General features: G+C 39.1%; 1 protein-coding gene across 1 annotated transcript; it reads left to right on the top strand.

Annotated features, from left to right (window-relative positions):
* The first annotated feature begins 67,721 nt into the window (after nt 1–67,721).
* Nucleotides 67,722–133,406, top strand: UFL1 (UFM1 specific ligase 1). The gene is made up of 19 exons (XM_055433128.2): nt 67,722–67,879; nt 69,046–69,191; nt 70,549–70,577; nt 84,733–84,830; nt 85,352–85,466; nt 87,694–87,824; nt 112,230–112,288; nt 114,251–114,397; nt 116,356–116,531; nt 117,754–117,933; nt 121,354–121,474; nt 123,704–123,820; nt 126,704–126,821; nt 127,972–128,138; nt 128,220–128,350; nt 131,259–131,339; nt 131,652–131,737; nt 132,257–132,437; nt 133,083–133,406. Exons 1-19 carry the CDS (start codon nt 67,803–67,805, stop codon nt 133,299–133,301), a joined length of 2,379 nt encoding a protein of 792 aa, XP_055289103.2. The 5' UTR covers nt 67,722–67,802; the 3' UTR covers nt 133,302–133,406.
* The last annotated feature ends 10,773 nt before the right edge of the window (nt 133,407–144,179 follow it).

The raw sequence follows: 144,179 nt of genomic DNA, 5'->3' as shown, positions 1-144,179 counted from the left end.
ACTGGTGTCACCTGCCAGACAGGAGAGTAAGCAAGTCTCTAAATGATTCCAGCTTCAGGTAAGGCTCCAGAGATCATGAGGCAGAAATAAGCCATCCCTTTTGTGTCCTCTCTAAATTCCTAACCCACAGGAATCATGAGAACTAATAAGTGATGGTTGTTGTTTTAGGCCACATAGTTTTGGAGTAATTTATTATATCAATCGATAACTGACACTAATGAAATTGCAACACAAATTTAAAATGAAATGTAAAAATGTAACATGAAAAGTTCTCTGGAGCAGTAAGTATATAATTGGGGGATGAATTTATTTCTTACAATAAATCCACAAAATTCAGGAAATCAGGAAATGCTTATAGCTGTGATATGCTAAATTGGTGGGCACTAACTACAATCAATAAATAAACTACCAGGGGACTTCCCTGGTAGCCCAGTGGTTAAGACTCCTCACTTCCAATGCAAGGCGCTCAGGTTCCATCCTGGTCAGGGAAATAAGATCAACATGTTTCAAGACACAGCTAGAAAAGTAATTAATTAATTAAAAATCATCTTAATAAATAAAGTGACTTTGTTAGAGAGAATGGGAGGGTAGCCATGGGCATAGACTGCTTAGATAAATCTCCCAGTTTGGGAGTCCCCCTCTGCCACAATTATCTATGTAACCTTGAACACCCAGGTGGCACTAGTGGTAAAGAACCCATCTGCTAATGCAGGAGACATAAGAGACAAGGGTTTGATTACTGGAAGATCCCCTGGAGGAGGGCATGGCAGTCCACTCCACTATTCTTGCTTAGAGAATCCCGTGGACAGAAGACCCTGGCAGGGACAGAAGAGTCCATAGGATTGCAAAGACTTGGACACAACTGAAGCAATTTCACACATACATACACACAAAACACACAACCTTGAACAAATAGCCTCTATGAGTCTGTTTTCTTAAATGAAAAAGATGTATTTGGGAGAATTAAATGAGATGATTCATGCTAAATACTTAGCCTAAGGCCTGACCAGATTAGTGCTGTAGCTACCATGAAATACTTGAAGAGCCAACAGCATGGCCCTAAATTATCTCCATCTATAAAGCTGCTGCTTAACCCATAGATTTTAGAGACATAGAAATAGTAAGTCCTTTCTATGAACATGCTATCTGTGAAGTTAAAGCACGTTTTCACGTTTTCTAATTCCTAATTAATTGCTCAGAATCACTTGTTGAAAATAATCATAGAATCAAGAAGTGCAGTTGCTGCTAAACAGATGAGGAATGAAATTTCAATTTATTTATTATTTTATGGAATTTACAGAATTTGATGGTAGTAAATATTATTTCAGATGATGCCTTCCTTGCTAAAGAGGCAGTTTCACCTTGCCATTTTTGCATGACTATCTGATGATGGCTTTTCCTACATGCCATTTGCTATTTTAGAGAACAAGTGAAGTCATGAGTCAAAAAAAAATGATCTAAAATACAGGGATGGAAGAAGAAAGTTGGCTCTTATTCTTCTGTTTCAGTTATTACATATCTGTGGTTTAAGCTCAGTAAGCCAGCAGGTTAATAAACAGCTTTAAGCAGCCATGGCCTGGTACTGATGGCCAGAGAGGATCCTAGGAATTGGATTCATCTGATACAAACATCTTCAGTGGCACTTCCCTGAATGATCAGAGATGTGAACAAAAAGGGAGGTTTACCTCTAGTAAGAAACAGGCACACATTTGGAGCCGTGCATTTTCACTATATCATTCTGCTACTTTAAGAGCATCAGCAAAGAATGCCATCTGAGGACATTTATAAAATAAAGAACATCTTTCCAAGATTTAATGCAGATTCTTATCTGTGTCTTACCTGTCTTGGTGTTCCTAGTGCATTACATGATTCCTAGATCACAAGAGGCACTCAATAAATGTATGCTGAACTGAATTTAAGTACCAGGTCAGAAAGTAGTCTCAAAACCTTCAGAAGAATACTCTACAGGCCATTGAGCATAAAGAAGTGATGTTTCTCCCCTAAGCCCAATAAAGCTTCACTATACCTTCTGTTGTACTTTTCTCACACCTTCCAGGCCTTTTCTAGCTAAGATGGCACAGTGTAGCTTTGTGTGTGCATGCTCAGTTGTGTACGACTCTTTGCAACCCTGTGGACTGTAGTTCACCAGGCTCCTCTGTCCACAGAATTTCCCAGGCAAGAATACTGGAGCAGGCTGCCATTTCCTCCTGCAAGGGATATTCCTAATCCAGGGATTGAACCCATGTCTCCTGTATTGCAAGTGGATTCTTTACTGTTGAGCAACCAGGAAAGCCCATAGCTTGGTAGATGAGTGGAAAACCTCCGCAGCATGATGGTCAAGTTCAAATCCCAGCTCTGCCACTTTTCTAGATGTGTTATCTTGTGCAAGGTTACTTAACTTCTCAGCACCTTAGTACGTCATTTGCAAATGGAGAATAGCAATGCCTACCTGTTGGGATTATTGTAAGGAATAAATCCATAAGAATTTGCCAAGCAAACAGACTGAGGTAAGCATAGGATAAACAGCCAATAAATGACAATTGTAATGATAGGCATCTGATCTGTTATTGTCGGAGGCATGCAACCCAGGCAAGGTCCTAGTTCCCCTCTCCCTTGCCACCCTGGTTAAGAAGCCACACAGATGTTACAGCAGAGAATGCTCTTTGCATTCACATGCTCTGAGAAGGCAGAGAAGGCAATGGCAAGCCACTCCAGTATTCTTGCCTAGAAAATCCCATGGATGGAGGAGCCTGGTAGGCTGCAGTCCGTGGGGTCGCTAAGGGTCAGACACCACTGAGCGACTTTACTTTCACTTTTCACTTTCACACATTGGAGAAGGAAATAGCAACCCACTCCAGTGTTCTTGCCTGGAGAATCCCAGGGAAGGGGGAGCCTGGTGGGCTTCCGTCTATGGGGTCACACAGAGTCAGACACGACTGAAGTGACTTAGCAGCAGCAGCAGCAGCTCTGAGAAGGATGACTGGGGAAGATCTTCTTTCCACCAGAACTCTAATCAGCGCAGTGGATGGAGAATCACACTGATGGTCCTTGGAAGGCCCAGCTGTGAACAAAAACAGTCTTATTTTATTTCATGGGCAGTTATTTTCCTGCCACTTTGGATTTGATTAATGCCAAACATGCCCTGAAAATTCAACAAGTCCTTGATTTCTGTCAGCAAATTAGGTTATCTTACCAGGCTTCCCCCAAATCATCACTAGCCACACTCAGGAACACCTCCTTTTATATATTTTTATATAATGTATTAGAAAGGCTTGAAATGCTGCCACCTAGAGACAAGTATTTAGTAAACGTTACGAAGGTAGTGATGGTGAAAGACCACAAAAATTGAACTTGGACATGCATTCCAAATATCATTTTAAAATTCTATAAAGTAAATTGGTTATTTATCTATTTTACATAAAATAAATAGGATCAAGAAAAAAAGGTGAAAGTAATTCAAAGTAGAAATAAATAGCATCCTTCATAATTAATATTTTTAAAGTCTATCACGGGCAATGCACTAGAATAATCCTTCACTCAGACCACAATGGGAATGAACAGGAGTAAGAACATCTTGCCTTTCAGCCTTTTGCCCATGCCTGGGGGTCAGAGTCCCACCTGCCGTGCCCAGATAAAACATGTACTTCTTCAGGAGAAGAGAGACCAGATGGTGTATGCATGAGGTAGTTCCAAGAGCCTCAGCACCTCTCTCTGTCCCTCTCTCTGCACATGCCTTTGGGTAAACTATTGTTAGCATTCAAGGATTGACGTTACACAGTGGAGGATAGGACATAAGCAACTAGTTACATTCGTTGCTTATAATTAGAAATTTCATTTGGAAAAGAAGAAAAAGTTTTTTGTTATTTTCATCCCACAGAAAAGAATGTTTCCTAATACTATCCCTTCAGTTCAGTTCAGTCGCTCAGTCCTGTCCGACTCTTTGTGACCCCATGAATCACAGCACGCCAGGCCACCCTGTCCATCACCAACTCCCGGAGTTCACTCAAACTCATGTCCATCAAGCTGGTGATGCCATTCAGCCATCTCATTCTCTGTCGTCCCCGTCTCCTCCCACCCCCAATCCCTCCCAGCATCAGAGTCTTTTCCAGTGAGTCAACTCATCACATGAGGTGGCCAAAGTATTGGAGTTTCAGTTAGGTAAAGAGAAAAACTCCACCCATAAATATATCAAAGTTTTATACATTTTCCATTATTTTCTGACCAGTGCTTCCTTTCCAATCTTCAAATCTCTCTTGCTGACATGTTGCTTTTGGCAACTGTTAACTGTTCTTTATTCTTGTTAATGGTATAGATCTAACAGAAGCAGAATATATTAAGAAGAGGTGGCAAGAATACACAGAAGAACTGTACCAAAAAAAAAATCTTCATGACCCAGATCATCACGATGGTGTGATCACTCACCTAGAGCCAGACATCCTGGAAGGCAAAGTCAAGTGGGACTTAGGAAGCATCACTATGAATAAAGCTAGTGGAGGTGATGGAATTCCAGTTGAGCTATTTCAAATCCTAAAAAAAATGATGCTGTGAAAGTGCTGCACCCAATATGCCAGCAAATTTGGAAGACTCAGCAGTGGCCACAGGACTGGAAAAGGTCAGTTTTCATTCCAATCCCAAAGAAAGGCAATGCCAAAGAATGCTCATACTACTGCACAATTGCAATCATCTCACATTCTAGCAAAGTCATGCTCAAAATACCCCAAGCCAGGCTTCAACAATATGTGAATCGTGAACTGTCAGATGTTCAAGCTGGATTCAGAAAAGGCAGAGGAACCAGAGATCAAATTGCCAACATCCACTGGATCATCGAAAAAGCAAGAGAGTTCCAGAAAAACATCTACTTCTGCTTTATTGAATATGTCAAAGCCTTTGATTCTGTGGATCACAACAAACCATGGAAAATTCTTAAAGAGAAGGGGATACCAAACCACCTGACCTGCCTCCTGAGAAATTTGTATGCAGGTCAAGAAGCAACAGTTAGAAATGGACATGGAACAACACACTGGTTCCAAAATGGGAAAGGAGTACCCATTAAGGCTGTCACCCTGCTAATTGAATTTATATGCAGAGTATATCATAAGAAACACTGGAGTGGATGAAGCACAAGCTGGAATCAAGATTGTCAGGAGAAATATCAATAGCCTCAGATATGCAGATGACACCACCTTTATGGCAGAAAGCAAACAAGAACTAAAGAGCCTCCTGATGAAAGTGAAAGAGAAGAGTGAAACAGTTGGCTTAAAACTCTACATTCAGAAAACTAAAATCATGGCATCCAGTCCCACCACTTCATGGCAAATAGATGGGGAAACAGTGGAAAGAGTGAGAGACTTTATTTTTTTTTGGTTGCCAAAATCACTGCAGATGGTGTCTGAAGCCATGAAATTAAAAGACACTTGCTCCTTGGTAGAAAAGTTATGACCAACCTAGATAACATATTAAAAAGCAAAGACATTACTTTGCCAACCAAGGTCCGTCTAGTCAAGGCTATGGTTTTTCCAGTGGTCATGTATGGATGTGAGAGTTGGACTATAAAGAAAGCTGAGCACCAAAGAATTGATGCTTTTGAACTGTGGTGTTGGAAAAGACTCTAGAGAGTCCCTTGGACTACATGGAGATCCAACCAGTCCATCCTAAAGGAAATCAGTCCTGAATATTTATTGGAAGGACTGATGCTGACACTGAAATTCCAATACTTTGGCCACCTGATGCAAAGAACTGACTCATTTGAAAAGACCCTGATGCTGGAAAAGATTGAAAGCAGGAGGAGAAGGGGATGACAGAGGATGAGATGGTTGGATGGCATCACTAACTCAATGGACATGAGTTTGAGTGGACTCTGGGAGTTGGTGATGGACAGGGAGGCCTGGTGTGCTACATGGGATCACAGAGTCAGACATGACTGAGCAACAGAACTGAACTGAAGCAAACTTTTAAGTTTTCATTGTTTTCACCATTAATTCTTCCCTGTATTCTGGCCCACTTAGTATGCATCTACAAACCCCAGGAGTAGGATAATTTCATATGTGCAATTGTCCCACCTACAATAAGAATAGTATAAAATAGTCATGGAAATATTGCAGAAATTTTAGATTATTTGTTAGAAAGCCTTACATTAAGAAACATATAAATGGAGTGGGAGATTTGGATTGGCATATATACACTACTATGTATAAAATAGACAACTATTAAGAACTGCCTATATAGCACAGGGAGCTCTACTCAGTGCTCTGTGGTGCCTTAAATAAAAAGGAAATCCAAAAAAAAAGTGGATATATGTATATGTGTAGCTGACTCACTTTACTGTACAGCAGAAATTAACACAATATTGTAAAGTTCTATACTCCAACAAAATTAAAATTTTTTAAAGAATGAAAAAAGAAAAAATATTATGTATTTATAAAATTTAACTCCAAGTGTTTTAGCTACTGTCCAACATGTAGTTGAAAAGCTGAAAGGGATGAAAGTTGGCATACCCATCATTAGACTCTGGCAACCCAAGTTCCCAATTTTCCTGGAGAAGTGGTATGATCACTACAACTCCCCTGATTTAGTGGCTGAACTCTCATGTAGTACACAATGCAAACAGAACTGAGATAAAAACTTGGATATCTATGTTCCCAAAACAATAGGATTTGATTATATGTATCTAAATTCAACCACAAAATAATATAGATTTCAATTAGGAACAGGCATCACAATTAGGTAATACTGAATCCCATTTGTTCTAGAAGGCTGGATCAAGGACAAGAAAATGTAAATAATGAAAGTTTCTCTAGTTTTTTCCTCCCTGTATTATCATGGTTTTGCTCTGCTACAGTCAAACTCAGAACTATTCCACTCTTTTGAAGAAAAGGCAAACCAAGTTTTAGTTCTGCAAACTCTATACTGAATTGAGTATTTGAAGCAATTTTATGATATCTTTTATGTAGTGCTTTTGAATGTCTTTTGTTAATATTCTACTTCAAATAGGTAGGCAAATTTATGAGGAAAGGATTCATAAGCTATGTGAAGCTGAAAAAAGGGGGGAAATATAAGGAAGCGTAGTAATACATTCCTAAGATCAAAAAAGCGCATACACACTCACAAAAGCAAGTGAAAATAATCAGAAATAGATCATGGCAAAGTAGTGACAGGTAACAGGCAGGAAGGCCAGGGGTTTCCAAACAGAGGAAATAGGCTGCAAATGTTAGACATTTTTTATCTCTCTCTTAAGAGGCAAGAGGAAACAAACAAGTGTTAGATTTTTTTCCCCTTCTCTATACAAATTTAAGATTTACTGAGCATGGCCCCACCCATGAGAACAAGACCCAATTTCCCTTCAGTCAGTCTCTCCCACCAGGAAGCTTCCATAAACCTCTTATCCTTCTCCATCACAGGGTGGACAGACTGAAAATGACAATCACAGAAAACTAACCAATCTAATCACAAGGACCACAACTTTGTCTAACTCAATGAAACTATGAGCCATGCTGTGTATGGCCACCCAAGATGGAAGGATCATGGTGGAGAGTTCTGGCAAAACGTGATCCATTGGAGAAGGGAATGGTAAACCACTTCAGTATTCTTGCCTTGAAAACCCCATGAACAGTATGAAAAGGCAAAAAGATAGAACACTGAAAGATGAACTCCCCAGGTCTGTAGGTGCCCAATGTGCTAAGGGAGTAGCAGTAGCATAGTGCTCTCAGTGGAGAAAAAACTCCAGAAAGAATGAAGAGATGGAGCCAAAGCAAAAACAGCGCCCAGTTGGGATGTGACTGGTGATGGAAGTAAAGTCCGATGCTGTAAAGAACAATATTGCATAGGAACCTGGAGTGTTAGGTCCATGAATCAAGGGAAATTGGAAGTGTTCAAACAGGAGATGAGAGAAAGCAATGGCAGTCCAATCCAGTACTCTTGCCTAGAAAAATCCCATGGACGGAGGAGCCTGGTAGGCTGCAATCCATGGGGTCATTACGAGTCGGACACGACTGAAGCAAATTAGCAGCAGCAGAAACAAGAGATGGCAAGAGTAAACATTGACATTTTAGGAATCAGCAAACTAAAATGGACTGGAAAGGGTGAATTTAATTCAGATGACCATTACATCTACTACTGTGGGCAAGAATCCCTTAGAAGAAATGGAGTAGGCCTCATAGTCAACAAAAGAGTCCAACAGTCAGTACTTGGGTGTAATCTCAAAAACAATAGGAATGATCTTGGTTTGCTTCCAAGGCAAACCATTCAATATCACAGTAATCCAAGTCTATATCCCAACCAGTAATGCCAAATAACAGAGAAAGCAATGGCAAGCCACTCCAGTACTCTTGCCTAGAAAATCCCACGGATGGAGGAGCCTTGTAGGCTGCAGTCCATGGGGTCGCTACGAGTCAGACATGACTGAGCGACTTCACTTTCCTTTTTCACTTTCACACATTGGAGAAGGAAATGGCAACCCACTCCAGTGTTCTTGCCTGGAGAATCCCAGGGACAGGGGAGCCTGATGGGCTGCCGTCTATGGGGTCACACAGAGTCGGACACGACTGAAGTGACTTAGCAGCAGCAGCAGCAACACCAAATAAGCTGAAGTTGAATGGTTCTATGAAGACCTAGAAGACCTTCTAGAAATAACACCAAAAAAAAAAAAAAGATGTACGTTTCATTATAGGGGACGGGAATGCAAAAGTAGGAAGCCAAGAAATACGTGGAGTAACAGGCAAATTTGGCCTTGGAGCACGAAATGAAGCAGGGCAAAGGCTAATAGAGTTTTGCAAAGAGAACGCACTGGTCATAGCAAACACCCTCTTCCAACAACACAAGAGAAGACTCTACACATGGACATCACCAGATGGTCAACACCGAAATCAGATTGATTATATTCTTTGCAGTCAAAGATGAAGAAGTTCTATATAGTCAGCAAAAACAAGACCATAAGCTTACTGTGGATCTGATCATGAACTCCCTATTGCCAAATTCAGACTTAAATTGAAGAAAGTAGTTGAAACCACTAAACCATTCAGGTATGACCTAAACAAAATCCCTTATGATTATACAGCAGAAGTGAGAAATAGATTCAGGAGATTAGATCTGATAGAGTGCCGAAAACCTATGGACAGAGGTTTGTGACATTGTACAGGAGTCAGGGATCAAGACCATCCCCAAGAAAAGAAGTGCAAAAAGGCAAAGTGGCTGTCTGAGGAGGTTTTACAAATAGCTGAGAAAAAAAGAGACCTGAAAGGCAAAGGAGAAAAGGAAAGATATACCCATTTGAATGCAGAGTTCCAAAGAATAGCAAGGAGAGATAAGAAAGCCTTCCTCAGTGATCAGTGCAAAGAAATAGAGGAAAACAGTAGAATGAGGACGACTAGAGATTTCTTCAAGAAAATTAGAGATGCCAAGGGAACATTTCATGCAAAGATGGACACAATATAGGACAGATGTCAAGTGGGCCTTATGAAGCATCATTATGAACAAAGCTAGTGGAGGTGATGGAATTCCAGTTGAGCTATTTCAAATCCTAAAAGATGATTCTGTGAAAGCACTGCACCCAATATGCCAGCAAATTTGGAAAACTCATCAGGGGTCACAGGACCGTTAGGTAAGTAGAGTAGGAAAAAGAAGTCCAAAATGGCAGTAGCTAAAAGCCGTATACTGCAAGGAGATCCAACCAGTCCATTCTAAAGGAGATCAATCCTGGATGTTCATTGGAGGGACAGATGCTGAAGCTGAAACTGCAATACTTTGGGCACCTCATGCAGCGGGTTGACTCACTGGAAAAGACTCTGATGCTGGGAAAGGTTGGGGGCGGGAGGAGAAGGGGACGACGGAGAATGAGATGGCTGGATGGCATCACTGACTCTGTGGACATGAGTTTGAGTGTACTCTGGGAGTTGGTGATGGACAGGGAGGCCTGGCCTGCTGTGATTCATGGGGTCGTGGAGAGTCGGACATGACTGAGCGACTGAACTGAACTGAAAAGACAAAGAAGGAGAAACCCCACGACAATTGAACAAAGGAAGGTCCGAGGACCAGAGTGAGAACCTCAGGTGAAACAAATAGCACTCCTGGCTAGCCCAATTTACATGGGGCAGGCCCATGGAGAGGAGAAAAAAACATAGGAAAAGAGGAGTCAAAATTGGGCTGTGGCCTCTCTTCTCTTTGCATCTTTTGGGTTGGCATTCCCATGCACCTCAAGGATGTATTTTCCTTTAGTTTCTAAATAACACTGAGCTGTAACACGGAGCTCTAACACTGGTCCATCCAAGGGCTATAACACTGGTCCATCCAAGGGCTATAACACTGGTCCACCTGTCACTTCAAATTTTTGTTGCAATGAGACAGAACCGAGGAAATTACACACTCCCTAACATCTATGGTGCCATTTCTCGGATTTAACCTGGATGAAACAAACTTGGCATGGCCCCCACAAGGACCAGGCCAAACACATCAGGAGCCCAACTCAGTGAAAGCTCACATGGTGAAAGCTGAACGTGAAGAAAACCTGCCACAAGTGAAGTGACAAGAAGCCCAGTGTGCTGGAAATGGGAACAGTGAAAAACGAACACAGCAGAAATCTCACATAGCTCAGTCTCAGATTCCAGAAGACCTCCAGTTAAGGTAGGAGGTCCTCACTCCTATGGCATGAAGGACATATGCCTAACAAAATCTTAATTCCTTTACTATCTCAATTTTTGTTTTCTTGAACCCCTGATGAACAGGTGAGTAGCAGCAGGTTCAATTAAGGGATTATGTCACAGGCTACTTCTCAGTGTGTCCCAAAGCCTCCACTATCTGCTGGGCCCCAATAGCTGTTACCCAATCCAGTGGGGGTTCTTCTGGCTTTAATTTTCTTTGTGCCAAAGATCAGATCAATGAAAACTGTGAGCACAGGTCAGGTATTTAGCAGATTTTCCAACACGTTATGAAGGGGATTCCTCACACATTTTTTCCACAGCTTTTTCCTCCTGTCCTTCAGCTCCTCTCTCCCAGGACTTCCAATTCAGTCGCTCAGTTGTGTCCAACTCTTTGTAACCCCATGAATCACAGCACGCCAGGCCTCCCTGTCCATCACCAACTCCCGGAGATCACTCAAACTCACCTCCATCTAGTCGGTGATGTCATCCAGCCATCTGATTCTCTGTCGTCCCCTTCTCCGCCTGCTCCTAATCCCTCCCAGCATCAGAGTCTTTTCCAGTGAGTCAACTCTTCACATGAGGTGGCCAAAGTATTGGAGCTTCAGCTTTAGCATTAGTCCTTCCAATGAACACCCAGATTGATCTCCTTTAGAATGGACTGGTTGGATCTCCTTGCAGTCCAAGGGACCCTCAAGAGTCTTCTCCAGCACCACAGTTCAAAAGCATCAATTCTTCGGCGATCAGCTTTCTTCACAGTCCAACTCTCACATCCATACATGACCATGGGAAAAACCATAGCCTTGACTAGACAGACCTTGGTTGGCAAAGTAATGTCTCTGCTTTTTAATATGCTATCTAGGTTGGTCACGGTTGGTCATAACTTTCCTTCCAAGGAGTAAGCGTCTTTTAATTTCATGGCTGCAATCAGCATCCACAGTGATTTTGGAGCCCCAAAAAAGAAAGTCTGACATTATTTCCACTGTTTCCCCATCTATTTCCCATGAAGTGATGGGACCAGATGCCATGATCTTCGTTTTCTGAATGTTGAGCTTCAAGCCAACCTTTTCACTCTCCTGTTTCACTTTCATCAAGAGGCTTTTGAGTTCCTCTTCACTTTCTGCCATAAGGGTGGTGTCATCTGCATATCTGAGGTGGTTGATATTTCTCTCGGCAATCTTGATTCCATCCTGTGCTTCTTCCAGCCCAGCGTTCCTCATGATGTACTCTGCACATAAGTTAAATAAGCAGGGTGACAATATACAGCCTTGTCGTACTCCTTTTCCTATTTGGAACCAGTCTGTTGTTCCATGTCCAGCTCTAACTGTTGCTTCCTGACTTGCATACAGGTTTCTCAAGAGGCAGGTCAGGTGGTCTGATATTCCCATCTCTTTCAGAATTTTCCAGTTTGTTGTGATCCACACAGTCAAAGCTTTTGGCACAGTCAATAAAGCAGAAATAGATGATTTTCTGGAACTCTCTTGCTTTTTCCATGATCCAACGGATGTTGGCAACTTGATCTCTGGTTCCTCTGCCTTTTCTAAAACCAGCTTGAACATCTGGAAGTTCCTGGTTCACGTATGGTTGAAGCCTGGCTTGGAGAATTTTGAGCATGTCTTTACTAGCGTGTGAGATGAGTGCAATTGTGCGGTACTTTGAGCATTCTTTGGCTTGAGCCTGGCCAAAATCCTTGGTGCCTGGCTTCAGGATCTAATGAAACCCAGGCTCTGATGTCTCATTGCAAAATTCAATTAGAGACACACCAATAGGTAAAAGGTGGATTTGTTCAGATTCAGAGAGAAGAACACTCCACAGGGTGTGAGCCATCACAGCTGGGTGAATTCATATGCTAATGAGTGGGAGGATCATCCCAACCATTGGGGAACCACCCCCTTCTCTGTCTTTTGGGAGTGCCTTGGAACAGTCCTGCCACCTCTGGGTGTGTCATTTAACTTGCACATTGGGGATCAAGGTTTAGTTGAATTTGACTTGTCATCTCGGACACATTTGCTTTTATTTGGTTTATCTGAGGAGGCCTTACAAATAGCTGTGAAAAGAAGAGAGGCAAAAAGCAAAGGAGAAAAGGAAAGATACAAGCATCTGAATTCAGTGTTCCAAAAAATAGCAAGGAGAGATAAGAAAGCTTTCCTCAGCGATCAATGCAAAGAAATAGAGGTAAACAACAGAATAGGAAAGACTAGAGATCTCTTCAAGAAAATTAGAGATATCAAGGGAACAATTCACGCAAAGACGGGCTCGATAAAGGACAGAAATGGTATGGACCTAACAGAAGCAGAAGATATTAAGAAGAGGTGGCAAGAATACACAGAAGAATTGTACAAAAAAGATCTTCAGGACCAAGATAATCACGATGGCGAGATCATTCACTTGGAGCCAGACATCTTGGAATGTGAAGTCTAGTGGGCCTTAGAGAGCATCACTACGAACAAAGCTAGTGGAGGTGATTACCGGGAGCCAACGAGGGAAATCCTATCTGTGGCAAAGGTCAACTGGGGAAGAGGCCTGACAGGCAAAGGCTTTCAGGACTCGAGGAACCCCCTGGACTTAACCGAGCATCTACCCCAAAGAAAACCGGAGTCTGACTGCCTTACTATCTTACGTCTCTTACCAAGTCCTCTAATACTTACGGGGGCTTCCCCCCAACCACCTTTCTCTGAAAACATTAATTCAGAGCTGTAGTTAAAAAGTTCTCCTTGGCTTAATAGGAGTGTTCCAATCCAAGCCCCTCTGATAGCTTTCTAACTTGCCTGACAAGTTTGTCAGGGCTCTTACAACTACAAATATGACTGTTTACAGACTCTCAGCCATGCAAGAACAGAAAGCCTAATATCCTAAAATACAGGAATTTGTTGAAGAAGTTAAAATCATTAGAATAGTACTAAAAAAGATTTCATTGTTGAATCAATGCTTGCTGCAAAGTTTCCATATTTTCTATTGTATCCTTGGAAATATATTAATCACATATAGAGAAAATAAGTAGTAGCCTTTGATTTAACCACATCAGATTTTAAGTTAATAAATTCCTTTCTTGTAGCTCACTACACCTTTGCCTTATAGGAATGTAACCTTGTCATGTGTCTTTGGAGAATAGCGCCTGACTTTAGGAAAATCACCTTGAAAGAATATAAGCCTTTTTCTAGCTAACTAACCTTTGTTAGGAGAGAGGGCCATAAACTGTTAGCAGGCCTCCTGGCCAGAAGATGATGTAAACCACCTAAACCTTTTGTATATCACGAGACATAGAAAAATAAGCCCTGATCCTGATAAGGGTCAAGACTGCTGACCCCGCGTGATTTTGGCGTGACTCTATACCTCCCTTTCTCTATTTTTTATGTGCACAACTTAGGGTATAAAAGAAGCACTGGAAAATAAAGTTTTGGGCCTTGCTCACTGAAGCTTGGTCTCCCCTTGTCGTTTTTTCTCCTTTTCTCTATTCTCTTTTTTCTGGTTGAGATCCTTGGAGCGCTGGGCCCTCTGAGTTTACTTATCTGCCTGGGCTTCTAAGACCCACTCGAGGGGGTGCCCTGGTGGGGTGCCTTCAGTGATTCGAGAGGGCGCCTGCAGCCTACGTAAACAGAGCAAACCCCGTTTTGGGGTTTTACTGGTTTCCTGCGTAAACCAACGAATGATCAGCCTCTCTCTCTCTCTCTCTCTCTCTCTCTCTCTCTAGCTGACGCCAACGCCATTCATCCCGAGGATACCCTGGATCCATATCGAGGCAGGTCCCTGATAGGTGATGGAATTCCAGTTGAGCTATTTCAAATCCTGAAAGATGATGCTGTGAAAGTGCTACACTCAATATGCCAGCAAATTTGGAAAACTCAGCAGTGGCCACAGGACTGGAAAATGTCAGTCTTCATTCCAATCCCAAAGAAAGGCAATGCCAAAGAATGCTCAAACAACCGCACAATTGTACTCATCTCACACGCTAGTAAAGTCATGCTCAAAATTCTCCAAGCCAGGCTTCAGCAATATGTGAGCCATGAAATTCCAGATGTTCAAGCAGGCTTTAGAAAAGGCAGAGTAACCAGAGATCAAATTGCCAACATCCACTGGATCATTGAAAAAGCAAGAGAGTTCCAGAAAAACATCTATTTCTGCTTCATTGACTATGCCAAAGCCTTTAACTGTGTGGATCACGATAAACTGTGGGAAATTCTGAAAGAGATGGGAATATCAGAGCACCTGACTTGCCTCTTATTCCTAAGAGGAATGTCTGTATGCAGGTCAGGAAGCAACAGTTATAACTGGACATGGAACAACAGACTGGTTCCAAATAGGAAAAGAAGTATGTCAAGGTTGTGTATTGTCACCCTGCTTATTTAACTTATATGCAGAGTACATCATGAGGAACGCTGGGCTGGAAGAAGCACAAGCTGGAATCAAGATTGCTGGGAAAAATATCAATCACCTCAGATATGCAGATGACACCACCCTTATGGCAGAAAGTGAAGAGGAACTCAAAAACCTCTTGATGAAAGTGAAAGAGGAGAGTGAAAAGGTTGGCTTGAAGCTCAACATTCAGAAAACAAAGATCATGGCATCTGGTCCCATCACTTCATGGGAAATAGATGGGGAAACAATGGAAGCAGTGTCAGACTTTATTTTGGGGGCTCCAAAATCACTGCAGATGCTGATTGCAGCCATGAAATCAAAAGACGCTTACTCCTTGGAAGGAAAGTTATGACCAACCTAGATAGCATATTAAAAAGCAGAGACATTACTTTGCCAACAAAGGTAGTCAAGGCTATGGTTTTTCCAGTGGTCATGTATGGATGTGAGAATTGGACTGTGAAGAAAGCTGATCACCAAAGAATTGATGCTTTTGAACTGTGGTGCTGGAGAAGACTCTTGAGAGTCCCTTGGACTGCAAGGAGATCCAACCAGTCCATTCTAGAGGAGATCAATCCTGGGTGTTCATTGGAAAGACTGATTTTACAGCTGAAACTCCAATTCTTTGGCCACCTCATGCAACGAGTTCACTCACTGGAAAAGACTCGATGCTGGGAAGGATTGGGGGTGGGAGGAGACGGGGGCGACAGAGAATGAGATGGCTGGATGGCATCACTGACTCGATGGACATAAGTTTGAGTGAACTCCGGGAGTTGGTGATAGACAGGGAGGCCTGGTGTGCTGTGATTCATGGTGTCGCAAAGAGTTGGACACAACTGAGCGACTGAACTGGACTGATGTTATGCCCTTGCGCTACGTCATTCTGTCAAAAGCTGTGCCCTGCCCTCTTCCCTCCTGTTTCATGCTCCTTTCCTGAGCCCCATCCAGGCCCACAGTGTTGCCTCTACAGACTTGTGGAGTGACAACCAGAAAATAACTGGCCCTTGGGAGGGATATACTGCATAATATCCAATCCCTCTAGATATTCAGGCTTTCATCTTTCATGTTTCCTACAGCATGTGAAACATCAGCATCTCTCAGTGAACCAAGTAGGGCAGGAGACAGGCACACAATGCATGCCAGAAGTCCATCTGTTGGCATCCCTTCAAAGGCAATTAGGCTTCCAGGGATAATGTTTGCCACTTTGGGAATTAGCTCTGCAGGGCGTTTGGGCTCAAACCTTTACTCAGTTCAGTTCAGTCACTCACCCGAGTCCGACTTTTTGCGACAGCACGCCAGGCCTCCCTGTCCATCACCAACTCCTGGAGTTCCCTAAAACTCATGTCCATCGAGTCGGTGATGCCATCCAGCCACCTCATCCTCTGTCGTCCCCTTCTTTTCCTGCCCCCAATCCCTCCCAGCATCAGAGTCTTTTCCAGTGAGTCAACTCTTCGCATGAGGAGGCCAAAGTATTGGAGTTTCAGCTCTAGCATCAGTCCTTCCAATGAACACCCAGGACTGATCTCCTCCAGAATGGACTGGTTGGATCTCCTTGCAGTTCAAGGGACCCTCAAGAATCTTCTCCAACACCGCAGTTCAGAAGCATCAATTCTTCAGAGATCAGCTTTCTTCACAGTCCAATTCTCACATCCATATATGACCTTGGGAAAAACCATAGCCTTGACTAGACGGACTTTGTTGGCAAAGTAATGTCTCTGCTTTTTAATATGCTATCTAGGTTGGTCATCAGTTCAGTTCAGGCGCTCAGTCGTATCCGACTCTCTGCGAATCCATGAATTACAGCACGATAACTTTCCTTTAAAGGAGTAAGCGTCTTTTGATTTCATGGCTGCAATCAGCATCTGCAGTGATTTTGGAGCCCCCAAAAATAAAGTCTGACACTGTTTCCACTGTTTCCCCATCTATTTCCCATGAAGTGATGGGACCAGAGCCATGATCTTTGTTTTCTGAATGTTGAGCTTTCAGCCAACTTTTTCACTCTCCTCTTTCACTTTCATCAAGAGGCTTTTGAGTTCCTCTTCACTTTCTGCCATAAGGGTGGTGTCATCTGCATATCTGAGGTGATTGATATTTCTCCCGGCATTCTTGATTCCAGCTTGTGCTTCTTCCAGCCCAGCATTCCTCATGATGTACTCTGCATATAAGTTAAATTAGCAGGGTGACAATATACAGCCTTGACATACTCCTTTCCTGATTTGGAACCAGTTCATTGTTCCATTTCCAGTTCTAACTGCTGCGTCCTGACCTGCATATAGGTTTCTCAAGAGGCAGGTCAGGTGGTCTGATATTCCCATCTCTTTCAGAATTTTCCACAGGTTATTGTGATCCACACAGTCAAAGGCTTTGGCATAGTCAATAAAGCAGAAATAGATGTTTTTCTGGAACTCTCTTGCTTTTTCCATCATCCAGCGGATGTTGGCAATTTGATCTCTGGTTCCTCTGCCTTTTCTATAACCTGCTTGAACATCTGGAAGTTCACGGTTCACATATTGCTGAAGCCTGGCTTGGAGAATTTTGAGCATGACTTTACTAGTGTGTGAGATGAGTGCAATTGTGTGGTTGTTTGAGCATTCTTTGGCATTGCCTTTCTTTGGGATTGGAATGAAGACTGACCTTTTCCAGTCCTGTGGCCACTGCTGAGTTTTCCAAATTTGCTGGCATATTGAGTGCAGCACTTCACAGCATCATCTTTCAGGGTTTGAAATAGCTCAACTGGAATTCCATCATCACCACTAGCTTTGTTCGCAGTGATGCTTTCTAAGGTCCACTAGACTTCACATTCCAAGATGTCTGGCTCCAGCTGAGTGATCACACCATCGTGATTTTCTTGGTCATGAAGATCTTTTTTTGTACAGTTCTTCTGTGTATTCTTGCCACCTCTTCTTAATATTTCTGCTTCTGTTAGGTTCATACCATTTCTGTCCTTTATTGAGCCCATCTTTGCATGAAATGTTCCCTTGGTATCTCTCATTTTCTTGAAGAGATCTCTAGTCTTTCCTATTCTGTTGTTTTCCTCTATTTCTTTGCATTGATCTCTGAGGAAGGCTTTCTTATCTCTTCTTGCTATTCTTTGGAACTATGCTTTCGGATGCTTATATCTATCCTTTTCTCCTTTGCTTTTCACTTCTCTTTTTTTCACTACCCTTCTCCTAAAATTACACACATACCCCCAGATCAAATCTCCACTCCACTTTTATGGAACATCTGGTTTTGCCTCTTGTCAATTTGTTCCTAACTCACTTACTAACTCCTACAATCAGGACCCTGCCCCCTTGAAGGCAACATCACTCTACCCTGCCTATGGCAAACCCCGAGTCCTTGAAAGACAAGGCACCAGGCAAGTGCCTAATCAGTAGATATGTGGGGCATTTGGCCAGAGTGTCCAAGCTGTGACAAGTCTCCTAAAATGGTTTACTACAAATGCCATCAATTGGGACATTGGGCGGCACTCTGCCCTTGCAACCCAAGAACGTCAAGGTCAAGCGCCAAGCTTTCCCTCATGATGGTTCAACAGGACTGAAGCAGCCCATTCCAGCCAGCCCACCTGTCACAGATAACCATCACAGGGCTGGAGTCAAGGGTGTAACTGGATGTGGCTAGTAGGTCCAAGAATTTCTTGGTTGACACAGGGAGTATTTACTCTTCCTGACTTCCTACTCCGGAGCCTTCTCCTCCCAAACTTGTACCATTTTTGCTGCTACAGGAAAAACAATTACAAAAGATTCACCCAAGCACTACTTCATTGCTGGGATGGACAAACATTTTCCCACAAGTTTCTTGTGGTCCCTGAGTGTCCTACTCCCTTATTGGGGAGATATCTTTCCTGCTTTTGAAATCTTATAGCTATTACAATCCTGATAGAAGATGCCTTAAAACTCTCTCTTAGGGGCAAACTATTTTTACCAGCCACCAAGTGAAACAACTCCCGAAATGGGAGAGGCCATTTATGGATGTCTGATCAAAGAATCCTAAGATATCAAGCAGTGCTGATGGAAAATCCAGGCCTCACTATATCCTCTTGTGAGGTTCTTAACCCTGCGACCCTCCTGCCTACCCCCGAGGGCTCTCTCCCCTTTCTGGACAAAACCCTGAGAGGGATTGTCAGAAGAACCTCTGACCAATCCTGAGGAAATCTGGTACACTGATGGAAGCAGCTTTGTCTTCGATGGAAAAAGAAGAGCCAGATATGCAGTAGTCTGCAATTTTGAGACCATAGAGGCTAAAACTTTGCCACCAGGTACTTCAGCCCAATTAGCTGAGCTCATAGCCCTGACTCAAGCTTTAGAGCTGGGAAAAGGAAAAAGAATAGCCATTTATACTGACTCCAAGTATGCCTTTCTGGTGCTACATGCACATGCTGCTATTTGGAAAGAAAGAGGCCACTTGAGCACGCAAGGGTCCCCAATCAAATAAGGTGATCAAATCCTTAGGCTCTTGGAGGCAGTCCATCTGCCTGCTGAGGTTTCAGTCTCTCACTGTAAAGGACACCAAAAAGGGAGCACGGAGGTGGCACGAGGGAACCAAGCAGATGATCAGGCAGCTAAGAGGGCAGCATTACAGAACAATGACCTAATAGGGGTTGCCACCTTCCACACACTAATTTGCTAGAAACTCCTTCATATGCTGAAGGTGAGACTCTTAAAGCTAAGAGTGAGGGTTTCAAGATCATATGGGGTGGTTCCAAAAGGAGGGACTCCTTTTTCTGCCTGAGAACCTCCAGTGGATATTGGTTAACTCCTTACATGCCACCACTCATTTAGGGGAAAAGACCCTCCAAAGATTGCTAGAAAGTTCCTTCAGAGGAACAGGCCTCCAAACGACTATAAGGCAAGTATTCTCCTCTTGTCCCACTTGCCAATTAAACAACCCCCAAGGAGTCCAAAGACTCAGCTGGCCCAGCCTGTCCAATGATGTGGGACCTACCCAGGAGAGGACTGGCAGATGGACTTGACCCAGATGCCACTTTCTTGAGGGTATAAATACCTATTAGTCATGATAGATACATTCACAGGATGGATTGAAGGCTTTCCCACCCGGATTGAGAAGGCTGAGGAGGTGGTTAGGAAAAAAAAAAAAAAAAACTGCTCCATGAAATCATTCTGAGATTTGGTCTGCCCAGGTGTTTACAAAATGACAGTGGGACATCATTTATTTCTAAGGTCACCCTACTTATTATCTGCATTGTGCCTGGAGGCCTCAATCTTCAGGAAAAGTAGAAAGAGCCAACCAATTCTTAAAATCAGTGATAAAAATTATAACCCAGGAGACCTCCCTGGAATGGAAGGCTTTACCAATAGCTCTCCTCCCCATGCATATTGCCCCTAATGAACAAGTTGATCTTAGTCCTTATGAGATGTTATATGGGAGACCTTTTGTTTATCACAATGACCTCTTCCTAGATCCAGAGCCTCAGACCCTTTGGTCTTATACCATGGCCATTGGGCAATTCCAACAGGATATACGCTTGTGGGGTGTCAACCAGGACCCAAAAGATTCTAAAGAGTCACCGCTATATGCTCTAGAGACTCAAGTCCTAATTAAAGTCTGGAAAGATGGGTCCCTGAAGGCTCAACTCCAGCCCACATGGAAGGGCCCCTACCCTGTAATACTTTCTACCCCCACAGCAGTCAAGGTACCAGGACACAACTCCTGGATTCACTACTCATGAGTCAAGCCATGGAAGAAAAACAGAAGAGAACACTCAATACACCCAAGAGCCCCTGGGAGATCTCAGATACCTATTCAGAACTACAAATGAGTGCCATTCTTATGAACACCCCAAAAATTAAGATTCTGGAAATAAGAATTCTCAGGATATCTCTAAAGAATCAACACAATTTGGCAGGGGGTTGTACTCCAAACTAAACAGGAGATAGATCTCCTGATTCCTGAGCAAGGAAGGACTTGAGCCATTTTGAATGAGACGTCTTGTTTCTGGGTAAATACCTCCAGCTAAGTTAAAGCAAGCCTCACAGTCCTCAAGAAAACCATTCAGACCCTACAGAATCTCAAAGAACAAGCTGGAGAGTTCTTGGGGTGGCTACAATCTCTCTTTGGGGATCTTTCTGGAGACTGGAATTTGGAGTTGGCTAATGCCCCTACTAGTCCTTGTTATCACCATATCGATGTTGCTTGTGATTGCTCCATGTATTATCAATTGTCAGTTATCCATTTTGTCTCCATGTATTTTCAATTGTCCATTTTGTCTCTGCCCAGGTCAACAAGGAACAACATGCAGTGCCAGTTAAACAAGGATATATAAAACTACACCTGACCACAGAAAATATCACTCACCCTTAGATGGACACAGTTATAAGGACTCTGAGGCTTGAGACTAGCAAGAGGGAGAGGCCCAGTGCCCCTTGTCACCCCAGTTCAGCAGGAAGTAGCCAGAGAAACCTCGACACGCCTATTGGCAAAGAATTGGACCTCCCACCTTTTTGGGGGGGTAATGTTAGGTAGTCAAAATAAGAAAAAGGAGTCCAAAATGGCAGTGCCTAAAAGACAAAGAAGGGAAAAGCCCACAAAAATAGAGTAAAGGAAGGTCCAAGGACCTGAGTGAGGACCTCAGGTAAAACAAACAGCCCTCTTAGCTAGCCCAATGGCCATAGGGTAGGCTCAATGGAAGGAGAAAAAACATATGAAAAGAGGAGCCATAACTGAGCCTGGGACTTCTTTCCTCTCCACGTTTTTTGGGTAGCCTCACCCTCATCCCTCAAGGATGGATTTTCCTTTACTTTCTAAATAAAACTGAACTGTAACATGGAGCTGTAACACTGGCCCGTCCAAGAGCTGTAATGCCAGTCCATCTATCATTTCAAATTTTTGTTGCAATGAGACAGAACCGAGGATATTACACACTCCCACAAAAATTGGAAAAGGTCAGTTTTCAATCCAGTCGCAAAGAATGGCAATGCCAAAGAATGCTCAAACTCCCGCACAATTGAACTCATCTCACACGCTGGCAAAGTAATGCTCAAAATTCTCCAAGCCAGGCTTCAACAGTACATGAACCATGAACTTCCAGATGTCAAGCTGGATTTAGAAAAGGCAGAGGAACCAGAGATCAAATTGCCAACATCCATTGGATCATCAAAACAGCAAGAGAGTTCCAAAATAGCATCTACTTCTGCTTTATTGACTATGCCAAAGCCTTTGACTGTGTGGTTCACAACAAACTGTGGAAAATTCTCAGAGATGGAAATACCAGACCACCTGACCTGCCTCCTGAGAAATCTATATGCAGGTCAAGAAGCAACAGACGTGGTTGGGGGCTCCCCACCTCAACACTCTGGATTTAAGAGGCCGTTCCTTCCGGAAGTGTATAAATTAGCCTGGGATAGAACATGCATGCTGAATTTACTAATTAAGAAATGAGAAACCAGAACTGTAAAGGTGGCATAGAAACACAAGAAACTATTCTTAAGTAATCTTTTAAAACTTTGAACAGAATTACAGATTTTGCCATTTGTTATAAACTGGTATATGTAATTTAACCAGAACCATGAGAAAGTTGGTATTGTGTGAATTCTGAGGCACTTTCGACATGTTGTAGGAGTGATGTGGACTTTTTTGAGTTTTACACATTCATAAGTATCTTGTGCCTTTGTTGGTTTTCTGTGAGCTGTAGTTTCTGGGAAATGAGCAGCTCTCATATCTGTAACTCTTGTAACCCAGTCATTCGTCTGCCTCCTTCATGAGGATTCAGTGCAGCTGTGGTGCTGTTATCCCTCTGATAGGAACTCTAACTCAGTGTAAAGCCCCAAAGGTCTGTTACTTATTTTTATTTTATATTGTACTATATTTTATTTACAGTGTTGTGTTTGTTTCAGGTGTATAGCAAAGTGATAAAGTCATATATATATATATATACATATATGAATTAACAAAAGCAGTTCCTGTCTTTTGATGGGGAGTTCGTGTTTTATAATATAAATGGCATTATTTTGAGACAGGGATAACTTAGGTATGGCATTGGGTTTTTTTTTCTTTTTGCAGCTTGAGGCAGTTGTAAAATAACTTAATGTAGCTTTTTGCAACAGTGTATTCTATAGTATTTTTTTCATTGGTGAAATTTTAACTGTTAATGTTTATGGCATTATGCTTTGTACCATTTATTAAATAAAATTTTTTTTAAAAAAAGAAGCAACAGTTAGAACTTGTCATGGAACAGACTAGTTCCAATCCAGGAAGGGAGTATGTCAAGGCTGTATATTGTCACCCTGCTCATTTAATGTCTATGCAGAGTACATTGTGAACAACACCTGACTAGATGAAGCACAGCTGAAATCAAGATTGCTGGGAAAAATATGAAAAGTCAGATGTGCAGATGACACTACCATTATGACAGAAAGTGAAGAAGAACTAAAGAACCTCTTCATGAAAGTGAAAGAGGACAGTGAAAAAGTTGGCTTAAAACTCGACATTCAGAAAACTAGATCATGGCATCAGGTCCCATCACTTCACAGCAAATAGAAGGGGAACAGTGGAAACAGTGACAGACTTTATTTTTGTTGGGGGCTCCAAAATCACTCCAGATGGTGACTGAAGCCATGCAATGAAAATACACTTACTCCTTGGAGGGAAAGTTATGACCAACCAGACAGCATACTAAAAACAGAGATATCATTTTGCCCACAAAGGTCTGTCTGGTCAAAGCTATGATTTTTCCAGTAGTCAGGTATGGGTGAGAGTTGGACTATAAAGAAAGCTGAGCACCAAAGAATTGATGCTTTTGAACTGTGGTGTTTGAGAAGACTCTCGAGAGTCTCTTGGACTGAAAGGAGATCCAAAGAGTCCATCCTAAAGGAAATCAATCCTGAATATTCATTGGAAGGACTGATGCTGAAGCTGAATCTCCAATACTTTGGCCATCTGATGCAAAGAACTGACTCATTTGAAAAGACTCTGATGTTGGGAAAGATTGAAGGTCTGAGGAGAAGGGGACGACAGAGGATGAGATGATTGGATGGCATCACCGACTCAATGGACATGAGTTTGAGTGGACTCCAGAGTTTGTGGTGAACAAGGGGGCCTGGCGTCCTGCAGTCCATGGGGTCACATAGAATCAGACAGACTGATCGACTGAAATGACTGACTGATCTCTTAAAATTCTGTGTTGCCCTGATGACAACTATTTCCACCAGAACTTCAGTTCAGTTCAGTTCAGTTCATTCGCTCAGTCGTGTCCAACTCTTTGAGACCACATGAATCAAGCACGCCAGGCCTCCCTGTCCATCACCAACTCCCAGAGTTCACCCAAACTCATGTCCATCGAGTCGGTGATGCCATCCAGCCATCTCATTCTCTGTCATCCCCTTCTCCTCCCATCCTCAATCCCTACCAGCATCAGAGTCTTTTCCAGTGAGTCAACACTTCGCATGAGGTGGCCAAAGTTTTGGAGTTTCAGCCTTAGCATCAGTCCCTCCAATGAACACCCAGGACTGATCTCCTTTAGAATGGATTAGTTGGATCTCCTTGCAGTCCAAGGGACCCTCAAGAGTCTTCTCCAGCACCACAGTTCAGAAGCATCAATTCTTCGTCGATCAGCTTTCTTCACAGTCCAACTCTCACATCCATACATGACCATGGGAAAAACCATAGCCTTGACTAGACGGACCTTTGTTAGCAAAGTACTATCTCAATTCAGTTCAGTTCAGTTCAGTCGCTCAGTCGTGTCCCATAAATCACAACGCACCAGGCCTCCCTGTCCATCACCAACTTCCGGAGTTCACTCAAACTTGTGTCCATCGAGTCGGTGATGTCATCCAGTCATCTCATTATCTGTCGTCCCTGTCTCCTCCTACCCCCAATTCTTCCTAGCATCAGAGTCTTTTCCAGAGAGTCAACTCATCGCATGAGGTAGCCAAAGTATTGCAGGTACAGCTTTAGCATCAGTCCTTCCAAAGAACACCCAAGATTGATCTCTTTTAGAATGGACTGATTGGATCTCCTTGAAGTCCAAAGGACTCTCAAGAGTCTTCTCCAGCACCACAGTTCAAAAGCATCAATTCTTCGGCGATCAGCTTTCTTCACAGTCCAACTCTCACATCCATACATGATCACATGAAAAACCATAGCCTTTACTAGATGGACCTTTGTTGGCAAAGTAATGTCTGCTTTTTAATATGCTATATAGGTTGGTCATAACTTTCCTTCCAAGGAGTAAGCATCTTTTAATTTCATGGCTGCAATCAGCATCCACAGTGATTTTGGAGCCCAAAAAAATAAAGTCTGACACTGTTTCCACTGTTTCCCCATCTACTTCCCATGAAGTGATGGAACCAGATGCCATGATCTTTGTTTTCTAAATGTTGAGCTTCAAGCCAACTTTTTCACTCTCCTCTTTCACTTTTATCAACGGCTTTTTAGTTCCTCTTCACTTTCTGCCATAAGGGTGGTGTCATCTGCATATCTGAGGTGATTGATATTTCTCCCGGCAATCTTGATTCCAGCTTGTGCTTCTTCCAGCCCAGCCTTCCTCATGATGTACTCTGCATATAAGTTAAATACACAGGGTGATAATATACAACCTTGATGTACTCATTTTCCTATCTGCAACAAGTCTGTTTTTCAATGTCCAGTTCTAACTGTTGCTTCCTGACCTGCATACAGGTTTCTCAAGAAGCAGGTCAGGTGGTCTGGTATTCCCATCTCTTTCAGAATGTTCTCTTGCTTTCTCCATGATCCAGCAGATGTTGGCAATTTGATCTCTGGTTCCTCTGCCTTTTCTAAAACCTGCTTGAACATCTGGAAGTTCACGATTCACATATTGCTGAAGCCTGGCTTGGAGAATTTTGAACATGACTTTTCTAGAATGTGAGCTGAGTGCAATTGTGCGGTAGTTTGAGCATTCTTTGGCATTGCCTTTCTTTGGGATTGGAATGAAGACTGACTTTTTCCAGTCCTGTGGTCACTGCTGAGTTTTCTAAATTTGCTGGCATATTGAGAGCAGCACTTTCACAGCATCATCTTTCAAGATTTGAAATAGCTCAATTGGAATTCCATCACCTCCACTAGCTTTGTTCATAGTGATGCTCTCTAAGGCCCACTTGACTTCACATTCCAAGTTGTCTGGCTCCAGGTGAGTGATCTCACCATCTTAATTATCTTGGTCCTGAAGATCTTTTTTGTACAGATCTTCTGTGTATTCTCGCCACCTCTTCTTAATATCTTCTGCTTCTGTTAGGTCCATACCTTTTCTGTCCTTTATTGAACCAATCTTTGCATGAAATGTTCCCTTGATATCTCTAATTTTCTTGAAGCAATCTCTTGTTTTTCCTATTCTGTTGTTTTCTCTATTTCTTTGCATTGATCGCTGAGGAAGGCTTTCTTATCTCTCCTTGCTATTCTTTGGAACTCTCCATTCAGCTGCTTATATCTTTCCTTTTCTCCTTTGCTTTTCACTTCTCTTCTTTTCACAGCTATTTGTAAGGCCTCCTCAGATAGCCATTTTGCTTTTTTGCATTTCTTTTCCATGGGGATGGTCTGTACAATGTCACGAACCTCCATCCAGAGTTCTTCAGGCACTCTATCTATCAGATCTAGTCCCTTAAATCTATTTCTCACTTCCACTGTATAATCATAAGGGATTTGATTTAGGTCATATCTGAATGGTCTAGTGGTTTTCCCTACTTTCTTCAATTTAAGTCTGAATTTGGCAATAAGGAGTTCATGATCTGAGCCACAGTCAGCTCCTGGTCTTGTTTTTGCTAACTGTATAGAGCTTCTCCATCTTTGGCTGCAAAGGATATAATCAATCTGATTTCGGTGTTGACCATCTGGTGATGTCCATGTGTAGAGTCTTCTCTTGTGTTGTTGGAAGAGGTTGTTTTTTATGACCAGTGCGTTCTCTTGGCAAAACTCTATTAGCCTTTGTCCTGCTTCATTTTGTGCACCAAAGCCAAATTTGCCTGTTACTCCAAGTGTTTCTTGACTTCCTACTTTTGCATTCCAGTCCCCTATAATGAAAAGGACATCTGTTTTGGGTGTTAGTTCTAAAATGTCTTGTAGGTCTTCACAGAAATGTTCAACTTTGGCTTCTTTAGCTTTACTGGTTGGGGCACAGGCTTGGATTACTGTAATATTGAATTGTTTGTCTTGGAAATGAACAGAAATCATTCTGACTTTTTAAAGATTGCATCCAAGTACTGCATTTCAGACTCTTTTGTTGACCATGATGGCTACTCCATTTCTTCTAAGGGATTCCTGCCCACACTAGTAGATATAATGATTATCTGAGTTAAATTCACCCATTCCAGTCCATTTTAGTTCACTGATTCCTAGAATGTCTACATTCACTCTTGTCATCTCCTGTTTGACCACTTCCAATTTGCCTTGATACATGGACCTAACATTCCAGGTTCCTATGCAATATTGCTCTTTACAGCATCAGACCTTGCTTCTATCACCAATCACATCCACAACTGGGTATCTGTTTTGCTTTGGCTCCATCCCTTCATTCTTTCTGGAATTATTTTGCCAGCTGCAGAGGCACAAAGGCAAGAGACGCCAGCTCTGGCGGCGCAGACCCAGGCTCAGCACAACCAACCTTGTGCAGAAGCGTGGCCAAGAGGAACTACTCCACGTCCAAGATAAGGTACAGCGGCTGCGCTTTGCTGGAGCAGCTGTGAAGAGATATTCCATGACCAAGGTAACAGAAACCCAAATAGGATGGTAGGTATTGCGAGGGGGCATCAGAGCGCAGACACACTGAAATCATAATCACAGAAAACTAGTTGATCTGATCACATGGACCAGAGCCCTGTCTAACTCAATGAAACTAAGCCATGCCATGTGGGGCCACCCAAGACGGCTGGGTCATGGTGGAGAGGTCAGAATGTGGTCCACTGGAGAAAGGAATGGCAAACCACTTCAGTATACTTGCCTTGAGAACCCCATGAACAGTATCAACAGGCAAAATGATAGGATACTGAATGAGGAATTTCCCAGGTCAGTAGGTGCCCAGTATGTTACTGGAGATCAGTGGAGAAATAACTCCAGAAAGAATGAAGGGATGGAGCCAAAGCAAAACAAATATACTATCTAGGTTGGTCATAGCTTTCCTTCCAAGGAGTAAGCATCTTTTAATTTCATGGCTACAGTCAGCATCCACAGTGATTTTGGAGCCCAAAAAAAGAAAGTCTGACACTGTTTCCACTGTTTCCCCATCTATTTCCCATGAAGTGATGGGACCAGATGCCATGATCTTTGTTTTCTAACTGTTCTCAAACCTTGATCTGACCAATGCATTTTTCTTATGGAAATGTTTTCCTTCAGCTATGTTAATTGAACTATGTATTTACCCTAGACTCTGTCTTTCTTCAAATAGGTTCTGCTTTACACTCAGAACTGATAAGGGCTCAACAAACCTGTATGTTTTACTTATACACTGCTTTCCTAATCTATGTTAATGAATCTGTACACTTATGTGGAAACCTGCCTTTCTTGAAGATTCATGTCATTTGTTTTATGGCCCGGTGTGACACACCTGTTGTCAATATTATCTCAAAATGCATGTTATGGGTGAGGGGCCTGGTGCCACTGAGTTTTGGGACATCTCCTTTCTCTAAGTAACAGCTTGCTGATAGGTATATAACATTGCTAAAGGCTAGCAGGGGGGCACTCTTTCTGCCCCCTTCTGATGTCTATGTCAAAAACTTTCTCTATCTCTTTTATACTTTAATAAAACTTTATTACACCAAAGTTCTGGGCGATCAAGCCTCATCACTGGCCTCAGATAGAATCCTCCAGAGACCAAGAATCGTGGTGTATTTCATGGCTCAGCAACAACCTTTCAGTAGGACATTGCTAAAGCATTGAGAGATTTAGACAAAAGTCAATATGTGAATATTTGCATATTCATCCTTCACATTTATAGGTGGGAAGCTTTCATTTCATGGTAATTAAAATTTTATTCACATGAAATCTCAGAACAAGAAGAGGATGGATGATAGGATAAGTCATTTCATCTCTGAATGGCTACTCTCTTACTGTCATACTCTGAATGGCTATTCTTAAATAGTTAAGAATATTTATCTTAGAATTATCTATGGTGGTAATGACCTGGCCAAGAACATGTCCAGATTCTAACATGCAGGATACTTTTTGCAAGAGAACTTTCCCTGATTTCTTTTAATATTCCTTCTAAAGCAATGTAAGAGCAGAAAGTAACTCAAAAATCATGTCTTAGAAATGACTAAACTTTGCATATATAATTATCTTGATGCACACCATTCATTCATCAAAGATCAGTAATTCTAACCATCTACAGTGTTTCCAAATAATATTAGGTTTGTAGAATTCTGGATAATAGTAAATGATCTCTTCATTCACCAAATCCTAGCAACTGCATGTGATTGAAAACAATATGTAAATGCTAAAAATTAAAAGAATCAGAATTGAATGGGTTCCTAGAGTTTTCTTTCAAAACTGTATAATAAATCATATCTAGTCTAATGATTACCAAGTTTTTCTGAAATGCTCTAATATGTTGTGTGATCATATCATTACACTGCAAAGTCCTATCCATACTGCTCCCAGGACTTCCTTTGATAGATAGAGTTTCCTTGATATACCAGGATGATATATACAAGGTAGAGTAGAACTCATAGAAAATTTCATTGACTAAGATGCCCATTAGCATCATGGAAACAGGTGATACAATATCACAAGGAAAGCTCAAAAGAATAAATTTTTCTCTAAAATTTTTTTACATTAAAATATCTTCTTAAATTCTCTTCCAGTCTGGCCCCTAACTCCACTTCCAATATTTCATAGTAAACAAATTTAGCCACTATCAAAAAAGAGTTTTTGATACTTCTTTGTTAAGAGTTCCATCTGATGTGCTTATCTGGCAGGGTACCATATTGCCAATTAGCACTATAAAGTTTCCAGGTTTATGCAGGTGTTCTAGATATTTTGGTACCTGAATTACATAAATCTTTCACAGCAAATATGATAAAAATGTGTTCCCACTTTATCACAAAGATGATTGAAATAAGCCTGAAGTCAAAATGAAATACAGAATGAAAATCTCTATGGAGACATTAATAATTTATTTTTTAAAAAGATTAAGTTTTTATGGATAGCTTCTATCCCCCATGAACAAAGGAGAGTTAATAAAGATGTACCAATAAAGACTTTAAAATTTCAAGCCCTTTCTCCTAGGGACCCAGTGCAGTTCATCCTAAAGGAGTTCTAGGCTGTTAGAGGATACAGCTATATGATTACTAATAGATCATAACTGAGGTCACATAAATTTTCTCAACCAAAAATTAACAGTTACTCAACAATGTGTAATATTCTCATTGAAGCAGTTCAACAATTAATATTAGCATTTCCTTATTGGCTTATTAAAGGTAAACTATAGTAAATGTAATAATCACGATGGCATGATCACTCACCTGGAACCAGACATCTTGGAATGTGATGTCAAGTGGGCCTTAGAGAACATCACGGCGAACAAAGCTAGTGGAGGTGATGGAATTCCAGTTGAGCTATTTCAAATCCTGAAAGATGATGCTGTGAAAGTACTACACTCAATCAGTTCAGTTCAGTTCAGTTCAGTCGCTCAGTCGTGTCCGACTCTCCGCGACCCATGAATCACAGCACGCCAGGCCTCCCTGTCCATCACCAACTCCCGGAGTTCACTCAAACTCACGTCCACAGAGTCGGTGATGCCATCCAGCCATCTCATTCTTGGTCGTCCCTTCTCCTCCCACCCCCAACCCTTACCAGCATCAGAGTCTTTTCCAGTGAGTCAACTCTTCACATGAGGTGGCCAAAATATTGCAGTTTCAGCTTTAGCATCAGTCCTTCCAATGAACACCCAGGATCGATCTCCCTTAGAATGGATTGGTTGGATCTCCTTGAGGTACAAGGGACTATCAAGAGTCTTCTCTAACACCACAGTTCAAAAACATCAATTCTTCGGCGATCAGCTTTCGTCACAGTCCAACTCTCACATCCATACATGACCACGGGAAAAACCATAGCCTTCACTAGACAGACCTTGGTTGGCAAAGTAATGTCTCTGCTTTTTAATATATTATCAAGGTTGATCATTACTTTCCTTTCAAGGAGCAAGCGTCTTTTAATTTCATGGCTGCAATCAGCATCCGCAGTGATTTTGGAGCCCCAAAAAATAAAGTCTGACACTGTTTCCACTGTTTTTCCCTCTATTTCCCATGAAGGGATGGGACCAGATGCCATGATCTTTGTTTTCTGAATGTGGAGCTTCAAGCCAACCTTTTCACTCTCCTGTTTCACTTTCATCAAGAGGCTTTTGAGTTCCTCTTCACTTTCTGCCATAAGGGTAGTGTCATCTGCATATCTGAGATTATTGATATTACTCCCAGCAATCTTGATTCCAGCTTGTGCTTCTTCCAGCCCAGCGTTCCTCATGATGTACTCTGCATAGAAGTTAAATAAGCAAGGTGACAATATACAGCCTTGACGCACTCCTTTTCCTATTTGGAACCAGTCTGTTGTTCCATGTACAGTTCTGACTGTTGCTTCCTGACCTGCATACAGGTTTCTCAAGAGGCAGGTCAGGTGGTCTGGTATTCCCATCTCTTTAAGAATGTTCCACAGTTTACTGTGATCCACACAGTCAAAGGCTTTGGCATAGTCAATGAAGCAGAAATAGATGTTTTTCTGGAACTCTCTTGCTTGCTCCATGATCCAGCAGATGTTGGCAATTTGATCTCTGGTGCCTCTGCTTTTTCTACACAGAAATCAGATTGATTATATTCTTTGCAGCCAAAGATGGAGGAGCTGTATACACTTAGCAAAAACAAGACCAGGAGCTGACTGTGGCTCAGATCATGAACTCCTTATTGCCAAAGTCAGACTTAAATTGAAGAAAGTAGGGAAAACCACTAGACCATTCAGGTATGACCTAAATCAAATCCCTTATGATTATACAGTAGAAGTGAGGAATATATTTAAGGGACTAGATCTGATAGATAGAGTGCCTGATGAACTCTGGACGGAGGTTCGTGACATTGTACAGGAGACAGGGACCAAGACCATCCCCATGGAAAAGAAATGCGAAAAAGCAAAATGGTTGTCTGAGGAGGCCTTACAAATAGCTGTGAAAAGAAGAGAAGCGAGAAGCAAAGGAGAAAAGGAAAGATATAAGCAGCTGAATGCAGAGTTCCAAAGAATAGCAAGGAGAGATAAGAAAGCCTTCCTCAGTGATCAATGCAAAGAAATAGAGGAAAACAACAGAATAGGAAAAACAAGAGATCTCTTCAAGAAAATTAGAGATTCCAAGGGAACATTTCATGCAAAGATGGGCTCAATAAAGGACAGAAATGGTATGGACCTAACAGAAGCAGAAGATATTAAGAAGAGGTGGCAGGAATACACAGAAGAACTGTACAAAAAAGATCTTCATGACCAAGATAGTCACGATAACATGATCACTGACCTAGAGCCAGACATCTTGGAATGTGAAGTCAAGTGGGCCTTAGAGAGCATCACTACAAACAAAGCTAGTGGTGGTGATGGAATTCCAGTTGAGCTATTTCAAATCTTGAAAGATGATGCTGTGAAAGTGCTGCACTCAATATGCCAGCAAATTTGGAAAACTCAGCAGTGGCCACAGGACTGGAAAAGATCAGTCTTCATTCCAATCCCAAAGAAAGGCAATGCCAAAGAATGCTCAAACAACCACACAATTGCACTCATCTCACATGCTAGTAAAGTCATGCTCAAAATTCTCCAAGCTAGGCCTCAGCAATATGTGAATCGTGAACTTCCAGATGTTCAAGCAGGTTTTAGAAAAGGCAGAGGAACCAGAGATCAAATTGCCAACATCCGCTGGATCATTGAAAAAGCAAGAGAGTTCCAGAAAAACATCTATTTCTGCTTCATTGACTATGCCAAAGCCTTTGACTGTGTGGATCACAATAAACTGTGGATCATTCTTAAAGAGATGGGAATACCAGACCACCTGACCTGCCTCTTGAGAAACCTGTATGCAGGTCAGGAAGCAACAGTTAGAACTGAACACAGAACAACAGACTGGTTCCAAATCGGGAAAGGAGTACGTCAAGGTTGTATAGTGTCACCCTGCTTATTTAACTTATATGCAGAGTACATCATGAGGAAGGCTGGGCTGGAAGAAGCACAAGCTGGAATCAAGATTGCCGGGAGAAATATCAATCACCTCAGATATGCAGATGACACCACCCTTATGGCAGAAAGTGAAGAAGAACTCAAAGGCCTCTTGATGAAAGTGAAAGAGGAGAGTGAAAAGGTTGGCTTGAAGCTCCACATTCAGAAAACAAAGATCATGGCATCTGGTCCCATCACTTCATGGGAAATAGATGGGGAAACATTGGAAATAATGTCAGACTTTATTTTGGGGGGCTCCAAAATCACTGCAGATGCTGATTGCAGCCATGAAATTAAAAGACGCTTACTCATTGGAAGGAAAGTTATGACCAGCCTAGATAGCATATTAAAAAGCAGAGACATTACTTTGCCAACCAAGGTCTGTCTAGTGAAGGCTATGGTTTTTCCCGTGGTCATGTATGGATGTGAGAGTTGGACTGTGAAGAAAGCTGATCGCCGAAGAATTGATGCTTTTGAACTGTGGTGCTGGAGAAGACTCTTGAGAGTCCCTTGGACTGCAAGGAGATCCAACCAGTCCATTCTAAAGGAGATCAATCTTGGGTGCTCATTGGAAGGACTGATGCTAAAGCTGAAACAATACTTTGGCCACCTCATGTGAAGAGTTGACTCACTGGAAAAGAGTCTGATGCTGGGAGGGATTGGGGGTAGGAGGAGACGGGGACGACAGAGAATGAGGTGGCTGGATGGCATCACCGACTCGATGGACATGAGTTTGAGTGAACTCCAGGAGTTGGTGATGGACAGGGAGGCCTGGTGTGCTGTGGTTCATGGGGTCGCAAAGAGTCGGACACAACTGAGTGACTGAACTGAACTGAACTGATAGTAAATGTACTTACTCTTTTCCACAGACAACTTTGTTTTATTCAACTCCTCCTCTGAGTATACTAAGGGCAAAATAAGAAGAATCTTCTCCCCTCCTGTCCTTGCAACTCTTCACACTCAGATTAATCTGTTTTCATGAACTATGTCTGCCATGAGACATTTCACCTCAAACACAACCAATGGCTTCCTGGTGAAAGCTGAAGCAACCTATCCTACCTTCAATGCCTCCTATAGGTTTTGTCCAGCCTGCATTTCCTACCTTAGAGCCTGGTGCATGGTCACTCAAAGTTTCTCTTCTGGTTGAGCTTGTCTGGCCTGTCAAGCACATCATGTGATTCACTGTGGCCCAGTATTGTTCCCCAATTTTCTTCACTTGGAATGAGTTCTCATCCTTTTCCCTACCATCTGAACCTTAGCCATGATTTCAGGTTCAGAGAAAGTTACATGTTCTCTCTGAAGTTCTTCCTTATCAGCCCATTTCACAGTCCCTGTACTTACTAGCAATTTGTATTGTGTTTATTATCTTTGCTAGTCAATTAGTATTTACCCTATTCCTTGTATTTTTAATTAACTACTTGAATGTTTATATATCTTCCTCCACATACATTTGACTTTAATAAGGATAGAGACACTCTTTTACTATTGCTTTTGACTTTAATTGTCCTTCCCCAATGTATAGTGCATAGCAGGTGTTCAACAAATTCTTAATTGATTCAAAATAAACTCAAAGAACAGCACGAGGGATTCATGCTACATATAAAGCATCTCTTTACAGAGAAACCTGCTAAGCATTGCTCTAAGCTTCCAAGAGGAATATTATCCCCTGGGTGTCATTAAAAATAGATACATACTATTTTGTGCTGGATGATATAAAGGAAAGTAATAACTCAGGAAAGAAATAACCAGGGGTGCATTGGCCCCAGTTCCCCTGTTTCATTATTCTTTAGCTATTTCAATGCTTTCCAGACTGTAAACATCCAAAAGAAAGATAATTTAGTACCTGGATGTGTGCTTTCATTTCCAGTGTGCACAGAATGAAGTAAACCAACAACAATAGGGAGTGCCACTTGTAGTTTAAAGTTAAGCCTGACAAATCAGTCAAAGCTCTAACATATACAATACAGCAATATCACATTACATCAGATAATCTTCACACTATACAACTTCTCCTGAACAACAATAGCAAGCACCTACTACCAGTGCATTTCTCCCTTTCATCCTTTTAATTCCATCTTTACTGTCATCAACTTTCCCTTTCGATTGGTTCAGTAGACCATTTAAATTTAATACCATTAAATTAAATGATAAATAAATAAATAATGAATCTTCTTTTCATGATAGCGTGGGTGCTGTGTGTGTGCATGTGTGTGTGCGTGTGTGTGTATGTGCATTGTGCCTTAACTCGCGTTACTGCTCAACCTTCATTCTTGACCTGTTCTGCACCATCATCTAGATAGTATTGCACATCTCAATCTGAACTTCATCCTGGCAAAAACAAAGTTGCCGGCACAACAGTTAGAGAAAGCATTCCTCCAGCAGAGTGTTGGATCAGGTTGACCCTGAGCATTCTTTGGACTTTATTTGGAACTAGGCATGGAAAGCAAAAGTGGACTGTCTCAAGGAAAGACATAAACAAGGAAGAGGTGAGAGCCAAGTGCTAGCATGTCTTTGGCCTCTGCGTATCTGTGCACATGTATGTCATTCATGATATCTTATCTACAACTTGTCTAAGTTGGAGTTCTGCTAATAGTGGCAATCTTGACATTTCTTGGTCAGAATTTAGAGAGATGTAAGATGGGAAATAGATGGAGAAACAGTGTCAGACTTTATTTTGGGGGGCTCCAAAATCACTGCAGATGCTGATTGCAGCCATGAAATTTAAAGATGCTTACTCCTTGGAAGGAAATTTATGACCAACCTAGATAGCATATTAAAATGCAGAGACATTACTTTGCCAACCAAGGTCCGTCTAGTCAAGGCTATGGTTTTTCGAGTGGTCATGTATGGATGTGAGAGTTGGACTGTGAAGAAAGCTGAGTGCCGAAGAATTGATGCTTTTGAACTATGGTGCTGGAGAAGACTCTTGAGAGTCCCTTGTACTGCAAGGAGATCCAACCAGTCCATTCTAAAGGAGATCAGTCCTGGGTGTTCATTGGAAGGACTGATGCTAAAGCTGAAACAATACTTTGGCCACCTCATGTGACAAGTTGACTCACTGGAAAAGAGTCTGATGCTGGGAGGGATTGGGGTCAGGAGGAGAAGGGGATGACAGAGAATGAGATGGCTGGATGGCATCACCGACTCAATGGACGTGAGTTTGAGTGAACTCTGGGAGTTGGTGATGGACAGGGAGGCCTCGCGTGCTGTGATTCATGGGGTCTCAAAGAGTCGGACATGACTGAGCGACCAAACTGAACTGAACTGATCCTAGGGATTAATTACCACACTCTATTTATACTTAATAGTGTGTTAATTAATATAAAATTAGGAATCTTATAGGTGTAAAATTCCATTTAACTATCTCCTCTTTTGTGCTTTTTTTATTATTTTTTACTTGTATTATGAATGTTTCACAAACCTCAATCAGTTGTATTATAAAGGAAATGAAAGAAGAAAGAAATTGTCTTTTATATTTATGTATATATTTCCCATTTCTTGTTCTCTTCTCCCCTGCAGTACATTCAATTTTCATCAGGTATTATTTCCCTCTGGCATAAAGGACATTCTTTAGTATTTCTTGAAAGAACAGACCTGATGATAACTAACTCTGTCAGCTTTCATTTATCTGAAAACATCTATATTTTCCTTTTATTTTAGAAGAATATTTTCACTGGATATAGAACCATAGATGGTAGAGGTATACATATATTATTTCTCTACTTTAAAAATGTCATTCTACTGTCCTCAGTCCTCCCATGTTTCTGGTGAGAAAACAGCCACCATTCACATCATTATTCCTGTGTATGTAATGCATCTTGTTTCTCTGACCACTTCCAAAATTTAAACTTATGTTGGCTTTTCCAAAACTTTGACTATGATGTACCTAAAGTTTGGTTCTCTTTGATTTATCCTGTTTAGAGTGTTCTCAGCATCCTATCTGTAACTTTATACTTTTCACTCAATTTGGGTCAGTATTTTTTCAAACATTTTCTTTCCCTTCTATGTCTTTTCCTTTTTCGGAATTCATACTAGTTGTATATTGGATCACTCAATATTATCCCAGAGGCCATTGAAGATGTGATATTTTTCCCAGTCTTTGCTTTCATTCTCGTCTTCAGATTGGATCACTTTTATTGACTTGCCTTCTCATTACTGACTTTATTCTGCATCATCCAATATGTTGTTAAGCCAATTCAGTGATTTTTTTTTTTCATTTCAAAGACTGTACTTTTCAAATCTAAAATTTCTTTTTTGAATAGCTATTCTTTCTTTACTGAGATTTCTCATGTTCACTCTTTGTAACCATCATTTCCTTTGAGTCATTAAACATGTTTATAAAATCAAGTTTAAAGTCGTCATATGCTAATTTTTATACCTGATTCATGTTGGGGTTTTTTCCCCCTTGATTAAAAGTCACATTCTTCTGCTTTGCATGTTTATAGCTTTTATCTCACATCAGGTATTATGTTCCATTGTAAAATACTGTAATATATTTTCTTCACTGGAAGACTGTTGAGTTTTGTTCCAGAAGTGAGTTAAATTACTGGACGATCATCTAGAACTTGTGGATGCTTATTATTATGATTTGCTAGGGTAGGTAGTTGAAAAATCCTGGGCGATTATAAAAATCTTAATTTGAAAGAACTCAGACTTGAAACTCTTTCTGCTTTGAGAAGCATCTAATATCTCTACTCACTTTTTCATCCTTTCAGCTACTACTTTCTAAGTCGGTTTCTTGGAGTCTCCCTCATACTTACATAGTCCAGAAGTCAGTCAAGTATTTGAATAGAGTTCATCTTCATATTATTGTGTCTCCTTGTCTAGGAATTCCTCTTATGGTGTGTCCTCCCAAATTTTCAACCACTCTGGCATCCTTGAACACCAACTTTTAATTTCTCAAGCCAGTATTATTCTGGCTTTCTGCTTAAGTCTAGATGTTCTATATTATGCAGACAGCAGAGAGACTTGTGTAAAAAAAGAAGGGGGAGGCCATATAAATGTGAATATCTCCTGTGCATATGAGTGTCTTCTTTTAAGGGTTAAACCCTAAGTCTCTTTGCTTCTAGTTACTATTTAAAAAAAGGGGGAGGCCATATAAATGTGAATATCTCCTGTGCATATGAGTGTCTTCTTTTAAGGGTTAAATCCTAAGTCTCTTTGCTTCTAGTTACTATTCAATGCCTTCAAATTATATACACACAAACATACACACACATATGTGTTACAGTTGTTACTATGAAAAGGTCAGGCCAATTATCTGCAACAACTGAGATTACTCTTCTAACACCCTTGTATGGCTCTCATTACACCTAGAATTGTAACCAGAATTCTAGATATGGCCTTCAATAGCCTACATAATCTGCCCCTGTCTATTTCTTCCACTCCATCTTACCTGCTCTTTTATTTTATTTCAGATATTGTATTCCACTATAAAATGAAACCAGCTCCTCTGTGTTGAATTAAATCAATAAGTAGATTATTAGTTTCACTAAAAGATTCTTGGCAGACATAAGATTTAGATCATATGCATTGTACTTTATTTTTTTAATTTTTTTTAATACATTTATTTTAATTGGAGGCTAATTAATTTACATTATTGTATTGGTTTTGCCATACATTGACATGAATCTGCCCCGAGTGTACATGTGTTCCCCATCTTGAACCCCCTCGCACCTCCCTCCACATCCCATCCTTCTGGTTCATCCCAGTACACCAGCCCCGAGCATCCTGTATCCTGCATTGAACATGGACTGGCAATTCATTTCACATATGATAATATACATGTTTCAATGCCATTCTCCCAATCATCCCACCCTCGCCTTCTCCCACAGAGTTCAAAAGACTGTTCTATACATCTGTGTCTCTTTTGCTGTCTCGTATACAGGGTTGTTGTTATCATCTTTCTAAATTCCATATATTTGCGTTAATATACTCTATTGCTGTTTTTCTTTCTGGATTACTTCACTCTGGATAATAGGCTCCAGTTTCATCCACCTCATTAGAACAAATTCAGATGTATTCTTTTTAATTGCTGAGTAATACTCCATTGTGTATATGTACCACAGCTTTCTTATCCATTTGTCTGCAGATGGACATCTAGGTTGCTTCCATGTCCTGGCTATTATAAAGAGTGCTGCAATGAACATTGGAGTACATGTGTCTCTTTCAATTCTGGTTTCCTCGGTGTGTATGCCTAGGAATGAAATTGCTGGGTCGTATGGCATCATGAGGAATGCTGGGCTGGAAGAAGCACAAGCTGGAATCAAGATTGCTGGGAGAAATATCAATAATCTCAGATAAGCAGATGACACTACCCTTATGGCAGAAAGTGAAGAGGAACTCAAAAGCCTCTTGATGAAAGTGAAAGAGGAGAGTGAAAAGGTTGGCTTGAAGCTCAACATTCAGAAAACAAAGATCATGGCATCTGGTCCCATCCCTTCATGGGAAATAGAGGGAAAAACAGTGGAAACAGTGTCAGACTTTATTTTTTGGGGCTCCAAAATCACTGCGGATGCTGATTGCAGCCATGAAATTAAAAGACGCTTACTCCTTGGAAGGAAAGTTATGACCAACCTTGATAGTGTATTAAAAAGCAAAGACATTACTTTGCCAACCAAGGTCCATCTAGTCAAGGCTATGGTTTTTCCTGTGGTCATGTATGGATGTGAGAGTTGGACTGTGAAGAAAGCTGATCTCCGAAGAATTGATGCTTTTGAACTGTGGTGCTGGAGAAAACTCTTGAGAGTCCCTTGTACTGCAAGAAGATCCAACCAGTCCATTCTAAAGGAGATCAATCCTGGGTGTTCATTGGAAGGACTGATGCTAAAGCTGAAACTGCAATACTTTGGCCACCTCATGCAAAGAGTTGACTCACTGGAAAAGACTCTGATGTTAGGAAAGGTTGGGGGCGGGAGGAGAAGGGGACAACAGAGAATGAGATGGCTGGATGGCATTGCTGACTCTGTGGACATGAGTTTGAGTGAACTCTGGGAGTTGATGATGGACAGGGAGGCCTGGCATGCTCTGATTCATGGGGTTGCGGAGAGTCGGACATGACTGAGTGACTGAACTGAACTAATGGCAGTTCTATTTCCAGTTTTTTAAGAAATCTCCACACTGTTCTCCATAGTGGTTGTACTAGTTTACATTCCCACCAACAGTGTAAGAGGGTTACTTTTTCTCCACACCCTCTCCAGCATTAATTGATTGTAGACTTTTGGATAGCACCCATTCTGACTGGCATGAAATGGTACCTCATTGTGGTTTTGATTTGCATTTTTCTGATTATGAGTGATGTTGAGCATCTTCTCATATGTTTGTTAGCCATCTGCATGTCTTCTTTGGAGAAATGTCTGTTTAGTTCTTTGGCCCATTTTTTGATTGGGTCATTTATTTTTCTGGAATTGAGCTCCAGGATTTGCTTGTATATTTTTGAGATTAATCCTTTATCAGTTGCTTCATTTGCTATTATTTTCTCCCATTCTGAAGGCTGTCTTTTCACCTTGCTTATAGTTTCCTTTGCTGTGCAAAAGCTTTTAATTTTAATTAGGTCCCATTTGTTTATTTTTGCTTTTATTTCCAATATTCTGGGAGGTGGGTCATGGAGGATCCTGCTGTGATTTATGTAGGATAGTGTTTTGCCTATATTCTCCTCTAGGAGTTTTATAGTTTCTGGTCTTACATTTAGATCTTTAATCCATTTTGAGTTTATTTTTGTGTATGGTGTTAGGGAGTGTTCTAGTTTCATTCTTTTACAAGTGGCTGATCAGTTTTCCCAGCACCACTTGTTAAAGAAATTTCTTTTCTCCATTGAATATTCTTGCCTCCTTTGTCAAAGATAAGGTGGCCATAGGTGCATGGATTTATCTCTGGGCTTTCTATTTTGTTCCATTGGTCTATATTTCTGTCTTTATGCCGGTACCATACTGTCTTGATGACTGTGGCTTTGTAGTAGAGCCTGAAGTCCGGCAGGTTGATTCCCCCAGTTCCATTCTTCTTTCTCAAGATTGCTTTGGCTATTCGAGGTTTTTTGTATTTCCATACAAATTTTGAAATTATTTGTTCTAGCTCTGTGAAAAACACCGTTGGTAGCTTGATAGGGATTGCATTGAACTTATAAATTACTTTGGGTAATATATTCATTTTCACAATATTTATTCTTCCAATCCATGAACACGGTATATTTCTCCATCTATTAGTGTCCTCTCTGATTTCTTTCACCAGTGTTTTATAGTTTTCTTTATACAGGTCTTTTGTTTCTTTATGTAGATATAGTCCTAAGTATTTTATTCTTTTTGTTGCAACAGTGAATGGAATAGTTTCCTTAATTTCTCTTTCTATTTTCTCATTATTAGTGCATAGGAATGCAAGGGATTTCTGTGTGTTGATTTTATATCCTGCAACTTTACTATATTCATTGATTATCTCTAGTAGTTTTCTGGTAGAGTCTTTAGGGTTTTCTGTGTAGAGGATCATGTCATTTGCAGTGAGAGTTTTACTTCTTCTTTTCCAATTTGGATTCCTTTTATGTCTTTTTATGTTCTGATTGCTGTGGCCAAAACTTCCAAAACTATGTAGAATAGTAGTGGTGAGAGTGGGCACCCTTGTCTTGTTCCTGACTTTAGGGGAAACGCTTTCAATTTTTCACCATTGAGGATAATGTTTGCTATGGGTTTGTCATATATGGCTTTTATGATGTTGAGGAATGTTCCTTCTATTCCCGCCTTCTGGAGGGTTTTGATCATAAATGGATGTTGAATTTTGTCAAAGGCTTTCTCTGCATCTGTTGAGATAATCATATGGTTTTTATTTTTCATTTTGTTAATGTGGTGTATTACGTTGATTGATTTGCGGATATTGAAGAATCCTTGCATTCCTGGGATAAAGCCCACTTGGTCATGATGTATGCTCTTTTTAATGTGTTGTTGGATTCTGATTGCTAGAACTTTGTTAAGGATTTTTGCATCTATGTTCATCAGTGATATTGGCCTGTATTTCTCTTTTTTTGTGGCATCTTTGTCAGGTTTTGGTATTAGGGTGATGGTGGCCTCATAAAATGAGATTGGAAGTTGCATTGTACTTTAGACTTAAGTTTGGTAAGAGCTGTGTTTCAAACATTCAAGACACATTAAAAATAAGGCTGGCTTGAAAAGTGAAAATGTTAGTCTCAGACTTGTCCAACCCTTTCCGACCCTATAGACCATAGCCCACCAGGCTCCTCTGTCCATGGGATTCTCCAGGCAAGAATACTGGAGTGGGTAGCCATTCCCTTCTCCAGGGGATCTTCCTGACACAGGGATGAAACCTGGGTCTCTTGCAATGCACTCAGATTCTTGACCATCTGAGCCACGAGGGAAGCCCAAAGTCTGGCTTAAGAAGCTAATAAAAGGATATTGGTTTTCTATTGAAGGTCACTGTTTTGATTATGGTTGAGTTGCTTTCAATCTACATAGTTGTGAATATTCTGTTATAGATTTCACAGTTTAAGTCATTCAAGACAGAGCTGACAGACTTCAGGGAAAAAATGGTGAAATATTTTGCATTCCAATTACCTCTAAAAAGTAACACTGTTAGCATCACAGCTGAGACTTTTTTCGAGTCTCTCAGGATATATCACACATCTGGTTCAATGGGAAAAACCTAGATTTCCTGATAACTCTAATTAATTTCCATTCATTTATTCATTCAACAAATATTTCTTGTGTTGCTGCTGTATGGTAGGCATATACTAGGCATTGGAAATCCAAAAACCGAATGAGATCAATACAACCTCTATCCCCATGGAGCTTGATAGTAGATTTCTCATAGGTATCTATATTTACATATTCTATGTACCATTTGTCAGTTGAAAAAGTAGATAATCAGGCACGTAGGGGTGCCTGAGGGGATTTCCTGTAAAATAAACCCTATGGGCTTTCTGATGTGATGTTTAAACACCCCAATTCTTATTTTTCTCTCGCTTCAGATGCTCTGTTTTTATGGTATGTCACCACCATTTTGTAAGAAGCAATTTGCCACATTTATGAACAAAAGTTTTACTTCCTTTAAGCATGTTTTCAGTAAGTATGCTTCTGTTGATTTTCAGTTACCCCCCACTAGGTGCTTCCTTCTCCTAAGGCAGAAGCTGAAGCAGAGTGCAGAGGAACTGAAGCAGCATGTTGTCCAGAGATTAAACAACTGAGTGGTTTGGAAACAGTAGCTTCCTTGAGCTTCCTAGAGCTTCCTAGCTTGAGTCAAAATAATGAGTCCAAGAGATTTAGGGTGAGAAGTTTCTTGGCTCTGATAATATTTTAGTCAGACTTAAAACATACCTCATTCTAATTAATTCTCACAGTCCTTCAAAATTATCATCACAATGGTATCAAATAACAAAAAGAAAGTGCTGGCAACCAACTGGACATAGCAACTAAATTAAACAAGGCTCTAGATTACCTAATGTTCTGCATAAACTCCCCCTGAAGGGCCCTAAGCAGTTAGCAGCCTCCAAAGGAGGCGTGCTTGCCAAAGAGCTGTGTGAGATGCCAAGAACACTGGAATCAGATCAAGTCACTGCTTTCTTAGACACTGGGCATTTCTCAGATTGAACTCTCTCACCAAACCATTATTGGAGATACTCTTCCTTATAATCTCTGGATTTCACAATTGTTTAAAACTGTCAGACCTTGTTTACTTTTTCAGTTTATTTTTTCTCTTATTGTTTAACATCCTTCTAATTTCTCCTTATTTCCTCCTTTGCTTCAGGATCTCCTGAACCAAAGTTGTGTGTATGTGTGTGTGTGTGTTTCTCTCATGTGGCCTGCTGGGAATGAAAGCAGCAAGGATCTCTCATCCATACTTAATTTTCTTCACAGCAGGTGCTGTAGTGCAGCAGAGATTCTGGACAGAAATACAGTAGGGCTTTTGTTGAAGTGCCATGCTAGTTACCAGAAGATCAATAAATGATTAGAACACCTAACACAGTGAATGATTCCAGTGGAGTTGAAATGAAGATATTGGAAACCACTTAAAATTCATACACATATTCTATGGCTATCAAGATTTCAAACTTAACATACATAGCACCTAGCCACTTTCTGAATATATTGTTTGAAAGAGATTTAAGATTGATTTTTTTTCTTTATGTTTTGCTAAATACACATTGAGAAAGAGAAAAAAAACAATTTAAAAAATTGATTTTGGCAACCAATTTAATCAGGTAAAAAGTGAGGAAATTCAGTAAGAGTTCATTTGTCCAGTATTTGTAGATGTAAGGAAATTTTCATGATAGCTTACTTTTTCTAGCAAAAAACTTTTAAATTTACAATAATTTGTAATATTATATTTATAATATAATATATATAATTATATTTATAATACAATAATCTTTAACCAAAGAATTCAAAATTCCTGTAATAATTTCTTTCTTTCTTAAAATCTAAACACTAAATAGAACTTCATGTTTTTCTTGATACAAGAATTCTAGTTACTCATTTGCCTTTGCTCTAAATGTGCCTTTAATTATAATTGTGGTCTACAGCTTCTCCACATTTCCATGGTCACAACATCACAAAATGAGTATATTTCAAATTTCCATGTCACTCAGGTTTATCAACACTGATCAGCAGCCCTTCTCTTTTCCTTGTTCATCTCTCTCTCTTTCATGCAGAATCTGAACTTTTACCTAGTTCCACAGGCTTCCAATTCCACTACCCACTCTCACCTTCTCTGTCTTCCTATTACTTGAGAAAATTGAACCATGAATCTGTCAAGGACTTGTCCATTCCTAACTCAACATGTCAACATCAGCTTCCCTTCCTCAGCGGATGAATGGGCCCTCTCCCTTCAACCTCTGCTCTCCATCTCTCTTCCACTGTACTGGCAGAATTTCCATCAATTATTTCCCCTGACTCTCCCATCGAAAATCTGTTTTTCCTCTTGACCTAGAAATAGACTTAAGTCTATTCCACCTTAAAAAAAAAAAAAGCAAAACAAAAATTCCCATTGATGCTGTACCACATTTCAAACTCCATTGTTGTTCATAGATTCCCATTTGTGATGATTTACTTCTTGAGTGTTTTATGATTTTGAATTTTAAACTCAGTTAATCTAAACCTATAATGTGGGGATCTGAGTTAAGTGTGGATCTTTCTAGAGAGTAACTTTGTTTCTGCCAGATACCCATGACCACATTATTTTAACTTCCAGGATTTAGATTATATAAATCCAACTACAGATTCCACATGAAGTTGTGGTTATGTTTCGAAATTGTTAAGAAGCACATTCTTTTTGCCCTACCTAGAATAAAAGCCAAGGACAAACAAGTGACCTTGTCATATATCTTTGCTGGTAAGAAGATGTTATTTTCCTAGCCTGTCTTTTCACTGAGCAAATATCCCTTTGAAGGAATTGACTATAGGGATCACTTTGCATAAATGAAAGGTATTGAATCATGAAAACACAAATCTCCTTGAATCAGAAAGTACCTGCTTGCAGTCACAAATCTAATATAGACTTACCATGCCAGATTGGTGCTTTTTCTTTTTTGTAAACAATGAGGAGTGTCCTTGTGAACTTTAAAATCTTGTTGCATTATATCCAGTGCACTTGTAGTAGGTGATCTAGCCCTCCATATTATTGCAAGCAAAAATCCCAAAGTTTCTCTAGCAGTAAAAATGTGAGTTCTGTCTTCAAGGTAATGTCAAACTGAATCACTGCAATTATGAGGAGCTCCAAAATACCAAGTTTTATTTATCTACAGAATGAAATATTTGTATTATAACTTATTTTCTGGTAGAAAGCAAAAAATCATCCATGATTCCTCACTATTATATTAATGAAAGTGAAAGTGAAGTGGCTCAGTCATGTCCGACTCTTTGCGACCCCATTGACTGTAGCCTACCAGGTTTCTCAGTCCATGAGATTTTCCAGGCAAGAGTGGGTTGCCATTTCCTTCTCCAGGGAATTTTCCCGACCCAGGGATTGAACCCGGGTCTCCCACATTTATAGGCAGACGTTTTACCCTCTGAGCCATCAGGGAAGCTCTTTATATTTAGGTAAATATAAAAATCTACATTGCAACAGCTAACTATGTAAATTATGTTTAAAATTAGTTCCATTTCAAAAGATGGAGAAAATCAAGCCTTAAAAATTTAAGCAGACTGTCAAAAGTCACACAACAATTAAAGGATCCATCTAGTATGTAAATCTAGAAAAGTGAAAGTCACTTAGTTGTGTCCGACTCTTTGTGATCGCATGGACTGTGTAGTCCATGGAATTCTCCAGTCCAGAATACTGGAGTGGGTAGTCTTTCCTTTATCCTGGGGACATTCCCAACCAAGGGACTGAACCAAGTTCTCCAGCATTGGAGGCTGATTCTTTACCAGCTGAGCCACAAGAAAAGCCTAAGAATACTGGAGTGGGTAGCCTATCACTTCTCCAGCAGATCTTCCCAACCCAGCAATCAAATCGGGGTCTCCTGCATTGCAGGCGATTCTTTACTAACTGAGCTATCATGGAAGCCCATGTAAATCTAGAACTCCCTTTAAAAAAAAAACACACACATACAATAAACAACAGGATTATATCCTCTAGTCATCTCTGACTCTTTGCAACCAGGCTCCTCTGTCCATGGAATTCTCCAGGCAAGAATACTGGAGTGGGTTGCTATTACCTTCTTCAGAGGATCTTTACCACACAGGATCAAACCTGTGTCTCCTGCAGTGTAGGCAGATTCTTTACTGTTTGAGCCACCAGGGAAACCCTTTATACCCTCCAAGGACCTCTAATAATATAATTATTGAGTAGAGACTACAAAATAACTATCTTTAGAATGAAAATAGAAGATGTATAAAAGGAATCTAAAACATACCAGAAGAAGGAGACTTTGTAGAAAAATGTTTTAAAAGTAAACGGAACTTATAAGAATTCATTTCCAGTAATTCTTAGCAAAGTAAATCAGATCCACCTTCAAGCTAAGAACTATTAAACTGGCAAAAAATTTTTTTTTATTAAATCTGCTGGATTCCATTTGAGGATGAAAGAGGCAGGGATTAATTAAAAGAGCAAGATCTAGGGGATGAAATAGAAAAGAAGAGTTATGAATTTGAGGCCACTTTTATGTACATGTTTATACCATAAAGAACATCTGAGAGAATCAGGAACTTAGCAGGATTTTGAACAGATCATTGTGCCAAGGGAACAAATATGGGAGTTCACTGTCACTTTCACACATTGGAGAAGGAAATGGCAACCCACTCCAGTGTTCTTGCCTGGAGAATCCCAGGGACCGGGGAGCCTGGTGGGCTGCCGTCTATGGGGTCGCACAGAGTCAGACACGACTAAAGTGACTTAGCAGCAGCAGCAGCCTGCCTAAGACAGGGGTAATGATAAAGACCGTGGACACTGGTTTGGAACCACAAAGAAATATATCCTACAAATATGGTTCTGTCATTAAAAGACAGGCTTTTATGAGAACTGAAACCCAGATAAGAATCATCTCAAACTTTCATTAAATTAAGATGACCTGAAATTTCAAGCTAACTACCAGAAAAAATATAAATCCCCTCTGGTGGAAGATGACATTAATATGTCCCTACATTATTTCTATTACTTTGCATTAAATGTGGTGCTTACATTAAAAAACAAACAAGATGCAGTGAGACAAGGTAGCTTGATCGCAACTAAGAGAAAAACAGATAATAGAAACAAACAAAAATTCAAATAATATATTTTTAGAAATAGATTTGAATATTTTCAAGGCAATAAAAGATAAGATTTAAAACATGGCAGATAACTAAAAGTTGCATAAAAAAGAATCAAATAAAAATTCTAGAGCTGAAAAAAATAATGACCAAATACTAAGAAATCAATATATAGGGTCATAGTAAATTAGTTACAGATATAAAAGAATAAGTCACCTGGGAAATAGGTCAGAAAATAATGTACAGAATAAATTACAGAGAAACAAAAGGAAGGGAAAAAAGAGAAAATTACATAGGAGGTTGGTAATAAATACCGTGAAAAGTTTGAAAAGATGTGTAATTGGCAGTTCAGAAGAAGCAGAGAGAAAAATGAGGCTGAAAAATAATTGAAAAGATTATGACTATGGAACTTTCAAAGCTGGCAAAAGAGATCAAGTCACAGATTCAGGTAGCATTAGGAAACCTAGAAGAGATAAATACCAAGAAAGCTATTGAGGAGCTATTGGAAGATTACTAGCATAAACTCTAGTCAAAGATTCAGTACCAAAGTCTCAGTAACTCTCCCAGATTTACTTTGTGGACTCAGTGGCTCCTAAAATTCTTGCTATCATATCCACATTATAGGTATTGAAATGTAAGAGGCAAGAGAAACCTCTTCTTCCCAGATTTACCAACTTCAAAGAGCTTTCCCCCAAAGGCAACTATGGCATCTCCTCTACCCCTTCATTTGCAATAAATGTGAGGAACTGAAATTTTTCATCTAGTTACTTTCTTACTCTACTGTAGTTAACATATAACTTTTAACAAAAGAGTAGAGAATGGATCTTTGGGAAGTAATTAGCAATATTTAAGCATAGAAGCAGGACAATCAGTTGGTGAACTCTTTCCATCTCCCATTTGGAGAGGACCAGGGTGATGGTGGTGGTGGTTGTGAAGTGGTTGGATTTCTGCAGATATTTTGAGGATCTGATGGGATTTACTAATGAATAGTTAAAGGCTATAATAGTTTTACTATTAATAGCTCTTCGAAGAGAGGATTACTAATGATCTACTTCATAATGAAGTAATTTGAACCAAGAAAGGAATAGATGAAACATGAAACTCAGAGGAAAGAAAGTGTTAAACCTCTAATTTAAAAAATAAAAACAGTAGAATAGAGTTTAAAAATCACATAAGTGGAAAAATTAAAGTTTTCTAAGGTCTGTTGACTTAAAAAAATACTCACAGTCTAGAAGTTCAGAGTTATATTTTACTTGGTGGGACTTTTTAGAACTTCAAGCCCAGGAGACAGCATCTCAAGTGACCCTGGGAGAACTGTTCCAAGGAAGGGGGAACTGGGGGGTGGGGAGGAGTCAGAAGTTTTCGACAAAGTAAAAGATTACTGTTATTTAAGGAAAACTAGACTCTGATGCTGGGAAAAGTTGGGGGCGGGAGGAGAAGGGGACGACAGAGAATGAGATGGCTGGATGGCATCACCGACTCTGTGAACATGAGTTTGAGTGAACTCCGGGAGTTGGTGATGGACAGGGAGGCCTGGCGTGCTGTGATTCATGGGGTCGCAAAGAGTCGGACACGACTGAGCGACTGAAAGAAAGAAAGAAAGAAGATATCTCAAGTTAAGGGATTTAACACTTTTCTATGTATGGGAAGATACTGAAATCATTCTTTTCACATGCATCTCAGCTGTCTGGGGCCAACATTCTGAGAATTGACTTTTCACATCCTTAGTTCCTCTCTCACCATAGGGAGTGGCATTGATTCCTGGCACTGCCAGATCACAGGTATTATTCTCCTTCCTGGTTGCTCTGGAGGACTGGAATTCCTAATGGCTATGACATCCTTATATATTCATATGGCAGGAAACACTCCATTTCACAGGTCTTTGTAATATTTAAGAGTAGAGCAGATAAAGATTGTTAGAGCAAAAATGAGGGAGAAACCTACTTTGCCAGGAAAGAACAAGAATGGAAAGTGTATTTCAGAAAGGTAAACTGTTGTGTGTAAATCTGCAGAGTCTTCCGGGAATCCTGCAAGTACTAAGAGAGTGATAATGTGGCACAAGCCTGGATCCCAACCTTCCTTAGGCTGCAGCTGGGGCTATTATTTGGGAACAAGTTGTGTAGGTTTATTTCAGGATACTTTTAGGAGACTATTTCTTTAACAATGAAGAACCATCAAATGTTTTTAAAAGCACAAGTGGTATGATTTAAGCTATATTTTAATGCAATTATGTTTTAAATACAGATATGTTGTACAAATGTAAACTGAAATCAATAAAACACCCTGGAGAAAGAAAGGGCAACCCACTCCAGCATTCTTGCCTGGGAAATCCCATGGACAGAGGAGCCTGTTGGGCTACAGTCCAAGGGTTGCAAAGAGTCAAACGCAACTAAGCACACAACTTAGCAACTAAACAACAATAATAAACATACAAAAACAAACAAAAACATAAATACATATAACCCTCAGTGTAACAAAAAAGGAATGAACAAAACAGTTCATAACTGTTTTTATAAATAAATAAAAATAACTGTAACTATAAAATAATTATATATTTTAAATATACATATAATATTTATATATATAAATAAAGTTGTTGTTCAGCTGCTAAAAATCAAGTATAAGGTGGATTGCTGGGAGAAATATTAACAACCTCCAGTATGCAGATGATACCACTCTAAATGAAGAGGAACTAAAAAGCCTGTTGATGAGGATGAAAGAGGAGAGTGAAAAAGCTGGCTTAAAACTCAATATTCAAAAAACTAAGATCATGGATTCTGGTTTCATCACTTCTTGAAAAATAGATGGGGGGAAAAATAGAAACAGTGACAGATTTATTTTCTTGGGCTCCAAAATCACTGCAGACAGTGACTGCAGCCATGAAATTCAGACACCTGCTCCTTGGAAGGAAAGCTATGACCAACCTAGACAGTATAGTAAAAAGCAGAGATATCACTTTGCTCACAAAAGTCCATCTAGTCAAAGCTATGGTTTTCCCAAGTCACATATGGATGTGAAAATTGGAACATGAACATAAAGGCTGAATGCCGAGAATTGATGCTTTTGAACTGTGGTCTTGGAGAAGACTCTTGAGAGTCCCTTGGACAGGAAGGGGATCAAACCAGTCAATCCTAAAGGAAATTCCTGAATATTCATTGGAAGAACTGCCGCTGAAGCTGAATTTCCAATATTTTGGTCATCTGCTGTGAAAAGCCAACTTATTGGAAAAGACCCCTATGCTGGGAAAGACTGAGCACAGGAGAAGAAGGGGATGACAGAGAATAAGATGGTTGGATGACATCACCAACTCAGTGGACATGAATTTGCGCAACCTGTGGGAGACAGCAAAGGACAGGGAAACCTAGAGTGCTGGAATTCATGGGGTTGCAAAGAGTCGGATACAACTTAGCAACTGAACAACAACAAGTCACTGTGCTGTGTATAGTTGTTGAGTACAAAATGAATGACTTTGTCCCTAGATTTAGGTAATATATGAGATAGGTTGTTGGTGGCTCTTGGAAATGGAAAGAAGTGAAGGATGTCAGAGATAAGAGACAGAGAATCTTTGGGGCTCAAGAAGTACCAAAAGATGTTTCCTGTGGTTGCTTTTCCTGCATCTCCTGTTCCCTTCACTAACACCCAGGCACATACAGTGTCCTTTTCCATTTTTTGGCTTGTATGTTGTTGAACAAATGTTATTAGGAAGAGAAAACATTTTTGGATTTAGAATGTTATTTCATACTGTATATTTAAATTAGAGCATTTCTTCTTCACTTAAGATGGCAATATATCAAATTTCTGAAAGCCCATAAATAATTAGCAATACTTTGTGGACTTCTAAACATGTTTCTTTTTCATATTGTTTTTCTCTACCAAATTACCCAAAAGAAAGCTATCATAAACAGAATTAAAATGTGTGAAACCTCCATATGGTTATTGTGGCTTTCCATGGTATAGCTATAGAGTTGAATCTCAATTCTGCCGCTAGTGTTAGAATCAGTTTCAAGTAGAACTACTGAATATTTTTCCCTCTATCCCAATCTATTCTAGCATGTATCGTTTGCTTGATAGATGAATGTCTCATATTGCAAGGAGCACAGATGTGTCTTTTTCTCAGCTATAATGATGAAAAACTCCAGTAAGCAATTATTTTGTGAATGGATTTTACAGAATGCCAACTCATGCTGCAGAACTAATTCATCCTTCTGTTAACAACAAACATTCACCCAAATGTTCCCCCACCTGCCACAATAAGTGTGATAACAAATACAAGATTTTAGAAAAACTATGTATCAAATTCTGAAGCAGAGTTCAATCATAGTAATATTATGGATTTTTATGAAGAAAAATCACTAGATTTTAAATTTTTAAAAAACTTTTAATACCAACAGTAAAGCTTCTTAATTTGCTTCTTTAAGTTATAAAACATTAGAGGGTAAACAATGGGTCAGTAAGAAAATACCCAACTCCTCAAAGTGTGTATTTTTCATAAGTTGTTAGAAATTTTCAATTGCTTTCCCTGAGGTTGATTTTAATATATTGCAGTGTATCATAATCTAGAATATTGTAATGTTAACAGTATTTCAAAGAAGCAATCTTGTTACAAAATTTGCTTCAACCTCCTTGTCAATGGTTTCCTTCCCTCATCATATATTCACAGTCTGTTAGGGCTACCATCATGAAGTATCACAGTTTGGGTGGTTTAAACAACAGAAATTTATATTCTCACAATTCTGGAGGCAAAAAGTCTGAGCTCGAGGTGTTGTTAGGATTGATTTCCTTTGAGACCTGTCTCCTTGGCTTAAAGGCAGCCTCTTCTCTCTCTCCTCATATGGTCTTCACTCTCTAAATTTGTCTCCTAATTTCCTCTCCTTATAAGGACATCAATCATATTGGATTAAGGACCACTCTAATGACTTCATTTTAGTGTAATAACCTCTTTATAACCACAGTCACATTCTGCAGTGCGGGGGAAGGAGGGTTAGGACTTCCACCTATAAATCTGGGGCAAGCACAATTCAGGGCATAATACAAACCATTCTTTCCCACTCTGAAAACAACAGTACCAACAAAAACTTCCCTTCTAAAGAACTATTCCCTCAAAGTTCCTTCTGTATAAGACATTTACTTCCCATCAAATATCCTGTGCTCCTCTACATTTCTTGGCCCTCTTGCTATAAGCTAGAGCCTTGGGACTAATTTTCAATAGGCAGTATGCAGTTCTAATGGACCAGTAGGGGCTTGTACTATGAAAATGTGAATATAAAAAAGAAAAGCAATTTCATTTTAGAGTCATGGTCTCATAAGACTGGCAACAAATGGATTATAATGTTCGTTTCATAAAAAGTGGTTCTGTGATATTCAGAGCTGCATTGTGTTCTCATGCCATCAGCTATCACCAATGCAGGCTTTAAGAAATAGCTTTATGAAATCCATTATGACATTTTTGTAGGAAATGTCCAAAAATCATCTCCAAAACATCTCCAAAAATCTTTGCTTCCTCAGAGAGGTCCTTTTTACTTTTGTCAATGATAACCTTGTGATTGACATATTTGTTTGTTTGATTTTGGTTTTGGTGTTTTTGTTTCATTCTTATATTGCTTGAAGTCATATTTAGGATACAAGTGATACAAATAGAAGATAAGCTCAATAAAGGTAACAATTGGGACTGTCTTGGTCACATTCATGTATCCCCTATGCCTGATTAGTTCAGTTCAGTTCAGTCGCTCAGTCATGTCCAGCTCTTTGCTATCCCATGGACTGCAGCATACCAGGCCTCCCTGTCTATCACCAACTCCCAGAGTTTACGTGAACCCATGTCCATTGAGTCAGTAATGCCATAGAACCATCTCATCCTCTGTTGTCCCCTTCTCCTCCCACCTTTAATCTTTCCCAGCATCAGGGTCTTTTCAAATGAGCCAGCTCTTTGCATCAGGTGGCCAAAGTATTGGAGTTTCAGCTTCAACATCAGTCCTTCCAATGAACAATCAGAACTGATCTCCTTTAGGATGGACTGGTTGGATCTCCTTGCAGTCCAAAGAACTAGCAAAAATCTTACCTATTGGCTGTGCTGGATCTTCATAGCTGCATGGGCTTTCTCTAGTTGCAGTGAACAGAGGCTATTCTCCCATTGCCATACTCAGCTTCTCTTTGCTGTGGCTTTTCTTGTTGAAGAGCATGGGCTCTAGGGTGCACAGGCTTCATTAGTTGTGGCTCATAGGCTCAGTAGCTGCAGCTCCCAGACTCTAGAGCACAGGATCAGTAGTTGCAGTGCACAGGCTTAGTAGATCCACCACACATGGGATCTTCCCAGATCAGGAATCGAACCTGTGTCTCCTGCACGGGCAGGCAGATTCTTCACCACTGAGCCACCAGGGAAACCCTACACTATCATGTTCTCTCCAGATCTCAACTTTCCAGTTTTTTTGGTATTTCCCTACACCACATTGTTGTTTGTTTTTTTTTTTTAATTTTATTTTTTTATTGGAAGCTAATTATTTTACAATATTATATTGGTTGGTTTTGCCATACATTGACATGAATCTGCCCTGGGTGTACATGAGTTCCCCCTCCCAAACCCCCCTCCCACCTCCCTCCTCCCCTTATCCTCCCTCTGTGTCATCCCCGCATACCAGCCCCGAGCATCCTGTAACATGCATCGAACCTGAACTAGTGATTCGTTTCACATATGATAATATACATGTTTCAATGCCATTCTCCCAAACCATCCCACCCTCACCCTCTCCCACAGAGTCCAAAAGACTGTTCTATACATCTGTGTCTCTTTTGCTGTCTCATATACAGGGTTCTCATTTGCATCTTTCTAAATTCCATATATATGCGTTAGTATATTGTATTGGTGTTTTTCTTTCTGGCTTACTTCACTCTGTATAATAGGCTCTAGTTTCATCCACCTCATTAGAACTGGTTCAAATGCGTTCTTTTTAATGGCTGAGTAATACTCCATTGTGTATATGTACCAAAGCTTTCTTTTTTTTTTTATTTTATAATAACTTTTAAAGGAGTATAATCTTGTTTTTTATTTGAATGAGTGCTAAGTCATGTCCGACTCTTTGTGACCCTAGGAGCCCACCAGGCTCCTAAATCCATGGAATTTTCCAGGCAAGAATACTAAAGTGGCTGGCCATTTCCTACTCCAAGTGATCTTCCTAACCCAGGTATCAAACCTGTGTCTCTTGCGTCTCCTGTTTGGCAGGAGGATTCTTTACCACTGAGCCACCTGGGAAGTCCATTTTTTATTTTTCAGTTCAGTTCAATCAGTTCAAGTCATGTCCAACTCTTTGCGACCCTATGAACTGCAGCACTCCAGGCTTCCCTGTCCATCATCAACTCCCAGAGCTTGCTCAAGCTCATGTCAGTCCAGTTGATGATGTCATTCAACCATCTCATCCTCTGACATCCCCATCTCCTCCTGCCTTCAACCTTTCTCAGCTTTGGGGTCTTATACAATGAGTCAGTTCTTCACATCAGGTGGCCAAAGTATTGGAGTTTCAGCTTCAGCATCAGTCTTTCCAATGAACATTCAGGACTGATTTCCTTTAGGATGGACTGGTTGGATCTCCTTGCAGTCCAAGGGACTCTCAAGAGACTTCTCAAACACCACAGTTCAGAAACATCAACTCTTTGGCGCTCAGCTTTCTTTGTAGTCCAGCTCTCACGTCCATACATGACTACCGGAAAAACCATAGCTTTGTCAGCTAAAGTAATGTTTATTTCTGAATCAATAATTTTGAAAATATCTTCCATAAACATTTAATTGAATATTTGACTCAGTCAACATATATTGTTTCCAAAGGCTTGATACTTTTTGCATGGTAAAAAATGACAGAGACAGTCCTACCAAGAGACTTTCAGCATTCATTTTACATCAAGTCAGCAATCTTCCCAGAATGGGTTAAGGAGGCAGGTCTGGGAACATCAGTAAGGAACCTCTGCTGTCCCCAGAATCTTTCAAAGGGGGCTCTTACAAGGTCAAAACTATTTTCAAAATAGTACTAAGACATTATTTGTCTTTTTCACACTTATTTTATCAAGAGTATATAGTAAGATTTTCCAGAGACTGCATGATTTGTGGATAGCTTAACAAATTGAATTAAGAAACTAGCTACTTTCTATTAACCTTTTTAAAAGACACTAAAACAGAGGGCACAGTTTGAATATACCTCTAAGCCAAATACTTATAGTCTCGTAACCAAAATTTAAACTTGCCTCAATTTCCTTATGGAGAAGGCAATGGCAGCCCACTCCAGTACATTTGCCTGGAAAATCCCATGGACGGAGGAGCCTGGAAGGCTGCAGTCCATGGGGTCACTAAGAGTCAGACACTACTGAGCAACTTCACTTTCACTTTTCACTTTCATGCATTGAAGAAGGAAATGGCAACCCACTCCAGTGTTCTTGCCTGGAGAATCCCAGGGACGGGGGAGCCTGGCGGGCTGCCGTCTATGGGATCACACAGAGTCGGACATGAATGAAGCGACTTGGCAGCAGCAGCAGCAATTTCCCTATAATGCCGACTCTGATCTTAAAGGAAACTTTAGCTTTCCTCTTATCAGCATCAACTTACAGCTTCCTAGCCAATCAAGTGAAAATATATGCAAACAATTCAAATAATAAATTGCTATTACCCTAAAAAGATTGTAAAGTTCTAGTTACCAATCACAATAAGAAACACTGTACTTCCTCATTCATGCTTTGTAAACCTGAGCTATAATTCTGAAAGTCAATCTTTTACCGCTCTTAGTTTTGAAGTCTCCTTGTTCATAGGTTATTTGTTTCTTAATCAATAAAATATTTGTATCAAGTAAAGTTCTCTGAATTTTCTTTTGGCAAACCCAAATGTTACAACAATTTACAAAAATGTGAAACAATACATTCTTCTCAGTAATTTTTTTGTTCTAGAAGACTGATAATTTTCCCAAAAATATATATGTTAACAGGCATTTACTGAACACATTTTCAATGATTATTTTATTTCTGTTTTAATTTTTGACATGATAAATGTTGTTAGATATAACAAATATACAAAATCTCCTTAGGAGATACTCAAAATGTTTAAGACCTCGAAATATTCCTGAGAGTAAAAAAAAATGAGAACCACTAAGCTAAAATGGACAATAAAAAAGGCAGTTCAGTTCAGTTGTTAGTCATGTCTGACTCTTTGTGACCCCATGGACTGCAGCATACTGGATTTTCCTGTCCGTCACCAACTCCTGGAGCTTACTCAAACTCAGGTCCATTGAGTCAGTGATGCCATCCAGCCATCTCATCCTCTGTTGTCCCCTTCTCCTCCCACCTTCAATCTTTCCCAGCATCAGTGTCTTTTCAAATGAATCAGTTCTTCGCATCAGGTGGCCAAAGTATTGGAGTTTCAGCTTCAGCATCGGTCCTTCCAATGAATATTCAGGACTAATTTCCTTTAGGATGGACTGGTTGGATCTCCTTTAGTCCAAGGGACTCTCAACAGTCTTCTCCAATACCACAATTCAAAAGCATCAATTCTTCTGTGCTCAGCTTTCCTTATAGTCCAACTCTCATATCCATACATGTCTACTAGAAAAACCAAAGCTTTGACTAGATGGATCTTTGTTAGCAAAGTAATGTCTCTGCTTTTTAACATGCATCTATGTTGGTCATAACTTTTCTTCCAAGGAGCAAGCATCTTTTAATTTCATGGCTGCAGTCACCATCCACAATGATTTTGGAGCCCCAAAAAGAAAGTCTCTCACTGTTTCCATTGTTTCCCCATCTGTTTGCCATGAAGTGATGGGACCAGATGCTATGATCTTAGTTTTCTGAATGTTGAGCTTTAAGCCAACTGTTTCACTCTCCTCTTTCACTTTCACCAAGAGGCTCTTTAGTTCTTCTTCGCTTTCTGCCATAAGGGTGATATTATCTGCATATCTGAGGTTAGTTCTCCCAGTAATCTTGACTCCAGCTTGTGCTTCATCCAGTCCAGCATTCCTCATGATGTACTCTGCATATAAGTCAAATAAACAGGGTGACAATATACAGCCTTGATGTATTCCTTTCCCAATTTGGAACCAGTGTGTTGTTCCATGTCCAGTTCTAACTGTTGCTTCTTGACCTGCAAACAGATTTCTCAGGAAGCAGGTCAGGTGGTCTAATATTCTCCTCTCTTTAAGAATTTTCCACAGTTTGTAGTGATAAAGAAGGCAGAGCACCAAAGAATGGATGCTTTCAAACTGTGGTGCTGGAGAAGACTCTTGAGAGTCTCTTGGACAACAAGGAGATCAAACCTGTCAATCTTAGAGGAAATCAACCCTGAATACTCTTTGGAAGGGGCTTCTCAGGTGACTCAGTGGTAAAGCATCTGCCTGCAATGCAGGAGACTCGGGTTCGATCCCTTGGTCCGGAAGATCCCCTGAAGAAGGAAATGGCAACCCACTCCAGTATTCTTGCTGAGAAAATCCCATGGACACAGGAGCCTGGTGGGCTGCATACAGTCCATGGGGTAGCAAAGAGTGGGATACAACTTAGCAACTCAACAACAACAATCCTTTGGAAGGACTGATGCTGAAGCTGAAGCTCCGATACTTTGGCCACCTACTACGAAGAGCTGACTCACTGAAAAAGACCCTGATGCTGGTAAAGACTGGGGGCAGGAGGAGAAGAGGGCAACAGAGGATGAGATGTTTGGAATGGCATCACTGATTCACTGGACATGAACTTGGGCAAACTCTGGGAGATGATGAGGCACAGGGAAGCCTGGTGTGCTGCAGTCCGTGGGGTTGCAGAGTCGGACATGACTTGGCAACTGAACAACAACAAAGGTTAAAAAGAAGGAGCTCCTTCCTCTATGTAGTAGGAACACAAAACCAAAAGCAAAATGTTTTTTCTTTCTTCCTTTGGACTGCTAGTCCCAGAGAACACCTACGATGTCATGCTTGGGCAACATCTTGGAACACACACACACAAAATGTGCAATAGAACGAGAGGAATGAATGATGGCTACACAGATAGACAATATACAGATCTAGAGGCACGGCCCCAAAGTTCATTTTCTCTTTTCACTTCCATCTGACATTTACTCCAAACCAGAATTATCTTTCATCAATTCCTGGCTCCTGAGAAACTAGAATTTCTGTCTGATTTTCCTGGCAAAATTCCCCAATCAGAGAGATTTCTGACATCCTTGATCAGTGACCCTTATGTTTCTGATACCACTGCCCACAGATCTTTTTACATGAGGTTATTTCTCAGAGATATGGCCTTGCTCTGGAATGGCAAATATATTTCACAGCAAGTGCCAACTCTGATATATTGTTAGCAGTTGGCTGGAACATTGCAAAGAAATCTGAGGTATTTCCAGGCTTAGCAAGACAAATGCCATCATTGATTAGTGGTCTGCCCTGAGTCCTAGATGTGTTAGCTTGTATATGTGTGTTTGCTGACCCTATAAAATCAATTATGTATATGTGTGTTTGCTGACCCTATAAAATCAATAGAATTGCTGTGGTCAAACAGCTACAGAGCAAGACAATAAATGTTTAGTACATGAAACAATTACCCCAAAATATAGCTACTATTGTGGATAATAACAGATATCAGCAACAATATCTCCCTCATAAGCAAACACAATTCATTTAAAATATAAGCATATTTTTTAAGATTCAGAATAACACATTCATTTTAAAGAGTATAAGATTTGTCTTAAAGGTTTGCAATTGCATAGCCTGTATGTCTATATATCCGAGGACGTTTTTACCTTTCACATGAACTAGGATAGATGCCAACTACTCTTGATTATGGCATTTAAGGAACTTGGCCGAACTTACTTTCAGAAGCCATCTCCTCAGAATGAAATTTCGGAAGGTGAATTTTAAGGATGCCAGCTGTGTCTTTTGACAATTCCCAGATGTTGTCACTGCTGCTGCTATAGTTTGGCATCTGCTGCAAGTCCTATTCCTTTACAACATGTCATCTTGTTGGTGTAATTAATAAATAATACATAGAGGAAGAAGGAGGAAACTTAAAGAGGAGGAACAAGAGAGAAAGAAGAAAGAAACCAAACTGACAAATACTGAATGATATCACTTATATGTTGAATCTTAAAAAAAAAATTTTTTTAAGCTCATAGATACAAATATCAGACTAGTAGTTGCTAGAGGTAAAGGATTAGGAGTGGGTGAAAAAGGTGACTGTTGTCAAAAGGTACAAAAAAGAAGGAGAAGGATGATGATAATGATGATGGTGATGACAAGGAGAAGAACAAGGGGAGGAAAAGAAAAAGAAAGACACAAGTTGCTCCTGGAGATCTGGGCCAGCCTAACTTATCCCTTGCTTGGCAGAAAGCACAGATATTAAGTATTTCTTTAGAATGTGTTCCTGTGTCTATTAACTCTACACATGACTGCCTAAGCACTGATACAAGCTGGCAATATATTCTTTTAAATCATATTTTGTTGGTGAAATAGAAGAATTTTCAGCTCCTTGTAGAACAAAGCTCAAGCACTGACAAGAGCACTAACTTGTTCCTTTACGAATTTACCTTTTTGTCATTTTTGCCTGGGAGTTACACTGTGGAAAAGTGTATACAGGAAAGCAAGTGTTGCCTGGAGTGAATAAATCTGACTCTAAATACAGTATTGTGAAGGAATTGGGAGAAAAGTGAAACCAGAAAAGACTAATATAGAATTTGTTCCCTTGGAAACAAAAGAATGCTTAGTGCTTTTGAAATAAATAGTAGCACAAAAGGTGTGGCTCTAAAATGAAATTCTGACAATATAATCACAAATAACATTAGTGAGGAATAAATAGGGAGGATAAACATAAAATTTTATAGTTTACAAGGTATTTATATGCATTTGACTCCATAGGTCAAGACTACAATGATTATATGCCAAAGATAAATTGATGGGAAGCAGAAGCGATGCTGGTTATTGCTTTACTGATGAGGGTGAAAGGTCACAATGAGCAGAAATTTACTCCCTTACCTCCCAACAAAACCGACAGATATCAAAATGGAATTTTAAGCCTTATTTTGGAGTAAGAAGAAAAAGAACAATATGCAAACCAGGACATATTCTAAGATAAATCATTAAGCAAATGACTTTGTATGGTTTAAATCTTTCAAATGGTGGTTAGTAGAAAATAGTGTGAATTTCTTAAATCTTAAAAAATGTACTCCTCCTCAGATTAATAAATTTGAATTCTAAGAATTCATTTGAAATTTGAATTCATTTGAAATTCTATGAACTAGGTGATGTTCCATGATCTTCCCCTTAAACAAAAGGACTAGCATGGTGTGGTGCTAGTGGTAAAGAATCTACCTGCCAAAGCAGACTTCAGAGATGTGAGTGCAACCCACTCCAGTATGCTTGCCTGGAGAATCCCAAGAACAGAGGAGCCTGGCAAGCTACAGTCCATGGGGTCAAAAAGAGTCAGACATGACTAAAGTAACTTAGAAAAGACACATGCATGGTGTTTAAGACAACTATAGCCATGTTATAGTTATGCTAACTCTCTTTTTAAAAATAAATGAATCACACTATTAGATGTTCCTAAATTTCTTCTGGCTCTAAAATTTTTTAAATCTAAGATCCTATTATATGAGTGTCACCAGTTATCACAGGTATATATCCTTGATTCATTCAATCAATTTTGTTATTAAGTTGAATACTTAATCACTATCGAAGGCAGGTGATGGCAGAAATAACAATGTTGAATGACACAGTTAATTTTTGAACTAATCTCAGCTAATTAGTTGAGCTTAATAATAGTTTGTTCTCCTTGGTATCCCCAGGGTATACCATAAAGTCTGGCATATAGTAGGCCTCAAACACTATTTGTTGAAATAATAAATGAATGAATGGGTCAAAAATAACAAGGTGAAAGTTATCAAATAAAATTAATTTGTTCAGGTACAGAATAGACTGAACTTGGTTTGATAGCAATTTAGATAAATACCAGTCAGATACAGTTCATTACCAGCTCAATTTAAGCCAAGAGTCCAATTAACAGAAGTATAATATCTAGGGAAATTAATCTCACTGTCACCACTCTAGTCAGACTATGTGTAAAATACTAAATTCCTTCTGGGCATCACTTTCTAAAGCTGACATTGCCAAGCTAGAGTTTAACAAGAGAGGGTAGCCAGGATATTTAGAAATCTGGAAATCTTGTCAGGAGATATAATTGAAGTATCTGAGATGTTTAACTTGGAAAAAGAAAGCAAGAGGGACAAGCTTTGAATATCTAAAGAGTTGTCATGGGAAAGATATATTAGAGTCATCCTCTGAGTCACCCAAGGAAAGAATATTGAAATGACAGGGAAACAGATCTTGCTTTAGTATAAGGAAGGAATTTCTAACAGTTAGATTTGTCCCAAACAGGATTAATCTGCCCTGCAAAGAAGGGAACACTTCATCATTTTAAGTGTTCAAGCAAAAAGTACATAATCTGCCAGGAGCTTGCAAAGAAATTATTGCTGTGGATGGGTATTAGCATGGATGATCTTAAGAGCCTTTCCTGCCCTGATAACTCTCTGATACTATAAGCCCTGAGTGATTCACTGCCTATCTCTTCAACATCATAATAATCTCTATTTTCATTGACTTTTCTTTTTTATTTAATATCCAATTAGTTCTCTTTGTTCTTTCTCTCATTACTCTCATTTGCTCGTGAGGTAGTCCTACAATCAAACATTCACTGAAACCTCAGAAGGGAAAAAAGAAATTGCCTCTTAACAGTCACAACCAGGAATTTCCCTGGCAATCCTGTGTTTAAGACTCCACTCTTCCAATGCAAGGAGCATGAGTTCTAAGCATGGGGAGCTAAGATCCCGCATGCCACACAGCAACCAAAAGAAAAAAAAAAATCTCAACCTCTTTGCCCTAAAAACAAATGGACTTCTCCTACCCATGATTCATACTAGTTTCCTGAGACATTGATGCTTTCTATGTATAGGATTATAGTGCCATTTTTGATGATGGGTTGAGGTAATTGTTAAATCCCAAAGGGCAAAGAGATAATGTTAGCTATGTAATTAACAATATCTTTGTAATTTCTGTACAGTAACAAACAGTAAATACTGAGTTGCCTGAAAATACCTATTTTGCCATTGTTTCATTTCATTTTCCTAGTTGAGTTGGAGAAAGTTATCTTGGAGGAACTTTACAGGATCACATCCCCTGCCACCTCAGTGAAGCCAACAACCCACCTAACAAATGTTAGAATATCTAATTAGCCTTAGATGAATCTAAGGATGGTGCGACAACCACATACAAGGTAGTCGAAAAGACCTTGAGTCCTTTCCACGTAATGAACATGTCAAAATCTGACTTAGGTTTGTAAACACAAACTGTTAGAAAATATTCTAGAGAATTGAAATGCTATTTTTCAAATCTATACAAGCTTGTTCTTAAAAGGAATCTCTCATTTCTTATTCAGTAGCCACTTGTGCTATTTACCATTATCCTATCAGGTAATCTATCAGATGTTGGCCAACACTGAACTATTTCCCATTCAAATTTTTATACCTCATTCAAAATGACTGAAATTATAATTATGATATGTGGCTGCTAACTGGAGGTGGTTTCTTTGAATCTCATGATCTCGGAGTCTGAACAAATGTGTGCCCTTATCAATGGTCTAAACCAGAGCCATTCAACAGAACTTTTGGTGAGGATAAAATTGGTTTTCTATACTGTCCCATAAGATAGCCATGAGCCACATGTGGCTATTGAGGACTTGAAAGGTAGCTATTGTGACTAAACAACTAATATTAAATTATATATGTATTTTTAAAGACTACTTTTAGAGCAGTTTTAACTTCACAGCAAAACTGTGAGGAAGATGCAGAGACTTTCCACATACCCCATTCCCCCCCACACATATAACCTCTCTATTATCAATATCCCCCACCAGTGTGGTATATTTGCTATTAATACAATTGATATGCTTACATTTATTTACAGATCAAAACCACCCAAAAGCCCATGGTTACATAATGGCTCATTCTTCATGTTGCACATTCAATTTATGTGAACAAATGTGTAATGACAAGTGTCTCTCATTATAGAATCATATAGAGTATTTTCATTGTCTTAAAAAAGCCTTTGTGTTCCACCTGTTCATCTCTCTTCTCTTTCCAAATGCTGCCAACTATTTATTTTTTGCAATCTCCATAATTTTGATTTTTCCATAATGTCATGAAGTTGGAATTATACAGTATATAGGCTTTTCAAATTGGCTTCCATCATTTAGTAATATGCATTTAAGTTTTCAGCATGTCTTTTCATGACTCATTTCATTTTAGCATTGAATAATATTCCATTGGTGATGGACAGGGAGGCCTGGGGTGCTGTGATTCATGGGGTCGCAAAGAGTTAGACACGACTGAGCGACTGAACTGAACTGAACTGAATATTCCATTGTCTGTATGTACCACAGTTCATTTATCCATTCACCCTTTGAAAGAAATATTAGTTGCTTCCAAGTTTGGGCAATTACAAGCAAAGATGCTATAAACATCTGTGTGCAGGTTTTATGTGGACATAATTTTTCAACTCCTTTGAATGAAATCCAAGGAGTGCGATTGCTAAATCATATGTTAAGAGCATGTTTAGTGTTGTAAGAAAGCGCCAAACTGTCTCCAAGATAGCTGTACTATTTTGCATTACCATCCATGAATGAGGATTCTGTTGCTGCACATCCTAGCCAGCATATGGTGTTGTCAGCATTCCAGATTTTAGCCATTCTGACAGGTGTGCAGTGGCATCTCATTGTTTAAATTTGTGTTTCTTTGATGACGTATGATATGGAGCATCTTTTCATATGCTGCTTTGTCATCTGTATATCTACTTTGGTGAGTTATCTGTTAAAGTTTTTGGACAATTTTTCATTTTGTTGTTGTTGAATGTCACGACTTCTTTATATCTTTTGAAAAACAGTTCACTATCAGATGTGTCTTTTGCAAATATTTACTACCATGCTGTGGCTTGTCTTCTGTTCTCTTGACATGGACTTTTACAGAGCAATATTCAATTTTAATGAAGTCCAGCTTATCAATGATTTAATGATCTGTTGTGCCTTTGTTGTTGTATCTAAAAAGTTACTGACATGTTCAAAGTCATCTAAATTTCCTCCCGTTATTTCCTAGGTGTTTCATAGTGCATTCTTCATTTAGGTCTGTGATCTATTCTCAGTTAACTTATGATGAGTGTAAGATCTATGTCTAGATTCTTCTTTTCTTTCTTGCATGTGAAAGTTTAGTTGTTTCCGTATCATTTACTTAAAAGACTATATTTGCTCCATTATATTTTGTTCCTTTGTCAAAGATTATTTGACTATATTTATGTGGGTTTATTTTTGGACTCTCTGTTCTGTTTCATTGATTTATTTGTCTATTCTTTCACCAATACCACACTGTCTTGATTACTGTAGCTTTGTAATTAGTCTTAAATTCAGGCAGTGTCTGTCCTTCAACTTTATTCTTCTTCAACACCATGTTGGCAATTCTGGGTGTTTTGATTCTCCATATAAACTTAAGAAAGAGCTTGTTGATATCCACAAAATAAATTACCCAATTTTGATTGGGATTGTATTGAATCTACAGATCAAGTTTGGAAGAACTGGCATCTTGAAGATATTGACTGTTCCTATCCATGAATATTGACTATCTCTCCATTTACTTAGTTTTTCTCTGATTTCATTCATTAGAGTTTGTAGTTTTCCTCACGTAGATCTTATACATATTTTGTTAGATTTATACCTAAGTAGACTGATGATAAAGTTGAAACTCCAATACTTTGGCCACTTCATGAGAAGAGTTGACTCATTGGAAAAGACCCTGATGCTGGGAGGGATTGGGGGCAGGAGGAGAAGGGGACGACAGAGGATGAGATGGCTGGATGGCATCACCGACTTGATGGACATGAGTTTGAGTGAACTCCGGGAGTTGGTGTTGGACAGGGAGGCCTGGCATGCTGTGATTCACGGGGTCGCAAAGAGTCAGACATGACTGAGCGACTGAACTGAACTGAACTGATTTCATTTGGGGGGTTGTTACTGAAAACAACATTATGTTTCAATCTCAACTTGTTTGTTTCTGATATAATCTTCAGTTCAGTTCAGTTGGAGGTTGGACCTCCTTGCAGTCCAAGGGACTCAAGGGTCTTCTCCAGCACCACAGTTCAAAAGCATCAATTCTTCGGCAATCAGCTTTCTTCACAGTCCAACTCTCACATCCATACATGCCCACTGGAAAAACCATAGCCTTGACTAGATGGACCTTTGTTGGCAAAGTGATGTCTCTGCTTTTTAACATGCTATCTAGGTTGGTCATAACTTTCCTTCCAAGGAGTAAGTGTCTTTTAATTTCATGGCTGAAATCACCATCAAAAGTGATTTTGGAGCCCCCCAAAATAAAGTCTGTCACCATTTCCACCGTTTCCCCATCTATTTCCCATGAAGTGATGGGCCCAGATCTTAAGTTTTCTGAATATTGAGCTTTAAGTCAACTTTTTCACTCTCCTCTTTCACTTTCATCAAGAGGCTTTTTAGATCCTCTTCACTTTCTACCATAAGGGTGCTGTCGTCTGCATATCTAAGGTTATTGATATTTCTCCCAGCAATCTTGATTCTAGCTTGTGCTTCTTCCAGCCCAATTTTAATTAATTTAAATAGCTTCATCTGTCCAGTGACTATCCTTTTAGGCAGCACAAGGTGTCCCTACTAAATACAATCTTGAATTGAACACCGAATAATTGATTTTTTTGAACCGTGGTGTTGGAGAAGACTCTTGAGAGTCTTTGAGAGTCCCCTTGAGAGAATTGCAAGGAGATCAAACCAGTCAGTTCTAAAGGAAATCAGTCCTGAATATTCATCGGTAGGACTGATGCTGAAGCCAAAGCTCCAATACTTTGGCCAACTCATGCAAATAACTGACTCATTGGAAAAGACCCTGATGCTGGGAAAGATTGAAGGCAGGAGAACAGGACAGCAGAGGATGAGGTGGTTGGATGGCATCACCAACTGGATGGACATGAGTTTGAGCAAGCCCTGGGAGCTGGGCAAGGATAGGGAAGCCTGGCATTCTGCAGTCCGTGGGGTCATAAAGAGTCAGACACGGCTGAGCTACTGACCTAAAAATATTATTGGGTTAGTCAAAATCTTCATTTAGGTTTTCCCGTAAGACGTTCCGGGAAAATCCAAAGAAACTCTGTGACCCATAGCATGATTCCCTACACAAACAGAACTGCCCAATGTTAACAGAGAAGCTGCTGCTGCTGCTGCTAAATCACTTCAGTTGTGTCCGACTCTGTGCGACCCCATAGACGGCAGCCCACCAGGCTCCGCCGTCCCTGGGATTCTCCAGGCAAGAACACTGGAGTGGGCTGCCATTTCCTTCTCCAATGCATGAAAGTGAAAAGTGAAAGTGAAGTCGCTCAGTCGTGTCCGACCCTCAGCGATCCCATGGACTGCAGCCTTCCAGGCTCCTCTGTCCATGAGATTTTCCAGGCAAGAGTACTGGAGTGGGGTGCCATTGCCTTCTCCATAACAAAGAAGAGGTAATGTTAACTGCAGGTTGGGGCACAGCTCCTCCCCTGTCTTCCCAAAATAAATCAAATAGACGGCAGGGAAGAAAGAAAAAAAAAAAAAAAAACAAGAGTGGTTAACTTGATTACACTGCGCCAAAATATTAGGAATAATGCAAACAAAGACTTGAAGTAACACTTTATTAACTTAGCTTTCTGGCAGAAGAATAGAGAGACCGGAGGCCTGGCTCTCCGCAGCCCCGCAGGGATCCCACAGCCCGGGACAAACCTCCCGCGCGGGAAGGGCGGGGCTAAGGCTTTTCTGGCCCCGCCCCCGCCGGCGCAGGCCGCGCACGTTCCGTAGCTGCGTCGCAGAGAGTCTCTTGTCCCTCCGCGCGGCCCGTTCCGCCTCGGCTCCCGTGGCCTTTGGGCTGACGTGTCTGCGGTTCGTCGGCGGCTGGGCGAATAGGGCCGAGATGGCGGACGCCTGGGAAGAGATTAGGCGTTTGGCGGCAGACTTTCAGCGGGCGCAGTTCGCAGAGGCCACGCAAAGGTGCCTGACCCTCCCTCTCCGTTTGTGGAGTCCAAAATAGCCTCGGGTGACCACGCCTGGATCTGAGGCTACAAACCCCAGGCCTTGAACCCCGGACCTTCCCATCCCCTGTCAGCGTTCCCGTCCCCTCCATTCCTCCCATAGGCTGGAGTGCGGTTTCCAAAATAGTTCTCCGTGGGAAAAACCTAGAATATTCCTTCCCAACCCCTCCAAGCCCCAGCCAGGTGCAGGCGAGGCCACCCCACCTCGACGGCTGCGGCCGGTGACATGCCTAAGACTATCCCTCTGATCCTTGCTTAACTGTTAGCAAGTCCCTGAAGCATCACTGCCTATTATACACTTCCTGACTTAGAGCTTGAAAGGAGAGGCTAACCCCAAGGTACAATATTTTGCAAATACTATGTTGACTCGGTAAACATTTTGCCTTCTTATTCACCAGTATAGGTGTGCTAGGCCAGAACCATACTCCATCTGTCATTTTTAGGGACTCCAGACACTTGACGTTTTGGGGGGGGTGTCCTGAAAAAGCCCCCTAAGTTTGCTTTTTACCTTTACGGAACATATATAATGCTAATAGAACCCTTTTTTATCTGTTGACTACTCTTTGCCTTGTTGCTCCTGGAGCTGAAGACTTTAATCCCCTGATGCTGTGTTTTGTATCACTGCTAGTAAACGAGGACACTTAATGTGTTTGTGTAACTGACAGTTGCAGATTATGGTTTTCCTGGCCTAGCCAGGTTTCCTTCTTACAAAGCTTATAGATAGGAGAGAGGAAACTATGCATTTAATAAAAGAAATTTTTTTTTTAAACTGAAGCAGAAGCGAAAATTGAACCAAAAGTAGGACGTGTTTTTTCTTCTACTTAAATTACATGTCCTTACTTTTCCAGTCGGATTTGAAGATTAAAAGCATGCCGAAAAGAGCAAACTCAAAATCTACAATAGATTTGTAACAATGAACTACATGATTTAGGTTAATGCAAACCTGTTTACAGCCTAGAATTTTTTAAAATGTATTGAATTAGTATTATACAAAAAGATGCAGATGCTGTAATATAGAACCTAATGACTAACCAAACCTTTTAAAAACCCACTGTCATACCGCTCCTTAAACATATTGAGCACTGGATGTAACAAATTCATTTTTAAAACTTTTGTTTCCCGCAGATTGTCAGAGCGGAACTGCATTGAGATTGTGAATAAATTGATTGCTCAGAAACAGCTAGAAGTAGTTCACACACTTGATGGGAAGGAATATATTACTCCAGCCCAGATTAGTAAAGAAATGAGAGATGAGCTACATGTTCGAGGTGGTAAGTAATTCCTTAGTTTTTTCTTCTGGTTCTTTGGAAAGGGGCCTGAGCATGACCTTTCAAACCATAAGTCATAAATGATTTGGAGGTTATAGGACACCCTTCTCAATTGTTAATATGGTAATCAGCTTTAATACTTTTAAATAGATTTGGGTGAACATTGTATAATTTAAATGAAGTCAAATATCGTCAGTTTACAAAATCACATTTTTTACTTTGAGTTATGTGTTCTGTTTGTGAGTTAATCAGCTGTTTCTTTTCACAGTTCTTGAATTTATTGGGTGACTCAGGTGTGGACTTAGCTGTCTGTTATCAGGTGATAATTATGAAAAGGGAACAGAGGTTTTAAATTACAGATCATTGAAAATCAAGACTGTATTACTATGTCTTTTTAAAATTTTGTTTAGTATGGTGTTATATCAGCTTGTAGGAAAAGCTACTACAAACACAAAAAAGTTGTTGTTTCCATTGCCTTTTTGAAATATGAAGAAACTGCTGAGCAAATTTGAATACTGTTTGATTAAAATAGATGCATCTGTGAAAACAACTTGTTAGATGTAATTAGATATACCCTTGGTGTTTGTTTTTTATCTTACTGCATAGTCCTAATAAAATATTAGCTATAATTTGAAATGCTTAACAGATATTCTTTAGCTAATAAGTGATAACCTACCAGTTTCAAATAATTGAAAATAATTTAGCTGAATTCTGTTATTAATATGTCTTTGGTCACAGTAGATAAATTGTGAAGGGAAGAAAATAACCCTCATAGGTCTGCCCAACTCAGTATCAGCTGATGCTGGTTATTGGTTTGATATGACAAATGGAACTTTGAAAATAAGCTATCCTCTATATTTTAGCCATGGATACTTATTATGCTAGTAACTTTTCTTTGAAGACATTAATTAATGTGGCCCTGTTAGTGAAGAATCCACCTGCAATGCAGGAGACCCTGGTTCGATCCCTGGGTCAGGAAGATCCACTGGAGAAGGGAACAGCTACCCACTCCAGTATTTTTGGGCTTCCCTGGTGACTCAGATGGTAAAGAATCCGCCTGCAATGTGGAAGTCCTGGGTTCGATCTCTCCCTTGGGAAGATCCCCTGGAGAATGAAACAGCTACCTACTCCAGTATTCTGGCCTGGAGAGTTCCATGGACAAAGTCTGGCGGGCTATAGTCTGGCGGGTCACAGAGTCGTTCACGACTGAGCCACTCTCACTTTTCACTTTCATTGTGTCCTTTGCAGAAAGATTTATGTTTTGGATCTTGAAATGTCCAAAACATAAATCTGTTGGAATTTGCAGTTTGGGGCTGGTATGTACTTATTGATAACTTAAATGAATGTCTTTTCTTTAAAGGTCGAGTAAACATCGTTGATCTGCAACAGGTAAATTTCAGCTTTATGACAGTTTTTACTTTGATTTCTCAACTTTTTATGTTACTTATTTTTTCAATGCCTTAAGTAGTCACTTGATATTGGTATCATATTGTGTTTGCGAAGAAATAGTTATATGACCTTCACTGATACATTTAATCAGTTTAACAAGTTTTTCTTTCTCGGTTGACTTGCTTATACTTTATTCTTTACAAAATAAACTCACAGTTACCATTTTATGTAATTATAGAGTTTATGTAATTTTGAGAGAAAAATCACTAGTTTCATGGTGACTTGTTTTTAGTATGTGGAAGTTAAACCTAGAAGATATTTTTAGAAAATAGAAGTGTACGTGTCATCAGTAAGGGTTTTGTTGTTGTTCAGTGGCTGTCATGTCTGACTCTTTGCGACCTTATGGACTGCAGTGTGCCAGGCCTCCCTGTCCCTCACCATCTCCTGAAGTTCACCCAAGTTCATGTCCATTGACTCGATGATGCCATCCAACTGTCTCATACTCTTCTGCCCATTCTCCTTTTGCCTTCAGTCTCTCCCGTCATCAGGGTCTTTTCTAATGAGACAGCTCTTCGCATCAGGTGGCCAAAGTATTGGAGGTTTAGCTTCAGCATCAGTCCTTCCAGTGAATTTTCAAGGTTGATTTCCCTTAGGCTGGACTGGTTTGATCTCCTTGCTGTTCAAGGGACTCTCAAGAGTCTTCTCCAGCACCACAATTCAAAAGCATCAATGCTTTGGCATTCAGCCTTCTTTATGGTCCAACTCTCACATCTGTACATGACTACTGAAAAGACCATAGCTTTGAGTATACAGACCTTTGTCACTGTATAGGTTTGTCATACCCTTCCTTCCAAGAAGCAAACATCTTCTAATTTCATGGCTGCAGTCACCATCTGCAGTGATTTTGGAGCCCAGGAAGAAGAAAATCTGTCACTGCTTCTAGTTTTTCCCCTTCTGTTTGCCAGGAAGGAATGGGACCGGATGTTATGACCTTAGTTTTTTTTAATGTTGTGTTTTAAGCAAGCTTTTTCACTCTCTTCCTTCACCCTCATCAAGAGGCTCTTTAGTTCCTCTTTACTCTCTGCCATTAGAGTAATATCATCTGCATATCTGAGGTTGTTGATAATTTCTCCTGGGAGTTTGATTCCATTTTGTAAGTCATCCCGCTCTGCATTTCACTGATGTACTCTGCCTACAAGTTAAATAAGGTGACAATATACAGCCTTGTTATACTCCTTTCCCAGTTTTGAACTAGTTGTTCCATACAAGATTCTAACTGTTGACTTTTGGCCCGCATACAGGTTTCTCAGGAGACAGGTAAGATGGTCTAGTATTCCCATCTCTTTAAGAATTTTCCACAGTTTGTTGTGATCCACACAGTCATAGGGTTCTGTGTAGTCAATGAAGCAGAAGTAGTAGATGTTTTTCTGGAATTCCCTTGCTTTCTCTATGATTCAGTGAATGTTGGCAATTTGATCTCTGGTTCCTCTGCCTTTTCTAAACTCATCTGTACATCTCGCAGTTCTTGATTCAAATGCTGCTGAAGCCTACCTTGAAGGGTTTTGAGCATAACCTTACTAGCGTGGGAAGTGAGTGTAGTTGTCTGATAGTTTGAACATTCTGTAGCACTGCCTTTTTTTGGAATTGGGATGAAAACTGACCTTTTCCAGTCTTATGGCCACTGCTGGGTTTTCAAATTTGCTAACATATTGAGTGCAGCACTTTAACACCATCATCTTTTAGTATTTTAAATAGCTCAACTGGAATTCTGTCACTTCCAATATTTTTTTTGGTAGTAATGTTTGCTAAGGCCTACTTGACTTCACACTCTAGGATGTCTGGCTCTAGGTGACTGACCACACCATCATGATTATCCATGTCATCAAGACCTTGCCACTAATCTCGTCTGCTTCTGTTAATTCTTTATCGTTTCTGCCCTTTATCATGCCCATCCTTGCATGAAATACTCCTTTGATGTCTGCAATTATCTTGGAGATATCTAGTCTTTCCTATTCTGTTGTTTTCTTCTGTTTCTTTGCATTGTTCATTGAAGAAGGCCTTCTTATCTCTCCTTGTGATTCTCTGGAACTCTGCATTCAATTGGATATATCTTTCCCTTTCTCCACTGCTTTTCATATCTCTTTCCTTAGTTATTTGTAAAGCTTTCTCAGACAACCACTTTGCCTTCTTGCATTTCTTTTTCTTTCGGATAGTTTTGGTCATTACCTCCTGTACGGTGTTACAAAGCTCTATCCATAGTTCTTCAGGCATTCTGTCTACCAGATATAAGCCCTTGAATCTATTCATCATCTTTACTGAATAATCATAAGGGATTTGATTTAGGTCATACCTGAATGGCCTAGTGGTTTTCCCCACTTTCTTTTAGTTAAAACCTGAATATTGCTGTAAGGAGTTGATGATCTAAGCCACAGTCACCTTCAGGTCTTGTTTTTGCAGACTATATAGAGCTTCTTCATCTTTGGCTACAAAGAATGTAATCAGTCTGATTTTGGTATTGATCATCTAGTAATGTCCATGTGTAGAGTTGTCTCTTGTGTTGGTGAAAATGGGTGTTTGCTATGACCAGTGAATTCTCTTAGCAAAGCTCTACTAGCCTTTGCCCTGCTTCATTATGTATTCCAAGGCCAAATTTGCCTGTTATTCCATGTATTTCTTGACTTTCTACTTTTGCATTCCAGTCCCCTATAATGAAAAGGAGATCTTTTTTTGGTGTTAGTTCTAGAAGGTCTTGTAGTTCTTCATAGAACCACCATTCAACTTAAGCTTCTTTGGCATTACTGGTTGGGGCATAGGCTTTGATTCCCGTGATATTGAATGGTTTGCCTTGGAAACAAACTGAGGTCATTCTGTTGTTTTGGAGATTGCACACAAGTACTGCATTTTAGACTCTCTTGTTGATTATGAGGGCTACTCCCTTTCTTCTTTAGAATTCTTGCCCACAGTGGTAGATATAATGGTCATCTGAATTAAATTTGCCCGTTTCTGTCCATGTTAGTTCACTGATTACAAAGATGTTATGTTCACTCTTGCCACCTCTTGGTTGACCACATCTAATTTACCTTGGTTCATGGACCTACTTCCAGGTTCCTGTGCAATATCATTCTTTACAGCACTGGACTTTACTTTCACCACCAGACACATCCACAACTGAGCATTGTTTCTGCTTTGGCCCAGTTGCTTCATTCATTCTGGAGCTATCAATCTGGGGTAATTGCCCTCTGCTCTACCCCGGTAACATATTGGATACCTTCCAACCTGGGGGACTCATATTCTGTTATTGTTTTTTTTTTTTTTTTTGCCTTTTTCTATTGTTCATGGGATTCTCACAGCAAGATACGGAAGTGGTTTGCCACTTCTTTCTCCAGTGGACCACATTTTGTCAGAACTCTCCAACGTGACCCGTCTGTCTTGGGTGGCCCTGCAGGGCATAGCTAATAGGTTGACTGAGTTTTGCAAGTCCCTTTACCTTGACAAAGCTGTGATCCATTATGGGGCATCAGTAAGGTACACACACTATATGCAGGAAACTGGCCAATTTTGTGTGAATAGGTTTACTTTCTTATTTTTAAAAAAAAAAATTTTTTTCAGGGTATAGTTGATTTATAGTTCTTTTTCAGAATCCTTTCCACATAGGTTATTACCGAACACTGGATAGTATTCCCTGTGCTATACAGTAGGTGCTTGTTAATTATTTCATACATAGTAGTGTGTATCAGTTCAGTTCCCTGCTCAGTCGTGTCCAACTCTTTGTGATGCCATGGACTGCAGCACGCCAGGCCTCCCTATCCATCACCAACTCCTGGAGTTTACTCAAACTCATGTCCATTGAGTCGGTGATGCCATCCAACTATCTCATCTTCTGTCATCCCCTTTTCCTCCTGCCGTCAATCTTTTCCAGCATCAGGGTCTTTTCAAATGAGTCAGCTCTTCTATCAGGGGGCCAAACTATTGGAGTTTCAGCTTCAACATCAGTCCTTCCAATGAATATTCAGGACTAATTTCCTTTAGGATGAACTTTTTGGATCTCCTTGCAGTCCAAGGGACTCTCAAGAGTCTTTTCCAATACCACAGTTCAAAAGCATCAATTCTTCAGCGCTCAGCATTCTTTATAGTCCAACTCTAACATCCGTACATGACTACTGGAAAAACCATAGCCTTGACTAGACAGACTTTTGTTGGCAAAGTAATGTCTCTGCTTTTTAATATGCTGTCTAGGTTGGTCATAGCTTTTCTTCCAAGGAGCAAGCATCTTTTAATGTCATGGCTGTAGTCATCATCTACACTGATTTTGGAGCCCCCCAAAAATAAAGTCTGCCACTGTTTCCCCATCTATTTCCCATGAAGTGATGGGACCGGATGCCATGATCTTAGTTTTCTGAATGTTCAGCTTTAAGCCAACTTTCACACTTTCCTCTTTCACTTTCCTCAAGAGGCTCTTTAGTTCTTCTTTGCTTTCTGCCATAAGAGTGGTGTCATCTGTATGTCTGAGGTTGTTGATGTTTCTCCTGGCAATCTTGATTCCAGTTTGTACTTCATCCAGCCCAGTGTTTCTTATGATGTACTCTGCATATAAGTTATATAAGCAGGATGACAATGTACAGCCTTGACGTCCTTTTCCTATTTGGAACCGGTCTGTTCTACCATGTCCAGTTCTAACTGTTGCTTCCTGACTTGCATACAGGTTTCTCAAGAGGCAGGGTAGGTGTTCTGGTATTCCCATGTCTTTCAGAATTTTCCACAGTTTATTGTGAAGGCTTTGGCATAGTCAATGAAGCAGAAATAGATGTTTTTCTGGACTCTCTTGCTTTTTCGATGATCCAGCAGATGTTGGCAATTTGATTTCTGTTTCCTCTGCATTTTCTAAAAGCCGGTTGAACATCTGGAAGTTCACGGTTCATGTATTGTTGAAGCCTGGCTTGGAGAACTTTGAGCATTACTTTAATAGCGTGTAAGATGAGTGCAATTGTGCAGTAGCTTGAGCATTCTTTGGCATTGCCTTTCTTTGGGATTGGGATGAAAACTGACCTTGTTGAGTCCTGTGGCCACTGCTGAGGTTTCCAAGTTTGCTGCCATATTGAGTGCAGCACTTTCACAGCATCATCTTTTAGGATTTGAAATAGCTCAACTGGAATTCCATCACCTCCACTAGCTTTGTTTGTAGTGATGCTTTCTAAGGCCTACGTGACTTCACATTCCAAGATGTCTGGCTCTAAGTGAGTGATCACACCATCGTGATTACCTGGGTCATGAAGATCTTTTTTGTACAGTTCTTCTGTGTATGCTTGCCACCTCTTCTTACTATCTTATGATTCTGTTAGGTCCATCCGTTTCTGTCCTTTATTGAGCCCATCATTTTCTTGAAGAGATCTCTAGTCTTTTCCATTCTATTGTTTTCCTCAATTTCTTTGCATTGATCACTGTGGAAGGCTTTCTTCTTTCTCCTTGCTATTCTTTGGAACTCTGCATTCAAAAAGGTATATCTTTCCCTTTTTTCTTTGCTTTTTGCTTCTTTTCTAGTTCACTCTTTTTTAATGGCTGAGTAATATTCCACTCTATATATGTACCACATCTTCTATATCTATTCCTCTGTCAGTGGACATTTATGTTATTTCCATGTCTTACTTGCTGTAAATAGTTCCCCAGTGAACATTGGAGTGAATGTGTCTTTTCAAAATATGCTTTCCTCCAGATGTATGCCCAGGAGTGAGATTACTGGACCATGTGGTAGTTATATTTTTAGTTTTTTAAGAAACCTCATACTGTTCACTGTAATGGTTATACCAGTTTTACATGCCCACAAACTGTTGGGAGGGTTCCCTTTTCTCTACACTCTGTCCAGTATGTATTGTTTGAAGACTTACAGATGATGGCTGTTCTGATTGGTGTGAGGTTATAACTGATTGTAGTTTTGATTTGCATTTCTCTAATAATTAGTGATATTGAGCATATTTTCATGTTTTTGGCCATCTGCATTGTCTAATTCAATGAAACCATGAACCATGCCATGTAGGGCCACCCATGATGGACGGGTCATGGTGAAGAGTTCTGACAAAACATGGTCCACTGGAGAAGGGAATGGCAAACCACTTCAGTATCCTTGCCTTGAGAACCCCATGAATAGTATGAATGGGCAAAAAGATAGGACACTGAAAGATGAACGCCTCAGGTTGGTTGGTGCCCAGTGTGCTACTGGAGAACAGTGGAGAAATAACTGCAGAAAGAATGAAGAAACGGAGCCAAAGCTAAAATAGCACCCAGTTGTGGATGTGACTGGTGCTGGAAGTAAAGACTGATGCTGTAAAGAATAATATTGCATAGGAACCTGGAATGTTAGGTCCGTGAATCAAGGTAAGTTGGAACTGATCAAACAGGAGATGGCAGGAGTGAACATCAGCATCTTAGGAATCAGAGTGAGCTCTGTTCGTTTCCAAGGCAAACCATTCAATGTCATAGTAATCCAAGTCTATGCCCCAACCAGAAATGCTGAATAAGCTGAAGTGGAACGGTTCTATGAAGACCTACATGACCTTCTAGAACTAACACCAAAAAAGATGTCCTTTTCATTATAGGGGACTGGAATGCAAGAATAGGAAGTCAAGAGATAACAGGCAAATTTGTCTTTGGAATACAAAATGAAACAGTGCAAAGGCTAACAGAGTTTTCCCAAGAGAATGCACTGGTCATAGCAAACACCCTCTTCCAACAACACAAAAGAAGACTCTACCATGGACATTATCAGATGGTCAATACCGAACTTAGATTGATTATATTCTTTGCAGCCAAAGATGGAGAAGCTCTATATAGTCAGCAAAAACAAGACTGGGAGCTGACTGTAGCACAGATCATGAATTCCTTATTGACAAATTCAGACTGAAATTGAAAAAAGTAGGGAAAACCACTAGACCACTCAGGTATGACATAAATCAAATTGCTTAATGATTATACAGTGGAAGTGACAAATAGATTCCAGGGATTAGATCTGATAGAGTGCCTGAAGAGATGGACAGAGATTCGTGACATGGTACAGGAGACAGGTAGCAAGACCATCCCCAAGAAAAAAAATATGCAAAAAGGCAAAATGGCTGTGTAAGGAGGCCTTACAAATAATTGAGAAAAGAGAAGCTAAAGGCAAAGGAGAAAAGATATACCCATTTGAATGCAGAGTTCCAAAGAATAGCAAGGAATGATAAGAAAGCCTTCCTCAGGGATCAGTGCAAAGAAATAGAGGAAAAGAATAGAATGGGAAAGACTAGAGATCTCTTCAAGAAAATTAGAGATACCAAGGGAACATTTCATGCAAAGATGGGCTTAGTAAAGGACAGAAATGGTATGGACCTAATAGAAGCAAAAGATAGTAAGAAGAGGTGGCAAGAATGCACAGAAGAACTATACAAAAAAGATCTTCATGACCCAGGTAACTATGATGGTGTGATCACTCACCTAGACCCAGACATCCTGGAATGCCAAGTCAAGTGGGCCCTAGAAAACATCACTGCGAACAAAGCTATTGGAGGTGATGGAATTCCAGTTGAACTATTTCAAATCCTAAACAATGATGCTGTGAAAGTCCTGCAATCAGTGTGTCAGCAATTTTGGAAAACTCAGCAGTGGCCACAGGACTGGAAAAGGTCAGTTTTCATTCCAGTCCCAAAGAAAGTCTATGCTAAAGAATTCAAAATACCACACAATTGCACTCATCTCACACTCCACGAAGATAATGCTCAAAATCCTCGAAGCTAGGCTTCAACAGTACATGAACTGTGAACTTCCAGATGTTTAAGCTGGTTTTAGAAAATGCAGAGGAACCAGAAATCAAATTGCCAACTTCCACCGGATCATCAGAAAAGCAAGAGAGTTCCTGAAAAACATCTGCTTCTGCTTTATTGACTACGCCAAAGCTTTTGACTCTGTGGATCACAACAAACTGTGGAATATTCTGAAAGAGATGAGAGTACCAGAACACCTGACCTGCCTCCTGAGAAATCTGTATGCAGGTCAAGAAGCAACATTTAGAACTAGACATGGTTTCAAATCGGGAAAGCAGTTCATCAGGGCTTTATATTGTCACCCTGTTTATTTAACTTATATGCAGAGAACAATGTGAAATGCTGCTCTGGATGAAGCACAAGTTGGAATCAGGATTACCAGGAGAAATATCAATAACCTCAGATATGCAGATGACACCACCCTTATGGCAGAAAGTGAAGAAGAACTCAAAAGCCTCTTGATGAAAGTGAAAGAGGAGAGTGAAAAGGTTGGCTTGAAGCTCAACATTCAGAAAACAAAGATCATGGCATCTGGTCCCATCACTTCATGGGAAATAGATGGGGAAACAGTGGAAACAGTGTCAGACTTTCTTTTTTGGGGCTCCAAAATCACTGCAGATGCTGATTGCAGCCATGAAATTAAAAGACTCTTACTCCTTGGAAGGAAAGTTATGACCAACCTGGATAGCATATTAAAAAGCAGAGATGTTACTTTGCCAACCAAGGTCCATCTAGTCAAGGCTCTGGTTTTTCCCGTGGTCATGTATGGATGTGAGAGTTGGACTGTGAAGAAAGCTGATAGCCGAAGAATTGATGCTTTTGAACTGTGGTGTTGGAGAAGACTCTTGAGAGTCCCTTGGACTGCAAGGAGATCCAACCAGTCCATTCTGGAGGAGATCAATCATGGGTGTTCATTGGAAGGACTGATGCTAAAGCTGAAACTCCAATACTTTGGCCACCTCATGTGAAGAGTTGACTCACTGGAAAAGACTCTGATGCTGGGAGGGATTGGGAGCAGGAGGAGAAGGGGACGACAGAGAATGAGATGGCTGGATGGCATCATCGACTCAATGGACATGAGTTTGAGTGAACTCCGGGAGTTGGTGATGGACAGGGAGGCTTGGCGTGCTGTGATTCATGGGGTCGCAAAGAGTTGGACACGACTGAGCGACTGAACTGAACTGACTGAACTGAATGTAAATGACACCACCCTTATGGCAGAAAGTGAAGAAGAACTAAAGAGCCACTTGATGAAAGTGAAAGAGGAGAGTGAAAAAGTTGGCTTAAAGCCGAACATTCCGAAAACTATAATTATGGCATGCAATTCCATCACTTCATGGCAAATAGATGGAGAAACAGTGGCTGACTTTATTTTTTGGGCTCCAAAATCACTGCAGATTGTGACTAAGCCATGAAATTAAGACGCTTGCTTCTTGGGAGAAAAGTTATGAGCAACCTGGGCATATTAAGGTAGAGACATTGCTTTGCCAACAAAGGTCTGTCTAGTCAAGGCTAACTGTTGCTTCCTGACCTGCATACAGATTTCTAAAGAGACAGGTCAGGTGGACTGGTATTCCCATCTGTTAAGAATTTTCCACAGTTTGTTGTGATCCACACAGTCAAAGGCTTTGAAATAGTCAATAAAGCAGAAATAGATGTTTTTCTAGAACTCTCTTGTTCGATGACCCAATGGATATTTGCAATTTGACCTCTGGTTCCTATGGGCTGTATGGTAACATTAATGGTGAACTGCAAGGGAGACCTCCCCAACCTGATGCTGCCAGGGCCCTGGTCCCTGTGGTGAGCCCCTGCCAGCCCATGCCTCCACAGGAGACCATCCAGGACTAGCAAGTCGTTTTGGTTCAGTCGCCTGTGGGGTCACTGCTGCTTTCCTCTGGGTGTTGGTGCCTGCACGACTTTGTTTGTGCCCTCCAAGATTAGAGTCTCTGTTTCTCTCAGTCCTGTGGAAGTCGTGCAGACAAATTCCACTGGCCTTCAAGGCCAGATTCCTTGGGGGTTCCCGTACCTTTTGTCAGATCCCCAGGCTGGGAAGCCTGATGTGGGGTTCAGAAGCTTCACAACAATGAGAGTACTTCTTTGATATTATCGTTCTCCCATTTGTGGGTCACCCACCCCGTGGGAATGGAATTTTTATTTTACAGTGATTGCGCCCCTCCTACCATCTCGCTGTGGCTTCTTCTTTGTCTTTGGACATGGGGTATCTTATTTGGTGGGTTCTAGCATTCTCCTGCGGAGAAGGCAATGGCAAGCCACTCCAGTACTCTTGCCTGGAGAATCGCATGGACGGAGGAGCCTGGTGGGCTGCAGTCTATGGGGTCACTACTAGTTGGACACGACTGAGCGACTTCACTTTCACTTTTCACTTTCACACATTGGAGAAGGAAATGGCAACCCACTCCAGTGTTCTTGCCTGGAGAATCCCAGGGATGGCGGAGCCTGGTCGGCTGCCATCTGTGGGGTCGTACAGAGTCGGACGCGACTGAAGTGACTTAGCAGCAGCAGCCGCATTCTCCTGTCAATGGTTGGTTGACAGCTAGTTGCAATTTTTGTGGTGTTGCAGGAGGAGATGAGCACACATCCTGCTACTCCGCCATCTTGAACTTAACAGCACTGATCCTAGTTTTTTGAATATTGAGTTTTAAGCCAGGTTTTTCACTCTCCTCTTTCACCTTCATCAAGAGTCTCTTTAGTACCGCTTCACTTTCTGCCATTAGGGTGGTATCATCTGCATATCTGTGTGTGTTACTATTTCTCCCAGAAATATTGATTCCTACTTGTGATTCATCTAGCTCGGCATTTCACATGGTGTACTCTGCATATAAGTTAAATAAGCAGGATGACTATATACAACCTTGATGTACTCCTTTCCCAATTTTGAACCAGTCACTTGTTCCATGTAAGGTTCTAACTGTTGCTTCTTGACCTGCATACAGGTTTCTCAGGAGGCAGGTAAGGTGGTTTGGTATTCACATCTCTTTCAAGAATTTTCCACAATTTGTTGTGATCCTCACAGATTAACTTCGGCAATATTATCCAAAGACAAAGACACGTACTGGAGACTAACAGAGATCTCACAGTTTCTGCTCAAGGTTTAAAATGCCTCTCTGCGTTTTTTGTTTGTTTTTTTTTTTTTTTAACCTTGGCTTGAAGTTCTGCTAATTAATCCAAGGGCAAAGTCCCAGGAAAAGTGGGCTGTGTTTGTATCTCAAGGACATAGTAAGCGTTAACTTCAAACATCCTTCTAGGCGTATTTTCTCTCAAGGTCAGAATTCCAAAGGAGAAAAATATTTTAACAAGCTAACTTTCTCTAATTGCCTATTCAAAAGAACCAGTTTTTTTGAGAAGTGTCTGTTTAAGTCTTCCACCCACTTTTTATTGGGTGGTTTATTTTTCTTAAGTAAGCTGCATGAGTGCTTTTATATTTTGGAACTTTAACCCTAAGAAAACCATAATTCAAAAAGATACATGTACCCCAGTGTTTATTACAGCACTATTTACAGTAGTTAGGACATGGAAGTAACCTAGATGTCCATTCACAGATGAATGGATAAAGAAGTTTTGGTACATACAAACAGTGGAATGTTACTCAGCCATATAAAGGAATGCATTTGAGTCAGTTATAGTGAGGTGGATATACCTGTAGCCTCTTATACAGAGTGAAGTACATTATTAATGCATATATGTGGAATCTAGAAAAGCGGTACTGATGAGCCTATTTGCAGGGCAGGAATAGAGATGCAGACATAAAGAAAAGACTTGTGGACAGAGTTGGGGAAGGAGAGGTGGGACAGACTGAGAGAGTAGCATGAAACATAGGCATTACCATGTGTGAAATAGATAGCTAATGGGAAGTTGCTGTATAACACAGGGAACCCAAAGTGGTACTCTATGACAACCTAGAGGTGTGGGATGGAGTTGGGGGAGGTTCAAGAGGGAGGGGAACATATGTATAGTTATGACTGATTGATGTTGTATGGCAGAAGCCAACACAATATTGTAAAGCAGTTATCCTCCAATTAAAAACAAATTTTAAAAAGAACCAGTTTTGCAATTTCAAAAGAGTTTCGCTATTTCAAAAGAGTTTTAACCAGTTTTCTCTGGAATCTAAAGAATATTGTAGTCTCACAGTGTCAAAAAAGATTATCTTTTTTTGTATTCATAGTTTTATAGCTAAAATTTAGACCAAATAGTGCTTAAATTGACACTAATAAGAGGGGCAGACTGGCTGATGAAATGTTGTCCCAAGGGTATTGTTAATGGTGTTTATAACTGAAAGTGGACAGAAAGAACAAAAAAACTCAGTGCCCTAGGAGCGTTTTCAAGGGGTATTTCTTTGGGTTTAGAAGGAGATCCTCCCATGTTGAATAACCTGCAATGGAGAACAGCGTTCCTAGAAATGAAGTCCAGCATCCTGGAAACATTACTAGGAGGCACCTGTAAGGGATTCATAACATCCTCTGAATTACCTTTGATCTTTATGCTGATGGGCTTTGGAGCATCCTCTACTCCCTCACTGGTTTCTAACCAGATATCTCTGCTCAGCTTTGATTCCTTTCAAGGTGCTCTCCTTCCCTGCCTATGGTGGACATTTGAACCAATGCAAAGCAGTTGCCGGGTTTTCCCTTAAGCCTTTATAGACAACAGATCTCCCCTGTGTCCTATAACAAGATTTCCTACACTAGGGTGTACTCCTCAGGATTGAGTATTTATAAAATTTATGTTGTGATCTACTGAGAATTGGCCAGCTCACTAGGCTGTCCATAGCAGTGTATGGGCTGCCAAAGCCTGGGGTCAGGGTGAGGGGGGCAGCTAAGAAGTAAAAGGAAAAACTCTTGGAGGAATTGGAGTTGAGAAGCATAATTATTTCAGATGTGTGTGTTTTGTAACAAAGATAAGACCTCAGGGAGCCTGTGCACTCAACCTGATGAAGATAGCACTGGCAGTTTAAAAAGCAAAAGATCTTTTCCCAGAAGGTTGTTGAACATATGTAGTGAAAAACAGGCCCTTCTGTGCAAGATAAGTAGGAAAGAAAGGCACAATCCAAAGGAGAAGCAAGGAAGATAGAGATCTCTTGCCATAGTTGAGCAAGACCTGCAAATTACCTTGGTAGCAGTCCAAATCATGGCCCAGATGATGTTGGCAAGTGAGAGGATCTTGGTTCTTATCTTCTTCAGAGAAAGAATTCCACAAAGAGACATTTTAAAGCAGACACGATTTATTGGAAGCATAGTACATGCAAAGAGAACAAAGAAGCTGTCTATTTAAAACAAAGCAGAAATACACACCCAGGAAAGAGTGTCAGTGTCTTCCTTAATGAGGAGCATCCTAGAGAGGTGATTTAAATCACTTATATGGAAGTAGTTTTTCCTGGGTTTTTTATTTCCTCTGACCAGTCATCTTTCTTCATTTCCCACCTCAGACTTGACTCAAGGCTCTTCCTGATATGCATCTTTTTGCCAAGATGGATTCCAGCATGGAAGCCTATTGGAGATTGACAGCACCTTTTATGGGATAGCGCCCCTCCCTTTTTGACCCCCAAGTCTTTCTACACATGTGCAGTCCTGGAGATCTTGACCTCAATAGTGATAGATGCAGTCATCTTATTTCTTGACTCCAGCAGAGCTCAGCTTCTGCTATTAACTTTATCCTTGAAGTGTCTAGGAGAAGCAAAGGTTCAGTTTACTCCACTTGACAAACTCCAGCTGTTCAGCTCAGGGACCCATCTACCTCCTACCTCAGAACCACCAGCCAGGGTCTGCTGAGAAACCTCATTCATGACGCTGACAGTGGGTTTGGCTGATTTCTTTGCAAGCCCCTGGATCACACCATAGGCTGAGATGTATCAGCAGGCTTGACCCCCTGAATGCTGGCCTGCAGAGCCTCTCTTGAGTGAGAGAGTCAGGGCTGGGATGGTCCTTGGGCCAGGAGGCTCCCTATGGGGCAGCAGTCCAGTGTTTGCTCAGAGGCAGTGGGCAGTTTGGGTCACAGACTCACCGACTCGCTGCTTGATGTCAGCAGGTCAGGACCTGCCTGTTGCACTGCTTCAGGTGTTCCCTCTCACTCCTGTCTGCCTCCCTGGGGTCTAGGTGGGACTCTGGAGGTGAAAAGACCTTTAAAGTTGTGTGATTTTTGTAGTGCAAGCTTTCTCAGCGAGTGAAAGTGTACAGGTTCAGAAATGAAAGTAAATAAGCCCCTAATTGTTTGATATTTTTTATAATACTTCAAATCAATTTGAAATTCACCTCAGGGGAAGTAAGTTTTCATTTTTTTTAAGTTCTAAAATATAGAATTTCAAATTTAAAAACAATATGAACTTATCACTAATAGAATGTATACTTATTTTCCAGGTAATTAATGTGGATCTGACTCATATTGAAAATAGAATTGGTGACATTGTTAAATCAGAAAAACATGTTCAACTAGTATTGGGACAGTTGATAGATGAGTAAGTACAATAATTAAGAATACATTTTTGTGTTTCTTTTTTTGTAAGTTTATACTTAAATTTAGAATAATTGTGGCACTACAGTATTTTTTAGAACTCTTCTAGTACTGATTTTCATTATTGTACTTAAAAAGTAAGTGCTTACTTGTGTGGAATACTTGGGAATAATATAAACTTTTAATTTTTTATGTTGTTTTAAAGCAACACAAAACATGACTGTTATCATCTTTCCTATGTGAACTTAACTCTGAAAGCAGAATTGTTAAAAAGTCTTAATGAAAACGACTGTAGAATTTTAATTGTTGAAACAATTTCAGCATTTCTTGATTAACCTTCCATTTAGTTACATTGATAAGAAAAATTTCAGAATATGATTAATGGATGGTGTTTACCTCAACATACCGTATTAATTACTTTTGGAGAATGTCTTATTGCAGGAGAAATTAAACATAAAAAGATAGAGGAAAATTATTATTCCTAATTGAGTTTTTCCTTTTTTTTTTTTTTATTTAAACTATTAGGAACTATTTGGATCGTTTAGCAGAAGAAGTAAATGATAAATTACAGGAAAGTGGTCAAGTAACCATAGCAGAACTATGTAAAACCTATGATCTTCCTGGAAACTTTCTGACACAGGTATTTTTTTTTCCTTAATGGTATAATTTGTCTTTTCAAATAAATGGCAAGTTTTAAAGGGTGGAAAGAAACTAGACTTACTATTATTTGTTTTTTTGCAAGTGTTTTGACTATTTTCTAGTTTTGACTATGTTCTAGCAATTTATTTGGGGTATACTTAAACATTGATGGCTCTGATAAGATTATTTAGAAGTGATTTTAATCTTCCGGAACCCAGAGATATCCTAAACTTGGTAGACTTAAGGTCTCAGCCTGCTTGGATGCAGTACCTAGTATACCAGAAGTGTATATCTTTATTGAATGCTTCTTTAGCAAGGATATCTTCAGTTCTGATTGCTAGTTGTAATTTAAGAAACAACTGATGAAGATTATAATTTATAAGACGTGCTACTGGCATCTTGTGTGGTAAAGGTCACAGACGCTGCTGAACATTCTGCAGTACACTGAGCGTCCCTTCCCAATAGAAAATTTTCTTCCCTAAATGTCAGTAGTACCAACTTCTTTTGATGTCACCTTTTTTCCTCCTCTAAACTGAGAGCGTGATAAGGAGAGGAATCAAGGAATGGCTTATAGTCTCTTAATTTTTGGTACTTGTGTCAATACTCAAATCAGATTATCTTTATAAGTTAAATTACAGTGGTGCCTGAAAATAGAGGCTATTTCCTTGTTTGTTATTTCAGTTTTCTTAAAGTTGTTTAATGTTTTAGAAGTCTGTTTGGAACAGTGGAAGTTAAACAGACCATGATTTGAATTCTGTCTATGACACTGCTTAGTTACTTAGGGTCAGAAAAATTAATTTTTATGGCTTTTTATTTTTTATATTGTTTGTGCTTCAAGTTACATATCGGAAAATGGGAATAATTGTCTCTCATAGATGTCAGTGAGGTTTCATATACATGGTATATCGGGTGAAATGGCTGGCCTAGAGGAAGTACTCAATAAATGATGGTTTTGTTTATATATTTACTGGAACAAATAAGGGAAAAGCCAATCATTTTAGGTATACTTTAAGAAAATCCAGCTTACAGAAATTACCAAAACATAATTGCATGAAATTAATTTATAATGAAACAGATTTACTCACTCATTTTAAGTGGGTGATTTCTCCTCATTGCATCTAAAATACCATTGAGCATATAGATCTGTTTTACAAAGCATTTCAGGAGACTAAGCTCCTAAGCAAGTGTATGTAAATTACAGAAGATAAAATGAGCAAATACATGTAAATCACAGAAGGCAAAAAAAAGATATTTTTAGTCAGTTTTACATTAAAGTATCAGAACAGATCAAGTGGTTTCTTATTGTGCTACTGATACATTTTAGAAATATATATGGTTTCTTTGTTCAGTTTTAATTTTTCTCAGTATCATAGACAGTATTGTAAAAGCTCACTAAGAAGTTGTTTGAGGGACTTCCCTGACAGTCCAGTGGATAAGACTCTGAGCTTCCAATGCTAAGGGCACGGATTTAATCCTGGCTCACGGAACTAAGATCCCGCATACCTCATGGGGCAGCAAAAAAATGCGTTTAAAAAATCCTTAAAAAAAAGTTGTTTGAAAAGCATTTTCCTGTACCACAGAAGTATCAGCAAGGCTGACTTGAGTAGATTTAACTTGTCCTGAAAAGGGAAATATGTCCAAGCTTATTTCATAAACCTGATCCCAGTCACAGTATAGCTGTGGAGAAGTGCTCTCATCAGGTTACCAAGAAATCAGGTTGTCTGTCAGTATAGATTTATGGACACAGATTGTTAATATTTGCATCACAGAGTATAACTTTTCAGGTCTTATGTATCCCTAGGTTGCAGAATCTTGGGATAATATTTATTTCTCTGTTAGTATTAGTAGCTCCATATAGCATCCTCTCTAGGATCCTTGTAAATGTCTTGGTTGTCTGTGTTTCAGGCTGCCTATATCTGGAAAACCGGTTAATCTCTTTTATTTTACCCTATGGATAGGCCTTATTAGCAGGTAGCTGATTTTTTTTAACATATCAGTTATTAGAATCATTCAATTCTTGTCTTCACCATAAGATTATGAAGTTTCCTAGACCCTAAGTCTTCATTTTACTTTATATATCTTATTAATTCATGCTTGCTGAAATTACTCAATCGAATGATTAATACAACATCAGCATGCAGCATGACTTTAGTAAACCTGTAACAAATGTAAATCTGTAATTTTGTTCTATCATTTTAATAAGAAGTTTCATCCATCTTTACCCTCAGGCACTAACTCAGCGACTAGGTAGAATTATTAACGGACACATTGATCTTGATAACAGAGGAGTAATATTTACTGAAGCTTTTGTATCTAGACATAAAGCACGCATCCGTGGACTGTTCAGTGCTATTACCCGGTAAGCAAGTTTTAAAGTATGTGTATTTTTACATTTCTTTGTTCATTGTTTGCCTTTTTTTTTTTTCCTTAAATCTTATTCAGGACCCTAGTTTATTAAACAGAAAGGGAACTTCCATGAAATAGGAATGGGAATTCCAGGCTCTAGAATGTGTCCACATTCTCTCCAACCCACATCTCTTTCTCCTACCGTCACCACCCTTAAGACCCAAATGCACTTCTGCAGAATATCCAGATCATATATAAAGTCACTCTGAGATCATGGAACGAGCATGCAGTCAGAAACCCCTGGGTCATAGCTCTATCATATAGTAACCATGTGACCTTGAGCAGGTAAGTTAGTCACCTAACTTCTTTGAGCCTCAGATGGTGCTGGATGACTTTAGAACTCTTTACTAAATAAAATTCTAGTAGTCTAATGAATAACCATTGTACTTTCAAAATCACTTTAACTGAATGTTTGGGGCCTCTGTGAAAAACTCCAGTGTGGAATTAAGAAAACCTACATTCTCAGTTTTCTCTTTACTCCTGTGTCATTAAATTTATATCAGTGGTTTTTTTGGTCCCCCAGCATATAAATGTCCAGATTTCTCCATTTTAAAACAATCAAACCTCTCTTAGCCCTGGATTCCATTCCCTCTACCATCTTGTTTATTCCTTTCCTTAAAGGGAACCATCTCAAATTGATGTCTACAGTTATTGTCTCAGTTTTCTTACCGTCTGTCACTTCTCAGCTTACCCATCTGGCTTCTTCCACTTACATAGCAATGATGTCAGTCTCGTTAAGTCTAATGGGTATTTCCTATCCTTGTTTTACTTGACTTTGGAGCACCATTTAACTCCAATTATGTCTTCTTCTTGAAATGTTCTCCTCTCTCTCTCTCTCTCTTTTTTTTTTTAACACCACAGTTTCTTGGTTTCATCTTACCTCTTTTGGCTGTGCGGTATAAGTCAGCTTTTCTGGCTCTTCCTCCATTCACTAGCCTTGAAAGTTTTCTTTCAGGCCATCTTCTCTTCTCAGTCCTGCACTACCTGCATAGGTGCTTTTACTTTTAAATTCCAGACACGTACAACTTGTACAGTATCTCTATTGAAGTGTTTTACAAGTGCCTCAAATTCAACATATTTAAACTAACTCACTGTCCTGAGCTGTCCCACTCCTCATCTCTTCTGAATTCTTCCACTTGTGTTTCCATTATCAGTAAATGCCATCATCAGGTTGGTTTTGCTAGAAAACTGGAAGTTGTCCTTTATGCCATCCTTTCTCTCACCTCCGTTTCCATAACACAGCATCTTTTGAATTCATATTCTAAATATTTATGTAATCTTTACTTCTCTGACGTCACCATTCTCACCAATTCAGGCCATTTTTTACTGGACTGTTTTAGTCGCTTTCTAACAAGTCCCTCCTCTTCTATTCTTACTGTGTTTCAGGATACTCTTTTGCATGGCAGCCACAGTGATTTCCTTTTGTCATTCAGTAAATCAGACGTGCTCATTGAATACCTGATACATGCAGGGCCCTAGTAGAACAAAACACTAGAAGGTTAGAAGAGAGAGCTCACAATCTAATGCAATAGTATTCTTTCTCTCTTTTTTTTTAATATGACGTTTATATTAATAGAAAAGTTGAAAGAGAACCTTTTTTTCAAATTCTGTCTCATTTGAAAGAAAGTAGTTGACATTATGTCCCATAACCAGAAATACTTTAGTTTGTTTCCTACAAACAAGGGCAGTGTCCTATAAAACTACAATACAGACATCAAAATCAGAAAATTGACCTTGATCCATTACTACCATCCAGTCTTTGGATCCCATTTGTGATTTACCAGTTGAATCCTAATAGTATTCTCTATAGAAAAAGGATCCAGTTCAGAATCACATATTGCATTTAATTGTCAAGTCTCCTTGGTCACTTTCAATCTCGAATACCTACCTTACTTTCGTGAGAATATTCATTCTTTCTGCTACTTCTTTCTACTGATAATTCAGGTTTTTCATCATTGGCAGGAATATCACAGAAGTGATTATATGTTTTTGTCATTGCACCCTATCAGGTGGCATGCAATTTAGATTTTTCCAATTACTGATGCTGCTGTGTTGCGCTCAGTCGTGTCCGACTCTTTGCAACCCCATGGTCTGTAGTCTGCCAGGCTTCTCTGTTCATGGGATTCTCCAGGAAGAATACTGGAGTGGGTTGCCATTTCCTTCTCCAGGAATTACTGATGAGGTACATTGTAACTTCTTAATAAGAAGGTATGTAGATTTCTCATTAAGGTTTTTTGTTTCCCTTTATAATTATTTGTGGGGAGGGCAAATTGAGATCTTGTTAGTTACCCTGTTTTTCATCATATTTTCAATTTATTCATTTATTAAATCACTACAGACTTATGGCTTTCTATATTATTCTTTGGATTATAGTCCATTGTTATCATTATTTAGATTTTCAAGTTGGCTCTGATTTAGGCTAGTGGAATGCCCTTCAGCCTGGCTTCTCTGTTCTTTTGACATTTCTCAATCTTTCCAGCACTTCTTTTCTTTCTAATACATGAAGGAGTTCCAGGCTCAGTTCATCCTTTACCTGTTCGACCTTAGATTCAGTCATTTCTCCAAGGACCCATGGTTCCTTTTAGTAGAGTATTTAGAAACCAAGATCTGGACACTAGATTGTTTATTGCTGTTTGGGTTGTTCCTGCTCCCAAGCCCTCAGCAGACAAGTTAAAGGATACACATGGGAGGACAGGGAGGCCTGGCATCCATGGGATCACAAAGAGTTGGACACGACTGAGTGGCACAATGACAGCATACATGTACACCCCTATATATGTATTTTCTTTTTTGCATTTTTATTTTTGTGTATCAAAAACCATGAGTTCACACTGAAGTAATTAGTTAGAAGAATGAGATATATAGGTAAACTACATTGCAATTCCAAGTTGAAATAAAAACCCAGCAGCTAAGTTTCATCGTACTAAAAAAGGTAGAAATTTTGTGCAGTCCAATTAAACTTTTATTGAACACCCACAATAGTTTATGCACCCAGTAGTTTTAAGGTAAAGTTCTTGAAGGAGCCCTTTGCATGTTTATAGGGATACGTTCAGATAGAAAGGAACAGAAAATAAAAAACATGAGAAGCTTGTAATAAGATAAACAGAGAGGAGAGCAAAATTCATAGTGTGTAATTGGATCTAATTGGTTTGTTGTTGTACAGTTGCCAAATCGTGTCGAACTCTGCAAGCCATGGACTGCAGCACACCAGCCCTCCCTGTCCTTCACCATTTCCTGTAGTTTGCCCAGGTTCATGTCCATTGAATTGGTGAAGCCATCCAACCATCTCATCCTCTGTCACCCTCTTCTTCTGCCTTCAGTCTTTCCCAGCATCAGGGTCTTTTCCAGTGAGTCAGCAGTTCACATCAGGTTAGCCAGAGTATTGGAGCTTCAACTTCTACATCAGTCCTTCCAATGAGTATTCAGGGTTGATTTGTTTTAGGGTTGACTAGTTTGATCTCCTTGCTGTCCAAGGGACTCTCAAGAGTCTTCTCCAGCACTGCAGTTCAAAAGCATCAATTCTTTGGCGCTCAGCCTTCTTTATGGTCCAGCTCTCACATCCATACGTGACTATTGGAAAGACAATAGCCTTGACTATACAGACCTTTGTCAGCAAAGGGGTGTCTCTGCTTTTTAATACACTGTCTAGGTTTGTCATAACTTTCCTGCCAAGAAGCATTCGTTTCCTAATTTCATGACTGCAGTCAACATCCGCAGTGATTTTAGAGCCTAGGAAGAGGAAATCTGTAACTACTTCTACCTTTTCCCTTTCTGTTTGCCATGAAGGGATGGAATCAAATGCCATGATCTTAGTTTTTTTAATATTGAATTTTAAGCTGGCTTTTTTGCTGTCTTCTTTCACCCTCATCAAGTGGCTTTTTGCTTCCTCTTCGCTTTCTGCCATTGAAGTGGTATCATCTGCCTATCTGAGGTTGTTGATATTTCTCCCAGCAATCTTGATTCCAGTTTGTAACTCATCCAGCCCAGCATTTCACATGATGTGCTTTGCATAAAAGTTAAAGAAACAGGGTGATAATAAACAGCCTTGTCATATGCCTTTCTCAATTTTGAACTAGTCAGTTGTTCCATACAAGGTTCTAACTATTGCTTCTTTACCCGTCTACAAGTTTCTCAGGAAACAGATAATACAGTATGGTATTCCCATCTCTTTAATAGTTTTCCACAGTTTGTTGTGATCCACCAGTCAAAGTCTTTAATGTAGTCAGTCGAACAGAGGTAGATAGTTTTCTGGAATTCCCTTGCTTTCTCTGTGATCCAGCAAATGTTGACAGTTTGATCTCTGGTTCTTCTGCCTTTTCTAAACCCAGTTTGAATATCTATACATTCTCAGTTCACATACCACTGAAGGCTAGCTTGAAGGATTTTTAGTATAACCTTACTAGCTTGGGAGATGAATATAATTGTCTGGTAGTTCGGACATCTTTATTATTACCCTTGGGATTTGGGGTGAAGATTGAAGTTTTCTAGTCCTGGGGCCACTGCTGAATATTCCAAATTTGCTGACATATTGAGTGCAGCACTTTAATAGAATCATCATTTAGGATTTTAAGTAGCTCTGCTGGGATTCCATCATCTCCACTAGCTTTACTGACAACAGTGCTTCCTAAGGCCCAGTTGACTGCACACTTCTAGAATGTCTGGCTCTGGATGAGTGATGACACCAACATGGTTATCTGGGTCATTAAGATCTTCTTTCTACAGTTCTTCTGTGGATTCTTGCTGTCTCTTCTATATCACTTCTGCTTCTGTTAGGTCCATATAGTTTGTGTCCTTTATTGTGCTCCTCTTTGGATGAAATGTTCCTTTGATATATCCAGTTTTCTAGAAGAGCTCTCTAGTCTTTCCATTCTGTTGTTTTCCTCTGTTTCTTTGCACTGTTCATTGACGAAGACCTTTTCCTGTGACCTTGCCTTTCTCTCAAACTCTGCATTCAGTTGAGTATACCTTTCCCTATCTCCCTTGCTTTTCAATTCTCCTTTCCTCAGACAACCACTTTGTAAAGCTTGCTCAGACACTTTGCCTTCTTGCATTTCTTTTTCTTTGGGATGGTTTTCCTCACTGCCTCCTATACAATATTATGAACCTCTGTCCATAGTTCTTCAGGCACTTTATTTACTAGATCAATCATAAGGGATTTGATTTAGGTCGTACCTGATTGGCCTCGTGGTTTTCCCAACTTTTTTTAGTTTAAGCATGAATTTTGCTATAAGGAGCTGATGACCTGAGGCACAGTCAACTCCAGGTCTTGTTTTTGCTGACTGTATACAGTTTTTCCATCTTCGGCTACGAAGAATGTAATCAGTCTGATTTTGATATTGACCATCTAGTGATGTCCCTGTGTAAAGTCGTCTCTTGTTTTGTTTAAAAAGGGTGTTTGCTTTGACCAGTGTTTTCTCTTGGCAGAATTCTGTTAGCCTTTGCCCTGCTTCGTTTTGTACACCAAGGCCAAACTTGCCTGTTATTCCAGGTATCTTGACTTCCTACTTTTGCGTTCCAGTCCCCTCTGTTAAATAGGATGTATTCTTTTGGTGTTAATTCTAGGAGGTCTTGTAGGTCTTTGTATAACTGATCAGCTTCTTCCACATCCGTTGGGACATAGACTTGACTTACTCTGATGTTGAATGGCTTGTCTTGGAAATGAACCGAGATCATTCTGTCCTTTTTGAGGTTGCACCCAAGGGTACTGCATTTTAGACTTTTGTTGATTATAAGGACTGCTCCATTTCCTCTATGGGATTCTTGCCCACAGTAGTAGATATAATGGTCATCTTAATTAAATTCACTCATTCCCCATCCATTTTAGTTCACTGATTTTCCTAAGATGTAAGTGTTTTCTCTTGCCATCTCCTGCTTGACCACGTCCAATATACCTTGATTTGTGGACCTAACATTCCAGGTTCCTATGTAATACTTTTCTTAATAGTATTGGATTTTACTTTCATCACCAGACACATCCACAACCAAGCATCACTGCCGCTTTGGACTAGCCACATCATTGTTTCTGGAGCTGTTATTAGTAGTTGTCCTCTGCTCTTCTCTGGTAGCATATTGGACACCATCTAACTTGTGGGCCTCATGTTTCAGTGTTATATCTTTTTGCCTTTTTATACAGTTCATTGGGTTCTCATGGCAAGAATCCTGGAATAGTTTGCCATTCCTTCCTCCAGTGGACCATGTTTTGTTAGAACTCTCCACTTCACCCGTCTGTGTTTGTGGCCCTATATGGCATGGCTCATAGCTTCACTGAGTTTGACATGCCCCTTCACCACCACAAGACAGTGATCCATGAAGAGGATAATTGGTTTCAGGAATTGTAGATAATTTAGCTGAATATTTTAAATAAAATAATAAAACCAAATTGGCCTATATAGAAATTTGGTAGAAATAATAATTTAGTCAAAAATCCTCATACAGAGGTTTTAAATATTAAGTCATATTTTGAATTAATATTTTCTGCTCTCCTAGGTCTGTCATATGGAAAAATTATAATGTCTTAAATAGTCAACAAGAGAGGGTCAAGTAGTTTGAATGACTTAAAAATCTGTTAGTAATATTTTTGTTATTCAGTTGCTCAGTCATGTCCCACTCTTTGTGACCCCATGGACTGCAGCACACTAGGCTTCCCTGTCCTTCATATCTCCTGGAGTTTGCTCAAACTCATGTCCATTGAATTGGTGACGCCATCCAACCAGCTCATCTTTCTTCTCCTGTCCTCAATCTTTCCCACCGTCAGGATCTTTTCCAATGAGTCAGCTTTTTGCAGCAGGTGGGCAAAGTGTTGGAGCTTCAGCATCAGTCCTTCCAATGAATATTTAGGCTAGAATTCCTTTAGGATTGACTGGTTTGATCTCCTTGCTGTCCAAGGGACTCTGAAGAGTCTTCTCTAGCACAATTCGAAAGCATCAATTCTTCAGTACTCAGTCTTCTTGATGGTCAAACTTTCATATCCATACATGACTACTGGAAAAACCATAGATTTGACTAGATGGTCCTTTTTTGGGAAAGTGATATCTCTGCTGTATAATACACTGTTTAGATTTGTCATAGTTTTCTTCCAAGAAGCAAGTGTCTTTTAATTTCATGGCTGCAGTCACTGTCCACAGTGATTTTGGAGCCCCAAAATATAATATCTGCCATCACTTCCATTTTTTCCCCAAGATGTGATAGCACCAGATACCATGATCTTAGTTTTCTAAATGTTGAGTTTTAAGCCAGCTTCTTCACTCTCCTCTTTCACCCTCATCAAGCTCTTTAGTTCCTCTTCGTTGTCTGCCCTTAGAGTAGTGTCATCTGCATATCTGAAGTTATTGATATTTCTCCCAGCAATGTTGATTCCAACTTATGCTTCATCTAGCCCAGCATTCCACATGATGTACTCCACATATAATTTAAATAAGCAAGGGACAGTTTACAGCCTTGATGTGCTGCTTTCCCAATTTTGAACCAGTCCATTTTTCCATGTTCAGTTCTGTTACTTCTTGACCTGCATACAGGTTTCTCAGGAGGCAGGTTAAGATGGTCTGATATTCCCATCTCTTTAAAAATGTTCCATTTTGTTGTGATCCATGTAGTCAAGATTTTAGCGTCATCAGTGAAGCAGATATTGATGTTTTTCTGGATTCCCTTCGTTTTTCTGTGGTCCAGTGGTTGTTTGCAATTTGACCTCTGGTTCCTCTGCCTTTTCTAAATCCAGCTTGAACATCTGGAATTTCTTGGTTCAGATACTGTTGAAACCTCACTTGAAGGATTTTGAGCATTATCTTGCTAGCATGTGAAAGAGTGCAATTGTGCAGTAGTTTGAACATTCTTTGGCATTACTTTTCTTTGGGATTGAAATGAAAACTGACCTTTTCCAGTCCTGTGGCCACTGCTGAGTTTTCCAAATTTGCTGGCAAATTGAATGCAGCACTTTCACAGCATCATCTTTTAGGATTTGAAATAGCTCAACTGGAATTCCATCACCTCTGCTAGCTTTGCTCGTAGTGATGCTTCCTAAGGACAACTTGACTTCACATTACAGGATGTCTGGCTCTAGGTGAGTGATCACACCATTGTGGTTATCTGGGTCATGAAGATCTTTTTTGTATCTTCTATGTATTCTTGCCACCTCTTCTTACTATCTTCTGCTTCTGTTAGGTCCATACCATTTCTGTCCTTTGTTGAACCCATCTTTGCTTGAAATGTTCCCTTGGTATCGAAGAGATCTCTAGTCTTTCCCATTCTATTGTTTTCCTCTATTTCTTTGCACTGATCACTGAGGAAGGCTTTCTTCTCTCTCCTTGTTATTCTTTGGAACTCTGCATTCAGATGGGTATATCTTTCATTTCTTCTTTGTCTTTTGCGTCTCTTCTTTTCTTAGCTATTTGTAAGGCTGCCTCAAACAACCATTTTGCCTTTTGCATTTTTTTTTCTTGGGGGTGGTTTTGTCACCATCTCTTATACAGTGTTATGAACCTCTGTCTACAGTGTCTCAGGTACACTATCAGATCTAATCCCTGGAATCTGTTATCTCTACTGTATAATCATAAGGGATTTGGTTTAGGTCATACCTGAGGGCCTAGTGGTTTTCCCTACTTTTTTCTATTTAAGTCTGAATTTTGCAATAAGGAGTTCAAGATCTGAGTCACCATCAGCTCCTGGTCTTGCTTTTGTTGATAGTATACATATTCTCCATCTTCAGCTGCAGAGAATATTATCAGCCTGATTTCAGTACGGAACATCTGATGATCCACGTGTAGAGTCATCTCTTGTGTTGTTGGAAGAGGGTGTTTGCTATGACTAGTGCATTCTTTTGGAAAAACTCTGTTAGCATTTGCCGTGCTTCATTTTGTACTCCAAGGCCAAACTTCCCTGTTACTCCAGGTTATCTCTTGACTTTCTGCTTTTGCATTCTAATACCCTGTTATGAAAAGGACATCTATTTTTGATGTTAGTTCTAGAAGGTCTTGTAGGTCTTCACGGAACCATTCTTCATCTTCTTCAGCATTAGTGGTTGGGGCATAGACATGAATTACTATGATGTTGAATGGTTTGCCTTGGAAACAAACAGATCATTCTGTCGTTTTTGAGATTGCACCCTTGTACTGCATTTCAGACTCTTGTTGACTTTGAGGCCTACTCCATTTCTTCTAAGGATTCTTGCCCACAGTAATAGATATAATGGTAATCTGAATTAAATTCACCCATTTCCATCCATTTTAGTTCACCGATTCCTAAAATGTCAATGTTCACTCTTGCCATCTCCTGTTTGACCACTTCCAATTTACCCTGATTCATGGAGCTAACATTCTAGGTTCCTGCACAATAAGTACTGTTCCTTACAGCTTCGGACTTTACTTTAACCACCAGATACAGCCACAACTGGGCATCATTTCCATGTTGACTCCGCCTCCTCATTCTTTCTGGAGCATTTCCCTGCTCTTCTCCAATAGCATATTGACCTGGGTAGTTCATCTTTCAGTGTCATGCCTTTTCATGATGTTCATGGGGTTCTCAAGGTAAAAATGCTGAAGTAGTTTGCCATTCCCTCCTCCAGTGGACCACATTTTGTCAGGACTCTCCACCATGACCTGTCCATTTTGGGTGGCCTTACGTGGCATGACTCACAGTTTTATTGAGATACACAAGCCTGTGATCCATGTGATCATATGGTTAGTTTTCTGTAATTGTGGTTTTCATTCTCTCTGCCCACTGATGAGTAAGAATAAGAGGCTAGTGCAAGCTTCCTGTTGGGAGAGACTGGCTGTGGCGAAAACTTAGTTTCACTTTGGTGGGCAGGGCCATGCTCAGTAAATGTTTAATCCAATTATCTGCTAATGGGTGGGACTGTGCTCCCTCCCTGTAGTTTGGCCTGAGATGGCCCAGTCCTGGAGTCTTTTAGTCTCTTTGAAGCGGGTATAGTCTCTGTTAGACCTAATGACAAGCTCCTCCAAGAGGATTTATGCCAACAAGATGCACCTCCTAGGACTGCTGGCAGCAGTGTCCCTGTCCCCATGGCAGGTCGCTGCTGACCCATGCCTCTCCAGTAAATCCTCAAACACTGAGGCAGGTCTGGCTCAGTCTCATGTGGTTACTGCTCCTTTCTTTCCCTGGATCCTAGAGAGTAAAGGATTTTGTTGTGCCCTGCAAGAGTCTCTGGCTAGTGCATAAGAACAAAAATACTGACTAAACCTAAACCAGAGAACTGGTATAATTGGCTTAAAATAAATAGGGAAGAAAAGAATTGAAGTCAGAAAAAAGTAAATTATAATTATTATAAAAGAAAAGCAGTCACAAGAATCTATCCAAAAGAAATTAAAGCATATCTCCACACAAAGACATGAAAGCAAATCTTCATAGCAGCATTAGTCATAATAGCCCCAAACTGGAAATAATCCAAGTGTCCATCAACTGATAATGGATACAAACAACAAAATAGGGTATATTCATATACCAGAATACTCTTTTAAGCAGTAAAAATGAATGAATGCTGATCCCTGCTTTATTATTCATGAACCTCAAAAACATGCTAACTAAAGGAAGCCAGATGCACAAGACACATATTGACTCCATTCAACATTTTTTCTCTAAAAAGTCACATTTGTAGAGGCAGAAATCCGATCAGTGGTTCTCTAGGTTACAAGTGGCAACAGAAATTAACTGCAGACATCTAGGAAGAAACTTTTTGGGTGATGGAAACCTTCTAAAACTGGATTGTGGTGTTGGTTGCTCAACTCTATTAATTTATTGAGGTCATTGAATTCTATATTTAGAATTGGTTAGATTTATATGTAAGTTTTATATATCTCATTAAAGCTGTTTTTAAAAATATGTGTAGTCATTACAGAAAATACTGATAAACAAAAGAGGTTAAAGTGGATTTCTCCCAGTCAAATTCCTTAACTGGAATACAGCATTCCAGTTTCCTTTCAGTTTGTGTATGATCTCATTTTTCTTCAAAAATAAATTCATATAAGATTCAGTGACTTCCCAGGTGAGGACAGTCTCTCAGACAGAAAGAATAAACAAAAACTTAAAATATAATAAAGGGCAAGGCAGATAGTCAAGATCATTAAGTTCAGTTCAGTCACTCAGTCATGTCCGACTATTTGTGACCCCATGAACCACAGCATGCCAGGTCTCCCTGTCCATCACCAACTCCTGAAGTCTACCCAGACTCATGTCCATTGAGTCGGTGATGCCATCCAACCATCTCATTCTCTGTTGTCCCCTTCTCCTGCCCTCAATCTTACCCAGCATCAGGGTCTTTTCAAATGAGTCAGCTCTTCTCGTGAGGTGGTCAAAGTTATGGAGTTTCAGCTTCAACATCAGTCCTTCAGTGAACACCCAGGATCAAGATCATTAAATCTGAAGTTAAATTTTGGTCTGAAAGGAAGTTGATCCTGGAATAGGAAGACAGATCAATTGCCTGGTATTTCAGTAGCATAATTCTGCTTAAGGATGTAAAGTTTGGTGCAGTTTCTTTTTTTTTTTTGAAGTTAATTTACAGTATTGTGTTCATTTCTCATGTAAAGCATGTAATTCAGGTGTACATATATATGTATATATTTTTCATGTTCTTTTCCATTACAGTTTACAGGGTATTGAATATAATTCCCTGTGCTATACAGTAGAACCTTATTTATTTATAGTAATTAGTGTCTCCTAATCTCAAGCTTCTAATTTATCCGTCTCATACCACTTTTCTCCTTTGTAACCATCAGTTTGTTTTCTGTGTCTTAGTCTGTTTCTGTTTTTAAATAAGAGCATTTGTATCATATTTTAGATTTCACATCCAAGTGATACTATATCATATCTGTCTGTGTTTGACTTAACTTCACTTAGTATGTTAATCTCTAGGTCTATTCATATTTCTGCAAATGGCATTATTTTATCCTTTTTTATGGCTGAGTAGTAATCCATTGTATATATGTACCACATCTTTAGCCATTCCTCTGTTGATGGAATCTTAGGTTGCGTCCATGTCTTACCTGTTGTAAATAGCGCTGCTTTGATCATTGGGTACATGCATCTTTTTGAATCATAGTTTTGACTGGTTTATATAACCAGAAGCAGGAATGCTGGATCATATGGCAACTTTAGTTTTTTAAGGAGCCTCCATACAGACTTTATTTTTGGGGGCTCCAAAATCACTACAGATGGTGATTGCAGCCATGAAATTAAAAGACGCTTACTCCTTGGAAGGAAAGTTATGACCAACCTAGATAGTATATTAAAAAGCAGAGACATTACTTTGCCAACAAAGGTCCGTCTAGTCAAGGCTATGGTTTTTCCTGTGGTCATGTATGGATGTGAGAGTTGGACTGTGAAGAAAGCTGATCGCCGAAGAATTGATGCTTTTGAACTGTGGTGCTGGAGAAGACTCTTGAGAGTCCCTTGGACTGCAAGGAGATCCAACCAGTCCATTCTAAAGGAGATCGATCCTGGGTGTTCATTGGAAGGACTGATGCTAAAGCTGAAACTCCAATACTTTGGCCACCTCATGGGAAGAGTTGACTCACTGGAAAAGACTCTGATGCTGGAAAGGATTGAGGGTGGGAGAAGCCGGGGACAACAGAGAATGAGATGGCTGGATGGCATCACCAACTCGAGGGACATGAGTTTGAGTGAACTCCGGGAGTTGGTGATGGACAGGGAGGCCTGGCGTGCTGTGATTCATGGGGTTGCAAAGAGTTGGACACGACTGAGCGACTGAACTGAACTGAACTGATACTGTTTTCCATAGTGGCTTTACCAATTTACATTCCCATCAACAGTGTAGGAGGGTTCCCTTTTCTCCACATCCTCTCCAGTATTTATTATTTGATGATGGCTATTCTGACCCATGTGAGGGTAATACCATATTGAAGTTTTAATTTGCATTTCTCTAGTTACATTGAGTATCTTTTCATGTGTGTATTGGCCATCTGTATTTCTTTTTTGGAGAAATGTCTATTTGGGTCTTCTGCATGTTTTTTGATTTTTTTTTTTTTTGAGATATGTAAGCTGTTTGTATATTTTGGAAATCAATCCCTTGTTGGTCACATCATTTGCAGATACTTTCTCCCAATATGTAGGCTGTCCTTTGATTTTGTTTATGTTTTTCTTTGCTGTGTAAAAACTTGTAAGTTTGAATAGGTCCCATTTGTTTATTTTTGCTTTTATTTCTGTTGCCTTAGGAGGCTGGCCTAAGAGAACATTGCTACAATTTATATCAGATAATCTTTTGCCTGTGTTCTCTTCTAGGCGTTTTATGGTGTCATGTCCTACATTTAAGTCTTTAAGCCATTTTGAGTTTTTTTGTGTGTGTACGGTGTGAGGGAGTGTTCTGATTTCATTGATTTACATATGGCTCTCCAGCTTTCCAAACACCACTTCCTGAAGAGACTCTTCTCTGTATATTCTTGCCTCATTTGTCAAAGATAAATTGACCATGAGTGGTTGGTTTATTCTAAGCTCTCTGTATTTTGTTTTGGGGGGCTTTTTTTTTTTTTTTTTTTGCCATGTGGCTTGCAGGATATTAATTCCCCAATCAGGGATTGAACCTATGCCATCAGCAATGGCAATTTAGAGTCCTAACCACTGGACCACCAGGGAATTCCTTGGGCTCTCTTTTCTGTTCCATTGATCTAGATGTCTGTTTTTGTGCCAGTACCGTGCTGTTTTGATTACTATAGCTTTAAAATATTGTCTGAAGTCTGGGAGGGTTGAGCTTCCTGCTTTGTTCTTTTTCCTCAGGATTGCTTTGGCAATTCTGGGTCTTTTATGGTTTCATATAAATTTTAGGATTTTTCTGGTCCTGTGAAAAATGTCATGAGTAATTTGATACAGATCACATTAAATCTGTAGATTGCTTTGGGTACTGTGGTCATTTTTGCAATATTAATTCTTCCAGTCCAAAAAATGAGATATCTTTCCATTTGTTTGCATCATCTTCAGTTTCCTTTGTTAATGTTTTGTACTTCTGAGCATATAAGTCTTTCACCTCTTTGATGAGGTTTATTCCTAAGTATTTTTTGATGCAGTTTTAAAAAGGATTGCTTTTTTACTTTCTGTTTCTGATACCTTTCATTATTAGTGTAAAGAAATCCAATAGATTTCTATATGTTAATCTTGTATCATGCTACATTGCTTAATTCGTTTATCAGTTTTAGTAGTTTTTGTGTGGAGTCTTTTGTTGTTGTTCAGTCACTAAGTCATGTCTGACTCTTTGCAGCCCCATGGACTGCTGCATGCCAGGCTCCCCTGTCCTTCAGTATCTCCTGGAATTTGCCCAAATTCATGTCCACTGAGTTGGTGATGATATCCAGTCATCTCATCCTCTGCCACTCCTACCTCCTTTTGCCTTCATTCTTTGCCAGCATCAAGATCTTTTCCAGTGAGTGGTCTCTTTGCATCAGGAGGCCAAAGTATTAGAGCTTTAGCTTCAGCAACAGTCCATCCAATGAATATTCAGAGTTTCTTTCCCTTAGGATTGATTGGTTTGATCTCCTTGCTGTCCAAGCAATTTGCAAGATTTTTATCCAGCACCATAATTCATAAACATCAGTTCTTCAGTGCTCAACCTTCTTTATTCTTCAAGTCTCAAATCCACATATGATTACTGAAAAAACCATAGCTTTGACTATACAAACTTTGTCAGCAAAGAGATGTTTCTGCTTTTTAATATGTGTTTAGGTTTGTCATAACTTTCCTTCCAAGGAGCAATCGTCTTTGAATTTCATGGCCGCAGTGTTTGTCTGCAGTGATTTTGAAGCCCATGAAAAGAAAATCTGTCACCATTTCGACTCTTTTAGTTTCTATTTGCCATGAAATGACGGGGCCAGATGCCATGATCTTAGTTTCTGAATGTTGAGTTTTAAGCCAGGTTTTTCACTCTCCTCTTTGACCCTCATCAAGAGAGTCTTTAGTTCCTCTTCATTTTCTGCCATTAGAGTGGTGTCATCTACATATCTGAGGTTGTTGATATTTCTCCCAGCAGTCTGGATTCCAGCTTGTAATTCATTCAGTCCAGCATTTCACATGATGTACTCTGCATGGAAGTTAAATAAGCATGGTGACAATATACAGTCTTGTCATACTCCTTTCCCAATTGGAACCAGTCCATTATTCCATGTCCAGTTCTAACAATTGCTTCTTGACCTGCATACAGGTTTCTCAGGAGACAGGTAAGGTGGTCTGGTGTTTCCATCTCTCTAAGATTTTTCCACAGTTTGTTAGATCCACACAGTCAAAGGCTTTAGTGTAGTCAATGAAGCAGAAGTATGTCTTTGTGAATTCTCTTGCTTTTTCTGTAATCCAACAACTATTGGCGAGAGATCTCTGGTTCCTTTACCTTTTCTGAAACCAGCTTATACATCTGGAAGTTCTCGGTTCATGTAACTGCTAAAGCCTAGCATGCAGCATAATCTTGCACAATTGTATAGTAATTTGAACATTCTCTGTCATTGCCCCTCTTTGGGATTGGAATGAAAACTGACCTTTTCCAGTCCTGTGACCACTGCTGAGTTTCCCAAATTTGCTGACATACAGAGTTCAGTATTTAACAACATCATCTTTTAGGATTTTAAATAGCTCAGCTGGATTTCCATCATCTCCACTAGCTTTGTTCATAGTAATGCTTCCTGAGGCCCACTTGACTTCACAGTCCAGGATGTCTTACTCTTAGTGAGTGAGCATGCCATCATGGTTATCCAGGTCATTGAGACTTTTTTATATAATTCTTCTGTGTATTCTTGCTATCTTAATCTTTTTGCTTCTCTTAGGTCCTTACAGTTTCTGTCCTTTATCATGCCCATCCTTGCATGAAATGTTCCCTTAATATGTCTAGTTTTCTTGAAGAGATCTCTAGTCTTTCCCATTCGGTTGTTTCCCTCTGTTTCTTTTCATTGTTCACTAAGGCCGTCTTGTCTCTCCTTGTTCTTCTCTGAAACTCCACATTTAGTTGGGTATGTCTTTCCCATTCTCCCTTGCCTTTAGCTTCTTTTCTCAGCTATTTGTAAAGCCTGCTCACAACCATTTTGCCTTCTTGTATTTCTTTTTCTTTGGGATGGTTTTGGTCACCCCTTCCTGTAAAATGTTATCAACCTCCATCTGTAGTTCTTATGGCACTCTGTCTACCAGATGTAATCCCTTGAAACTATTCACCTCCACTGTATAATCATAAGGTATTTGATTTAGGTCATACCTGGCCTAGTGGTTTTCCCTACTTTCTTCAGTTTAAGCCTGAATTTTGCAATAAGGGGCTCATGATCTGAGCCACAGTCAGCTCCCAGTCTTGTTTTTACTGACTGTATGGAGTTTCTTCCAACTTTGGCTGCAAAAAAAAATATTGACCATCTGGTGATGTCCATGTGTAGATTCATCTCTTGGAATCTTTCGAGTTTTTTATATATGGTGTCATGTCATCTGCTTATAATGAAAAATTTACCTCTTCTTTTCCATTTTAGATACCTTTTATTGCTTTTTCTTGTCTAATTCCTGGAGCTAGGACTTCTGATATTCTGTTGAACAGAAGTGGTGAGAGTGGGCACGCTTGTCTTGTACCAAAATTTTATTAGGAAAGTTTTCAGCTTTTCACCATTGAGTATTACCTTATCTGTGGATTTGTCATACATAGCCTTTATTATGTTGAGATATGTTCTGTCTTACCCACTTTGGTAAGAATTTTTATCATGAATGGGTGTTGATATATGGTATCATGTCATCTGCTTATAATGAAAGTTTGTCAAATGCTTTTCTGCATCTGTTGAGATCATGTGTTTTTCTCTGTTCTTTTCTTTATATGGTTTATCACATTCATTTGCGTATGTTGAACCATTCTAGTGAACTTGGAATAGATTCTACTTGGTCATGATGTATGGTCTTTTTATGTGTTGTTTGATGCAGTTTGCTAATATTTTATTGATATTTCTTGCATCTATATTCATCAAATATACTGACCTGTAATTTTCTTTTCTTTTCTTTTCTTTGATGGTGTGTTTAGTTTTGGTATCAGGGTGATTGTGGCTTCATAGAATGTCTTTGGGAGTGTTTCCTCCCCTTCAGTCTTTTGGAAGATTTTGAGGAGGATCAATATAATCCTTTGTGTGGTTGGTAGAATTTGCCTGTGAAGCCATCAAGCCCTGGAATTTTGTTGTAGAAAGCTTTTAAATTAAAGATTTTATTTTACTTCTAGGGATAGGTCTGTTCAAATTATGTAGTTCTTCTTGATTCAGTTTTGGTGGGCTGATATTTTTTTCTTTTTTTAATTGAAGTACAGTTGTTTATAGTGTTGTGCTACTTTCAGGTATATCTTTGTCTAATTTTTGTATCAGGCTGATGGTAGTTTCATAGAATGACTTTTGGAATATTTCCTCCTCTTCAGTATTTTGGAAGAGTTTGAGAAGGATCATTATAAGTTCTATGTACGTTTGGTAGAATTCCTCATTGAAGCCTTCCAGCCTGGTACTTTTGTTTGCAGAGAGTTTTTTATCATTATTATTAAAGATTCTATTTCACTTACAGTGATCAGCCTGTTCAAATTTTCTGTGCTTAATTCAGTTTTGGTGGACCGTATATTTCTAGAAACTTGTCCATTTCTTCTGGGTTGTCTAAATTTGATGGCATGTAATTGTTCATAGTATTCTCTTATAACAGATATTTTGTATTTCTGTGATATTGATTATTATTTCTTCTCTTTCATTTCTTGTTTTATTTGCTTCTTTCTTTTTCTTCTTGGTAAGCCTGGCTAAAAGTCTGCTAATTTTGTTTACCCTTTCAAAGAACCAACTCTTGGTTTTATTGATTTTCTTTTTCTGTCTTTTTAAATTTCCAATATAGTTAATTTACAGTGTTGTGTTTCAGGTGTACAACAAAGTGATTCAGTTATATTTATGTATATGTGTGTATATATATTATTTTTCATATTCTTTTCCCTTATAAATTATTACAAAATATTGACTATAGCTCCCTATGCTATACAGTGGTTCAGTTCAGTTCAGTCGCTCAGTTTTGTCCAACTCTTTGCGACCCCATGAACCGCAGCACGTGAGGCCTCCCTGTCCATCACCAACTCCCAGAGTTTACCCAAACTCATGTCCATTGAGTCGGTGATGCCATCCAGCCATCTCATCCTCTGTCGTCCCCTTCTCCTCCTACCCTCAATCTTTCCTAGCATCACGGTCTTTTCAAATGAGTCAGCTCTTCACATGAGGTGGCCAAAGTATTGGAGTGTCAGCTTCAACATTAGTCCTTCCAATGAACACCCAGGACTGATCTCCTTTAGGATGGACTGGTTGGACCTCCTTGCTGTCCAAGGGACTCTCAAGAGTCTTCTCCAACACCACAGTTCAAAAGCATCAATTCTTCGGCGATCAGCTTTCTTTACAGTCCAACTCTCACATCCATACATGACCACTGGAAAAACCATAGCCTTGACTAGACGGACCTTTGTTGGCAAAGTAACATCTCTGCTTTTTAATATGCTATCTAGGTTGGTCATAACCTTCCTTCCAAGGAATAAGCGTCTTTTAATTTCATGGCTGCAATCAGCATCCACAGTGATTTTGGAGCCCCAAAAAATAAAGTCAGCCACTGTTTCCCCATCTATTTCCCATGAAGTGATGGGACCAGATGCCATGATCTAAGCTTTCTGGATGTTGAGTCTTAAGCCAACTTTTTCACTCTCCTCTTTTACTTTCATTAAGAGGCTCTTTAGTTCTTCACTTTCTGCCATAAGGGTCGTGCCATCTGCATATCTTAGGTTATTGATATTTCTCCTGGAAATCTTGATTCCAGCTTGTGCTTCCTCCAGCCTGGCATTTCTCTTGATGTACTCTGCATATAAGTTAAATAAGCAGGGTGACAATATACAGCCTTGACGTACTCCTTTTCCTATTTGGAGCCAGTCTGTTGTTCCATGTCCAGTTCTAACTGTTGCTTCCTGACCTGCATACAGATTTCTCAAGAGGCAGGTCAGGTGGTCTGGTATTCCCATCTCTTTCAGAATTTTCCACAGTTTATTGTGATCCACACAAAGGCTTTGGCATAGTCAGTAAAGCAGAAATAGATGTTTTTCTGGAACTCTCTTGCTTTTTCAGTGATCCAGCGGATGTTGGCAATTTGATCTTTGGTTCCTCTGCCTTTTCTAAAACCAGCTTGAACATCTGGAAGTTCACGGTTCACATATTGCTGAAGCCTGGCTTGGGTGGCAGGTTAATCACTAAGTTGTGTCCAACTTTTGTGACCCCATGGACTGTAGACCACCAGGCTCCTCTGTCCATGGGATTTTCCAGGCAAGAATACTAGAGTGGGTTGCCATTTCCACCTCCAGGGGAGCTTCCTTACCCAGGGATTGAACCTGCATCTCCTCCACTACAGGTTGTCTCCTGCATTGCAGGCAGATTCTTTACCAACTGAGCCACCAGGGAAGCCCATGCTATGCAGTAGGTTCTTGTTTATGTTTATGTATAGCAGTGGTGGTTTAGTCACTAAGTCGTGTCTGACTCTTGTGACTGCATGGATGACAGCCCACCAGGCTCCTCTGTACATGGGATTTCCTAGGCATGAATACAAGAGTGGGTTGGCATTTCCTTCTCCAGGGGATCTTCCCTACCCAGGAATTGAACCAAGGTCTTCCAGATTGCAGGCAGACTTTTTACCATCTGAACCACGATGTAAGCCCTATATTTAGTAGTGTATATGTATTAATCCCAAGCTTTTTGTTTATCCCTCCCCTGTTTCTCCCCCCATTTTCTCTTTGGGTAACTAAATTTGTTTTCTATGTCTGGGGTCTGTTTCTATTTTGTAAATAAGTTTATTCATATAATTTTCTAAAATTTCACATATAAGCAATATCATTTGCTGTTTGACTTACTTCTGTTAGTATGATAGTCTGGACTTCCATTCGTGTTTCTGCAGAAGACAGCATTTTTCTTATGGCTGAGTAATACCCCACTGTGTGTGGGGGGAGGTGTATCACATCTTTTTTATCCTGTCATCTGTCACTGAACATTTAGGTTACTAAATGGATATTAGGTTGCTGTGCCGCAATGAATATTGGGATGCATGTTTTTTTCAAATTATAGTTTTGTCTAGCTATATGCCCAGGAGTACAATTACAGGATCACATGGTAGCTCTGTTTTTGGTTTTTTAAGGAACCTCCATATTGTTCTCCATAGTCCCTGTACAGATTCACATTCTTACCAACAGTGTAGAAGGGGTCCTTTTTCTCTCCACCCTCTCCAGCATTTATTTGTAGTCTTTGATGATGGTTATTCTGACTGGTATTAGGTGATATCTCATTGTGGTTTTGATTTGCAGTTCTGTAATAATTAGCAGTGCTGAACATTATTTCATGGGGCTATTGGCCATCTGTATGTCTTTTATGGAATGTATGTCTTAAGTATTCCGCCCATTTTTTCATTGGATTATTTCTATTTTTTTAATCTCTATTTTATTTATGCTTCTCTGAGTTTCATTATTTCCTTCCTTCTGTTCATTGTAGGTTTTTTTTTTTTCTTCTTTTTATAGGTTTTTTTTAGGAGTTAGGTTGTTTAATTCAGATTTTTCTTTTCTTGTTTTTGGAGAATGGCCTGTATCATTGTGAACTTCCCTCTAAGGGAATTGCTTTTGCTCAATCCCAGAGATTTTGTATGGTTGTGCTTTCATTGTCAGTTATCCTGAGGTATTTTCAGCGTTCCTCTTTGATTTCATCATGACCCATTATTTTTTTAGCAGCATGTTGTGTAGTCTCCACTAATACTTTTTTTTTCTTGTTTCTATTTCTGTCGTCGATTTCTAGTTTCATACTGTTGTGGTCAAAAAAGATACTTGAAATAATTTCTACCCTCTTCAATTTGTTGAGGTTTGTTTTATAGCCTCATCTGTGGTCACTCCTTGAGAATGTTCCATGTGCACTTGGAAACTATGTGTATTCTTGAATCTTTTTAATGTAGTGTCCTGAAAATATCAATTAAATCTGTTCTAATGTGTCATTGATTTTCTGTCTGGAAGATATCTCCGTTGATGTGAATATGGTGCCAAAGTCTCCTACTATTATTGTATTCCCATCAATTTCTCCCTTTATGTCTGTTAGTATTTGTTTTATGTATTCAGATGCTCCTATGTTGGGTGTATATATGTTAACAAGTGTAATATCCTCTTGTATTGATCGTTTCATCATTATTTAGTGTCCTAGTTTATCTTTTTTTATGCTATTTCAAAGTTTATTTTTCCTCATTTGAGTATTCCTAGCCTCTCTTTCTTGCCACTGCTATTTGCATGATATACTTTTATCTATCCCCTCACTTTTAATCCATATGTGTCATTTGCCCCCTAAAGTGGATATTTTGTAGGCAGCATATTTTAGGCCCTTATTTTTTTTTTAATCCAATCTGCCACTCTTTGACTCTGGATTGGAGCATTTAGTCTATTGACCTTTAAGGTAATTATTGGTGTATATTTCCATTTTAAACCTTGTTTTCCAATTGTTTTGTATTTATTAATGGTTCCTTTTTCTTTTTGTCTTTCCTTTTGTAGTTTGATGGTTTTCTTTTGTATTATGCTTTGTTCTCTTTTAGGGTTTTGTGAATCTATTGTGTGTTTTTGATTTGTGATTACCCTATATTTCAGATGTTTTAACACATTCCAAACCCTTGCTTCAAACTGGTAATCATATAGGCTGAAACCTACTCTTAAAAATCTATATTTTACTACTCTTCTCCCACATATTTTATGATTTTGATGTCCTCTTTCACACCTTCATGTTTATCCTTTAGCTGGTCATTGTAGTTATTGTCACTTTCTTTCACAATATTTTTTTTAATCTGTGTAGAGGCCTATTTAAGTGATTTACTTCCAGCTGTGATTTTATTCCCCCTACAGATTTTCCCTTCTTTCTATTTAGAGAAGACCTTTCAATATTTCTGTTAGGATAGGTTTAGTATTGCTGTATTTTTTTTTTAAGTTTTTGCTTGTCTAAGAAATTCTTTATCTTTCCTATTTTAAATGACAATATTGCTGGTAGAGTTTGCTGAGTTGTAGGTTTCCCTTTCAAGACATCAAATGTCACTTTTTTCTGGCCTGAAACCTTTTTGTAGAGAAATCAGTTGATAGGCTTAAGTGGGTTCCCTTTGTAACTCTGTTTTTACTTTTACTGCCTAGAAACCTTTCTCTAACTTTGCTATTTTAATTATGTCTTATTGTGGGTTTGTTTGGGTTCATATTTTTTGAGGGGGAGTTTCTGTGCTTCCTTTACCTGGCTATCTGTTTTCTTCCTTAGATTTGGGAGATTTTCAGCCATAATTTCTTCCAGTGTTTTCAATCCCCTTTTGTCTTCTCCTGAGATCCCGTTATGCATAGATTGGCACACTTTTTATTATCCCATAGGTCTCATATATTGCTTTCATTTTTTTCATTTGTCTTTTTTTTCTGCTGCTCTTATTGGGTGATTTCCATTATTCTACCTTCCAGATCATTTGTTCATTTTCTTTATCATTCAGTTTGCTATGTATTGCCTTTAACTTGGCTTTAATCTCAGCAAATGAGTTTTCTAGTTTTTCTTGATTCCTCTTTATAGTTACTAGTTACAGAGATCTGCATTTCTGTTGATAACCTTTCTTAATTCTTCAGTAGTTTTATTACATCCTTTTTGAACTCAGGGTCTAATAGACTAGAGAAGTTTCTTTTTTTTTTTTTTTCTTTTCCTAACAGGGGAATTATCTTGATCTTTTCAATGAGTATGGTCCCTTTTCTGTTAATTTACGAGAAATAGCTATCTACTGTGGTCTTGGAGAACTGATTTTATGTGGGAGCATCCCTGGGTAGCCTGCATGAATCTAACATTTGGTGTGAGGACTCTTTTTAGTACAGGTGCCTGTCAAGTCTTTTCTCAGTATGTGCTGGCCATTATCCCCTTGATGGGGGTGTGACTGGTATTGTGACCAGAGCTTCCAGTGGATATTGAGCAGGGCCTCCTCTTTGCTCTGTGGTTCTCAGAGCCCTGTTAGGAACAGAGCTGCTCCCCAGTTGTTGGAGTAGAAGTCCCCAGATCCATTTCAAAACTGTGGTACGAGAAAGGCAGGACTGGGAGAGAAACCACTACGTAATTCCTTCGCAGAAGCTGTCCACTCTATGGTGTTGCCTGTCAGTCATCGTGCCGGCTCATAAAGTACATGGTTGGAATTGCCCTTGACCCCTTCTCAACCATGGGAATGCAGGCAGTTGGCCTGGGTTACCCTCAAGCACTGTGCTCACAAAACCACTAGCACAGATCTACAGGCTCAGGTCCCCTGTAGTTAGGCACCTAAACTGTCATGGTCACACACCTGAACCTGCCATGAGAGCTACAGACCCCAGTCCCGCCTATATATATGCGTGCCCCCAAAGATTGCAACTGTTGATGCCAGACCTGCCCCAGCCACAGGAGCGCCAGTAATCTGCTTGTATGTCCAACAGGTGCTGAGCTTGCAAAACCACCAGCATGGCGTAAATCCATAGATCGATCAGCCACTGAGACATAGCTCAGAATTCAGCCCCACCTCCAAATGTGGGCATCACTCCAGCTCTTGCATCCTCCCAGAGCCCATAAAGGAAGAGCCACACTGCTGTGAGCACACAGAAATTAAAGATGCTGTTGTGGAGCCCTGCCCTTCTCTTCTCTCGAGGGTAGAAGCCCCATATTAACAGTGGGGCTTCTACAGCAGATTCGGGCTCAATCATGTGTACACCTCCGAAGCACACTTCACCTCCTTCAGGCTGTTTCTGCACAGCCAACCCCTGTCCTCTCCCCAGGTCTGTCCCCTGGACCCCAAGTTTCAGCACCCAGCCCGCAATATCCACTAGCAGACATGTGTCCTTGGCTGGGGATTGCAGCGAGGTGGTCAGGACCGTTAGTGCCAATCTCTGTCTGTTCTGCCTGTGGCAGACCAGTTACTGCACTCTCCTCTGAGTCTCTGAAGCTCTCTTTCTGTCCTGGTTGACATTTCAGCCAGTGAAAGGGGTTCCCAGAGTGAAAGAACCTTTCCTCTTTCACAGGACCTTCCTGAGGGTATAGATCCTGTTCCAACTCCTTTTTTTCTTCGTACCCAGTTTCTTGGTGATCTTTCTTGCAGCTTTGGTTGTATGAGGTCTGTCAGCTTTCAGAAGGTATTCTGTGAGAATTACTCCACATGTAGATGTATTTTTGAGGTATTTATGGGAGGAGGTGAACTCCACATCTTTCTTTTCCACCATCTTGATCTCTGGTACAATTTTTGCCTTCTTTTTCTTTTTCTTCTAAATTATGTTTTTCATAAGCTAATCATCCTAGTTTATTTAATTCCTAACAATGTTCAACTCTATAATCAGTAAAAAGGTTTTTGTTTCCTCTACATAAAGGCCTACAGCAGTGAATTCTTTGATTTCAAGATATGGATTTCAGGAGCAGCTTCTTTACTGTGAGTTTGATTTAAATTCCTTTTCACTTAATTAGCTTTTGAATAGACTAAATATAAAACTTAACTAATTATAATATTTTTACCTCTTTTAATCTTAAAACTTATTAAAATATGTCTAGTTGTGAAGTTTCTCTATACCATTTTCATGTATGTATCTTATCTGTTATATCTCCCATTTAGTATTAGGTACCTCCGGAGGAATGGAATTTTTTTTTAAATCGTGTATGTGTAAAATACTCTGTTATGTGTATGCATATAAAGAGAGATTTAAAATTTTAGGATTCAGAATAGTTTTCACTTTGTTTCTTATCAATTTTTACTAAATTTTTTTATGGAAGTAAGTGTGTGGGGGCTTCCCAGGTACCTCAGATGGTAAAGAATCTGCCTGCAATACAGGAGACCCGGGTTCGATCCCTGGATCAGAAAGATCCTCTGGAGTAGGAAATAGCAACCCACTCCAGTATTATTGCCCAGAAAATGCCATAGACAGAGGAGCTGGTGGGCTCTCGTCCATGGGGTGTTTGGCTAAAAAAACTTTACAAAAAGCTTATAGCATTAAAAGTATATTCTTAGCATTTAAAAAATACAGTAATCTCTCTAAAATAATGTTGGTCCGTTGCCTATTTTGTGTGTGAAACTTTTTTTTTTCCAAACTTTAAACTTTTTATTTTGTATTGGTGTACAGCTGATTAACAATGTAGTAGTTTATATGTATATATATGGCTGAGTTTTTTCACTGTTCATCTGTGACACTCTTAAGAGGTTTTGAAGGGTTTTTTTTTTTTTCCTAAGCTTGGCTGGAATAATTTTTTAAAGCAGTGGCTTAATTTTTCAACTCAGGTATCTTTGCAAGGATAAGAATTAAATAATAGAAAGAAATTCAAATACAGAACCAAAAATTTAATTTTTATTCACTGTTTTTCAGAATGTGGAGATAAATTTTTAAGACAAATTTAAAATTAAATGTGTGATGTATTTTATCTGCTTAATTGGGGTTTTGTGGAATTTCATTATAATGTAAACTTCTTTAAGTAATAACTGATAACTTGATAATTTTGGTCTGAATTTAGCTTGGATTTGTATTGTACAGTCACACAAAATTTTAAATTATGTGTTTGAAATCTAGACCTTTCTGATGGATTCTAATTTACTCAGCAATGGAATTCTGAAATTCATTTTTAAACTAATTTTTATTTCTGTTAAGGGCTAAGTTTCCTGAATCATTTTGTCCCAGACATCTTTTGAATGTTCTTGTTGGTATACTTCGAAATAACTTATCTGCTTTATCTTTTTTTTAGGGGATTGATATTTAAAACAACAAAGTGTGTAGTTAAATGTTGCAGTTTAAATAAAAATCATAAATTTGGTGTTAATGGAAGCACCAGTAGGCGGCAAAGTTGAAGTTTGGACTTAGGCTATCTGGGTCAATACCCATCCTCTTAACCATGGCATTATACTTCTGTTATAGGTAGGGTTTAAATGTGTTGCTTCAGTTTAAACAGTGGAAGTGTAATAATTTATACATATTTTCATGGCTTCATTTTACACTGTTGATTCTAATAGGATCCAGGTGTCTTGATTTTCTAAATATGAGAATATTGAACTTGGTTACGCCAGTGATTGTGTATTATCTATTCTGAAAGTATATAGTCATCTAATCATGAGATAGATAATGGAATGTTTTTCCAAAATAACTCAGACTAAACAGTTCAACATTAATATTAATTAGTTTGAATTACAGTTCAACAGCTTTAGCTAGTTGACACATTTTCCTGAATTTATGACATGAGTATTCTCTTAAATGGCAGGAAAGTTTTGTCTAAAATATGATGTCTTTATTTAGTTTGCACCTTGAATTTTAAAATTGCTTTTTTTAAGGATAATAAATAAATGGTGAAATTGTAAAGTGTTTTACTTTTTGAGATTTTTACCTTCTCTGTTTCTGTTTGTTTTTCTTTTAAGCTGTTCTTGAAGAACTTGTTAATAATGGACGCTTACGAGGCACTGTGGTTGGTGGGAGACAGGATAAGGCAGTGTTTATCCCTGACATTTACTCCAGAACACAGAGTACTTGGGTGGATTCTTTTCTCAGGCAGAATGACTATCTGGGTAACTTTTTTTTTTTTTCCTTTAAACGAAAAATCATTTCTAACGTTAAACACATTCTTAGAAAGACTGTATTAACCCTGGGAGTGAGTACACATGTACTTCACTGTTGGTCAGCAGACTAGAGTGGTTCTCTTTGAATATGAAAGTAGTTACATTGAAGGTTTTTGTGAGTCATGCAACTGAGTTTAATTCCATAGTCACTGAACAGTTGTAATGTAGAAAGGCCAAAGCTGGTATTGATTGTTACCAGCCTTCCAGTACTGTGATGCTGCTGCTGCTGCGTCACTTCAGTCGTGTCCGACTCTGTGTGACCCCATAGGCGGAAGCCCACTAGGCTCCCCCATCCCTGGGATTCTCCAGGCAAGAACACTGGAGTGGGTTGCCATTTCCTTCTCCAATGTGTGAAAGTGAAAAGTGAAAGTGAAGTCGCTCAGTCGTGTCTGACCCTTAGCGACCCCACGGACTGCAGCCTACCAGGCTCCTCCATCCATGGGATTTTCTAGGCAATAGTACTGGAGTGGCTTGCCATTGCCTTCTCCGTCCAGTATTGTGATACTGTATATCAAATACTTCCAGTTCTTTTTAACTCATAAAAAGTAATTATTTTTTATAACTTATAAAGTTGCCTGATTTACATAATCTTAGAAATACTTTTTTGGCTGTGAAATTTATCATTTTTATTAGTTATCCAGTATTTCAGAAACATTGAAGTTATACTAAATTCTGTTTCTGAGGTTCCATCATTTGGATGAAATACATTGATTGAACTTAATCATTAAAACAAGTAGTGCATGTATTTGTATTAGTCATTCAGTCATGTCTGACTCTTTGCTACCCCATGCACTGTAGACGACCAGGCTCCTCTGTCCATGGAATTCTCCAGGCAAGAATACTGGAGTGGGTTGCCGTTCCCTTCTCCAGGGGAATCTTCCCGACCCAGAGATCTAATCCAGGTCTCCTGCATTGCAGGCAGATTCTTTACTGCCTGAGCCACTAGAGAAACCCAAGAGATAAGTTACCTAAAAATAAGTAAACCTATAAGTCATTAACGTTCAGTTTAAATGTGTGCTAGAATGAGTACTGGCTTGATTTACATTTTCTTGACTTTCTGTAATGTGCCTTTGCAGTTCCTTCAGCCAAGGACTTGAATTAAAATTTTGTTGTAATTAATTTTCTTAAATAGTATTATTGAGGACAGAGAGAGGTTAGTAGCTATCTCCAGTAATTTTAATGGCAGAAAATTTAACTCTTAAATATTTTACTTTTTATATACTAGATCTTTTACTAGTATAAAATAGACTAGAGAATTGCTATCATCAGTTGTCTGATAAAACATTTGAAAAATAAATTCCATTCCTTTAGCTAACTGTAATAAGCAAAATTTCAATTTTTGTTTCTTTAATCATTACATTCCTTTATCCTCAGTTCTGTTTTTATTGCCCTTTTGTCTTTTGTCCTCATGCTTCCCTTCGACTCCTCAGTTGGAGAGTAAAAGACAAAGTAGGATTAATGAAGTACTTGAAGCAGCTTATCTACAAATATGTTTAGTAATAAAAATTTGGGAGTGTAACATAGGGCCCCAGTGGCACAGCAGTAAAGAATCTGCCTGCAGTGCAGGAGATGCGGCAGGAGCCAAGGGTTTGATCCCTGGGTTGGGAGGATCCCCTGGAAATGGCAACCCTCTCCAGTATTCTTGCTTGAAAAATTCCATGGACAGAGAAGCCTGAAGGGCACACTACGGTCCATGGGATCTCAAAGAGTTGGACATGACTGAGCACACATGCAAACATGGCACAAGGTAACATAACCAGGAAAGAGGCTGTGATGTGTTTTATTCTTTAGAAATTCTATTAAAATACAATGCATTCCCAAAGAATAGATTTTGATAGAACTTAACGTTTTCTAAGAATTCTAAGAGTGATTAATAATTCTATTCCAATCTTGTAATGTATTTCTAGAATTTGATGCTTTGTCCAGACTTGGAATCCCAGATGCTGTGAGCTACATAAAGAAAAGATATAAGACTACACAACTCTTGTTTTTGAAAGCAGCTTGTGTTGGCCAAGGACTTGTGGATCAGGTGGAAGCATCAGTAGAGGAAGCCATCAGCTCTGGAACATGGGTTGATATTGCAGTATGTTTTATCTTTTTCTTCTTAATCTTCCTTTAAGCCAAGGACAGCTGGTATTTCACTAGTATATGACCATTTTAAGAATTAGGATACAGCTCTCAGGAGGAATACTTTCATGGTTGGGGGAGGGAGAGGGATATTAATTAAAATGATAATTTCAGATAGTAGAAAGAGCTAAGAAGAAATGTATTTTGGAGGCAAAGATATCAAGAATTGAAGTTAGATTGTGAGTTTATGAGAGGAACAAAGTGTGACTTGTAGGTTTAGTGCCTAATCAACGGAATGGAGAGTGGGTCCATTGGTTAAGATGGGGGAACAATGGGGAAGAGAAGATGGGAGCTGGGTTCTGGGCACATCCAGAGGCACAAACCAAGTTGTTTTGAATAGGACATGTTAAAGTTTGAGATGTCTATTTTTAGGTATGCATCGAGGTAGGTTAGGGAAGCAGTTCCGTTCCCTTCCGTTCCATCGCTCAGTCGTGTCCAACTCTTTGCCACCCCGTGGACTGTAGCCTACCAGGCTTCTCCGTCCATGGGATTCTCCAGGCAAGAATACTGGAGTGGGTTACCGTTTCCTTCTCCAGGGGATCTTCCCAACCCAGGGATCGAACCCGGGTCTCCCGCATTGGAGGCAGATGCTTTAACCTCTGCAGTAGGATATGTGATTTCAGAGTTCAGAGTGGTGATAAAATTAGAAATATAATTTGGGAGGTTGTTCAGCATATCAGTTCAGTTCAGGCGCTCAGTCGTGTCCAACTCTTTGCGACCCCTGCCAGCACGCCAGGCCTCCCTGTCCATCACCAACTCTGGAGTCACTCAAACCCACCTCCATCGAGTCGGTGATGCCATCCAGCCATCTCATTCTGTCGTCCCCTTCTCCTGGCCCCAACCCCTCCCAGCATCAGAGTCTTTCCCAGTGAGTCAACTCTTCGCATGAGGTGGCCAAATTATTGGAGCTTCAGCTTTAGCATCAATCCTTCCAATGAACACCCAGGACTGATCTCCTTTAGAATGGACTGGTTGGATCTCCTTGCAGTCCAAGGGACTCTCAAGAGTCTTCTCCAACACCACAGTTCAAAAGCATCAATTCTTTGGCGATCAACATATAGATGGTTCCAAAACCATTGAACTTAATGAGATCACTTAGGGAGAGCATATATATAACAAATGGTTGATCTGTATTATATTGCATTTATACTTTGTTTTCATTTTGTTTGTAATTCTAGCCTCTGCTACCCAGTTCCTTATCAGTTGAAGACGCTGCAATATTGCTTCAACATGTAATGAGAGCACTCAGCAAACAGGCTTCAGCTATAGTCTTTAGCGATACTTTTGTAGTCAGTGAAAAATTTATAAATGATTGTACAGACCTGTTCAGTGAACTGATGCACCAGAAAGCTGAAAAGGTATGCCAAATTTCCTTTCACCTACTGATTTAATGTATTTTCATATTACAGTCATCTGATGACTTTTGAAAATAAGGTAAGCAGTATACCCAAAACTGAACACTGTTTCATACATTATTTTCCTTCAGTGCATCATTCCTTTTTATTTCTTATCATGGATTTGTTTTTCTCCTCCTTCATTCCCATCAGAACATAGAAGTTAGAACATAGGAAGCTGATTTTATAAATCGAAATCTTACCAATGAAATTTATACACTTATCACCTGAGAGTATTGGTCCAACATTAAAATCCATAAAAATAATACCAGTGGATTATATGCATAATATAGAGTATATCTATTTATCAATACACATTATGTTTACTATATCTAGCAGAGCCTTATAATTTTACCTATTTAGTAGTTACCAGCCAGATAACTTACTGAGGAAAGAAATTGTTACTATCCAAATTGATTAGTTCCTCAGAGCAACTGCTGTGGAAGTGTTTAGAAGCAGAGGTCATACCATGTCTGCTTTAATGACTGTTGAATTCATGTTTCTGGTTCAGTTCAGTTCAGTTCAGTTCAGTCGCTCAGTCGTGTCCGACTCTCCGCGACCCCATGAATCACAGCACGCCAGGCCTCCCTGTCCATCACCAACTCCCGGAGTACACTCAAACTCATGTCCACAGAGTCGGTGATGCCATCCAGCCATCTCATTCTCCGTCGTCCCCTTCTCCTCCCGCCCCCAACCTTTCCCAGCATCAGAGTCTTTTCCAGTGAGTCAACTCGTCTCATGAGGTGGCCAAAGTATTGGAGTTTCAGCTTTAGCATCAGTCCCTCCAATGAACATCCAGGATTGATCTCCTTTAGAATGGACTGGTTGGATCTCCTTGCAGTATAAGGGACTCTCAAGAGTCTTCTCCAACACCACAGTTCAAAAGCATCGATTCTTCGGCGATCAGCTTTCTTCACAGTCCAACTCTCACATCCATACATGACCACGGGAAAAACCATTGCCTTGACTAGACGGACCTTGGTCGGCAAAGTAATGTCTCTGCTTTTTAATATACTATCAAGGTTGGTCATAACTTTCCTTCCAAGGAGCAAGAGTCTTTTAATTTCATGGCTGCAGTCAGCATCTGCAGTGATTTTGGAGCCCAAAAAAACAAAGTCTGACACTGTTTCCACTGTTTTTCCATCTATTTCCCATGAAGTGATGGGACCAGATGCCATGATCTTTGTTTTCTGAATGTTGAGCTTCAAGCCAACCTTTTCACTCTCCTCTTTCACTTTCATCAAGAGGCTTTTGAGTTCCTCTTCACTTTCTGCCATAAGGGTAGTGTCATCTGCATATCTGAGGTTATTGATATTTCTCCCAGCAATCTTGATTCCAGCTTGTGCTTCTTCCAGCCCAGCGTTCCTCATGATGTCCCTATTGTAAAGCCTGCTCACAAATAGGTGGAAAAAGCCCATTTATGTCTCAGACTGTTAATAAATACATGAGGGCTTATTAAGTATATAATTTGTGTTTATCTGTATTACTTTTAAGCTCCTTAATAGTCTTAAAAATGACATAACTTTTCTATATTTGGCCTGCAAACCAGCAGAGAGGAGTTTAAAGTACACTGGATTGATATCTCTAAACCTGAGTTCTAATTTCAGCTTATTTACCCTGTAAGTGTTTGACAAATAGACCTCCAGTTTCCCCATGTTCAAAGAAAAGGATGGTGATGCCTATTCTTACAGGGATAAATGTGAATTAAGGAATGATGCAAATAAAATGTTTGATACATGTTAACTACCAGTTAGTAAATGACTACATTATTATTTTCATTTGTGACCTTTTACTAAACTACAGTTTAACACTATCTTTTTTTTTTTCTTGTTCTCCTCCCTCCAACCACAAAAATAAATTCAGGGGAAAAAAAATCCTTTGTTTGAAGTGTCATTTCAAATAAAATGACACTCAAACAAAATGATACAACATTTCATTGGAAAACTGAAAAGGAAATATTTTCAATAAGAAAATGTTTTTCACTACAGATTTAGAACCATTTTCTGATCTTTGAAATAGTTCATTGTTTCTAACATAAATTTATAAAAAAAGCAGAGATCAAGAATGAGTCCAGAGTGGGGAAAAGTTTACATTACTAAGCATGCAACTCATATGTGATCATTGTTGTGGGAATGGAGATTTCATTATCTTTCTAGTAATCTCAGATATCCAAGTAGTACTGGACCATGAGAGTCTTAAAAAGAGAGGGAGAAAGGGTCACCTATTCAGTTCAGTTCAATTCAGTCACTCAGTCGTGTCCGACTCTGCGACCCCATGAATCACAGCATGCCAGGTCTCCCTGTCCATCACCAACTCCCGGAGTTCACTCAATCTCATGTCCATCGAGTCAGTGATGCCATCCAACCATCTCATTCTCTGTCGTACCCGTCTCCTCCCACCCCCAATGCCCCCTAGCATCAGACTCTTTTCCAGTGAGTCATCCCGTCGCATAAGGTGGCCAGAGTATTGGAGTTTCAGCTTTAGCATCAGTCCTTCCAATGAACAACCAGGGTTGATCTCCTCCAGAATGGACTGGTTGGATCTCCTTGCAGTCCAAGGGACTCTCAAGAGTCTTCTCCAGCACCATAGTTCAAAAGCATCAATTCTTCGGCGATCAGCTTTCTTCACAGTCCAACTCTCACATCCATACATGACCACGGGAAAAACCATAGCCTTGACTAGACGGACCTTGGTTGGCAAAGTAATGTCTCTGCTTTTTAATATGCTATCTAGGTTGGTCATAACTTTCCTTCCAAGGAATAAGTGTCTTTTAATTTCCTGGCTGCAATCAGCATCTGCAGTGATTTCGGAGCCCAAAAAAATAAAGTCTGACACTGTTTCCACTGTTTCCCCATCTATTTCCCATGAAGTGATGGGACCAGATGTCATGATCTTCGTTTTCTGAATGTTGAGCTTCAAGCCAACCTTTTCACTCTCCTCTTTCACTTTCATCAAGAGGCTTTTGAGTTCTTCTTCACTTTCTGCCATAAGGGTGGTGTCATCTGCATATCTGAGGTTATTGATATAACCTGTTAGGCAGTGGCACAATTAGCCAATAACATTTAAAGAGGATTACATCCAGTACTGTGTGACCAGTTATTTGTTAAGTGATCAGGCATAGGATTTCTCATTACATGGTGATAAATACAAAAAGTCAAGGACAACAAGGAAGGAGATTGATTTGGGGCAAGGACAACAAGGAAGGAGATTGATTTGGGGCAAGGACTAACAATCTGAGTGGCAGCTGAGACAAAGCTCTATAACTCTTAGCAGTGAAACCAAACAAAAAACAATTAGGATATGAGTATATAAACAAGTTTTATTTTATGCATTTTGTAACATTTTGTATTTTTGCCTACAAAAAATAAGCATGTTTTATTTCAGGAAATGAAAAACAATCCTGTTCATTTAATCACTGAAGAAGATCTGAAACAGATCTCCATTTTAGAAAGCATTAATACAAGTAAAAAGGATAAAAAAGATGAACGAAGGAGGAAAGCAACAGGTAACAAATTATTAATAACATGGAAGATTCAAGATGAGTTTTTTATTCATTGCAGTGAACTTTGTATTTTTCAGACCTTTAGGAAGATCTTTTATTTGTTGAATTCACCTGCTAATATTAACCAGATCTTTTGCTAATGAATTAACTTGATTATAAAACTGAAAATATTGATGTTTACTCTCTTATTTTGTGAGAATTAAGCTAATTTCATGACCTCCTGTTCCCATTGCTCTTTAACGTTCCAGCCCTAGTAGCTTTCCTTTTTCTTTCTTGATTCTCAGACTTTGCAAGTTTATGTTCACTTCTACGTGGAATGGTTTCATGAATTCAAGTTAACTATTTCTTTCCTATCATCAAGAGCTCCCCTTGAAATGTCAGATCCTCACAGAGGCCTCCCCAACCACCACCCAGAATAGTAGACAACACTGTCAGTCTCCATATATTATTCTCCTAGTTTTTCACATCACTTTTATCACTGTGATGTCTTTTGTCATTTTGGAATCTCCTCCATCTCATTTATTATTGTTTCCCTAATACATAGAGCACTCCTTGGCATATTTTAAGTGCTCCATAAATAATTATTGAGTGAATGAATTTCCTGAGGGCCTGTTTTTATGTATTCTTTTAATTTAGAATCACTGGAAATTATCCTAGGTATCACTGGTATAGTAACTTGCATTGGGAAATTAACACGTATTTTCCATACTTTTTGTAGTATGAAAAACTAATGCTATATCAAGGTTAAAGAAATTAGATATTCAATGTATTTAACCAATAAATACAGCTATATTGAACATGCTATTATAAAAACTTTGTTTGCTGTGGAAGTTCACTACTTCAAGATTATTTTTCTCTTCAAAAATCTTTTTCTACAGAATCAATAATGGTATTTTGAAATTTCTCTATTCTAGGAAAACTATATGGTAAATTAGTATAATAAATCATAATTTTCATAGCAATGCATATTTTGTTAATTGAAGATTTAAATCCACTTAATCAGTTGGTTGTACTTACATCAGTATAACTAGTCTGTTTTATATCCTTCTTAAAATTCAGGGTCATCTGGTGTTTTGTTCTGATAGTGCTGTTATAATAGTTTAATTACAGTTCATGGAATAATGATAAGAAACTTATTACCAAATGTAAAAAACACATTCACTTTAAACTTATATTTTGAAAGTTGTGTTTTTCTATCATAAAAGCAATGGAACTTATAGAATATGATGAAATCTAGGTGGCTCAGCTGATAAAGAATCTGCTTGCAATGTGGAAGACCTGGGTTCGATCGCTGGGTTGGGAAGATCCCCTGGAGAAGGAAATGGTTACCCACTCCAGTATTCTGGCCTGGAGAATTCCATGGACTCTGCAAAGAGTCAGACACAACTGAATGACTTTCAGTTCACTTTGACTTTAAGGGAATTCTACTTAGAGTTTAGGGGAAAAAAGTCTTTGTTTATATATATATCATTCTATTTAAAAAGTGAATCTTTTATGAAGAAATATATTTTCAATATTTTTCAGTGTTATAATCCCATTATTTTGTTGAATAGATATTTTAAATGTAGATATATAATAGAGAAATACCTCTAATTTATTGATAGTGTTTTAGTCTGTTTCTTGGTTTGTAATTTTTTAGTCTTTATTTAGCCAGTAAATGATTGATATTTTTCCACTTAACCAATTTATTTTCAATATTTATTGAGCACCTGTTATCTGTCCAGCATTGCCTTAACCCCGAGGATGTGAACATTATTGAGAGACGCTCCCTACTGTCAAGAAGTTCATTGTCTTTTTTAGGGTGGTGGGAGAGTCAGCATGTCTCCTGTAAACCTGGGGAATAATCTTTCAATCAAGAAGTCAAAACCAAATTTGTGAGGTACTGGAATAGGGGCTATTAGTGAGGCTGTGGTAACAGAGATAAGCAACTTAGGGCACTTTCGAGAAAGATAGAAGGAAGGTAAAGGGATGGGTTTGGCCAGAAAAAAGTCAAAGCTTCAAAACAATAGATGTTATTATAGAGAGACTGCATTTAGAGTAGATAGGCTAAGTGAGTTGCTTTAATTCAAATATTTCATCTTATTATTTATTAATTTTTGTTTGAATTTACAAAATATTTTAATAAACCACAACATTAACAAGTGGCTAAAAGTTAAGTTTATTTGGCAATATAGTGTTGTTATTTCTAAAAACAGTATTAGGTAATACTAACTAATGTCATTTTCCCACCAGAGGGCAGTGGAAGTGTGAGAGGAGGAGGTGGTGGCAATGCCAGAGAGTACAAAATTAAAAAAACCAAGAAGAAAGGAAGAAAAGATGACGATAGTGACGATGAGTCATCTCACACAGGTGTGTAGCTCATTTCACTTCTCCTTTGTATGTACATGATTTTTTTAACTTACTTTCTTAAGATGCATACAGTGAGGTGTCTGTGATTATGCAGGAAGTCTTTGCTTTGCAGAGTTTCAGTGGGCACAATTTCACAGTTAAATAACACCAGTACCCCAACAATGCAATTCATATTTCACTTACCAGGTTAGTGTACTGACTAAGTAATTGCATAAGGTACAGACTTTGCTGCTGGCTCCTTAGTCCACAGATCACATAAATAACAGATGTGCATCATTATCTGTGACAGTCACATCACTTATTTCCAAGTTTGTCAGAGACTGATCACTGTGCGTCTCTTAACTTGCTTTATGCACTGAAAACACAGCATGTAGTTGTGTTACCTCCTTATCCCCTGGTGATAAATTCATGTGACATTTTACAAAAATAGATTATCAAAAGAGGAAATTGGCCAACAAAGATGAATGTGTGTCAAAGGAAAGTGATAAGACTGGAAATATGAATCAAGAATAAGTGGAGTTGTAGAAGAAATACCTGACTGTGGGAATGTTGAAGTTGCCTCTGTTCAAGAAACTTTAGCTGCACAGAGGAGCTTGGTAAAGGCACACTTGACGTAAATAAGCGAAATGATTATGACAAAAAGGATAAAGATGTCTTCAGGGCGTGAAATTGACAAAAAAAGCTTCACCTTAAAGGAATTCTCAGAAGTGTTTCACAGTGTTGAGAGGGCAAAGAATAAAATGTTGGAAGCTGATTGAGAGTTAAAAAGGGAATATATATGACAGCTTGCTCAGGCATAGAAAAGATGCTTGCTCTGTATTTTAAGTTACAGGATGAGAAGAAGGCAAGCAGTGTTCAAATTATTCTTGATAAGTTTTTTACAAGGAAAATATTTTCATTCTCAGTGTTTCTGATGCGCTAAACTACAGTGTACTAAATTAGAATTATTAGTCTTATTTTTCATTTCCATATACATTCATAACCAGCAATAAGAACTTTGAATGTTTTCACAAACATTTTTAAAAGGTTACAGAACAATCATAAATTTTCCCATTGCTTATTAGAAACACTTTGCAGTTTCAGCTTGCATAGATTTTTCTTGTCTCCCAGCTTCCATGCAAAGCAAATTAGAACATTTTATGAAAAGTGACTCTCTGCAAATTTAAGTTAAAAATAATTTTATCCATGTTTAATTTTTATGGTAACACCTAATTGGTTGGTTGCTTCTATCTAAGCAGGGGAACTAGATATCTGCATCTTTCTTTGTCTAGACTTTAGTTAGTATTTGGTATGGTTAAGTTAGTAAGACACACCTTACTTTGCTTTTCTAAATAAAAGTATGATTTTTTTATGTATGTTTTAAAAATTAATGAAACTATAATACCTACCCTTCTCCTTTTCCCCAGCACAAAGAGAAACTTGAAATGATGATTTGATATTTTTTTTTTTTTTACCTCTTCCACAGAATTTATTATTTATCGGCTTGGGAAATATAAATATCAAGTGACAAGGCTTCAGATGTTAATACGCTACTACTTGTAATAGAACAATTGCTTAAGATCAGTCTAAAGTATTCTAAAATAAGTCAAAATAGGTACTGTTCTCAACATACATAAAACAATATTAATTAACAGAAAAGTATCTTAGAAACTGTGAACTCAACCCTTATTTTTAATTAGCATTAAGACTATTCTGTGTGAGTTCCTCAGAGGTTAAAAAAGGAGTTAGGAGTGAAGGGGCATTTAAGAAAATACTTCTCTAAAATCTGTAGTCTTAAGTAATTGAGGCATTGTGATACTCCTTTTGTGTATGGTTTAGTAGGAGAGGAGCTATAAAAGAATTTTTTTAAAAAAGGCAATTTCAGTGCTTTTGAAAAACTGTTTTGTTGTAATCTCAGAAATGGGGATGCAGTTTGATTCTCAGCTAAAATACACGCTCAACTCTGTATAAAAGATTACTAGAAGGAAATAATACAATTTAATAACTAGTCAAATACCTACAGGAAGCAGACAGAGAAGTCATATACTATTTGATGTCAGAGAGCAGGAATGAATAGCAGAACTCAGGAAAAAAAAAAAGGATAGTACTTTTCCTATCTATTCAAAAGCTACAAGAAGTAGCTGTACTTAGATCTTGATGCATACTGAAAATTGATTTTTGAGCTGTTCTGTTATCTCTAAGGTTTCACTTTTAGAGGCAGTAACCTAATTTAGCTGGAAATAATCACTTTTTTATACTTTAACAATTAATTATGGAAATATTGTTAGCTTTCTTTGCAACCCATACTTTTCCAAGTAAGTGAGTAGGCATGACATTTTCTCAGTTAACAATTATTTCCATTACATACAAATTTTCCTTGGCATAGAATTATTTTTGTGAGAGCAAAAATAATTATGGCTATAAAATTGTAGGTTTTTTCATACATGCCTGTTCAAAAAGACAGTTTTTAGCTTCATTCTACTAGAATTGTGGTTCACTTGATTATAAGAATGATTTAATTTTTAGTAAATATTTATAAAGAAGGACAGTCTGCTCCGTATCCATTGTTCAACAAAAAAATTATCCTGAGATTTTAACAATCCACTTGATTGTTTTGATTTCCAGATATTTGCAACATCCAAGTTAGATTAGGGAGAGAATCATCATTACTATTTTTGATTGACGTGTAGAAAACAAGTTAAAATATTACTCAAAATGCCACTATATATTCTAACAGTGTTTTCATTGCTTATTGCTATTTGACATGGGCAATTTTGGTAACAAAAGTTAACATTAAGAGACTTTATGATCAGCAATGAATAAATTACTATCTTATTAAATATATTATTTGCTTGTAGGTTGCTTATTTTTGTTGTTTTTTCCTGTGGCTCATTTTTATTACAGGAAAGAAGAAACCAGAGATTACTTTTATGTTCCAGGATGAGATTGAGGACTTTTTAAGAAAACACTTACAAGATGCCCCTGAGGAGTTTATTTCTGAGCTTGCAGAGTATTTAATAAAGCAAGTATATGTTTTTTGTTTTATGGTAGAAATTTAGTGAGTTATTAAAATTTTCACAACCTCATTGAAAACATATAGGTGTTTTGTTTTCAAAACTTCAAATTTAACAGTCACTAAATTCCAGATTTTGTTTGCTTATAGAAGTAGTTCAACAAAATTTTAAGTGTGCTGGGCAAGGCAGTGCTGAAAATACAGGGCAGGAATGTGGAGGCAGTCTCATCTCCTTCTCTCTTCCAGTCCTAGTTGGAAGAAAAACAACATTGCTTGAAAAGGAACATCTAAAATGAAAAGATTATTCTCTGTCAAACAGAAGATAAACAGTGCACTTTTAGAGAGAAAATAAAGTAACAAGCTGCCCTCAAAGAGAATAAATTTAGACAGCACTACCTTATAAATGAGCCAGGCTAAATTTATTTTTATACAGAAATAAATTGTATATAACAACTATCCCTAACTACCATGAAGTTTTCCACAAGTTAGTCTGTGTATGTAAGCTTCTCTAAACGCAATCCAGGAGCCCATTGCATCTAACTTTTTTAATTTAGAAATAGAGCTTTTGTAGTCAAATTTTAAAAAATTTAAATGAATGCTCTTGTGCATAAATATGTACATAATTATATTTTTCTTATATAAAAAGTCAAAATAGTTACTATTAATCATTTGCCACTACATTTTAAAAGTCTATTCTGTGTTTAGCATAAGGATTTTTAAAAATACAAGTCTTTTTATAGTACTTTAGAAATTGAGAGTTTATTACTCCTGAAGATGGGAAACAAATTTATAATCTGCTGTATTTATACCAGATTACCATCTATGGGGTCACACAGAGTCGGACATGACTGAAGTGACTTAGCAGTAGCAGCAACCTAATTTAAAAAGCTGCTCTGAACTGAATTTGAACTGAAGCTTTTGTTAAAACAGTTTTTCTTGTTGTCTTTAGTGCAATAAATGATTACTTTATAACTTCAAATTAATTATTCTCAATTTTAATTTCTGGAATTAGAGGAAAACTTCTTGTGAACCATTCTCCAAATCTTATTTTTTTTTAAATAGAGATCTTTTTAAAGCCTTATTTCCATAGAAGCAAAATTTCTTATCTACATAAACCCATTGCATTTTAATGAACTAAATATATTTGTCTTATTCATAGACCTTTAAATAAAACTTACCTCGAAGTGGTACATTCGGTTTACATGTCTTCAACTTCTTCGGCCTCTGGAACTGGTAGAAAGCGCACGATCAAGGACTTGCAAGAAGAGGTTTCAAACCTTTACAATAATATTCGATTATTTGAAAAAGGGATGAAGTTCTTTACAGGTATTGTACTTAATAGTGTTTTTTCATTGATTCTCAGTTGTTCTTGGACATTCATTTTAATAAAGCATCTCTATTTTCCAGATGATACCCAGGCTGCTCTTACCAAACACTTGCTGAAAACAGTGTGTACTGATATCACTAATCTCATTTTCAACTTCTTAGCTTCGGACTTAATGATGGCAGTAGATGATCCTGCAGCCATTACCAGTGAAGTAAGTTAGTGTTTTTCTTGCCACTCTTGATGTGTTTTGCTTTGAAGTCGAAGCACATTTTGTTTTCTCACATCCTAAAAGGAAAGTGAAATTCAGGAAGGAGTTTTTAGAAATCTGTCAGATTTTTAGTTCAAGTTGGTAATATGACCAGTCTATTAATAATAAAAAGAAATACTAGTCATTGTGTCTGGAAATGCCTATAATAAATATGATAGCATGCATGCTTGGCCTTCTATGTCCTATTAGCATATAGAAAGCAACAGGAGAACATCATCTCTTTAAAAAAAGATAAATAAGTAAGCTTTTGGGCTTCCCAGGTGGTACAGTGGTAAAGAATCCATCCACCTGCTAGTGCAGGATACACAGGTTCAATCCCGTGGACAGAGAAGCATGGCAGTCTTACATGTAGTCCAGGGGGCCACAAAGAGTCGGACTTGACTAAGCATGCACACACATAAGCTCCGTAGTGTACAAAATCTTCTTTTAAGCTCATCAGATTGGATTTAATTTCACCAGATAACCTTTCAGAGAGTGAAGGTGACTATCCAAAAAGGTAGGATAGATAGACTGGCTTAAGGTAGATCTTCAAGGAGAAGAGGTATCTGTCATAGGGACAGGAAGTAAAGCAGCTGAAATTTTAACAAATCCTTAGAGGTCTAGGCTAGCACAACAGTTTGGAATCCCATGAGATAGCCAGAACAAGTTGGGAGAGGGGGAAAAAGTAATGATGTTTAGTTATTTTGAAATCAGGTTTTATTTCCTCCTAATTATTGTTGTGTCACACCCCTTTTTCCTGTTGAGTTGCACATCCCTTAGCAGAGTTCTGACCAGATTCTATAACTTGGCAGTTATTTTCATTTCGTGACACTGTCTCATTTATTTAGACTGACTCGTAGTTCATTTTCTTAAATTCTAATCTCAAATTCAAAGCTCCTCTCTTCCCTTTTTGCAGTATAAGGTGGAACTATGGCTCCCATTTGCCTAGAGGAAGAAAAGTATGGTCTGCCCCATCCTCCTTTCCTTTCACACCCTAGATCCACTTAAAGTTGGAGATTAGGAAGACTGAAAGAGACAAAAGTGCCTTTATGAGACTGACCTGGATCAGTGCCAGTGATATGCAGTCAAACCAAATCAGCCTAATGCTTGTGACCTCTCCTGATGTGACATTTGTCACATAAGTGGGATAGGCTGTTTGGAGGAAATGTTTTTATCATCATGCAACTCCTTCTCATAGCAAGGACTCTCCCTCAACCTCCAAACAGAGGTCCATTTATCTCTTCCTCCTACCCTAGAAAGGCACTGTTTCCCTTCCATTCTTCAGCTCAAACAGTGAGTGCCAGCTATGTGGACTGTTTCATGTACCTGTCTGCATGCCAACCTCTGCTGTGGGAAATACATGGGTTATGTCCCATGCCCTTCAAGGGCCACAGGAAGATTGGTGTAACATGGAGGGCAGGATTCAGTAGGTTGTCCAGTCTTTCAAGACACTGTAATTCTAGAGCCTGCCGCCCACACCATTCCAGTAAGGCCTCCTCTAGGACTTTTGCACTAGGAGGAGCCATAAGACTGTCCACAAATGCCACCAAACTTTACAAAGCATATCTGGGGCGGAATGCGGTAAAATTCCACACATCAGACAGTATAGCATCCATCTATCCATGGCTCAAGTCCCCTCACTTATAGATACACTTGATCTTTATGAGTGGGGCTCCCTCATCTGGCCTTATGGAAAAATACCCTTCCCACCACAATGGAAAAGAGAAGGAGCAGCCTCTTGCCCCAAATTCTTTTTCTTGCAAGATGAACAGTGGGTATGTGCTCTCTGATCCTCCTCTTTTACTGCAGGAGCAAATGGGATGAGTGTGGGCTGCATCTAGCCTCTTTGGCTGGCTGTTGACTGGCGTTCTGATGTTAAAGCGTTTTAGCGTATTTTATCCCGAGTTTGCAGTCTGAATAAAGAATAAAGATAATACACATTTTTTGTTTTGCTTTGTTTGAACGTATATTCAGTTCAGTCACTCAGTCATGTCCGACTTTGTGAGCCCATGGACTGCAGCACACCAGGCCTCCCTGTCCATCACCAACTCCCGGAGTTTACTCAAACCCATGTCCATTGAGTCAGTGATGCCATCCAACCATCTCATCCTCTGTCATCCACTTCTCCTCCTGCCTTCAGTCTTTCCCAGCATGAGGGTCTTTTCAAATGAGACAGCTCTTCACATCAGGTGGCCAAAGTATTGGAATTTCATCTTCAATATCAGTCCTTCCAATGAACATTCAGGACCGATTTCCTTTAGGATGGACTGGTTGGATCTCCTTGCAGCCCAAGGGACTCTCAAGAGTCTTCTCCAACACCACAGTTCAGAAGCATCAACCTTTGGCACTCAGCTTTCTTTATAAGTCCAGCTCTCACATCCATACATGACTCCTGGAAAAACCATAGCCTTGACTATCCAGACCTTTGTTGGCAAAGTAATGTCTCTGCTTTTTAATATGCTGTCTAGGTTGGTCATAACTTTTCTTCCAAGGAGTGAGCATCTTTTTATTTCATGTCTGCAGTCACCATCTGCAGTGACTTTGGAGCCCCCAAAAATAAAGTCTGCCACTATTTCTCCATCTATTTGCGGTGAAGTGATGGCACCGGATGCCACGATCTTAGTTTTCTGAATGTTGAGCTTTAAACCAACTTTTTCTCTCCTCTTTCACTTTCATCAAGAGGCTCTTTAGTTCTTCTTCGCTTTCTGCCATAAGGGTGGTGTTATCTGCATATCTGAGGTTACTGATATTTCTCCCAGCAATCTTGATTCCAGCTTGTGCTTCATCCAGCCCAGCGTTTCTCATGATGTACTCTGTATCTTTGACATGGAGTGCATATACAATCTCAAGGGATATTTTTTTTGCCCTATAGGTAAGAAAAAAAATTCTAAGTAAATTATCAGAAGAAACAAAAGTGGCTCTCACAAAACTCCACAACTCTCTGAATGAAAAGGTAAATAAAGTTTTACTGTATTTAGATATTTGTACTAGAATTTGTGATCTTTGAATAGATTTTTATCAAAATAACTGAAAATTAAATTTAAAACTATTAATCCTACACTCAAGACATCTCTTTGGAGGGTAAAGAAAGAGACAAAGCTGGGGGCACTTAACTGTTTAGTCCTTAATCACAGTTTCAAACCTAAACAAAATGACCTTTTTAAAAATTGTATTTAGGGTATAAAATTATAAAACAGTATTAAATGACTGCTTTTCTTTAGGTGACTGTATATAAAAGTAAATAATGGTTTAAACACCTTTCCAGAGCATAGAAGACTTTCTTGCTTGTCTGGATTCTGCAGCAGAAGCTTGTGATATTATGTTGAAGAAGGGAGACAAAAAAAGAGAAAGGTAACACTGAATTAATGTCTGAAATTGGAGTCTGACTGTCTGAATCCTGCAAAGAGAACTGTTGTATCTAAATGGCTATAGACCTTCAAACGTAGTCAGTCTTCATACTCTTAGTTGTCCCTCTCTGACCCAATGGAATAAGGTATCAAAGTTCTTGATCATCTGTGGGATTAAGCCTAGGAATTAATAATTCTTATTAGCCTTAAGACCTTCTTTATAGGAAGCCTTATTTAAACCAGTGCACTTCTGTTTGATACCCAACAACTCAAAATAAAAAGCATACTTTGAGAATCCCTGATGTATAGTTTTTCTATTTATATAGTTTTTCTATCATTTTTTAGCATATTAGTTTATACATGCTGTTCAGAACTATGTTTCTGGTGCATTAAAGGTCCCTTAAGTTGTTTATGAAACTAGATAAACTGGGAAAGCTAAAAATGAATACAGAAGGGAAGAACTGAAATTGGTGAGAACTTGTTAGAATATGATAACGTGCTTGTGTCACTTTCTTTTTTATAGGCAGGTACTGTTTCAGCATCGACAAGCACTGGTTGAACAGCTAAAAGTCACCGAAGACCCTGCTCTTATTCTGCATCTCACGTCGGTTCTGTTGTTTCAGTTCTCAACCCATAGCATGCTCCATGCACCTGGAAGATGTGTCCCCCAGATCATTGCTTTTCTGAATAGTAAAATTCCAGAGGTATTATATTTCAGTGTACTTGAAACTTTTAAAACTTTTAGATTATGAATATTTTGAGTGGATAGATGTGAATCTAATACACAGAACATACGAACATCGTGTTTCTCCTTCCTAGAATGGGAACAGTGAAGGAGGAGATTGATTTTTAAAACTCAGCCTAGTTCAGGAATCTTTCAGGATCCTTTAAGATCTATGGTAAAGAATATTCTGAATTTAGAAATTAAGCTTTTGAAAGTGATATAATAATGTTCAGTCTTCCATTTCAGTTTATGCAGGTTTAACCTGTCCTTCAAGGATCAGCTCAAAAAGTCTTACCCAACACACATTCTTCTGAGGGACTTTTCAGCTAAAAGTAACTGGCTTCTTTGAATGTTCATGTCACTTTATCTTTGGTGATAGAACCCAGCTCAGTCAACTTACATTAAAATTATCTGTATTCATGTTTTATCTCCCCCAAACTAACCTCCTTGAGAGCAAGGAACCTCCTTGACAGCAGGGACCTTGCTAGATTCAGCTTTCTACTTCTATGACCAGTAATTTGTAAAGATGAAGACCTGCAGTGTATAATGGTTGAATAAATCTTACTTTGTCCCACAGAAAATTAAATCATGTTTATTAACTTTCCTCTCCTTTCTCTTTTCACAGGATCAACATTCTCTTTTAGTAAAGTATCAAGGTTTGGTTGTAAAGCATTTAGTCAGTCAGAATAAGAAGACTGGGCAGGGAGATGATCCCTTGAGTGATGAATTAGACAAAGAACAAGAGGATACCATCAATACAACTCGTAAAGAACTTCAGGAGCTTTCCTCGTCCATTAAAGACCTTGTTCTCAAATCTAGGAAGTCATCAGTGACAGAAGAGTGATGATTTTAATTTACTTAATGTTGTCATACAGTAAATATTTTTCCCCCAAAGTTAAGGGTGAGTGGTTACCAAAAAAAAAAAAAATACTCATGTCACAGTCCAGAATCCCCCCAATAGCACCTCCCACACCCACAATTCAGTCAAAATAGTAGCATTGTATTCATTGTAAGTTTAAAATAATGTAAATTTTTGTAAATTGGGCTCTTCATGGAAGATTTCTTTTTCACATTATTCTAAAAATTATACATTTCAAGTTTATTTTCTTCCTAGAAGCTGAATGAAAAATAAATTTTCTGATATCTTTTATCTCTAGGAAAGGACTCATTTGTTCTGTTACTAGATTTCAGGTGACACGTGTAAATATAATTTACATAGAAACTTAAAATGCGGTCAGTGTTTTTTAAAGAAAGGAAAAATCTTTGGTATCAAAATGAAAATAGTGCATTTTTCTTTAAAATTAATAGAAAATGCTTCAAACCTAAAATACAGAAGTTTGCCAACTGTTGTTTTTGTTTTATTACTAAGCCTTTGCTCTTATTCCTGGCAGATAGAGGGCCTCTCATTTCCCCCACAAGAGTGAACTCTGTGTGACCGGGCTTCAGTAGAAGAATACGTGAGGGTCCCATGCATTTCTGTGCTCTATTCTAAGATAAGATGCTAACAAGAGTGAGAGAAAAAGTATAATTTACTACTTATAGGTGTTAAATCACATTTATTAAAAATGTAATACGAATAGTTTTCTATAAACCAGTTTGCAAATTTCTGAATTTCATTTTTCATATCAGTAGACACTGTCACCTAATACTTTGTTGTAGGGGATCTATAATGCATTTAAATCATTGGAACTTTTTTTTCAAAAATAGAAACTTATATAGAAATAGGTATTCTTAATTTGTACAGATTAGCAATTAAAAGACTAAAATAGTTCCTTAGAGTAATAATTTTAATCAAATGAGTTTTAAACAACAACTTATTGTATGTAAAAAAGGAATTATTTAAAACATAATAGTAAATTAAATCTCAAATATTTTAAAAATACTATTTTATATTATTCCTTATATGGCATTTAAAACAATGTTTTAAATGTTTGAATACAAAGATCAATCTACCTCTACCCTAATTCTAGACAAAGTATTAACATTGAAAGAAATTAATATAATTTGCTAAGCAGTGTCAAAGTTGATAGGAATATAACAAATTTTAAAATATTTTCCATTGGTAATTTTCTATTCATGTATTTTCATAAGGGCAAAGGAAGAAACATGGCAAATGGCAAATCCTCTGTGACCACAAACTCCACTTAGTTGTGTTGATTCAGCTTCCAGAATACACCCAACCTAATTTTTTATTCAGTGCTTGTTTAACAATCTTAATTACTTAGGTTTCAAGAGATAGCAAAGGAATCCACGTTTAAGTCAAAGTATCAGACAATGAAACAAAAAGCCATTCTTATTTTGTTGCATTAAACTTTCATTAAATATTTTTCTTTTATCAAAATGGCTATTTTTCCACAGTAAATAAGCAGTTTTTTATTATTTTTGTAAATAAAATTATTTAGCTGATTTTGTATGTAAAAATCTAATTTCATTAATAAAAACTGTTAAATGTTTACTGTGCTCTTAATGCGCAGATTTAAGAATGTTATTTAGAATAAAGTTCTCTTTCTATTTAAATTTTATGTACTTTGAATCTTCTATTATTTTAATTACTAGGATTGATGTATATGTGTAATGTATTTACATTTTTAAATTTTTATTCTGAATATTTTTAGAGGATTTTATTACGTTTGTACACAAAAATAGTTCCATAGTCCTCTGTGTCTTTCACTCCTTGCAGGTTTGCCATTCATGAACCATTTCACCTTAATAAATCATTTTCAGTTACCTGGATTTCAGCAAATGTATAGCTAAACTTTTATCTGCTGTTAGTACTTCTTACTATTGCACATAATGGCAGGGATATTTGAATAATATGCTCAGGTATTTATGTTCATATGTTCTATCTCCAGACCATTTGTTTTTGAATAGTCAAAGGAAACTCATTTCTGACCATCAGAAAGAGTCAGTGAACAGTGGCATATCTTAACCAAAAATCACAATGTATTTCCCAAAAAGACCTTAACACGAAATTAGAAAAATAAATGTAGAAGTTACTTAACCTGAATGTAGACCCATCTTGAACTTTTTGGAGAATGTACTTTAGTCAGACCATGAAGCACCAAGGGTGAAGTCAAAGTGCAGCAATAATTTGAAGTAGTGTGTCTATAGAGTGAAAAGGAACAGTTCATTCCTTCCTCAGAAATGCCACTTGACCCACAGCCAAATGGGATTTTTTTTTTCTATCAAGAACTAACTTATGTGAGTTGGGTAGGGGTGGGGACAATGGAAGTTTTGCTGTCTTTGACTAAAACCAATGAAGCCTTTGACCCCAGTGTACACAGTATATAAGGAAAATGAAACACATTTATAAATTCTGGCATATACATTTTCTGCAAAATCTGGGAGCACTATTAAAATAGCCTACAGATTCACTCAAGTTGTTCCCCTCTAAAGGCTGCACTGAGCAAACAGGAGAATAAATAAAACCCAGGACTCCACAGCAATGGGAGAAAAAGAATCCAAATTGGAAAAGAAGTAAAACTGTCCCTATTTGCAGATGACATGATACTATACACAGAAAATCCTGAGGATACTACCAGAAAACTACTAGGGTTCACCAATGAATTCAGTCAAGTTGCAGGATACAAAATAAATATACAGAAATCCATTACATTTCTATACACAGTGAAATTTTAGAAATAAATTAAGGAAACCCATATAAAGAATAGGATACCTAGGAATAAACTTAACTGCAAAAGACCTGTACTCAGAAAACTCTTTAAGATGCTGACAAAAGAAATTGAAACCCACACAGATAGATGGAAAGAGATTACCATGTGCTTGGATTAAAAGAATCAATATTGTTAAAATAACCATACTACTCAAGGCATTTTACAGATTCAGTGTAATCCCTATCAAATTACCAATTTGTATTTTTCACAGAACTGGAACAAAAAAATTTTTAATTGTATGGAAATACAAAAGACCTCAAATAGCCAAAACAGTCTCGATAAACAGCTGGAAGATTCCTGCTCCCTGACTTAAGAATATAAAGCTACAGTAATACAGATGTTCAAGCAGGTTTTAGAAAAGGCAGAGGCACCAGAGATGAAATTGCCAACATCCGCTGGATCATGGAGAAAGCAGGAGAATTCCAGAAGAGCATCTATTTCTGCTTCATTGACTATGCCAAAGCCTTTGACTGTGTGGATCACAATAAACTGTGGAACATTCTGAAAGAGATGGGAATATCAGACCACCTGACCTGCCTCTTGAGAAACCTGTATGCAGGTCAGGAAGCAACAGTCAGAACTGTATATGGAACAACAGACTGGTTCCAAATAGGAAAAGGAGTGCGTCAAGGCTGTATATTGTCACCCTGCTTATTTAACTTATATGCAGAGTACATCATGAGGAACGCTGGGCTGGAAGAAGCACAAGCTGGAATCAAGATTGCTGGGAGAAATATCAATAATCTCAGATAAGCAGATGACACTACCCTTATGGCAGAAAGTGAAGAGGAACTCAAAAGCCTGTTGATGAAAGTGAAAGAGGAGAGTGAAAAGGTTGGCTTGAAGCTCAACATTCAGAAAACAAAGATCATGGCATCTGGTCCCATCACTTCATGGGAAATGGAAAAACAGTGGAAACAGTGTCAGACTTTATTTTTGGGGGCTCCAAAATCACTGCAGATGCTGATTGCAGCCAGGAAATTAAAAGACGCTTGCTCCTTGGAAGGAAAGTTATGACCAACCTTGATAATATATTAAAAAGCAGAGACATTACTTTGCCAACCAAGGTCCGTCTAGTCAAGGCTATGGTTTTTCCCGTGGTCATGTATGGATGTGAGAGGTGGACTGTGAAGAAAGCTGATCGCCAAAGAATTGATGCTTTTGAACTGTGGTGTTGGAGAAGACTCTTGAGAGTCCCTTGTACCGCAAGGGGATCCAACCAGTCCATTCTAAGGGAGATCGATCCTGGGTGTTCATTGGAGGGACTGATGCTAAAGCTGAAACTGCAATACTTTGGCCACCTCAAGCAACGAGTTGACTCACTGGAAAAGACTCTGATGCTGGGAAAGGTTGGGGGCGGGAGGAGAAGGGGATGACGGAGAATGTGATGGCTGGATGGCATCACCGACTCTGTGGACATGAGTTTGAGTGAACTCCGGGAGTTGGTGATGGACAGGGAGGCCTGGCGTGCTGTGATTCATGGGGTCGTGGAGAGTCGGACACGACTGAGCAACTGAACTGAACTGAATCAAATAAGTATGAAACTGACACAAAAACAGACACACAGATCAGTGAAACAGAATAGAGTCCAGAAATAAATCCATGTGTTTAAGGTCAATTACCTATAGCAAAGAAGGAAAAAATATACAGTGGAAAAAAGACAGTCTTCAATAAGTGGACAGCTGCAATGTAAATGAAACTAAAATGTTCTCTAATGCCATATAAAAAAATAGACCCAATAGAGTTAAAGACCTAAATGTAAGACTGGATACTGTAAAACTTGCAGAGGAAAACACACAGAAAACTCTTTTGCATAAATAGTAACTTTTTTTTTGATCTATCTCCTAATGTAAAGAAAATCAGAAGTTTTAAAATGGGACCTAATTAAACTTAAGAGTCTTGCACAGCAAGAGAAACCACGAGAAAAGTGGAAAGACAAACCTCAAAAGGTAGAATTTATTTACAAATGATGTCACTGATAAGGGATTTATTTCCAAAATATACAAACAGCTCATACAACTCAATAACAAAAAAGCAATTAAAAAATGGGCAATACATCTAAATAGCCATTTCTCCAAAGAAAACATACAGATAATCAATGGGTATTTAAAAAGATGCTCAACATCACAATTATTAGAAAAATCAAAACTACAAAGAGGTGTATCACTACACACTGGTCAGAATGGCCATCAATGGAAGCAACCTAGATGTCCATCTGCAGATGAATGGATAAAAAAGCTGCGGTACATATACACAATGGAGTATTACTCAGCCATTAAAAAGAATACATTTGAATCAGTTCTAATGAGGTGGATGAAACTGGAGCCTATTATACAGAGTGAAGTAAGCCAGAAAGAAACACCAATACAGTATACTAACGCATATATATGGAATTTAGAAAGATGGTAATGATAACCCTGTATGCGAGACAGCAAAAGAGACAGATGTATAGAACAGTCTTTTGGACTCTGTGGGAGAGGGCAAGGGTGAAATGATTTGGGAGAATGGCATTGAAACATGTAAATTATCATATGTGAAACGAATTGCCAGTCCAGTTTCAATGAGTGATACAGGATGCTCGGGGCTGGTGCACTGGGATGACCCAGAGGGATGATATGGGGAGGGAGATGGGAGGGGGATTCAAGATGGGGAACACATGTACACCCGGGGCGGATTCGTGTCAATGTATGGCAAAACCAATACAATGTTGTAAGGTAATTAGCCTCCAATTAAAATTATAAAAATAAATTTAAGAAAGAATGGCCATCAAAAAGTCTATAAACAATGCTCAAGAGGGTATGGAGAAAAAGGGAACCTCCTACACTGTTTGTGGGAATATAAATTGGTGCAGCCACTATTGAGCACAGTATGGAGGTTTCTTAAATATTAAAGATGGAGTTGCCATATGATCTAGCAATCCACTCCTGGGCACATACCCTGAAAAGACAAAAACTCTAATTTGAAAGGATACATGCACCCCAGTGTTCACAGCAGCACTGCTTACAGTAGCCAGGACATAAAAGAAACCTCTAAATATCCATCAAAAGATACATGGAAAGAGAAGATTTGGCATGTATAGTATACATAGAGAGACATAAATATATTGATCTTCCCTGTGGCTCACCTGGTAAAGAATGCACCTGCAATGCGGGAGACCTGGGTTTGATCCCTGGGTCGGGAACATCCCCTGGAGAAAGGAAAGGCTACCCACTCCAATATTCTGGCCTGGAGAATTCCATGGACTGTGTAGTCCATGAGATTGCAAAGAGTCAGACATGACTGAGCAACTTTCACTTTTCATATATTTAGTTCAGGTTAGTCGCTCAGTTGTGTCCGACTCTTTGTGACCCCATGAATCACAGCACGCCAGGCCTCCCTGTCCATCACCAACTCCCAGAGTTCACTCAAACTCATGTCCATCGAGTTGGTGATGCCATCCAGTCATATTCTCTGTCGGCCCTTCGTCTCCCGCCCCCAATCCTTCCCATCATCAGTCTCTTCCAGTGAGTCAACTCGTCGCATGAGGTGGCCAAAGTATTGCAGTTTCAGCTTTAGCATCAGTCCTTCCAATGAACACCCAGGATTGATCTCCTTTAGAATGGACTGGTTGGATATCCTTGCAGTCCAAGGGACTCAAGAATCTTCTCAAGCTCCACAGTTCAAAAGCATCAATTCTTTGGCGATAAGCTTTCTTCACAGCCCAACTCTCACATCCATACATGACCACGGGAAAAACCATAACCTTGACTAGACGGACCTTGGTTGGCAAAGTAATGTCTCTGCTTTTTAATATACTATCTAGGTCGGTCATAACTTTCCTACAAAGGAGTAAGCATCTTTTAATTTCCTGGCTGCAATCAGCATCTGCAGTGATTTTGGAGCCCAAAAAAATAAAGTCTGACACTGTTTCCACTGTTTCCCCATCTATTTCCCATGAAGTGATGGGACCAGATGCCATGATCTTTGTTTTCTGAATGTTGAGCTTCAAGCCAACCTTTTCACTCTCCTCTTTCACTTTCCTCAAGAGACTTTTTAGTTCCTCTTCACTTTCTACATAAGTGTGGTGCCATCTGCATATCTGAGGTTATTGATATTTCTCCCAGCAATCTTGATTCCTTCTTGTGCTTCTTCCAGCCCAGCGTTCCTCATGATGTACTCTGCATATAAGTTAAATAAGCAGGGTGACAATATAGTATATTACTCAGCCATTAAAAAAGAATGAAATAATGCCATTTGCAACAACACGGATGGACCTAGAGTTTCATACTAAGTGAATCAAGTCAGAGAGACATGGTATCACATGGAATCTAAAAAAATGCATTCTTACTATGTCACTTCAGTCTTGTCTGACTCTTTGTGACCCTATGGACTGTAGCCCTCTAGGCTCCTCTGTCCTTGGGATTCTCCAGGCATGAATACTGAAGTGTGTTGCCGTTTCCTCCTCCAGGGGATCTTCCCAACCAAGGGATCAAACCCGAGTCTCATGTCTCATGTCTTCTGCATTGGCAGTTGGGTTCTTTACCACTAGCACCACCCAGGAAGCCCATATAAATGAACTTATTTACAAAACAGAAATAGACTCACAGACATAGAAAACAAACTTACGGTTACCAGAAGGGAATAGCAGTGGGCAGAGAAGAGATAAGTTAGGAGTTTCAGATAAAATATATAATAAGGACCTCTGTATAGCACAGGAAACTATATTCAATGTCTTACAATAACCAATAATGGGAAATCTGAAAAATATATATGTGTATATGTGTGTGTGTGTTTTAGTGTTAGTTGCTCAGTTGTGCCCAACTATTTGTGACCCCATGGACTGTAGCCTGCCAGGCTTCTCTGTCCATGAGATTTTCCAGGCAAGGATACTGGAGTGGGTTGCCATTTCCTTCTCCAGGGTATCTTCCTGACCCAGGGATCAAACCCGGGTTTCTTGCATTTCAGGCAGATTCTGTACCATCTGAGCCACCAGGGAAGTGTGTGTGTGTGTGTGTACACACATATATGTATGTGTGTATGTATATATATATATATCATTAAAAATTCACTTTGCTATATATCTGAAACATGGTAAATCAACTATAATAAATTTTTAAAAAAATATAACCCAAGTCAGACTTTTTCCAAACCGTTAAGAAAGAAAGCCTGACTTTTGGACATTCAAAAACTGTTTATTCCATTTACGTCACACACAAAAAGAAGGAACAACTACATTAAACAGGTATTAAATTTTTTAAAGTTCCCAATGTTGTGTTTTATCTGTTTTACCAGGTTTTTCTCTATTTGCACCTCTCTTCCTCTTCAATGATTAGCAGTAAGACTTAACCTGGATGTGTGTTTGAAGAGCAGGAAGGAAGGGATTATATTGAGGTGTGATGGAGGAAAGGGAGGACATGGTGAGTTTCAATCCTTGGCTCAATAATCTCCTGGATCCTGTAAGACAACTAAGTAGAAAGAATAAGAATACAAATCTGAAAAATGTGTCTTGCTTTCAAGGTGACTGCAAGAATCAACAGTTATAGTTCAATACAGTGTTTGGAGAGCAGCAAGCAGAGGATGTAATGGGAGAACAAAGTCAAACTGTCTTGCACTGCAGGGAGGGGAACTGAACCAGCTGGAGGTGACCGTTAAGAAAAGTAGGACTAGTCTGGTCAGGGCATTTCTGGGCAGAGAAACTAAGAATATGAAACAAGAAATTTTGGAATCCCTAAAGTATGAGAACTATGAAAAATGATTTGGGAAGTAGTGTAAGATGAGCTGGAGAGACTAGAGGAGGAGGAATCACAAAACTGCTTACATGCTAAGCTGAGAAGTTAGCCATTCTCCTAAAAGTGAGAGGTTGCCTTTAAAGATTAACAAGGGAGGTGACGTGATTGTCTTTTAAAAAGATCATCCATTCTAAAAGGCAATTTGACAGTTTGCCAAAATCCTTTAAAATGTATGTATTATTTGTGAGACCGATGTCTCCTGAGAAGTAAAATGTGAACTTAAAAACGTGTACAAATCTTTTCCCCCCCAGCCTCTGATAGAAGAGAAATGTGGATGATACATCTCTCAAGGAGAGGAGGCAGTCTTTCACCAAAGAAAAGTCCTTTCTCTGACTAGTCAAGCTAAGACAAAATCCCCACACGTGTTCTCCTGTGTTTATTATTCATTATAAAGAAGAAAAAATCATTTAAGCAAATTGTTTTCCTACTGAACTGTCTTTACTTACTAGTAAAGTGCAGCCTTAAACTAAATGTTTAAGTTTAAATTAATGAACTTAGAGTATCTAGTTCTATTTTTTTTTCTTCCCTCCTTCCCACCAGTATCTAAGTCTTGTGAGTCATAAATTGTAAATGCTCAGGCTAAGTTTTGGTGTTGAAGAAAACAGATCATAGAGAAAAAAGAGGAAGCATTATTCCATCACATACTTCATTATGTTGCAGCCATTATTTGCAGCCACTTCAAAAATATTTGATTTGGAAAATCATTCACAGTATATTAAGTAAAATAGATATATGCAGTGTGGTTTTTATTTTCTTATTAAACATATTTAACTATAGCTGTGTAAGCATTTGCATGAAAATATTTACATAAACATTTCCTTGTATAACTACATGTATGCATACAGAATATTTCAAAGATATTTGAGTGATGAATTGTGACTGTCTCTTGGATTGCAAGTCATTTTAAACAATTTTTTTCATTATTTCAGACTTTCTGCAAGAAGCATGTATTTTATAATTCAATAAACATATCTTTTTTGTTTTATAGTGATACAAAGAAATTATAGAAGGGGACTAGACTGAGGCAGATGCCAAATGTTTTATGACTGATAACAACAATCCAAGTGAGAAATGTGAGGGCCAGAATGCCTGCATAATGACAAATCTAGGAAATATGTAACAAAGTAGGACCACCGGAAGCTGAGGATGGGGATGAATGATGGGGATGGTGGAGACTAACTGAGGAAAATGAGAAGTCCAGGGTATGATGGGTTAGGTGACTGTGCCATGTCCTGAGACAGGAAATATAGCAGACCTCATCTGTATAGTGGGGGGTGGGGGAAGGATGAAGGTGTTTATTTGGGACTGCCGAGTTTGGGATGCCTAGGGACCTCTGTGCAAAGACAGCGAAGAGACAACAGGATACAGGCCTAGAAACTTCGAGAGCAATACTAGCTGAGAATACAGGTTTAATAATATATTGTTAATTGTTTTCATGAGAAAACCCATGGAGAGTGTAGAGAAGCATTCTGAACTGAGAATGAAGTTCTAGGGAAGGGTGAGGTGAATAAAGAGAGAGGAGGTTGAAGATGCTAAGCCCAAGGAGAAAATTAGGAGAGAATGACAGTGAAACCAAGGGAAGAGAGTTTCAAAAAGAAATGGACGTGGCAGAGATGAAAAATTTCAGGTAAGATTAAAGACAGTTACTCTTAGGAGTGTTAACTAAGATGTTTTATGAGCTTAATGGAGCTATGTGGAGTAGTTTGAGAATGGAGCAGAAGGATCTTAGGTTGGATGCGTGAATGAAGATTACCCTCTCAGGAAAATGCGGGGGCAATAAAGAGGGTTCCATTACTACATGGGGACATAGGTGACGTTATAACTTCTAGACTCTACTTCCTCACCTTTAGAAGGAGAAAAATAATGCCGGTCTGTCCATGGCATCAAGAGAATTAAAAGCTATTACTAATAATAGATTTTATGTTAGATTGAATGTTTTATAATAGTTTGAATGTTCTCATGTCCTTTCACTGAATCAATTTGTTGCTGTTAATCACAATGTTTTCATTTTCATAATATCTTCATCATCAAAGTCAGGTGAATAACAAGGCACTGAGTTGATTGCCTTTATATATTTCCCTAGCTCAAGTTTTTTGATTGTATGTAACTGAGTTTGACCTCAGAAAATATTAACATATTTCTTTGGCACCTGGAACAAGGATAGTTCAAGTTTGGTCTGGGAATAGATGGGAGTTAAAGCAGAACATTTCCTTCCTCACCCACCTTTACAAACTGAAGAAATGGCCTTAAACAGAGAGATTAAAAGTAAATGTCACTTGC

This window comes from Moschus berezovskii, chromosome 10 (assembly GCF_049115385.1).
Source record: "Moschus berezovskii isolate FMDL1 chromosome 10, NW_MosBer_1.0, whole genome shotgun sequence".
NCBI lineage: Eukaryota > Metazoa > Chordata > Mammalia > Artiodactyla > Moschidae > Moschus > Moschus berezovskii.
Note: the sequence above shows the minus strand (reverse complement) of the source record. Positions and strands in the feature narration are given on the sequence as shown.

Coding starts and splice junctions, on each gene's coding strand:
- UFL1 (XM_055433128.2), top strand. CDS start 67,803: ATGGCGGACGCCTGGGAAGAGATTAGGCGTTTGGCGGCAGACTTTCAG. Junction 126,822..127,971: donor CTTGCAGAGTATTTAATAAA/GCAAGTATATGT, acceptor TCTTATTCATAG/ACCTTTAAATAAAACTTACC. Junction 128,351..131,258: donor CTGCAGCCATTACCAGTGAA/GTAAGTTAGTGT, acceptor TTTGCCCTATAG/GTAAGAAAAAAAATTCTAAG.